The sequence below is a fragment of the Zalophus californianus genome, chromosome 5 (genome assembly GCF_009762305.2).
Source record: "Zalophus californianus isolate mZalCal1 chromosome 5, mZalCal1.pri.v2, whole genome shotgun sequence".
Taxonomy (NCBI): Eukaryota; Metazoa; Chordata; class Mammalia; order Carnivora; family Otariidae; genus Zalophus; species Zalophus californianus.
The window spans coordinates 67,342,386-67,486,564 of NC_045599.1; the positions used below are offsets into that span (position 1 = coordinate 67,342,386).

General features: G+C 37.2%; 2 long non-coding RNA genes and 1 pseudogene across 4 annotated transcripts; all 3 read right to left on the minus strand.

Annotated features, from left to right (window-relative positions):
- Positions 1-26,636: 26,636 nt before the first annotated feature.
- LOC113928411 lies at positions 26,637-28,460 on the minus strand. Its single transcript, XR_003521898.1, has 3 exons — positions 28,330-28,460; positions 27,106-27,261; positions 26,637-27,020 (listed from the first exon to the last, which is right to left on the minus strand). It is a non-coding gene; the product is annotated as an uncharacterized LOC113928411 (long non-coding RNA).
- Positions 28,461-37,460: 9,000 nt separating this feature from the next.
- Positions 37,461-100,338, minus strand: LOC113929418. 3 transcript variants are annotated; one of them, XR_003522186.2, is made up of 8 exons: positions 100,093-100,338; positions 94,806-95,076; positions 85,176-85,323; positions 70,257-70,444; positions 66,887-66,936; positions 64,906-65,035; positions 58,947-59,026; positions 37,461-37,716 (listed from the first exon to the last, which is right to left on the minus strand). It is a non-coding gene; the product is annotated as an uncharacterized LOC113929418 (long non-coding RNA). The 3 variants fall into 3 exon arrangements; XR_003522185.2 differs by having other exon boundaries at positions 66,887-67,044; XR_003522187.2 differs by having other exon boundaries at positions 66,887-67,044; positions 94,806-95,079.
- Positions 100,339-126,888: 26,550 nt separating this feature from the next.
- LOC113928534 lies at positions 126,889-133,327 on the minus strand (annotated as a pseudogene).
- Positions 133,328-144,179: the final 10,852 nt, after the last annotated feature.

Below are 144,179 nucleotides of genomic sequence, written 5' to 3' on the forward strand. Positions count from 1 at the left end.
GCCTTTATTATCTACCTTGAAGCTTTCAGCTGGAGTCCTTGAGGGTAGGTTAGATCTCTAGACTGGAGTGGGGAATGAGGAAGCAGCATTTCTTGTGTAATATAAATCATATCTTAGTGATGTATGTCATAAACTTTCAATAAAATGGCACAGTTAACATTTTATGTGTTTGATAAATTGAAGCTGGTATTCCTTCCATCTCCAGAAGTGTATAAGTCACTATTTTGAGCCAGAAGGGATAAAAAAACCCATTTTCTTCTGGGATATTTTTCTAGAACTGATGGCCTCTACAACAATAATCAAAATTGCTTTCCCACGTAGTTTTATAAGGTACACAGTGGAGGGTGGCAAACCTTGTCTAATCTAAATCACCCCTTCTGGGTGTGAATGTTATTCCTGCGCAGCAGTAGAGAAATATCTCCACTGTGACTTCTCTCCTCTCACTCCAATTCATTCATCCATGGAAATAACTGGTCAGAAATGGGCTCTCAAACCAGCTGTCCATCTTCACAGGGAAAAAAAATAAGGTTGTTAATTTAACTAAATAATTAAGAATTTAAGTCTTAATTACACCTCTAGAACATTCTAGAACTCTACCAGGGACCAGGGCTACAAGATAAACAGGGCACAGTTACTGCCCTCAAGAAGCTCACATTCTAGTGAAGAATGGAGGCAAGAATACAACCCTTTTCCCCACTGTGATTAGTGCTGATTAGGACAAGGGCATAATGTTATGGAATCCCTCTGGGGAGTACCTAACCTAATCTTAGGGATAGGAAAGCTTTTTGGAGTAAAGACTTTATTCAAAAGGGTATTGCAATCAGGGGAAGGTGACTGTTGCAATAGGGAGAATACATAGACTATAAGATCTGATAGGTCATGCAAAACAACAAAAAAAAATTTTTATAAGGAGGGAGAGAAAAGCTAGAGGGAATCAGGTATGGGGAGTGGGATGAGTAGGTATCATCAGATAATTATCAGGGAGGGTCTTTTCTTGCAGTCTGCTGATCATCTGGAGAGGCTGTTAAGGAGGGCTGTTCTGCCCCAAAAGCCCAAGGGTGGGGCATAGTTCAGGAACCTAGAAGGAGAAGCCTGACTAAAGTTTGTCAAGTGAAGCATTTTGTCCAGATTGGCCAGCAGGGACAAACAATTCACCCAATCATTTAAGAGGCAAAGAATGGGAATGGGAGGGTCTGTGTCTGGCCTTGCCATAGTCAAACAAGGAGGGCATCAATAAGTCCTATTTAAGAAGGAGAAGACTGGCTCTTTGCAGTAAGCCTTTTCCTGGAGCACAAAAGAATTGGAATTGGGGGATTTATTAATCATAGCTTTTTCTAGTAGCATAGGGCTCAGGTAAAGTTCAATATTATCAATATCTACACTGATACTATTAAGCAAATCAAGGGGGCATTTGACATGCAGGAACAGCTATGAGGCAGGATAAACATGGTATATTCAAGGAATATGAGGAATTGGAGCAGTTGGCCTTGGAAGTAGGAGACTGAAGTCTACTGCAGCAATTCAGAAAGAAATGTTCACTTGAATTAAGGAGTGGTGGTCAAGTACCCAGATAAATGTTGGCCTGTGAGATGGAGTAAAGCTGCTGTAAAGGGAAATCTAGGCAGCATGAGCTATAAAACTACCAAAGATTTACTAAGGAAGATGTGTACCTCAGTTGAGAAAGCAATTAAAGGAGTAATCAGATCAAGAGGGTGGACACCCCGTTTGATCTAAGATAAGGTATCAGATCCTTATATACAGAAGGCCAAGAGGCAGAACTACATAAAACAGACCTACTTTCTGGGCAATGATTTTTTTGGATATGATTCCTAAAGCACAGGCAACAAAATAAAAAATAGACAAACGGTTAAAAGCCTCTGTACAGCAAAGGAAACAGTCAACAGGTGAAAAGGCAAACTACTGAATGTGGAAAAATACTTGTAAACCATACATCTGATAAGGTGTTAAAATCCAAAATATATAAGGGACTCATACAATTCAAGAGCAAAAAAACAAATAATCCATTTAAAAAGTGGACAAAAATAGTGAATAGACATTTCTGAAAAGACATACAAATGGTCAACAGGTATATGGAAGACTGTTCAACATTACTAATCATCCGGGAAGTGTAAAAACCACAATGAGCTATCACCTCATATCCATTAGAATGGGTACTATCAAAAAGACAAAAAAAAGAATGTTGGCAAGGATGTGAAGAAAAAGGAATCCTGTTCACTGTTGGTAGGAATGAAAATTAGTCCTAACATTATGGAAAACCGTATGGAGATTCCTCAAAAAATTAAAAATAGAACTACCATATGATCAAGCAATCCTACTTCTAGGCATAGATCCAAAGGAAATAAAACTAGTAGCCAGAAGAGATATTATCTGCACTGTCATGTTCATTGTAGCATTATTCACAGTAGCCATGATAGCCAATGTGGATAGCCATTTATCCACAGATGAATGGATAAAGAAAATGTGGTCTACACATACTATGGAATATCATTCAGCCTTAAAAAAAAATGAAATCTGGTCATTTGTGACAACATGAATGAACCTGGAGGATATTGTGTTGGGGGAAATAAGCAAAACACAGAAAGACAAATACTATATGTAGAATCTAAAAAAGTTGAAGTTATGGAAGCAGACAGTAGAATGGTAATTGTGAGGGAGGGGTAGGGGAAATTGGGGAGATGTTAGCCAAAGGGTACTAAGTTTCAGTTATACAGGATGAATAAGTTCTGGAGATCTAACATACACCATAATGACTATAGTTAATAATTACTATATTGTCACTTGAAATTTGCTGAGATCTTAAATGTCCTCACCACACACATAAAAACAACAATCTGAATTGATGGACATGTTAATTAGGTTTGATTGTGCTAATCATTTCACAAAGTATACATACAGTAAAACATCATGTTGTACACTATAAATATACATAATTTTTATGTGTCAGTTATACCTCAGTAAAGCTGGAAAATAAGTTTAAAAAAAATGTTAAAGACCTATTTTAAGCTAATTAGATGACTATGAACCCACTGTAATATGATGTACTTCACCACCATGTTCACATATGCAGTATCAATAGCTTTGAATTAAGCAATATATTCATTGCTAGTCACATTTCAGGACTTAGCTAAGTTAATATATCCAGTACTATTCCAGAGCTTTAAGTATATCACTTGTGCTAGAGGCCCATGACTCAAAGGTATATTCCCATTCCCATCCCCAGACATGGTTGCCAGAGCAATTTCCCTAAATACCATACCCAAGAAATGAAACTCCACCTTCCTAGAAGTTCCACAAAATTAAGACCACTTTTCTTCCAGACAACAAGTAAAATGAATTATTTGCCAAAATCTGCTTAACATAGTCATTGTCAACAAACATTAATATTAAGTCAGTAGAGTTTCTCGGGGTATGGGCTTTTTTGTTTTGTTTAGTTTTTTACTGTTTGTACTGATGAAATTAATTGGGAAATTATCACTTCTCTTATCATTGGAGAGCTTTTGCATATGCTATAGTCTATAATATTAATCTTTTTAAATAGACCTTCTTTCTTTCAGTCATCTATCCAGCAATTACTGAGTGACTGTGATGTGCCAGGAAATGTGCTGTGTTCCAGGAATACCAAAATGAGTAAGACAAGGCTCTAGACTCAAGGATTTTATGGTAATGAAAAGGATAAGCATCCATGTAGTTACAATATATTGTATATGTATCACATACTAATTTACAAACTATGATGTGAGCTCTTTCATTCTCTGAAATCTCATTCAGCCCCTGGCTTATTTTTGTATAGCTGGGGAGTTAAGAATGTTCTTTACATTTTTAAAGGGAAAGAAAGAAAGAAAAAGAAAGAGAGAGAGAGAGAGAGAAGAAAGGAAAGAAAGAAAGAAAGAAAGAAAGAAAGAAAGAAAGAAAGGAAGAAAGAAAGAAAGAAAGGAAGAAAGAAAGAAAGAAAGAAAGAAAGAAAGAAAGAAAGAAAAGAAAGAAAGAAAAAGAAAAGAAAGAAAGAAAAGAAAGAAAGAAAGAAAAAAAGAAAAGAAAGAAAGAAAGAAAGAAAAGAGGAAGGAAGGAAGGAAGGAAGGAAGGAAGGAAGAAAGAAAGAGAAAGAAGGAAGGAAGGAAAGAGGAAGGAAGAGGAAGAAGAAAGAAAGAAAGAAGAAAGAAAGAAAGAAAGAAAGAAAGAAAAGAAAGAAAGAAAGAAAAAGAAAGAAAGGAGGGAGGAAGAAGAAGGAAGGAAGGAAGGAAGGAAGGAAGGAAGGAAGGAAGGAAGGAAGGAAGGAAGGAAGGAAGGAAGGAACAGATTCCTTATATGCCTGCAAAGGCTAAAATATTATCTGACTGTCACAGAAAAGTTTGCTGACCTCTGCTCTAGACCAATGATTCTTAAATGAAGGTTTTCCTCAAAATTATTTGTGAACTTTATTTGTTGTTTTAAATACACATGGTGGATGGGATCCTGGCATTGGTATTTTTACTAGAATCAGGTGATTCTCACGTGTACTGTGGTTGGGAAGCTTTGCTCTATGCACTTGCCTAAGACGGTTTCCAGAACAATGACCTGGGTTTATAGAGACTCTTAGTAAGGACTTTTTTTCATTAACAGTGCTTACCATATATACCACAGAAAACTTTTATTACCTTATTTCACATACCTTAGTGGAATAGCCCCCTACCTTTTATATAATAACATTTTAAATTAACACTGTTCTTCGAAAGGCAGAAAACACATTCACATCTATTATATAATTTGATCTTAATTATGGCCTAGAATTACTACTTTGCAGATAAAAAACTAAGGTTTAGAGAAGTCAAGTGCTCAAGGTCATATAGGGCTTCTGATTCCTACTTTATTGTTCTTTCTCAACATTGTCTCCTACGTGCTTTTCTGATTCTCCATTGAAATAGACTACACAGTCTATTCTTACTACCCAGTAGCAAAATTTCATTACATTCCATAAATCTGTTAGCTAAAGAATGTAATTCCTGTTTAACTTGAGAGCCTGTATGTCTTAAGGCAGACTTGTGTTACAATAATTCCTCTAATTTGCAAGCACTTTTTCACATATATTATGTACTTGAAATAAACTAGAAGCTAACTCCTACTTGGGTATAAATGGAGAAAAAAATATCTCTCTAGAGCATTATTCAACATAAAGCTCATGAAATAATTTGCAGAGGTTCATCCTGAACCTCTGAACAAGGTTCATCCTGCCTAAGCAAATTAAACAATTTTGTTAACCCTGATGTCTCTTGTTAGAAGTGAAATTTATGATAACTGTATTGGCTCTGCACTACATAGCACCCAGAAGTCTTTGTTTGCTCTCAGCCAGAGCTATTTATACCCCAGGACATTGATATTCTTCTACTTAATCAAAAAATATTCCAACTAAAAATAAATAAAAATGCCACATTCTTTTGACTATGCAAGGCAAAAACAAAGGTAATTATTTACAAACATTTTGGACATATTTTTTTTTAAAGATTTTATTTATTTATTTGACAGAGAGACACGAGAAGGGAACACAAGCAGGGGGAGTGGGAGAGGGAGAAGCAGGCTTCCTGCTGAGCAGGGAGCCCAATGTGGGGCTCGATCCCAGGACCCTGGGATCATGACCTGAGCTGAAGGCAGACACTTAACAACTAAGCCACCCAAGCATCCCATTTTGGACATATTCTTACTTTATTCTTCCCACAAGTCTTTATTTTTGACCAATCATTATATTCAGAAAATGTCAGAAGATAATAACTCAAATACATCCCTTATTAGATTGTGTATTTGTCAGTTTCATTGATAATACTGATGTTAGAAATGAAAGAGTAACACATTTTAACCCGATTATTGGCATAACTTGGGAGGATATTTAATGCTGCTATACAGGAAGCATCAGGATATCCATGTTGCTGTCCAAGGTGGGAAAGGGAGGGAGGGAGAGTTCAGTTAAGAACAAACTTAGAAATTCATGCCAAAGTAGAGAATGGAAAATAGAATTCTATAACATCCACTGTGTGCAGAACACGAAGGTCGAAGGATTCTGAGTACACTTAAAAAAAAAAACAGACTTCATTTTTAGAGCAGTTTTCTGTTTATAGAAAATTGTGCAAAATTATACTTCTCCTCTCCCTTTACTGTTTCCCCTAACATTGACACCTTGCAATGGTGTGGTACATCTGTCTCAACTGTTAAACCTATATAGATAGATTACTGAGTATAGTTTTTAGAGACAACAAGTTTAAGTCATGTAAATCAAAAGAAAAGCTATTTGAGGCTAGAAAGTAATTAATAATGGGCTTTTTGAAAAGATTATTGGAGGAAGTAAAGTCTTATAAAGAGTTTGCTAATTCAAAGGAAAGAGAATAAGATTGGTTTTCCTAGGGGCTTCTAAAAAAAGAAGGTTCTTTACTTTTTTCTGTGGTAGCTTCCAAGCTAGCTTTCTCTTTCTTTTGCTGCCACAAGAGAAACTAACTTTAGGACAAAGATGACAATGTAGAAGACAGAGAAGAAAGAGCAACAAAATAAAACAAACAACCCTTGTTTTGATATCCTTGAGTCACTGAATCAAACCAGTCCTGAAGCCCACTCTATCTATATTACTTCACAATCGGGTGAGCCAGTAAATCCTCCTTACTAATGAAGCTAGTTTCAGCTGCATTTTCATTGCTTGCAACATGAAGAATTATAATGATGTGATAATTATACTTAAGATAACTACAGAGTTGTGTTGTTTTTCTTCAGTGTTCCCATCAAACACTGTTATGGATGGATATCCAGATCAAGTGGGTGTTTACCTGACTGCTATAATTAAGATGCTGCAAACTGGTGGTAAACTAGGTAAACTGCAACTCATGCGCCAAAATTTCTTCCCTAATCCTTTTTCATTTCTTCCTGGGAGTAGTTGCCCTTATATATGGTTGTTAACTGCACTGGGAAAGATCACTGTGCCTGAAAAAACATTAGGAGTATGTCCAAAGGTCCAAGATGCAAAGATATTTTGAACACTTTTTACCCCAATTAACCTCACAAAAGGCATGAAAGAAAAGAGCTCACTGCCTAAATAATTTGGTATGAAAAGTAGAGGTGGGCACATACAGTGTGATATTCTTTTTTGTAAAGTTAAAAATAAAATAAAAACACCATTTTAACTAGTATTTATAAATGCATTAAAACATACAAAGGAAAGCAAAGGAACTATGAAATAGGAGGTAGAAGGATAGCTATCTCAATTTAGAGAAGGGTTGGGAGAGAACCACAAGGTTAATTATAGGTTTCTCGTCATGGCCCTAATTTCTGTGTTGAGCAGGTCTTTGCAAATGCTTATTACATTATTGAAAAAACAAAACATGAATTAAATAATAAAGTTTTGAAAAACTACAAGGTAAATTTGTATAAAATATATTAATATTTTTTGTTTGCCTCCTGGAATTAAACAATTTCAGAAAGTAAGCTCAATTGGGACACCTGGGTGACTCAGTTGGTTAAGTGTCTACCTTCAGCTCAGGTCATGATCCCAGGGTCCTGGGATCGAGTCCTGCGCCCAGCTTCTTGCTCAGCGGGGAGTCTGCTTCTCCCTCTGCCTGCCATGCTTGTGTGCATGCTCTCTCTGACAAATAAATAAAATCTTAAAAAAAAAAAAAGAAATTAAGCTCAGTAAAAAGGCCTAAGTAGGAGACCTCTTTCCAAAAACTTTTCAAATGACTTAAGGACCTTTCTTTGGTCTGCCTATTTGCTGAAGTTTGAATGGGACGGTAATGGCAAATAAAGTTAGGTTAGTCAAATCAAATCTCCTGCTTTCTTCCCTGCTATCTTGTCCCCCAGGATGCCTAGGAATAGATTTTCAGTGACTCTATTAGTGTGCTCAGGTTGCCATAACAAAAGACTATAGACTGAGTGGTTTAAACAACAGAAATATATTTTCTCACAGTTCTGGAGTCTGAGAAGTCCAAGAACAAGGTACCAGCATGTTTGGTTTCTGGTGAGGGCTTTATTTCTGCCTTGCAGACAGCCACCTTCTTGATGTGTCCTCATGTAGAGGAGAGTGAGAGCTCTCTGGCAACCTCCTCTTAAAGGACACCAGTCCCATCAGATCAGGGCCTCTACTCTCTGACCTCATTTAACCTTAATTACTTCCATAACGGACCTATCTACAAATACAGTCATATTTGGGGTTAGGGTTTCAACATATAAATGTTGGTGGGACATAAACATTTAGTCTGTAACAGTGACTAATTCCCTGAAATTCTATTTTTCTTCTTGGTAAAACTATTTATCTAGTTATCTTAGTCCTTTAAATGACAATTATAAATAGCTTTTTCATATTTTCATACACAAAGTCAGAGACCATTTTGAGAACAGCAGATTAATCAAAATGAAGAATATGCTTGGGTCTCTCTGCCAATCTGGCCACCCCGGAGCTGGTGCATAGATGTTGGTGTTGGTGGGCAGAACACTCGGCCCTGAGGTGCAGCATCTAAGAGGCAAAAGCCAAAAAAGCAACAGAATTTACAAAAAAGCTGTAGCCACAAACCAAACTCTCCTTATCCATACTTCTAAATATGTTATTGATTATGAAATACCCTTTTCAGCCACATCTGCATGTGAGGATAGTAATCAACGCCAGTAATATTTTTCTTCTAATGTAACAAATAACTATATATGTACATTTTTATATATGCACAAACACATACACTTAATTTGTTTCAGAAATCATCTTTTCTCTTCAACTGATCATTCCTTTTCTGGCACGAAAATACCCAAACCCTTTTATATGGTATGTAGGACCAAACAAGTGTTCCAAATTTGGGGTGGTAAAAACCCAATTTTTAAAGTTGTAATAAAAATCTCATGCATGAATATTCATAAAGTAACTTCATGCATTTTAGGCAAGCAAATGGCAAACTTGGGACTTATCTTTTGACACCAAAGTATGAAAATTACTCTATTTCATTTGTGAAATAGCTACTGTTCCTCTAAAGCTAACTTTTAATTTACTTATCAATGGTGAAGGCATTTGTCTATTCTGAATTATGAATAAAGTTGTTGAACAAAAAGTGGATTCTTGCTGAGAAACGTAGGATGTACAGGAAAAACCTGCAGTGTGTTATGACTTGATTAACAACTAAACACTAACACAGTTTCAACAATAACTCTCATTACAGGACTTTATTTCTTTTGAAATACATACGAGAGGTATGGGTATTTTCCTTGTTATTTATCATTTGAGTTAGTTATTTTATTTAAAAAATATTTACAGTTCAGGTACGTTTGAATGCCTTAAAATTGTTATTTCAGAATGACAATAAAAATTTAATTAAGTTAAATTTAATCTATTTTCTCATTTGGGGCCTGCAGGTTTCAAAGTCTTAGCATGAATACGAGAACTTCAAATTGAGAGAACCATTCTAGATACGTACCAAAGAAAATGGGAGGTCCTTTTCAGTGTATCTAGATAACAGATGTGAACAAGAGACTCAGACCTGCAGCGCATGAATGGGGAAAGCGGCTTGTGCAGGGTGCACGAACAGGATCACCGAAGGTCTTATGGGTCAGAAATGGAATTTTAAAATCACTCCACCGCTTCACAAGGAAACTGTGTAAAGAATAAAGTCAGTCCCATGTGCTCTGAGGCTAGGGAGCGAGTTAACAACCTGGTGGCAACAGCCTTCAAAAGCTGTGCAGAAGTGCTCCCGTTCTCTAATGTATTCCAAGGCTGGGGCACGGCATCCCCACCTACTGATCCTCAATTCTGATGAAAATATAACCAAAGGACTTGGCTGACCATGAAACTGGTTTCCTTGGGTGGCCCCTGAGGTTAGAGTGTAAGGTTAAAGAAGCTCTAAGTCTAGACACCAATAAATAATGACCTGGGCCTCACAAGTCAGCATTTTTGCAAACTGCAGCAGGCTGTCTTTGGTTCCGCAAGCCAGCTACAACTCCAGGCATCCTTAGTTTATGGAAATTGTAATAACCTCACCGCTAACAGACTTTTTAGAAATGTTGAAATGGAAAAGCATGATGATGTTTAAGGAGGTCAACTCTTTGTTTATCTATGGGGAATCTCTTTTGTGCCTGACTGGTAAATTAATAATTAGAAGTGTTATACACAAAAAGTGATTTAGAGAGGTTCTCCTTCACTAATAGGATTTACGTCCTACAGATGTTCAAATGCTTTGCTTAGGTCACACTGTAACAATTGGCGCTTCAGTGGGGGTCCAGTAGAAATATTTGAAATTTTTCAGTGATTAACAAATCAAAGCCATTAAAGATTTGGGTTGTTTTTGTGTATTTCTTGCTTTCCAGGATTAGTATTAAATCGAAGGAATAAGATCCCTTTTAACTTGGAGGAAAGACTGAAATGATCTGATATGGATTGACTAACTAAGGACAAAGTTTTTAGATACATCCAAATATGCTGAAAATAAGATTAAGGAGAAGAATTTAAATTTCTTAAAAGGAGGAAAAAATTTCTATTTGCCTGGTAGTGATTATAAAATTATCCTCACAGCAAAAATTTTGGGAAATGTAACATCTCATAAGAGTAACCATTAGTTAGTGGTAAAATGAATAGCATAATCTAGTTGCTGGCAAAGGAGGCTCAAGCAGTTGATATTTTCATGGGAAACTACTCATTTCTGGATTACAATTGAGTTTGGAGAGACCTCTGAAAAAGCAAAGTGCTTTCAACCATGCGTTGGTGTATTATTTTGATTTAAAAAGTAGCCCCTCAGGTAAAATTTACATACATTTTCCAAAAAAGTCATGTTATATGTTTTCTAGCAAATTCAAACAATTGCTCAGAAGTACACTCATCAGTATTAGCAATTATTAGTAATAATGGCAATTAAATATATTTATATGAACAATGAACACAATTATTTCCCTTTAAAATTTACTTTGTAATCAAGCAAGCACACTCTCCACCTGATAAACTGTGCACTGGTGAGCGAACATTTTTTCATTTAATATCCTTATTCGCATTTTTCTTGATGCTTATTTGTATATTTCTATTGATATAATAGTTTGCAAGAAAAAGAGCTCATGTCTGTGCCTGAAGGTGGAATCTTATGAATATGCAAATAATGTTTTGATGTGATGAAGTTTTTCTTTGGAATGGAACTGTGCCTCTTAAGTTATATTGAATATTAGCCATAGCTTAGGAGGACATAAAACACATGAAGACTTGAGTTTTTAAAGAAAAAATATCTGAGAAATAGTTGCTTTCTAGTTATAAAATGCTACATTGTTAAATTTGGTCTTCTTAATTTAGGTTAATGCTTTATTGTAAAAAAAAATAACTGCCATTTAATTTTTATTGTATAGAAGAGTAGTGAACCAGTAATATGCAAAGATGTATGGATTATCTACCTTGTATGTTATAGTGCACTTCTTAAAATGAAAATTCTGGGGTACTCCTTTTAATAGTTTTAATTTAGTGATATGATGTGTCCAGATGGTTTTAAAATGTTCCTTTGATGAACTCTGCAGAATAAACTAGTTTTTCATAATATCTTGTACTGTAAAAATACTCTACTGATATTTAATTTCAGCCCTAGACAAAAATTGTGCACACAAACCTGCGGAAGTATTAGGTTGGGGACATAGCAAGATAGCAGCATTGGCTTCTGAAACTTTATCAGCATCTCAATAGGCTGACTGTGTGTTTTCTCTTCAGGGTTAGATTGGCCCTCAGTCTGAACAGCAAACCCATGGTTCTCAAACTTTGGTCAGTAGTGTCAAAATTGTAGGGTCAAACAGTAGTGTTAAAACTGTATCAAAAACACCCAGGGATCTTGATAAAAATACAACGGCTTAAGCCCTATCTTAATTTAATGAGCACACATTACTATGTTCTTTTTTGGCTGCCTGAGATTCTGATACAAATCAAATTTTGGGAACCACTACACTAAAATAATCTTTAAAGAAAATATTAGGATAATAAAAGGAAGCCTGTGATGGAGGTCAATCAGTTCTAAAATATTTGAAATTAAAATATCTAAAATATTTGAAAATTTGAAAATATTTCAAATTTTTTATTATATTTATATTATATAAATATAATAAAATTATATATATAAAAATAATATATTAAAGAAAGAGAAAAACATAAGACTTTTATGAAGGAACAATGAAGGTGTCTCTTTCTTTCACACTTTAAGAATTTGGAAATAAGATTGAGATTTAAACTAATACAAATTTACAATTAGTGAAAGAGTTCAGGCCATTGTAAGTAATCCAAGATAGTATGTTTTAAAGTGAGACCGAGATTTGGAGCATTCTGAAAAAACTGATCAGGCTAAATTCGAATATGACTGTAACTAAAAAACATGAAATTCTGTCACTCATATTTCACTCCTTCTAAGGAAAGACTAGGTTAAAAAGAAGAGTGGACTAAAAGAAGATATTCAGATGGCAGACACATAAAAAGATGCTCAACCTCACTTGTCACTCTGGAAATACAAATTAAACAGCAGTGAGTTACCACTACACACCACTACACACATTTTAGGATGGCTAAAATCCAAAAAAAACTGACAATACCAACTGCTGGTGAGGATGTGGAACAGGAATTCCCAATGCAAAATGGCACAGTCACTTCAGAAAACAGCTTGGTAGCTAACCAAAGCTAAACATAGTCTTGCCATATGACTTAGTAACTCATGCTTCTTACTCAACTGACATGAAAATTTACGCACACACCAGTATCTATACATGACTGTTTATTCATAATCACAAGCTGAAGCCACCAAGATGTCCTTCAATAGGTAAAAGGATGAAGAAACGTTGTATACCCATAAAATGGAATACTATTCAACAGTAAAGAGAAATGAGCTGTTAAGCCATGCAAAGACAAAGATGAATCTTAAATGCTAAGTGAAAGAATTCATTCTGAAAACGCTACATGTATGATTCCATTTATATAACATTCTGGAAAAGGCTAAACTAGTCAAACATTGAAAAGTTCAGTGGTTGCCAGCAGTTTGGGAGGAGGGAGTGTTGATTAAGAGAAGCACAAGGGAATTTAAAGGTAGTGAAACTCTTCTGTATACTGCTGTAATCATAACCATAGGACACAATGCATTTGTTGAAACCCACAAAACTTTACAGCACAAAGAGTGAATCTTAACATGTGCAAATTTTAAAATACCATTCAGGAGGTCACGGGATCCCACCATGGAATGCAGATCATGACATAAGAATCTAATTGTACTACAAATGTATAAAATACTCTCACATTAAAGGCAGTTGGGGAATAAGTTGCAGATCTAAGGAACTCTGGCCAGAGTTTATAAAAACAAAGGCAAAACAACTGTGCATAAGCACTGTATTCTAGTTGATCAAGTTGTTTTCTATGGGGGTATGGGTTAAAATTATGAAACCAGTATACACGTATACTGGATTGAAAAATTAAGTAAATGGATGAGGGTTGGTGGGAGCTGGGTTTCTCATCATTGGACTGGGTGGGAAATTACAGATTAGAAGGAGAAAAAGCTAGAATGATCTATATTGTAATGGATTAGAGCTGGCAACTTCAATATGAACTCATGTGTAGTTTAATATAGATATAGATGGATACATATAGAGATATTTATAGATATGTACATATACACAGGGTAGTATACACGCATATATTTCCTTGCTCTGTTAGCTAAGAGAACCCAGAAGCAAGGACACTGCAGCAGAAATGAGCACATGTAGAATCAGATCTTGGTTTCTAGTACCATTCTAATAAAAAGAAGTGAGGCTCCTTGCAGAAATGGTCAATTCCAGAACTGGGGCAGGAAATACAGAACGAATCTGGAGCATCTTATAGTGCCAAAAAGCAAGGAAGTGCAGAAAAAACAAAAATAGAACCAGAAACCATAATAAGCATATGTCAAGTAACACAAAAGCCAAATGAAAGAACTCCCAATGGCCAAACTGGAAAAATGTGAGCAACTAAATAAACATAATAGTATTGGATTGTAACTAAAGTATAAAATAAATAGCCATGAGTCCATATAGATATAGACATAAAATTATATATATAATAAAATATTTTAAAAACAAATAAATAATAAGTAGGAGGAAATAACTAAGTCTCCTGTGCAGAATTCCAAATAATTTATGTAGATGTTCATCCTTTAAGGAGGTAAGGAGGTGGAGCTTAGCACCCCATACTTTAAGTGTGGGCTAGGTATAATGACTTCCTTATGAAGAGTTCAGTATGGAAAGGGGGAAAAAGAGTAACTTTGACAAACATCCCCTTAGCCAGATGATCAGGGGCAGCATCAACAGAGATGAGTTATATTGATAACCTACCCTTGATAGGACAGGATGAGAATGACACTTTACTTCTGTGGTCTTCTTCCCCAAAACCCATAATCCCAGTCTAATCATGAGAAAACTCTCAGAAAAATTCCAATTGACAGACATTCTACAAAATACCTGACCAGTACTCCATCAAATTGTCAGTGTCATTGAAACCAAGGAAAGTCTAAAAAACTCACAGCCAACAAGAACCTAAGGAGACATGACAACTAAATGCAACGTGGTACCCTGGAACAGAAAAAGGACCTTAGATAAAAACTAAGGAAATCTTTTAAAAAGTTTTTTTTTAAGATTTTTATTGTTACTTTTTTTTAAGTAATCTCTACACCCAACATGTAGCTTGAACTTACAACCCCAAGATCAAGAGTTGCATGCTCTATCGACTGAGCCAGCCAAGTACCCAGGAAATCTTAATAAAGTATGGACTTTGGTTAATAATGTGGTATCAATATTTGTTCATTAATTATATGAAATGTATCTCACAAAGGTAAAATGTCAGTAATTGAGAAAATTGGGTGTGGGGTATATGGAGATTCTCCATTCTATCTTCACAACTTTTTGTAAATATAAAACTGTTCCAAAATAAAAAGTTTATATATTTAACAAGAGCATGGATTCTGGAAGAGAAAAAACAAAACAACAGCAATAATCAAATCTTCCTCACATCGCCTTTTACTAAAGGTTTGGGGGAGCCTGAGGAGTGAACAGTGCAGACAACCTCATACTGAACTTTCACATTCCACTCTGTCCTTCTGACTGGCCATCTTCTTTTTCTCCGCTACTTTATTCTCTGCCGTCTCTCCATCCACAAATTCCTGTTCATTTCCAGGGCAAAGCCATTTAGTTATACTCTTGTATCTTTGTTGCCTGCTAATCTCTGACCTCAGGGTTTCATTGCCATCTTAAAAAGACACTACACTGGCCAAGGCAACTCTATTAGCCCATAGGCTTCTTTACCTTTTCTCTGCTGCCTACAAGGCCTACTCCAACCAACCCACTATGTAAATGCACTCTTTCTTCTGATTACCTTCAACACAATAATTTATACATTTATTTTGTATTAATATTTCTGTCATGTCTTGAGATTATAGCCTACTTTTATTTCTTGGATAGCAATGCACTGAATCATTTGTTTTGTTTATTCATTTATAAAAATTTACTTCTAAGTAGTATATCTTTCATTTTGAAATAGTTTTCCAATCAGAAGAGCTGTATTAACTAAAACTAAAACAAACATATTTCCATTTTTTGCTTATTCAAGTAGGAAGCTCTGCCTTAGGAGGGGTTCTTCAATATATATACTCGCAAGGGTCAGAAATTGGATCCCTTATTCAGGTAAAAAGCCAGTTTCTTCACTGGTGTAGGACTGACCTACAGCAACAAAAGGACTCAAATTTTCTTAAAGAATATACTCAAATTTGCTTAAAGATCTATTTCTTTTTTATATAACAGTCTGGGGCAGCTGCTCAGAAGGGCAGGAATAGCTCTACTACATGCATTTATGCAGGACCCTAGGCTACTTCCACCTTCTGGATCCACTATCTCCTCAGGCCGCCTCCTCATCTGCATCCAGACGGCAAAAGGGAAAAGTCCCTGGGGAAGCATGGACCTGACCAGAGAGAGGTATGTACTTCTTCCATTCAAGTTCGATGTACTAACCTACCTGAATGATGGGATTGGAGACGTAGTCTTTCTTTTTGCCCAAGAGGAAAGAAGAACAGTGGACATCTAGCAGTCTCCTCTACACCCAGGTAATACTCTCTCAAGCTTGGAAACGTTTATTCGGTAGAGACCAGAGCTGTATGGTCACAAGGTCCCCATAGTTGAGAATGTGATCAAAATCAACAGGGTTGTAGAGGTCCTCTATTGGTAAGTTCCAGTTAAACATTTCTGAGAAAGACTGGAAGACTTTGATACCACATTTGCCATGTCATTCATCATTGAAGGAAGGAAGGAATGTCTTGGATTCATCAGTTTAGCAATACCAAAACTGATGAAGCAGTACTTGTTTCACTTAACTTATATAACTAGATAGAAGTCCATTCAAAGGCATAGTTTTACTTCTAGTCATATCTCTTCCGTTGAGAAGAAAATAAATTACAGTTACGTAAGGTGCTCTGATAATTTCAGTGGGTGGCTCAATTCTACTTGGATTTCGAAGACAGGAGGGGCACCTACCATATATATAAGCATATATTACATCATTTGGCCTTTTTCTTTTTTCTCCTAAAATCACTTCTGTAGGTTTCTAACATAGATTTTTGTTTGTGTGCTTCATGAAGAATATCCTTAACTTCTTTGAGGGGGCACCTTCCTAAAAATGTAGCCTCATACACATATTTTAACAATTGTGCTTCAAAGACAAAATACTTTTTAGAATCCTTTTCCCTTTTAAAGTCCCCTTTACAGCTAATTTATAAACCATCCAAAAAAATCAGTTGTATTAGTTAATTTTCAGACCTTAATTGTTACTCAAAATGGCTTTAGCTAACTTGGCCAGTCAGGTCTAATGAGATTTCAAATGACTCCTGGTTCTTTCAAAATATTAAATCCATGAATTGACACCTTTGAAGTTATTTAAAGAAGTTTGCCACAGGCTTTGAAATTCTAAAAACAGTTCCAAAAATATTTCAAATAGTTGCAACAACTTTGGACTAAGTGTCTAACTTCTAAAGGAGAAAAATTCTGAAAGGAAACATTCATTTGATGTTTAAGTTCCGGTAAACTTGATTTTAAGACAACAAAACAAACATTATAGTGAACTTAGATAAGGAAGTAAATAGTCAACATATCTAGTAGGAAAAGTAAAGCAGTTATAGAGATAATTGCTTTATCTCATCATTGCTATTTTGTATTTTTCATTAGAGTCATATACGCATAGTTAAAATATAAAATAGATTTATTAGCTTATTATAGAGAAATGGCAGTCTCCTGTCTTCTCTCTCCCTGTTCTATTTCCTCTTTTTCAGAAGTACTTCCAACATTTTTGGCTGATCTTCTGATATTCACCTCCATGTCTCCAAAGAGCCTGCGTAGCCTCTTCCTGTGTTCACAGTCTGGGGTATTAGCTATAGATCTACTGCAACAGAAGGAGAAGATCTAGCTTGCTTCCCTTCTCATGCCCCTATAACACATGCAAAACCTTCTCATTCCTCATTCTCCATATATATTTCTACCTCAATTTTGTGCTGACATTATTACTACTATGGAAACATTATTCATAGCTGTGCCATGTAGTAAATCAGGATTTCTTTCCCTTTCCTGTACTTTTTGAATGAATCATTTTGTGTTGTTTTTTTAGTTTTCTCTGACTTATTTAACACTAATTCAAGCCCAAACCCTATGTCAGTTGTCTAAATTTCTCTCAAGTACATTAAGATGTTGGAAATATTCTATCAATTTTATTCCCCATTTTCAATTTTATCTTCTAGAAGAAATCTTTCTTGAAGCCTTCTGACTTTTCCCATTCTGGATGTGTTGCCTCCTCAAACCTGCATTCTGGTTGTTTGGGATCTTCCTCTACCATGATCTTGGGATTCTCTTTGCCTTATTCTGCTAATTCTTCTGCGTTCTCTTTCTTAAATTTCTCCCCTTTTCGATGTAGCAAATCCTGAGACATTCTTCTGAGAAAAGGTACATGGGAAATAATTGAGATCTTACATGTCTGAAAGTATCTTTATTCTGTCCTAAACCTAAATTGACAGTTTTCTAAGTATAGAATTAAAGTGTAGAAATCATTCTGCTTCATAATCTTGAAGACTTTGCTCCATTGTCTTCAAGATTTAAGTAGTGTTATTTAGAAATTCAATGCCATCTTCCTCTCTGATCCTTGGTTTGTGACATGCCCCCTCTTGAAGCTTATCAGATCTCTCTGTGGTCCAGTTTTCTGACAGTCTGGTGTGGATCTATCTTCAATTTGCTAGCATTCATTGAGTTTTTTCAATCTGGAAAATTATGTGTTTTAAGTCTGAATAATTCTCTTCTATTATATCTCTAGTGATAGATACCCTCTCCTCCTGTGGTAGGCAGAATTCTAAAGTGGCCCGCATGATTCCCACTCCATAGTATACATGCCTTTATATCCCCTTGAGTATAGATAGAACTTTTAACTTACTTCTAACTGATAGAATATGGCAAAGGGGATGAAACTGCACACCCTCCATGATTATACAATGTTATATGGCAAAACGAAGGGATTTTGCAAATGTAATATAGATCCCTAATCAGCTGACTTTAAGTTAATCAAAAGAGAGATTATCCTGGGTGGACCTGATGTGGCAGGTGATCTTTTTATTTTATTTATTTATTTTTTTCAGGTGATCCTTTTAAAGGAGAGTCTAGAGGTAAAAGTATCTTTCTTGCCGGCCTTGAAAGCAAGCTGCCAGAAGTTCTAATGCTATAAAGAAATGACTGCTGCCCCAAAACACATGAGCTTAGAAAAAGACACTGAGCCTCTGAAGAGACCCCATCATTTATCACAGCTTTATGAGACCTTGAGCAGAGGACCCAGTTAGGGGTATTTGGACACCTGACCCAATGGACCCAATTCTTCCAATCTGTTTTTTTTTTCATTTCTGCTGCTTTCATTATATATATTATATATTATATATTATATATATGCATAATATATATAATATATATATAATTCCAATAGCTTGTTTTGTTCCTTAAATGTTTTCATTTGTTATAGTATCATATTATGTCTTCATGGTTGCAATATCCTTTTTTTTTTTAACACTTCTGAGGATATTAATGATGTGATTTATATTATTTTGTTTTTGGAGTTTTATTCTCCCTGTAGGGCATATGTTTCCTCCAAGTTGTTTTTATCTGCTGCTTTATTTTGGTCTCTTTACCTTTCAAATTAAAGATTTCTCTCAGGTGATAAAGATAATAGGTATCTGTGTGTGTAGGCGGGTGTTAGAGTGGAAGTGGGAAAGTGACTTATCCAATAGTTTTACTTTAGGGTGATCTGGCTTGGCTATTTAGTTGAGGAGCCTAGAATGTCAGTATCTTTAAACCTTTTCTTTTGAGCTTGTCGGACTGTGTGGGGAAGGATCTTCCAATCTCCTGGCTGAGGGTCAAAGTCTGTCAACTACTCTTCTGGAAGGTGGGTAGGTAAAGAAAGTTAGGGTTTTCAGCATTTAGCATGCACATTTCTACTTATTTTCCCCATTTTCAGTATCCTATCCTCACCTTCAACCCCCACCCAGTCAAGAATCTGTGTCTCACCTTCCCCAGGGACTAGATCTCCAGTCCTCTGCCAGGGTTGGGGGTGCTTTTTTGGGGGGAGGAGGAGAGAGCAATGGTTGCTTGGATCCTGGGAGTTGGGGATATCACTGATGGATCCAACTGCTTTTTAGACTTTCAGCATATTCTCCTATTTTACCCACCTTTCTTCAAGCCCCAGTTCCAGAAACCTCTAGTGCTGCCAATCTCTGCTGTAAAATTGAGTTAGTCTACGGCTTTCCTCTTTGCCAGCTTTGGGATCTGTATCCTCAGGTCCATTGAGTTCTCTTTACCACTCATTCACTTGCTTTCTAGCCTCCAGGTTGTTTGCTTGCTTGCTTGTTTGTTCTTTGTTGTTGTTCTGCTAGTCTGTTCTCTCTGTCTTCGCTGGTTTGTGCTTCCTAAATATGTTTCTTACTGTCATTTCTAGGGCTTGGGAAGAAAGTAAGAGTTGATGTATATATTCAATTTGCCATATTTACCAGTAAGTGTGTTTATGTTTTACAGGAAAAACTTTATGGTTTTGTGGGGAGAAGATATTCCAGATAATTGCTCTATGGAAAAACAAATACAGCAAAGAGCCACCTGCTTTGCCTTTTCTGGGATCTGTCTGAGAAAGTACATTCTTTTTCCCTCCCAAAGCTTTGACTCAGGTCAGTAAATTGATTAAACAGTTTTGGAGAATGGTTCTTTCCTCTGGGGAGATAAAGAACATTTATTTGTCAATAAATATATGGGCTCTGAAAAAAAGTAAATGCCTTTTCATTGATAATTAATTTTTCATGCTCACATAAAACCAGCAACTTCCACTCACTGAGAGATTATTTTGGAATACTGCTGCTTGAAGCTGAGGTTTCTTTCTGTTAAGCACTGGCTTTATTCCATTGTTGACAGCCCAGTCCATCAAACCAGAAGAGCTTCTGACAAAGTGATGAAGAACTAGCATTGCCTTTGTCTTCTTTATTTTGTTTTTAGTACTTGTTCACATAGCAACTACCCAAAACAACATTTAAGCCAATTCGTACTTGTAAAAGAATATTCATAAGTTAAAGAACTATCTCCCTAAAAATGTGGTCACATGTATTTGGCAAGTTTAAGTTTGAGAACATCATCAAAAAGATGATCAAGTTTGGCATTTAAAAATCTTTCATCTCTAGGGGCATTTTAACATCTGTTGGTCTCCCAACATTCCGAACCTTGGCAGAAATGGCCCTGCAATATTTGTTTTTATTTTAAGAACTCTTAGAAATTCACTTCCCTGAGTAAGGTGTCCCAACAGTGTACTTGAGGGATTTTTCTCTAAGTCATAAATCTTCTATGTCTCTGAGGAATGTGACCTCCTCAGAGAAGCCTTTCCTGACCAGCCCTGTCCAAAATAGTCCCCTGTCTATAGTCCCCAGCCTATAATTCTCTCTTTCATTTCCTTTATGACACTGATCACATTCTGAAATTATGCTACTTATAATCTGCTTACCCTTAACCGTCTAAATACCCCCACCAGAGGTAATGTCCACCAAGGCAGGGACCTTGTTTGTTTTGCTCTCGGCTGGACTCCCAGCTCTGTAGAGAAGCGTCTGTACTTTGTTCTTCAGCTCCAGCTTTCCCCCCAGCTGTTCACATTACTTACTCCTTCACAGTCCTTCTGCCCCAGTTCAAATATCGCCTTCTCGGAGAGGCCTCCCTGACCACTCTGTCTAAAGTTGATCTCTCCTAATTACTGTCTATTTTCATCAGGGCCTTCAGTTGCAAGCAATCAAAGGTGACTTCAGTTGGTTAAGCAGAAAAGGAGTTTAATGAAAGGATATTTTGCGACTTACTGAATTGCTGAAAGTGTTGGAGAGCTAGGCTTGAGTTAAGCTTCTGGACTAGCATCCAAAATTATGTTGCAGAACTGATTTGATAAAGGAATAAGTGCAGCTGCTAAGGACAAGTTTGTTCTTTTATGTCATGTATTATGTTGAAGCCCCAGCTACTATTACAGGAGGGAGGGAGAGAAATTATCTGAATTATCCTTTTTTGCATCACCAGCATCTGATTCAAATTCTGGTGTAAGTGTATCTAATTAGTGGAACCCAAATCAAATGCCTGTGCTCTAGTCCAGATGCAAAGGGGGACATTAAGAACTATAAACTATAGGGGTGCCTGGGTGGCTCAGTCAGTTAAGCATCTGCTTTCGGCTCAGGTCCCGATCTCAAGGTCCTGGGATCGAGTCCACATCAGGCTCCCTGCTCACCGGGGAGCCTGCTTCTCCCTCTCCCTCTGCTCCTCTCCCCTACTCATGCGCGCTCTCTCTCTCTCCCTCCCTCTCTCTCAAATAAATAAATACAAAAATCTTTTAAAAAACAAAACTATAAACTATAAGGGGAGCTAATCTTTACCTAACACCAAACCTAAAACTATGGAGCATTCACAAAGTATTGAAAAGTTTTCAGATGCGTCCATGATAGTTTCACACCCAGACTGCTTTGTCTGGCAGCAGAGGAAGAAGTTTTGGATGGCAAAACTTTTATCAATAGCTCATAAGAGAACCGGCCCAGATTCATTTCTACACCTGCCCAGAGCATCGTGCTGTTTTGTTTTTGTTTTTGTTTTTTTGACCTGGAAGGCTGGGCCCCATATTTTCCACCTGTCCTGACCATCTGAGCCTATATCACACTGGCATTTAGATGTAGATCATGGAAAAATCCTTACAAATTTGGGATCTCAGAAACTGATGGGAATCCTGAGACGGGTAGTCACCCATAGAAACAAATTTGAAGTGCGCCCAATTCAACCAAAGCATGACAATGTGACTGCTCAGACAACTGAAATCTTGCATTTAGTATCCTCCTCAGCGAAACCCTCTAGACATACCCATGTGTGTGCAGGCATGTGCAGGCAGATGGAGAGCCACATAATAATCAGGACATTTCTTCCCAGAAAGTCCGTTTTACTACTAGCAAGTCAACTCAAGCACTGTTTTCTTGTAAAACAAACATGGACCTGTTATGGAAGAGTGTATAACAATTTCTTACATTTTCAAGGAAAGCAACCACAATATTTTATTTTTTTAAGATTTTATTTATTTGAGAGAGAGTGCAGAGCGTGCACACGAGGATTCATCCTCACCATAAACAATAAAACTGAGCTATTATAATTAATATCTACCTAGAGCAAAGAATCAAGAAAAACTAATTATTCATCTGAAGTAATTCATACCAAAATATGAATGGCTGATAAGTTGCTTATGTTTTGAAAGTAGAAGTAGTAGAAGTAGTATAGTCATCCAAATTAGTTCGTTTAATAGGGTGGGTACTCTGTCTGTTTTGTTCACTCTCAGGACTCTAAGAAACACAGTGCCTGACAGGAAATGAGTACTAAATATTTGTTGACTGGGAGAATATTTGGGGATGGCAGCTTTGAGTTAGGAAAACATCTTGGTACCCATGTTTTTCTTCGACTGCCTACATCCCCATTTATTTGGCAGGCAGAAAAAGAAGACCAGTGATTTTGATTTTGTTTCTTTCTTCACTACTTGTAGCTAAAAATTGCTTGCACCTCATCTATATTATTATATAATAACAAATACATGGTAGGGTTGTTTGTGAGGTTTGGGTTGGGGTGGGTGTTTAACTTAGAATTTTTCTTCCTCCAAAAGATGTTTTAAAAATTTCCTTCCAGAACTTTTGGGGACATATCCTAATAAAAGAATAAGCCCATGAGCAGGGAATTACAACGCAATCCTCTATAGCACTTAGCACTGACAGAATTGAATTTGGGAGACAATGTATAAGATGCAGAGTCTGGAATAAAAGTCCAAGTTTCTAATTCAGACTCAGCCAGTTGTGTGGTCCCATGCAAGTCATTTAACTGCTTTCATGGGTTATTTTCTCCCGGTATTTCCATATCTTACCTGAAACCTGCTAACTTGTGAGGCTTAAAATCTTTAATTAAAGTTGCAAAGTAGTCCTCCTTGTTAGCAGGGGTTTGATCCAAGACCCCCAGCAGATGCCCGAAACTGTAAATAGTACTGAACCCTATATATACTGTTTTTTCCTATACATACCTATGACAAAATTTAATTTATAAATTAGACATAGTAAAAGAATAACAGCAGTAACTCATAATAAAATTTAACAATTCTAACAACATACTGTGATGTGAATGTGGTCTCTTTCTCTCTCTCTCTCAAAATAACTTATTGTACTATACTCACCCTTCTTCATGTAACGATGTGAGATGATAAAATACCGAATGATGAGATGACCTGAGGTGAATGACGTAGCCATTGCGACCGTAGAGTTAGGCTATTGGTGACGTTACGTGATTCGTCAGGAGGAGGACCACCTGCTTCCAGACTTACGGTTCACCACAGGTAACTGAAACCACAGAAAGTCAAACTGCGGATGAGGGGAGACAACTTTACAAAACTGTTTCTAGAGAAAATAAAAGTGTCAAGAACGACACCAATTATACAGGTTATAAGGGTGTTACATTTCCAGAAGGAGATTTAGATGCAATATATAAAATATCAGTTATGTAGCTACAATGAACAATACTAAAATTTAATCCTACTCTATTTTTAAGTGAGTTCATCCATGCAACTAGTAAAAGCTAAACACAGAATATAACATGGCCTCATGCTTAAGGGGAAATGCATAATAATGCCCACTGGGGAAATGGAACAATGGAGATGTAGCTCTAACAGTGACCCTGCTTACCAGGCTTTTCCCGTCCACCTTCTCCTGCCTTTTGTCAGCCTCTTCTTCTGGGGGTACACTTTCACGGGCAAGGAGGACAAAAAGCCATTCCAAAACAAACTGGTAAAGTGATAAAGTATTGACCCAGTGGGCAAGGAAATGAATTATATAACTGTAGAATGGTGTGTGGGAAAATATGTACAGACAGGAGATGAATAAAAAGAGGCACTGTGCATGTTATTAACTTGGACAGGAATAAAAGAAAAGGATCTTATCATCTCACTTTTTCTCTGCCTTATTTTTCTGGTTAAATTTGACCGCTCGGAATTCCTCAGTAACTTTCCCTTCTTTGTTTTACGTCTTTTGGTTCATCTTTCTTCCCTTCCTTTCACAGTTTTCAAGCCCCACTCTTAAACTCAAAAAAAAAAAAAAAAAAAGAAGAAGAAGAAGAAGAAAGAAAGAGAAAAAGGAAGAATGCTGGGTGTGGGGGCTTGCACAGAACTCTGCTTGACTCGGAAGAGTCTCAGTTTCTTTTCACTGTTTCTCCATCTGTAAAGTGGGGATAATAATACTTGTCCTACCCCTGAAACAGGGATGTGTGAATAAGGGGGGGGGGGAACAGGAGCAAAAATTAACCTCTCCGGAATCATTGTCACTATTTCTCCTCTCAAATCTCTACTTATTCGGGAGAAGCCTTGGTGGTTGGGCACTTCTGAGGGCCATGCTTTTTCCACTCCCAAGCCACAACTCTTGACTTACCTAGCCCATAGATATTGGGGTTTTTTTTGCCTATGTTGGGATCCCATTTTATTCTTTCTGCTTCTCCCATATTTTCAGTTGAAATGAACTAATATCTAATCAACATCTATAATCCATTTATCTATGATGTTTAAAACGCGTAAAATTCTACTCCTATGTGAGATTAAAAAGCCAATCCTAATTCTTCCTTAAATTGGAAGCATGTGACATTTTCTTTAAAACCTATTAATCATATTTATCAATAAGAAAGCTAACTTTTAATATTCTTTTATATTCACTATAGTTAACAATTTCTTTTTCTTTCTTTTTCTTTCTTTCTTTCTTTCTTTCTTTTCTTTCTTTCTTTCCTTTCTTTCTTTCTTTCTTTTTCTTTCTTTTTCTTTTTCTTTCTTTCTTTTTTCTTTCTCTCTCTCTCTCTCTCCCCCTTCCTTCCTTCCTTCTTTCCTTCTTTCCTTCTTCCTTTCTTTCTTTCTTTTTCTTTCTTTCTTTCTCTCTCTGACCTCTTTTGAAACTGCCCCTTCAAAACTCCCATAGTGTTCTAAGAAATAGAGTAGGACAAATACCAGAACTCCTAAAAATTTCTGTGGGAAACACATTTTCTTGACACTGTCCACACCAACTGAATACCATGACGCCTTGTTTCCTTTCCTCTCTACACCCCGAAGAAAAAAAATAAAAAGTTCGATTCCCACATTACTTCAAGAACTTAAATTTTCCTGTGGGATATGGAATTCTGTAACACCTCCAGCAACATAGTCCGTACTTTTCCTTGTTTAAACCTTTGCAATTAGTGTTTTCAAGAAAGCAAATTAAACAAAGCAAATGGTGACATTGGACTGGAGTTCTCTAACGCAAAATTCTAGATCTCAGAGGGTCTTTTAAAAATGTACCTTACCTATAATACTATCAAACATACCTAAATGTTTGTGATGTGTGAATATCTTAAAGCAAACCTATCAGGGTGTCTGAGTACAGAGTTGAGTCAATAGTTTGCAAACATCTCTTTGTTTCTTCATATGCATTTAGGTGCTGATATATCTTTTTCAGTGAATGAAGCAGACCCTGCACACACACAATAAAGGAAAGCAAAAATCACCAGGTTTGGACTTCGCTTCATAGCCAGAAAGACTCTGTTGAATCTGCCAGCAGGAGATCTTGCGTATTAATACTCCACCTGAAGAGCTGACACGTTGAAAATGAGATTAACACCTTCCTGTTTTACATTAACTAAGGCTCAAGTGTCGTTGGCCTTATCAGGAGAGAAAATTCAATACTGAAATGATAGGGTTGCCGGCAAGGTATGGTTTTGAGCAAACGTTAAAATACTAAGTACGATTTTTTTGTTGTTGCGGTGGTGGTGAGTCTTTGAAGATAAATACCTTGTGCAAATAAAAGCCAAAATAATCAGGATGGCTCCAAGACTACGTACAAACACATGGAGCACAGCAACTCCTTTTCAGGCCAATACTAACTAACTGACATTTGGCTCCTACTAAACAACTTGTCAGAGCACTTAAAAAAATAACAAATAAATGAATGTACCATGTCAAAGAGTACTGATGCCTTAGTATTTGTTGCCAATTCCAAACCAGCCTAGAAACAGAAGAGCTAATATAAATGATTTATTTGTTCAGATATAAGATAGCACTTTTTAATTCCCTCACTTCACAATCCATCTAGTTATGGATTTACTAAAGATGAGCATTTAGATGAAAAAATATTAAAAATTCTAATGTAGGGAAGTCTCGAAATCATTGTCAGCTATGGGGTGGGACAAGCGGGCGAGGAGGGGGTTGATGTCCCCCTCCTCCAAAAGGACCCTCAACAGGAACTGGTGGGCTTTTCTCAGGCTTCGAAGCCCAGGCAGTCATCCACATTTCGTCCTCAGGTGATAGCCCCCTTCTGCCGTGCGAGGCCCACTGCTGGGAGCGGCAGAGAGTCCAGAAAGAAGGACATATGTTCTTTGTCCTCCAGGCCTCATAGTCGCATTGTACAGACAGACAGACTTCAACAACAGCTGGAACACAAAGTGGACTCCAATCAGAGCAGAGGCATAAACACCTGAAGCGGGACTGGCGAGGGAGGGAGAATTCTCCAGGGGAGGATCTGGGACAATTACCTGGAAGAGATACGGTGTGAGCTGGATCCCGCAGGTTGAAGAGGATTTTAACAGGTGGGAAGGGGAAAAGGGTGGTGAGGGCTTTCTAGGTAGAACGGACCGACTCATTATATTTTGACACCATGATCACATAGAGCATCATGGTTAAATAGACACCTAAAATACATCAATGGAAAATATATTATTACAGAAAATGCTGTCAGCAATCCACTTTAAAAAAAAAACCTATCTATGCATGTGTACTGAATATACAAACGGTAAGAAAAAGGGAAAAATTGAGACTTTATTCTCCTTGCTAAATGTCTACTATTCAAACCTTAAGAATAAAACATACCAGTAGCTATTGTTTCTATTCATTTCAGAGCTTCTAATTGCTATCTTATGGGGTCTCCAGGAGGAAGGAAGGAGGTGGGGGAAATGAAAACGGGAGGAGAGTTTCAGGAATGCCAACAATGTGAAGCTGGAATCCCACTCTCACTACCTTCATTCATTGTTCCAAAGGTGACACTGGGCCTTGTGTTCAAAGGGAGCTGGAGGAGGACCAGCACTTTTAAGGTAGCACGAAGGAAGGCAACTGAATGCCTCCTTAAGGAGAAGCTGCAGAGGGCTGTGCTGGCAGGGACGTGGGCAATAGCAAAAACAGCAGGAAGAGAAAAAAAAAGAGTGCGGGTGGGGTGGAGGGGGCAAGGAGTCCTGCTAACTTGCGATGACGTAGGAGAAAGAGGTGGAGGTCACCCGCACAGGTGTTTGAAGAGGATTTGTGAGTGATACAAACCTAGGGGCAACAGAAGCAGTGAGGCAGGATGCAGGAACACATCCAGGGAGCTCCCAGGAATAATGGAGAGCACACGTTGCATCATCAGGATCACTGAGACCCGAATCCTCTGGGGAAGTCATGTCTTTTTTGTACTAAATGTTTTGAAGCAGAGCTTGGGGGTGGAGTGAAAGAGGAGGGGAAAATCACTGGGAAAAATTAAGCAGTCTGAAAGGAGTCTAAGATTATGAAGATAAATGTTTACCTCTCTGCTGCATTGTATCTCTTGAAATGAAACTGTTTTTGAATAGTGCTGCATCCGTACTGCAAGAATGTGGGCATTGTGAGCAAATTGACTGTCTCAGATGATTTGACACATTTTGATTTCTGCTTAGGAAAATATCTGTTAATCCTATTAGAAAGAGAAGGAGAGGGTCCTGAGTAGGAATGTAAGAGATCAAATCACTTACCATCTTGCTCACACTTTCCCACCGCCAAGGTCTTAAAGTCTGCATTTCCACAAGATCTGGCGCCTCATCCCTGCCCGGCTTGGCACCACATCAAGACCTCTTTCACCCTCCCCCCGCCACTCCCATCTTTGCCATGGCACTGGCTAAAATCTAGACCAGACTGGATGGCTGCCTTGTCGCTGGCAAACTAAAGCAGGAAAGACCTGATGTTATGCTTTCTTTTCATGTTTTTTTCCTTCTTTTCCTCCATCCTCCCTTCTATTCTCCTTTCCTTTCGTCTGTCTCCCTCCCTCCTTCCCTCCCTCCCTTTCTTCTTTATATGGTTTGCTGTTTGCTAATATCCAACTCCAGACCATTCTTTGTGTTTGGCAAAGGAAGCAGTTTTATTGTTGGGTAACTCCAGGGGGGATATGGTGTCTATGATGTCGTCTAGGCCAAGCCTCCCCCGGGAAGGTTAACTACCTCTAGCTTACTCTCCAAGGGGGAAGGATGGCAACCACACGCTTGAGCACCAGCCATCCTCTTTTGCCAGAAAGTGGAGCTGCCCCTGCCCTGGAGTATCTTTGCTTCCCACACGGGTGTATCACAGTGTTGTAGTGCAACTTACTGGGACCAGTTATCTGGAATCTGAATCGATAGAGTACAAATGAGAAATAAGGGAAACAGAAGACATTTTCCCCAGCTACTTCCTGAAAAAGGTTCTTCTGGGAGCAACACCCAAGTCTGATCAAAGGATATGTTCCTCTGGCTCAAGAGCCAATGCTGGAGCCCAGCATGTAGCTAAAAATAAGAAACTCACAGTCCTAGAAAATTGTATTCATTAGGCTCTACCTACAGGTCCTCACCCAGAATCTGCTCTATGCCAAAGCAGCGTGCTGCTGTTAATCCTCCTTTATAGATTAGGCAGTAAAATAAAGAGGGTGGGGCTGAAATGCAGGGGAAGTCTGCACACGTGTTTGGAAAGGAAGAAAAGGAAAAGCACATGGATTTCTTGTTCTCTCCTTCATGTTCTGAGTAGCCAGGGTTGTCCACACACCATTGAGAGATGCAGGGCTTTTTCACATTTACAGTATTTTCATTTCCACAGGGTTAGGGCTTGCTACACATAAAATAGGAAGTTAGAGACAGATCAAATAAATGCTTTTCAAACTGTGGCACATTATTATTTCTGGATCCCTCCTCCCCTCTTCTTTATATGTTAGGGAGGAAATAATAAGAATTGGAGCTGACATCACTGAGCACTTACTATGTGCCAAGCACTGTGGCAAGTGTGTTATATATGGAATCTCAGTTCCTTCTTCTAAGATACCTGGGAGGTAGATACTTCCGTCGCCACCACTTTGCAGAGAAGGTCATTAAGATTGTGGAAAGGTGAAAGAACTTGAGCAAGTAAGTGACAAAGCTGGGATTTGAACCCAAAGCTTCCAAAAGTCTTGCTCTTGACATCTGCGCCGTAATGCCATCTCTAAATAGTTCTGTAAAAATATGTTTTATGGCTTTCATTTAAGATCTTGGTGACTGTACCTTAATAACAATTATGTTACTATGTTCCTTTTTATGATTTTCTGCCATCAAATGGTAGGGTTCCTTGAAGGCAGGGACTGTGTCTCCCTCACCTCTGCACCTCCGCAACCCTTAAAACAAAGTATCTTGCACAGAATAGGAGCTAAAGAATTATTTGTTGAAATGCACTTTAGATTACCTCTGTATCTAAATAAAGCCCATCTAAACAAGTCCATTTCCCAAACACTGGGGTTTTCCTCTTCTTTGTAGCCATCCTCTTCTTGTTTTGTTTTCAAAAGGTTGATTGTGAACTGGAGGGACATTGCAGTTGTCTTGTCACTTAGCGTGATTTGAAAGTGAGAGTCTGTGTAGTGCTTTAGCCTGCCCTCAGCAATCAGGCCTCACACTCACGACGCTCTGATTGTAGGAGTTGCCTTATTTGCATTGATGAGGATGAGCCAGCTGCTAGAGCATACAGAACTGCACCTGACACAATCACCGAGTTCAGGATTAGCGCAGGGAATCAGGAATCCACTGCGCTGCATGGCAATCTCAGCCCTACATTAGAGTCACTCATGCAAAATGACCCAAATTTGCAATGAGCACAATTAGCAATCCAAAGATGCATGTTAATTTGGGGGCCGATATTTTCCTACATGTCCCTAAATTAAAAATAATAAATATGCTCTTTCCTAGTGGGGTCTGGGCATGAAAATAATTCAGGGGATTGTGAGTTTGTAAAAAATGTGTAAACCCCAGAAAATGTGGATTTCTTTGGGTAACTAGACACCCCCCCCCACTCACACACATCCATCGGAGGTATTAAGTTTGGCATCAAATATGGTAAGATCTTTGTAGTGTCACGCTCCTTTCTGAATCAGGAGAAAACAGCTATTTACAAGGATAAAAACACTAAAAATAACAATAGCTATAATACATAGAAAAGGAAAATCGAAGCTTTAAAGAAGGGATTTGGTATTTTCTATTATGTATTAATATTTCTGAGGCTACGTTTGGGTCACACATAACCACAGATACACTCAGTGATTTCAGGATTTTCTAAAAGTGCAAGAGATTACGTTGAATTTTTATTAAACAGAGTCTATAAATCAAATGGAACATTCTCAAACCCTTTACTGTGTTTCCATATGTCTGCAGTCTATAGGTATTGAAATGCTCACCTATACTTTAGGAAGAAAAAAAAAAACAACATTTTGCAAAAATTGAATAAATGATCATTCGAAGCAAAAGCATGCAGTTCAAAAGCTAAACCTCCCATTGGAGAACAGAAAATTTAATGAGCTTTTAATGGAATGCAATGCTCAGAGTAGTAAATTATTTGTTAGTTGACGATGCAATCAGCATGCTGATTAAGGTTGCTTGGTTTTTTACTAAACATTAACTGAATGAAAACGGGTAGTCCTTGTTCTGCTTGGGGGGCTTTAAGGAAGCAAATGGACTTTCAGAACAGAGATTGTCAATAAAGGTGAGTGCACTCCAGGTGTCATTTGAATATGATGATAAAATACTTCTGATAAATATTTAAAAGCATTTTAAATCCACAATGTTCGCCTAGTGTATTGTGGACTCTGTTTAAAGAAACAGTGGGCCTTAGCAGGCCTAACAACAGTCCCTCTATCTCTCTCTAGAATGAAATATCTAGATCTGCTTTCTTTTATTGCAAAAGAGAAAAAAAGGGGGTGGTATGCTTTGAAAATATAAGCCAGCATGGACTCTGAGACCAGGAACTGTTTGGAATGTGAACCTAAAAAAAAGACAAAAAGGACAAAAATCAAAACAAAGGAAAATACTCTGACAGCAAATAAAGGAAGAGACATCTGTCTCTCTGGATAGATTAAGATAACATTTAAATTAAGCAGTTTCGATATTCTGATGTTTTTAAATAATTGCCATTTGAATATATATATATATTTTTAAATTTATAAATGACGACATTCTGAGGGCAAGAAGCATTGTGATATCGGAGTTATATCCTGTCTAATTTAGGAGGTCTGAAGGGGGGAGTAAAAGAACAAAAATTGAAAATAAATTACGTAATGCTTATTTTTGTTGTTAGACGGTTAATACAGAATTTATAAGGTCTGTCATTTACCATATATGAATTGGTATCTACATTTACTATAAATTATTGTTTCTGAGAGAGATTTTCTTACTAAATCTGTTTAAATTGCTAGATTTCTTTTCCCCCTCAAAAGAAGGGTTTTTTTTGTTTGTTTGTTTGTTTTGCTCTCTACCAACTGCAGAATTATGGGTTTGTAGGTTAATTTTCTTTGAACAGCTATAAAGTTCCTTTTCTATAAATCCTAATTAGTTTCATCATTGGTGATTCTCTGGCAATGATCAGGTACCCTTAAAATCCGATAAATAACTACCTCTCACTTTTAACTATTCCTGTTTATGACCCAAGAGGTTAAAAGCCTTTGACTGGCATTTGACTTCTGACCTCATATAAATGTTATCTTATCAGTTCCTGCTTGTTAACTTGTATTGAGTGCTTGTCCCTGATGGCTTTTAGATAAAGGGTTGTGGGCTTTTTTCTTTTTTTTCCTTTTTAATATATTTCCTATAGGAACTAAACCATTTGCTTTGTTCTACGCCTAGTGCACTCCAGTCTAGAGTAACCTGCTATAAATCTGTTATAAAGCCCCAAATATACTTTTATTTATTCTCGACATTATTTTAGTTTAGCTTTATGGGTAGGATTTTATCATTGAGAATATATATTTATTATAATTAATAGCAGTAATTACTAGTGATCTTAATCCTTGAACATGTTAGTCAGGAAGCTGGTTAGCTTGGTATTCTCTCTTTTTTAAAAAAACGCAAAAAACCCCCACAAAAACCAAAACAATTTTAGCTTTGCGTTTTACACCAGCACGAGATGGGTTAGAGAGGTAATTTATGGAAATCTTGTCTCCCCAGACTTTAGAAGTCTGCCTAATGAGAGAGTCATCAGTAAGATATATCTTTTTTTAAAAATTGAATCCAGACCATGAACAGGGCATTTTCAAACCTTTGGGGAGGAAGGAGGTGGCCTGGAGCCCTCCTTTGCCCTTCTGTCCTAAGAATTAAGAAGGATTTCGGCCCTTTATTCCGTTTGCAGCTGTGTGTGTTGTTCACACATTCAAGTGTGTATGTATGTGAGTCCAGGCACTGTGTACAAATCTAAATACATTTGAATGTTTGCATTTTAATCTCTCCATACCTCAATGGCATCATGAGAGTATTCTAGGCAGATATTGGTGCCTCCGAGGCTGCCTCATCTGCAGAGGACGTACAATGTGATTTCTAAACAAAATATTACATTAATTTCTATGTGGAAAACAGGCAGTAAGGAGGGGAAGAAGGAAGAGGCAGCCATCTTGGAGTCCTTTTGCCTTTTAGCCTCTTTTCTCCTCCCAAGGCTCGAGAGAGTTAGAATATTATCTTTATTTTTAATTGGCCTTGAACATAATGCAGGAAGCACATACAAGAGACCTTTGTGTTCGTGTTTGGGGTAGAAAAAAGTTGTAACCTCTTTGGACTTTAAATAATAACTGCGACTATGGACAAACTACACCTATTCTTCTCAATCCTTCTAAATAAATATACATATAAATGAAGCATATGCCACAGCTTGTAAGAGACCGGTACAAAACCTATTAAGGGAAACAAATGTCTATTTGGACCATTCATTTACTGCTATCTAAAGAATTAATATGTCAGTAAAGTTATCTGCCCTTCCTCCTCCCCCATTCTTTCTTTTCTCCCCAAACACACTCTCACATGCACACACACGAACACACGCATTCAGACACCCCCCAATCTGGAGAAATGGCAACCCTGGAAACTTGCTTTTTTTAAAAAAAATAGGAATTCCCCTTTCTCTTAGGTCTTAAGTATTTAAGAAAGTAAAAAAGACCAGCTTTTATTTATTTATTTTTTTTATTTTTATTTTCTGTGTGTGGAGAGCTGCTCTGGCTCTGTAACGCCCTAACACTGCTTTCATCATGCTCATATTCTGGCAACACACAGGTTTAATACAATTTGTCCTAACTTTTCATTTCAACCATTGCTTCTCTCAAAGTGGCCAGAGTTTAAAGACTGAGAAAGCAAAGGGAAAAGAAATACCACGGCAGGGGGAAAAACAAACCAACCCCCAAACTGGTGCTGGTATTCACAGCATTGACACATTCTCAAATGTTTTCTCTGTAGTTATAACACAAAAGCGCTTTCTTCCCTGTTTTGATGTGTTAAAGACGGGAAAGAGAGAGGACACTTGGAAGTGGTAAAGTAAGTATTTGGAAGGACAGAGAAGGTGTTTCTCCTTTGAATATCCAGCATGTGTCAATAACATGTAGAGGCTTACAGTTTCATATTAATTAACATTTTTTAAGTGGAGAGGGGATGAAAAGTTAAATTTAAGCAAATTGTGGCACATCCGCTGAACCTGGAGCTTCCAGCGTTGCCGTTTTGTGTGTAATGAGGAGTGCATCCGAAGCCCCTGATTCTGCCCTCTCTGAAGTAAGGATAACCAGAATCCTGAGTCCCTCTGAAAAGGGGGTGAGGGAACAAGAACAAATTATGAGCTAATTCTGGCATTTGGCAGAAGAAACCACAAACTTTTTTTTTTTTTTACTCCTTTAACGTCAGTCAGCTGAAGTAATGTCAGTAATTTTTCTAGCCAATATTATTTGCAGACTGTTTTTCCTGAGTGAAACAAGTAAGGATTTGAAAGACAAATAATGACCTGATTCTTAAACACTCTCTCCTATTCTGGCCAAATTCTCTGAGTTGAATCCCAAGGTCCTTTACCATTGTATTTTGTATCCTGGCTTTTTTAAAAGTAAGATTTAAACATGTAAGCTAGATGAGTTCAAAATTGGTGTAACCTACACTACCACTTTTTTATATTTAATTAATATAGTAATATATAGTGGTAAGTCTTAGTATACCCAAAGCAGAAAAAAGGGTTCATTTAAACCAGTTTCTATAACAATCAAAATGAACTCCCCCAGACATTTTTGGTATAACATTTTGAAACATAGTTAGAGGAAGAAGATGAAGGGTAATCAAGACCCTTGGTTTTTCTGTAGAGCTGTATCGTCAAGATTTATAAAGTTACCTAAGGGTGTATTAAAATATATTGCCTTTATATGTTTTTATCTTTATAAACTTACCTTAGGAATATATTAAGAAACACAGCTCAATGATTTCCCCCCCCCCCCCCATTCCTTGCCAAAAATCAAACCTGCTCTGTCTGGAAAAAACAGAGACTTCTGTGATATCATAGACCCTTTTTGTATTTCAGCAAAGACGTAGAGGACATAGAGCCAGAAATATCAATATTTTTAGGACCCAAGTTACGACTATTAAGGTTTTACCCCTTTTCTTTGTAAAGACCGATGGAGATGGATTTCTAATTTCTTTGGTGTCTGTCTTCTCCTTTGTGTGTTTTATTTGTATAAATTAGCTTTGTCCTTTCTTAGTAGAATGTTTAATTTGGGCACATGCTTTCCCAGATAGATTCTCATTCTCACTACCCCCCCAACTTGTCTTGGTTTTGGAATGGGGAGTGGTTTTCCTTATTTTAAAAGCTTTGTAATTCGGACTCAGAGAGCCAGAACCTCTTTCTGTCCATCTGGACATGCTCAAGGGTCATACCCAAGATCATAAGCCATGTTCACATCCTCCTTAGGGAGAAATGATAAAATAACATCCACAAGCATCTGATACTAGGGGCATGGCCTGGACACACACCTTGCCCTCTTCCCCTTGGCCTCGCCTGCCCTGAGGAATGAATACATCCATCTCCAAAGTTGATGCTTCGAAGTGACCAGTCAGATGTTAGCAGGTCAGCTGGCTGTCCTCTTGGACAGAGGGTCCATAAATCAGAGACATGTTGGTGTGGTTGAAAGAGGAAGGTAGTCTAGCCTGAGGGAAGCCACGTAAATCTCTCCCAGAGCATTGTTCCTGGTAGGGAGTGGGGGTGAGAGTTGGGGTAGCTCCTGGGGCCTTGAGCTGTTATTAATGTCCTGTCCCTCCCGCAGTGGGTGCTAACTTGTTGTGCATGAGAGCTGCCACCACCCTTCCCAAACATCGGGCCGCTTGGAAAAGTCAAGCACTGCTGAGCCCTGATTTTCATTTAATAGTCAAAACCAAGATGCATTTGGGCTATGATGATAGGACAGCTCCCTTGAAAAGATTATTTGAACTACAAAGGCATTCATTTAGGGCTAGCGATGTTGCAAAAGGGCCTGCTAGAAATTAGCAGCCTGTCCCGGTATTTGGAGAGCAAGAGTGACAACTTATTGGAAGTTCTCAAGGAATCATTTATATTTCACACTCCACTAGGCAGCTGATTTGAGATTGTCTGTTAGCATAACAAAGGCTCTGAGCCTGTGAACTTCAGAAACCTTTCGACCTCTTAGCTGCTGGCATGAATAGCCCCCAGTCCTGCCTATAGAGATCTCCCAAAGCTCCCCTGTTCGTGGCTAAATTGTTAATCAGGGTAATTTAATATAGTTTTCAATATGCCTCATCTCTTATTGGGAAAGGTATTCACAGCTTCCCTACCCCTGAAAAAAAGTTCTTTTATTCAAGCGTGAGAGGGGCAGCTGCAGACAGACCCCCATCCCTTGCTGCCACCCGCCCCCCCCCCCACTCCTCTGCAGTAGCAGCAATGTTCGGAACAGCAACCACAGTGAAGGGCCAGAAAAACAAACTCGAACGACGATGCCTTTTCCCGCACTCCAACCTGAACCTGAAATTCCAGCCTATTTACGCCAGGAACCGACAAAACAAAAACCCGAGGCTCAGCCATAACTGACATCTCAGAGCCAACACACACGCGTGCGCGTGCGCGCACACACGCACACGCCACACCCCCTTCTCCCCCTCCCTTCACCACCACGCTTCCCCTCCCTCTTCATCTCCCAACTCAGCTTCTCTTCTGGCTCCCGACAAAATGCACCAGACCCCAAGGCCTGCTGAGTTTCGTTTCTCTCACTCTTTGGAGGCAGCCCACACCGTCCTGCACGCTCCTTCACAGTCACCCTCAGCCCGGAGCCCGCATCCTCTCCCAGTGTCACATACACTTGCTCTCACCCGCTACCTCGCACACTATCAATTCACATGCACATTAGTTAGCTGAAAAGAGCCAGAGCACAAATATATTCATTTTAATCCAGTTAAGACCTAAGAGGTCTCATAGGATATTATTCAATAGTTTGCAAATCAAGTATAAAACTCAGATTTTGCTACACTGTTTCATCTCAGAGAGGCCTACAGACATGCCTTTCTTTCACTTTCCGCCAGTACATAAGGTAAAAAAAAAAAAGTGAATAAAAAATCACAAGCAACCCACCCATCTTCAGGCAGCCACTCTTCAAATATTATTATTTTAAATGATGTGTTTCTCATACCCATGTGCAAAGTTGGAAGAAAAATTTCATACAAAGAAGGAAAAAATATGAAATCACTATTTTTAAAAACGGAAGGATACAATCTCTTTAATCTTATTTTTCCACGTGAGAATTTTAAGACATCTATAATCTTTAATCTTTAATTTTTATGACAGAATTTTAAGACATCTGTAAATGTATCTGAATATTTCCTGATTGCTTTGGTGGTGATTTTCTGTGCAATTGTGCTCTGTCTTTGTGCGAGTTGAGACCCTGTGTCTTGCTTCTTCCTGGAACAGCCATTTCTTGTTATCCCTGTCTTGGTTGGTGTACTTGTCTCTTCAGCCTTCTAAAGTTGGATAAAGCCAGGATCTAGTGCCTGAAGTATTTTCTTTGAATTTGCTCTAGTTTGAGTGGTCCTCGATGAGGGTGTGGACTTTCTTCACACACTTGGGATCCTAGTCTACCAAGCATCTCAAAACTGCTAAGAGACAAATTCTGTTTATAGCATCTGAGAAAGAATTACTAATCTCCAAAATAGGAAGTACAAATATAGACCCATAATCAATAAAACAAAACAAAACAGCTCAGCCTCTTTCTCAAAATAATTTTTCTTGGAGTTAAAAATAAAAGATTAAAAAATACATTTCCTGGTCAATTTTAATATCTAAACAATGTCCAAAGGGGACACTTGGGAACAGAAAATAAAGTAAGTGTATCTGCTTATTATTTTATATGGCAATCAAAAAATCTGCATTTTTCTTTAAAAAAAAATCTGACCACTTAAATTTCAATGGTGTGGAAGTTTTTAGATCATAAGCATTATTGTCAATAATATATGCATTATTCATTTTAGTGATAGGCCCTTTAGTTTATTTTATTCTGTAATGATTTTCATTTTCATGATGTCTCAAACCAGAATATTTAGAAAATATCGATAGTTGCCACAAGTCAATGAATCAATATTTCTGGTTTCTCCTTTAAAAAGCCAAAAAAACAGAATAAAAGAAAGAAATCATTCATAAAGAAATTAAGAGAAATTCAACTTTCAAAAGATCGTTAGAGAGAAAAAAATATTATGACTTTCAAACCTAAGAAAGGAAAAATACACAATTTGCATTTTTTCAGCGCTTTTGCTTAACATTTTTTTCATTAGCCTTTTCTTCATTAGAATTTATGATCCATGTCCATCATTACACTTTCACATCTCTGATTTCTGTTAAATTTTCTAACAAAGGTTAATAAATATAGAGGGGTAAAAAGGCCTATTTACTTTCACCTAAAGTGCTCAGTATTTCAAGGTAATTTGTATTTGCATGTAAATTTTTCCATGTTCTAATTTAAATTATCAAAATTTGACTGGAATTAATTCTCTTTGGAGTAGGAAGTAACAGGAATTTTTTTTTAAAGGAATTGAACAATGTGATTTTGCTAAATTATAACATTTTCTTGGTGTTGGGCCATCTAACACCCTCTCTAGCATGGCACAGTTTGGGCTTCACATTTATGGAAGGAAAAGGGTTGGGGGGAGAAGGATATATATTTGGAATGGTGTTTGACAGGGGGAATGAACGCAGACACCAGAACAATTATATTACAATCCCACTGGGAATGCCAGCACCAAATTTAGCCAGACTGATGGGGTACTGTCTAGACGGTCCCTTTTGTGTATCAGCTGTTTTTTCCCTGCTTTATTGCACTGGCTGAATGTGTGAGTTGAACATGCATATGGATCCCAAACATAACCATTCCTGCAACCATACATTGCTATTAAACTTCCTCTCATTTGGCTGAGAATCAAGAGTTGTGTATTCCTACTGTATTCCCTTTACAATATTTTGTAATTAAAATGCAGCTTCCAGAACTAGTGGTTTAACAAAGCTTCAAAGACAAAGTATAAAGTGTCTAGGCTGTTTTTTTATATGAAAAAAAAAAAAACATGTACTAGGTAAACATTTCTATCTTCTCAAACACGTCCACCTCTTTTCTACAGAAGTTAAAGAAAGCCAGGAAGAAAAGAAATAAAACAATGAGAAGAAAAAGGCATAGCACATGTAAATTACCACCTTTCCTTTTGAAAAGGGCAAGGATAGAAAGAAGATATTTATTAAATGTTTACAGTATAATTAATGGCAGTGTCTGTAGTTTTCCCTCACCCCCCTCCCCTTTCCTTTCTCTCTATTTGGTAAACCAAATAGAGTTCAGGAATCAGGGTTCTTGTGAGGGCTCAGAAATAGATTCCCAAACTCTTTTAAATACATGCTTACAAGATTACTTTAGTGTTACTGGGCACATAGGAAATCCCAGAGACATTTCACATCTGGGCAACTGTCAGGATTTTGTTTTGTTTGTCAAGATAGTGCAGCAAGACTAGTTCTTACTTATATGTGATTACAGTATCCACACAAAACATTCATTGTTCAAAGGAGCAAGAATGAACCCCTTAAACAGGATATACATTCCATGGGTGATAGGTACTAAGGTTAGATGCCTTTGCTAACAACCAAGAATTTGAAATGAGCTCAAATTAATTATTCCAATTAGAAAGTGAGAAATAGAAAAATACATTAATGCTAATGAAAGTAGGTATCAGATCTACCTCTGTCAATGAAAGGTTTATCAGCAACTTTTGTCTACAGTCACCAAGAACTGAAAGGTGTAAGAAATTGGAATTCCACAAAATACATCATTATAAATACAAGTCTTGCTTTCTAGTAGTTAGTGCAAATGAACCCACTGTTTAGGGAAGAGAACCCCACAGCACAGATAACTTTTACTAATATGTACACACTAGCAGGAATTGTATATTCCATTTGCTTTAATTTTTTTTCCCTTAACAAAAAGAAAAATGGTAGAAGTTTTTGCCCTTAAGGAAAACAAAATCAAAGATAAAGTTGTTGATAGAAAAAAATTTTTAATAGATATATTCTGATTTCATGAGCTAAATTTTGTCAGTGACTAAATGATGGACATTGATTTTTAAAATAATAATTTTCCACGCCTTACCCCTAGAACTCAATAACTACCACCTACTAAGGACAACGAAGATTTTATCCATCTTTTGAGGACTGGGTATTGAAGAGGGCTGGAAGAAAGAGAAAGTAAATTCTATTCCCAATTTTACCGAAAAGGATAAGGCTAGAAGTCATTGATTTTTCACTTTGAAGCATCAGATCACAAATCAACAATCATACAGTATGTTTAGTAACACAGGATTGGGGAAAATTTCCTGGTTGGAAAAGGTTATGAGTCTTGAACAGCTGACACTGAGCATGGAGACCTTGAGTTGCACTTGTAGGCATCGATGTTAACAACCTCTGAGGCCTTAAGTTTGATATGGTTGAGAAAAAATACAACCAAAGGCAGTGACAGAGTGCAAAAGAAACCAAGCCTGGGAAATAAGAAAGCAAGAGAAAAATGGGGTGGGATGGGGAAGAGCGGTGGTGGTTTGGGGGTGGCATGCAGGAGTAGTGAGTGAGAAAGAAAGAGGAGAGAATGAATATTCTAAGCATTGTTTTAATCTAAAACAGAGATGCTTCCAGGAGAATGCATTTCAATGGAGCTGAGCCAAAAATAATTATAGAGATTTTCTTGTTTTGTTTTGTGAATGAAGAGCATCTCTTTTCTCCGGAGATGAGAGAGAGGGAGAGGGAGGGAGAGTGCCAGGGAGGGAGGGAGGGAGGGCGGGGGGGGGAGAGAGAGAGAGAGAGATTGAGAAAGGACCAGAGCCAAGAGATTGAAGTGATGCCCCTCTGCCCCTTTGCTTCCACACAGCACAGTAGCAGACCTTTCTTTCTTCCCTTTTCCAAAAGCTATTGGCACAGGATTATGCTAGGAAGAGAGGGAAGTGGAAACAGCCCTCAAACCTAGCGGGGTTTTCTATTCTAACAATAGCTTGTTTACTTTGATAAGGCTGAAGTATTGAAATTGGAAGCGAGATTGGGTGGGGGGGGCAGGGACACATATTTTAGGTTCTAGAAATAAAATTGAGCTATTTACAACTAAAAATATTCTCCTATTTGAGATACTTGAAACTTCCTTTGGGGTTTGTTTTATCAATTACATTTGTTTCCTTGTTTTTCATCATCAATAGCAAGCTACTAAAGGAAATAGAGTATTCTCTCAATTTTCCTCCATTTTTTTCTGCAATGCAAAATCTTTATCTTGGAACCTTTTTTACAGGGAAAAAAATTGTCATTTGTTAAAATAGCTTGGGCTATGACTGAATTTTTGTGAAAGAAACATACTATACTCTTCATGAAATCTGGCATTAAAATTATTTTACTAATATGAAATACACAGGATTAGGGGCGAAACCCACCAAGACTAACAGACTTTTGGGAGGAAAGGAAGTAATCACAATTGAGAATTACTACCTAAAGACTATTATTAGTTTTCTTAAGTTAAATTTATTTACGTACAAATCACACCATTAAGTACTGTCTGAACCTGAATATTCTCTCCAAATTTCTTATGTTAGGTGTTGTGCCATGTTAATGACCCTGTTGTCAATTTTAGCATTCATAGATGTTAATTCTACAAGTAGGTTTAAGGTACCACTTTTATCTTTATATTACCTGAATTTTTAAAAAACAATTTCCGAAACCCCAAAACCAGTTCCTTTCCTCCACATTGTATTTCACATTTTGTAAAAATTAACTTTCATTTTTAGGAATATCTGACCTGTTAAGTTTAACAATTTAGTCATCCAGTGGAAAAATAGCATAGTGAGCTTAGTAGGTTAACACCAAATAGGTAAACATAATGGGTTAACATCAAAATGAACTGGATGTGAATTTAAAACAAGAAAAACTACTTGTGTTGCATTAGTAGTCAAGATTATCTATTGGGTTAAGCATAAACAACTCAGAAAGTAGCAAAAATGAATATAATTTCCTTTAAAACTTCTACATGTTAAAACTGTCCCAGTTTTTCTGTTAAAAAACTATTGAAATGTATAGTAGATGGCAGTAAAGTTATATGATTCTATTATGTTTTTTTTTCTTAAAGATGGAAAATATCTTCAGGTACATGGGACTTTATTTAGGGATTTTCAAAACATGTTTTAAATGTCACTGTGAATATATTGTGTAAATCTATGAATATGAGTTTTATAAATCCACATTTAATTTAATTAACCATATTGATTCACTTGACATTTTTCTCCTCCTAAATCTCCCTTTCCCTTGCCCCCCAATCTCTCTATTAAAAGCAATTCATTCACAGTGGTAGACTAATTTTTGAAGCAGATTTTACAAAATAAAACCTACGATGGCTTTAGAAGAACTTTTAAAAGCATTCAACTTAAATTTGTTAGAAGTGGTTAAAATGATTATTTAAGAATTCAGAGTACTTAATCACACTAATCTTCACATTCTGTGTAAAGCCCACTACCCCAAATGAGCAGATCTACTTTTTTAAAAGAGCACTTACTAATATTAAAATAACCAGAATAATCATTAATATGCTTTAAGGCAAAACAAGTGATGAGATTAGCAACAAATACTTACTTTGCCAAGTTTTAAAAGAAAACTTTACCTCTTTTAAGATAAAATAACTTGTAAAACAGAAAAATATTTAGTGATGTTTAGTATCTATTAAAAACCCCAATATATACAATTTGAGAATTTATATTTGATTTTGCTACATCATTAAAATTGTTGATGGAAAATACTAGTCTACTAAAACATTTAGAATATGGCATATAATAATTTATTATTAAAGGCAATGTCATCTATCACACCAACATATGTATTTCCTATCCAAGCTCTGGAACGAATCTGGAAATGAGGAGACAAAGACAGATTTACTAGTAAGTGTCCCAAAGATATCAGTAATAATAACTAAGTTGAAACGAATATAGAGCCCGAGGTACCTGCATCAAGGCTTCTATATTTTATAAGAATATACAGATAGATGTATACAGATAAGCTAAATGCAGATATATTAGTCATTTGTTTGTAGCGGTCATCATATCATGACATGGATTTTTTAAAGGTTCTATCTTGACCACTTCTTTTCCAGCCCCAAATTATCAAACCATTTCAAGGCTTTGCTCAGAAAAGTTACATTTCACTTAAAACCAACAACAGAAATTGCCCCCAAAGAAGTCTTGTTTGCTTGTTCTTTTCATTCTGTAGTGGTATGGAGTCCAACGTGCAACGGGGGGTGGGGTGGGGGGGGGTGGGGGTGGGGGTGGAGCGGGGGGGGAGGGGCGGGGGGGGCGGGGGGAGGGGGGCGGCGGGAGGGGAGCAGCAAGAAGCAATCAAAAGGATTAGGATGGAAAGTTCCTCAAGCTTCACGGGCTTGTTTGCTGGCCACAGATGCCATTATGGTGTATAGATAAGATATGTTTAATATTAAGACTTTAAAAAGAGCCTTCACACTCCTGAAAATGCAGAGGCAAAGCCGAGCCTCTTTCTTTAGCCCATATACTTTGCTACATTGGCCCAGGAAGCCTGGCTAAAGATAGTTTCATCCAGCTCACACGCTTGGGTTTTGTCACTTCATGTCATAACCTCCACATTACTTAAATGTAGTTTTAAAATGTGTTAAATGGAAATGCTGATATAAGCCCAAATGTAGCTGTACTTGCTGTTTCTGCTCTAAGTTCATTCATGGTAGTGGATTTAGTTAAAGGGCCCAGAACAGCCATGCTTAACAGTAAGGAAACAAAATCCTCCTGGCTTCAATGGGGCTAGGTATATGTCATAGCAGAGGGAACTCACTTAGATCTTTGAGATAAATACCTTCTGTAGAAATAGACACATTTCATTGGTGTCCTGTATAATGTAAAGAAAAATATGCTGCATTACAAATAAAGCCCCATTAGCTTTTTTTTTTTTCTGATACCAAATGCTATTTTATATATCTTGGACACAGAGAACATGCAGTAAAATTTATGATAGTAAATACCTGACTCCAAATAAGAACTGCTAGTGATCCTAGGTGTCTATTGAATCATAATCAAGGACTACCTGGTAAGCATTAAGTGACAATAAAGGGTATTCTTCCTAAAATATTAGATGAATTGATAATAGAGAAAATGGTTACTTTGACAGAAAAGCCAACAGAAAATAGCAGTAATTATGTGTGTATACGAGCATCCTGCATTACATCCAGTGTGCAGTGTGCTATTGAAAAAAAAAAGTATGGTACCTCGTCTGGATGATATAGCTGCATTAGGAAGTTTTACAGAATGGCTTATTTTCCAGAACACAACATTTAGCTTTTCCACGTGCTTTTTTGGTAGAATTTCTCCTCCCAGTTAAAAACTGGTTTTCATCACACAACTGCATAATTATTTTTCTGCAACTAGAGATAATTACTTGTTTTGTGTATCTCTACTAGAGTGATTCAGTGTTTGCTGTTCTACCTCATAAAATGCATCTGTATTAGAGGCATGTGAAAAGGAGTATTGACCTTATATAATATATTGCTATATTGGTAGGAGCACACAGCTCTAATTCTTTGTAAAAGGCACGACAGTCTATATTGCTTTGAGTTTTCCTTTTTGAATGGTATGTGAGTTTTCAGACTAAAGCATAAAACTGGAGGTAACTGAAGACAAGAAACCTCACAACATGGAAATTACTCGTACACAAAGAAACTCCCTCTCAGATAAATGTACAATGGGTGACTGAATAAAAAAGGCTGTTGGAGGGATTTGTTGACAGTGGCATCATAGAAAACTCTGGAATCAGTGTTTGTGAGATTTGTCACACCAAAAAATCAAGAACAGATTTCAAATCATTCAAGAATATCGAATCATTTTATGTCACTCACAAAGCTCTCCACAAACACAAATGAAAATTAAGCAGAGCCCCTCGTGCCAGTCTTCTTTTATCTTACAACAGCACTTCTCCTTCCCTCTTTTCCTTCCAACTCTTATTTGTCTGAGGTTCTCCTTTCTTTCAGGTTCTCTTTAATCCTTGCTTTCCCATGTCCCTGTTTAGTCTTATTCACCAGTGATGCCAATAAAAATAAACAGTCTATGTAAAACAAGTGAGTCAATGCCAAAAAATGCATGATTGATGTATAGCTTATTTTGTTATTCTTATTTTTTTCGTGAAACTACACCTGTGGCATTGTCTTATTTAATTTTTTTTTATCATTTAAAAAACACAACACAAAGAAAACAGCGGAGAATTGAAGGGCTATTTAAGGTCTTTGGATTTATTTATAAATATATGTAATGTTAAATGCAGTGAAATCCTTGTGAGACTACTTTCGTGCTTACTGATCCCAGGGTGCAAAAAGAATTAGCTTATCCAGGAAAACTCAAAGTCATAATTAGTCTTGTGAATTATAATAATCGGGCCTCATCCTACATTTCTTTCTCATGTGGTACTCCCAGTGGGAGTTCTGCATGAAAAAGGACTACAGGATTGGGCATTAATAATGGTATACCTGCAAAATTATGAGCATTTTCCTATAGTGCCAATCAATGAAATTAGAAATCTGCCCCATCTTGGTCCTCTGCCCTTCAACCAATTAAAAGATTAACATCAACAGATTTTTCAAATTTCAAAAGGAAATTTTATTCTTAGTTTTAAAAATACCTCTTAAAATTATAAAAAGATTGAGGTTTTCCCCCTAATTAAATATACCTTTTATTCTTGACTTAGTTATAGATAGAAGGTGTAATTTTCACTTTTAAAAGAGTTAGCAATGCTTAAGCTTTAGATAATTTCCTCAAACAAACAGAGACAAAAGAGCAAGTAAGGAAAGAGTCAGCGAAACTCAATAGAAAGCTATATGTAACCTCAAGGCTCTCAGATCAGCTATTTTTCCTAAATTGATTACTCAAGGTTGACTGACTGAGATGACCAACTGCTTTGGTATACAGACCTACCCTAAATTAAAGGAAAAAAAACTGTAATAGTTTACCAATCCTGAGATGTTGATGTTTTGTCACAGAAATGTTTTTTATATGAGTTACATTATGATGGACTGCTAACTAGGCTTAGAAAAGCAAGCAGAATGCAATTATAATTGCACATCCATCTAAAGCCCAATCCAACATGGCCCTAATAACCCTAAACATTTAGACAATAGTCCTTCAAGAGGTGACTGGATAAACTGTAGTATATGAAATCAATGGAATACTACTCAACAATATAAAAAATGAACTTTTGAAACATTTTACAATATGGAAGAATTGCATCATAAATATGCTGCAAGAAGCTAGACCAAAAAAAAAGAGTACAAATTATATAATAGTTTAGGAAATTCAAATTAATGTATAGGGACAGAAAGCACACCAGTAGTTATCTGAGGGAATGATCAGGAGGCAGGAATTACAAAGAGGTATGAGGAAACTTTTGGGGGTGATGGATATATGCCCACTGTCTTGACTGTGGTGATGGTTTCACAGACATATACAAATGGAAAAACTTTAAAAATTATACAATTAAATACGAGCAGTTTGTTATATGTCAATTTTACCTCAATAGAGTTGTTAAAAATAAATGGACTGATTAGAATGAATATAGCAACCAATCAGAATGGATGCTTGCCATTAACAACAACAACAAAATTCAGACAACAGGTTTCAGAATTATCCAGGTGATTGGGACCCCGTATAGTTGACCATGAAGAATCTGAAGATTGAGATGGCCCTGTTCATCCCCTCCCTGATGTTTATGATCCCTGGTTTAGTCCAAAACCATTTTCCACAGTCTCCTGTTAAAAATCAATGCAATTCTGACTGAGGAAAGCATCACAAGTTTTAGTTTCTACCTCCAGCAGTGTTAGAAACCGTGTGACCTAGGAGCTATCAAACTAATGTCGGAATACTACCAGACAAGTGTTTGAGGTAGAGGTAAACTGAAATATACTTTCTTCTAGAGCAAATAGGATCCATCTAGAAAGCATTTCGATTTTACAATTGTGCGTTTTGCCACAGCATCTCCAAAGATTTCCTCTTCCTTTTCTTTACTACAGTGTGTGTGGTAAAAATGGAGTAGGGAGTTAAATTGGGGGATATTGTTAGTAAAACAACAGAAATTACCAGAAGATATTTGTCTCAGCTAGATAGCCTATGTGAGCTGATCAATTTCAATTCAATTCAGCAAAAATTTATTAAAATCCACAATAAGGTGCAAAATCACCATATTTCAACTCTATTGTGGAATGGAGGATGACTGAGTTACCTACCAAAGTGCCTCCTATAGAAAAAAGGACTGAGATAACTGCAGGTTACTATTTTTATTGTTCTATTTTTATTATAGTGAATGTTATGCTTATTTACTTACAACTAAATTTTTAGATGCATAACGAGTTTGATCAGTGCCCATCTCAGGGACAGAGGAAAAATAGCCTACGTAATTTTTAAGAACCTCAGGGACCAAACTGAAAGTCAAAAAACATATGGAAAAACTGGAAGCAAATTGAATATATGTGCAAATTGACATTTTACTAAAAGAACATGTTTTAAACTTTGGGTTTCTCAAACATATGTCAATGAAATTGAAACCGAAATCTCTCCAGCAAGTAGAATGGATTTCTGAGTGCAGAAATACATGTGTTTTACATTACCTGAAATGGAAACATTTTCCCATCTTGTACCACTACAATGCATTATTCTGATTTTAGAGATATAATACTAAAAATATGTTAAAGAAAACATTTCTGTTTAGGGACTTAGGTACATTTTAGTTTTTAAAAATGTCCATCTTCTTGCCAGGGTCAATCCTCATGTCTCATAATTGGATTTCCAAATTAAGATTTGCAAAATGAAAAACATGTCATTGATCTTGGATTTAAACTTATAACTTACGTTACTATAGCTAATTCCTGAATTTTAAATCTGTGTACAATAGCTACGGTTAAATATTTTTCTGGATATTTTTTCAAAATGGAAAAAAATAAGAGAAGTTCAACTTTGTACTTTGTTCATATCTCCTGGTTTTCTTTTTCATGTCTTCTTTCCTCTGCTCTTCCTTCTTTTTCTGTCACTTCATTACTTAGCCACTGATTTTTTTTTCTGCTATTGTTAATGTGGGTCAGTGACCAAGACTTTGTCTTAACCCTGAAAATGCAATTGCTTTAGGCAAGTCCCCACACTATTTCTTGACTGTGCTTAGGCATTAAAAGAGCTCTTCAGAAAAAAAAAAAAAAAAAAAGAGCTCTTCAGATACAGTGTCTGTGAGATTGTTTTCTTTTGTTACCTTTTAGTACTGGATTTCAGTTTTAACCAGGACCAATTCAGTAAGAAAGGAATTCAAAAGGTTCTTAAGAAAAAATAATTTAAAAAATAACAACAAAAAAATAACAAAAATAAAAAGAACCAAAGGTTTTTAAGAGGTCCTACCACTGCCTGCTCCCTACCTGATATCTGATGTTCCATATAATCTAGTGAAATGAATACACCTTCTTTCCCTTAAGACTTTTTGGGAAGGGTCCAAAACAAGCTGTCTGGAAGCTGATACACAGAGGGGAAATCCTGTACTTAGGCTCCTAGACCTGGGGACTCTTGCTAGAAAAATCCAAAGAGTCTTTTGGTATAGAGATAATCGAAAAAGCTGCTTTCTTTGCTCTAGAAGGCTTAGTCAACTTCTACTCTTCCTGCATTCCTTACCTGAAGGGAGATTTAAAGTGGCCATGATACTTTACGGCCACATTCTAAATATCTATTTTTTTTTTAATCTTTATACATTGGCAAAAACCCATTTTACTCATTTCATTGGATTTTCTTTAGGGCTCAATGTGATAATGTATGTGAAATCACTTTGCAAACTATAAAAGTATGACAAATATTTGAGTATTGTTTACTGGGAACAACAGAACACTAGAAATTGATAGCATTATCAGTCAGGTACATATTGATCAGTTTGGGACCTTCATGTTTTAGGTCCTGACACAAACACCTTATTTATGCATACACACTTTTTTTAGTTCACAGAAAACCAGATCATTAGGTAGGGCTAATAAGTTGCCCCTTGTGAGGTTTTCCCATGTAATCTGAAGGAAATATTGAAAGAGTTTGTCAGCACTGAAGTGTTTGCACATAGGAAACCTCACCAGAAAAAAATCTTGTCTTAGAGATATGTGAAAAAATGTCTATGGACAAACAATTTAGATGATATCATTAACAAATTCTCTCCGCTTTCACCACATATCCACTCTCCTGCAAACTTAAAGACCCTTCTTTTTCTCTCATTGATCCATTAACATAAAATCATTTTCTAATTCACTATTATAAGTAATTATAATTAGAATGGATTTATTAATTAATGTCTACTATAATCATTAATTAATCTTAACTATACAGCATTTCATATAATCTGTTCCATAACTCTTCATCTTTTGAAAGACAGAATTCAGAGTTACCTCTGAGGACAGTGGAACCCACAAAATCAATTAGGGGCTACAGAGAGAACAAAGAAATAAAACTATTTAGCAATTCAAAATAAAGAGCTAAACAGATATTGTAAATCTTCATGTTTATCTTTCCTGATGCATTAAGTTACTTAAGATTGGAAAAATCAATGCAATCTTCAAATTCTACTTTGTACATTGCTTTTATTCATCAACTATCCAAGGAATATGATAATCTCAAATTTTTACTTATATAGACCTATAATACATGGACAATAAAAATTTCATCTACTTTCACTAAAATTTCTGCAAAATACAAAAGAGAAAGTGGTTTTTTAACCCAGAGTATGAGAATTATTTGCAAGAGATTGATGTTGATTAGAAAACAAAAAACTATTTTAATGTATGTCTGAGGAAAGTTGAGAGCATTTTAGAATATCCATGTTCAATGTATTTACTTTACCTAAAATGACATCCTTTGCTAAGCACATTATTTATCTGTAACTAATTATTTTTACAGGTGTTTACTGTCCTATCCAAAGACCAAGATATCATGTCAACACTTTTTCTAACATAATGGCAAGTGGCAAGAATAAACTATACAGAATCCTGTTTCAAAATAAGCAAAATTATCCTGTGGGGATGCCTCAAGTAACCTAAGCAGATATAGTTAATGCAGACAGAGAGAGTTAGATATGGGATAAGGCAAAGTTCTTTGCTTTAAGAGATCCTAAAACGAAGCTGAATTAGCGGAGATACAAGACATACAATTACTCCTAAATTTTACCTTTTCCCCAAATAAGTGGCTCAGTTATTCCCATCTACTGGCAATTGATTTATGGCTCAATCCAATAATCTCCTACTATTACATACAGTGGAAGGTGCTGGCTGCATAACTCCTGTGTATATGGAAAGGGCTAGAGACCATGTACCTCAAGAAAGGTGCTACATGACATCTTTTCATATGTCATTGTACAAGAACCAGCAAGTATGCACCTGGTCCATTAAAAATGACCTGGATAAGAAATGGGATATTCTGCAGAATCCTACAAATCTCTCCACTGCTGCTTCCTAGTTTCCGTCTGTCAGTTACTGGTTTAAAAAGTCACTGATCCCTGGTTCTTGTCGTTACCTCAGTCTTTGGCATTCCTGTATGACTCCTGATAATCAAACTGAGGAACTCACCATGACCCACCTGAAACTCTTTACTGGTACTCTCACTGCCTTCTCAAGAAGAAGAAGACTTCTTCCTGGGGAAGAAGACTGTACCAGTCCCATATTATGCATGGTCTGACAACTATGTCAGGTGTTTCCTTTTATCTATGTTATCATATGTATTTGGTCAATTGAGAAAAATAATCAGTTTATTTTTAAATTTTTTTAAAGATTTCATTTATTTATTTGAGAGAGAAAATGAGAGAGAGAGAGAGAGAGAGAGCAAGCAGGAGGAAGGGCAGATGGAGAGGGAGAAGCAGCTCCCCGCTGAGCAGGGAGCCCGCCAGCAGGGCTTAATCCCAGGACCCTGAGATCATGCCCTGAGCCGAAGGCAGACGCTTAATGGACTGAGCCACCCAGTCGCGCCCAGCAGTTTATGTTAATACTTAGTTGACCACCTGGGTGGCCAATTAGGAAATAACTGCATAAAATAGTCAGAAGACTGTAAGATTCAGAACTAAGATGATAGCAATAGGGAGGAAATATGATGGGCTTAAGAGCTACTGAAGGGATAAAATCGACAGGATTTGATGACTGACTGGTTCATAGAGATAAAGGAAAGGGAAAAGCCATGGATCATGCCTTAATTCTGGCTCAAGAAATGGAGGTAATCATGATGCCATTTATTAAAAATTGGAGACACAGGAGGAAAAGCAGATTTTGGTTGAAGGAGATGTGATGAATTCAGTTTTGCATAATTGAATTATAGGTGTGTCTGTAAGACTTCTAAGTTGTGATGCCCAGTGTACCGTTAAACATAGGGTCTGCAGATCAAGCAAGAAATCTAGCTTTGCAATGTACATTAGAAAATACAGTATGTTACAAAACTAAATGGTCAACAGTGTTTAAAAAAAAGTCAAGAAGTCACATAGGATAAGGACTGAAACCCACTGGGTTTACCACAAAAGGCTGTTGATGAATATGGCTAGTAGAGTTTTAATGAAACGATGGAGCAGAAGCCTGGAGGAGTAAATAGAAAGTGAGGGAATGGAATGCCCTATCCTTACAATGAGAACAGCTACCTTTTTTTTTTTTTTAAATCTCAAGATTAAGAACCAGAATTGCTTATGTAGTTTCTAAAAAAATTAAAATGAAGTCTTCTACCTTTCTTTCCCATCTAGTAATGCTTAGTTTGAAGCTCAGATTGAAATGGATTTCCATGTAGCTTTCAGCAAGTTATACAGAATTCAGAATATGTTGCATTCATATCTCTGATACCCCCTGAATAAGACAGTGCTGTACATTTGCCTTGTACATGGTAAATGCTCAAATAATAGGCCAGCACATAGTAAATGCTTAAGTAATATGACTGCAGGCATTCCTAAATATCTGAATCTAATCTACTTCTGAAAACATGTGGGAAAGAGCAAATATTTTATTATTTTAAATGGGAAAAATAATAATGCATTCTTCATACAAGCAAAAGCCCCAACTAATTCCCCTAAACATCATCAAAACACTCTTAAACATCTATATAATAATCTATTAAGGATTTATACATTATAAAAATACATAATACTTGATTATTTAACATTTAATGAACACACTAGTGAGTATGTTGGTGTGAATTACAAACAGTATCAGATACAGATTACATTTTCTTCTACACTGCAATGAATGTGTTCTAATGTAAATAAGCAAGGAGATATGTAAAAAAAAACCTATTGAATGCAAGTAACAACAAAATAATATAAACAAATGAAGGCATTTTTTTTTTAAATGGTTACTTTCAGAGTGAGAGTCAGTGATAAGGGAGACCATTTCACTTGATAATGCATAACACCTCCAAACAAGGCAAATGCAAAGCACTGTTTTATTCAGAGAATATCAGAGATAGGAATGCAACGTATTCTGCATTCTCCTATGTAACTCTTTGAAAGTTACATGGAAATTCATTTCAATCTCAGCTGCCAATGCTAAATTTGGGGTAAATCTTTGTAAAAGTTGCTATTACCATTATTAGTGTTACACGGACCTGTGCTCTGACTCAAGATTGCTCTTGTTATGGGACATGTGCAAAGCAAAGCAGTGGTTCTCAGCTCGGCAAGATTTTGCCTCCCATGGGATATTTGGTAATGTCTGGGGGCATTTTTGGTTGTCATAAAATAGAGGTCAGGGATGGTGCTAAACATCCCACAGTGCACAAAACAGACCCTTCTAACAGAACAACCCAGCCCAAAATGTCAATAGTGCTGAGGTGGGGAAGCCCTGAAGGAGAGAAACAATAGAATCAAACCAGTATTTCAGAGGAAACCTCAATTGGAATAAGGAAGAGATTGAATATTGCAAAATCAGAAGTTGGAATGAATTGATGTTATTAGCTTGGAGAACTATAAAGCAAGTCTTCTCATCAACGGTACTAATAAATCTAAGAAAAGGAGCTACTTTGGGAAGGGACTATGAGGAAAAATATTAAGTTTAGTTTTTACTATGTATACTTCAGGTATGGGTGAAACATACAAATGCATGGAATAATTTTAAATAATTTTAATTCATGCAAGAGTTTTTGTCTAAGTTTTGTAGTTAATTTTTTTTAAAGCATTTAGATACTCTTCAGGTTATAAGTCAACTAACAGATCTAAGCTCTGTACCATATATCATACTTTTTTCACATGCAAACTCAACATTCAAGAAATTGCTGGAGAATGGTATTACCACCCCATTTAATGGATGAGAGAGATGAGGCTTAGAAAGGCTAAGTAACCAAAGTGATACAGCTACGAGATCATTATACTAAGATTTAAACCAATGTCTTCTAACTCTAAGTCCCAAGCATTTTACTAAAATAATTTTCTTTTAGTACTCATGCATCCTCCAATTATTTCAGACAATCCCATATAACCACATCTTCACTGAGCTTAATAAGTGACTTCCCCAGCTACACACACACACACACACACACACACACACACACACACACACACATTCATGCACATACACACTTTTAAATACATTTTTTGTTGTCCTTATAAAAGTAATCTGTGTCAATGAAGAAGTTTGGAAAATATAAAGCACAAGTCAAGAGGATAAAATTCATCATTACTTCTACCACTTGGAAATATCTACTAATAAATAACTTTTAGGTAATGATTTGAATTTTTACTGTTTTTCTTTTTGTCTGCTGATGGTTTTGCTGATATGCAGTGATATTTCTAAAACTAATCATGAGGAATTAGAAAGAGGAGATAAAGGGGAAAGATGGTACACAAGCCAGAGAATTAGCTCTCAAATTTATAAAGAACCGTGGGTGAGGTGGGGGTGGGGAGAAACGTGGGGAGGGTAATTTCTAGAGCCTCTCTTTGCCCAAGGAGTTCTCGGGACTTAATAAGTCTTAGTTCATCTGTCATCTCTATGCTCTGCTAATGACAAGATTAAATGGAAGCTACACATTCCAGGGTGCTTATCATTTGCAGACTTGGTACTAAGAGCTTTACTCACATTATCTCATTTTATCCCTGCAGCAACTTCAAGTAGGATATCGTTATTTCCAATTTAGAGAAGAAACTTAGGCTTAAAGAGGTTTTAAAAACTTGCCGAGTTCCCCATCTAGTAGGTGGGGAAGCGAGGATTCCAAAGCAAATTTGGCCACAGAGGCAGTGTTCTCCCTCTTTGCTATGCTGCCGCCTCTCACTGCAGAGAATCAGGTGTGGAAAAGCACCTAATTCAGGCAAGTGAGAGCAGAGCATAGAGTACTGTCTCAAGGTTTCTAGCTTCAGACTTCCTTTTCTTTTCTCTTTGTAGGAATGGGTTGACACATGGCCCCTGGGATATGGTTCCAAGATTCAGTCACTAGATGTTTTACATTTGATTCCATTGGAAAAATACAGTGTGATAAGTAGTGTGCATGAGAAGATTAGTATGTGCCCAAAACAAGAGTTTGCTGAATGAAGGATCAGAAGGAGGGAACTCCACCAAAATGGAGATCCCTTCTCTGAAGTACCTTTAATAACAAGTTGAGCCAGACTCCTACCAAAGCTTACCACTTATTTATTTAGAATAGCTGCATTTTAACAAGTAGATGTTGGCTGACTGAAATTACTATTACCTGCTACTTTTCTTGAGATCAGACTACTGCTCGGGGAAAAGAGATGAATATCAGAGTTAAAAACGGTGGGATTATCACTTTTGGGCTCAAATTTAAAATAAATAACCACAATTCCCTTTTGTTTGTTTGTTTTTTGTTTTTGTTTTTTTTTAATTCCCTTGGTTTTGACAAATATTTGGAAAATGTAGTCTTTGGTTTTTAGCTTTAGGCTGTAGGATGGAGCTGTTGTAGGAAAGGAAAGACTTTAAGTGAGTAATATTTTGGGTGCATTTTCTCAGCTAGCTCTCTAGCTTGGGAATATTCTGTGGTCTGTGAAAACATGCTCTTCCTGTGAAGCTCATTGTAGATCACTGGTTTTACGTGAAGGCCTATATTAATCTAGTCACTCACAGACATTTTTATGCATAATTGTTAGATAATAGTCTGTGTTTATTTTATGACAAATGTTTCAAAGCTACTGTTCTCTGGGGTTCTCACATAAAGGAAAATATTTATCTCATTGGAATTTTAACCACACTACAATTAAAATGAAATGCAATCGATAAAATATTAATGCAGGTATGTTTGAAGATCAACTACTTAATGGTTAGGCCCCTATCTATCATTCTCTGGCTTTCGGAAGGTCAATACATAGCAGAGCCAATGAGTTAACCCACAAACCAGAAACACGGTATCTGTCTAATTGTGGGTCTATTATTAATTGCTTAATAAAGTGCATGACTTGTTGATGAGAGTTTATGCTGCCTATTCTTTTTAAAATCTTATGTCAGGCTGGGTTGTTTAACTTTAAAGTCTCAGATAATTGAACATTATTTCTGATGCTAGAAATCACCGTAACACTAAAAGAAGCAGATACAATCATAGGATGTGAAGGCAAGAAATGGCTATACAGATCTCTTCTCACCCTTTCTTTTAGAGAACGAGACACTGAAAATCAGTGAAGACAACAGAGTTGCTCAATGTCACATAGTTAGTGGCAGGGCTGACCCAGAACTCAGGTCTCCTAGTTCCCAGGCCACTGCTCTCCAAGACACCAAGCCACTGAATTTCAAGATTCCAACCCAGGGTTTGGTTTTGCAGATACTGTGGGTAATTTATCTTGCAACTTGTGAGCCTGGCCTTTTGTTTTCTGTGTTGTTTCCTAAGCAAAGTGAAGCAGAAATTAAGTAGGTAAGACATAAAGGAGCAGTAGAAGCTTGCACTAACTGGAAATTGTAGCTCACAGTGGCAGGTGCCATGGAGATTTTTTGAGGCTACTTTTGGTGAGGATGAGCCACCTACCTCCCACTCAGCAGTGAATGTCTGAAATGACTAGCACCAACTTTAATCTTATAACAAGTACTACCTGTAGGTTCCAGGCAGAAGGATGGAACGCCGTGGAGTCCCCGCCAAGTAAAATGGATTATTGAAAAATAACGATATCTCAATTGCCATTATGGTATTTTATGTTGGCAGTAGAAGTCAAAAAATAACAATGAATTTTCCCACTAATATTCCATTACCACTTTCTATGTGAGTCAGCTTTAATTATTCATTTTACATAGTGCTGGACAACAAAATGATTCTAAGCTTTGGTCATTTGTGTAACTCTAGCAGCACTCTACAAAGGAGAAAAGAAAGTCCTCGAACTAAGGTTTCACTCTGTCTAATTGTACAAGACTGTTGCAAAAAACAAACACAAAATTATAAACAGAAATGGCTATTCATTTCAGTTTTTAAAACATTTATTTTCATCATACAAATGGTCACTGGGCAGTTAGAAGTTAAAAACAATTAAGTTTGGCAATATTACCCAAACTGCATCAATTCTTTTACCAAAATACAGCTACTTTGTCAAACTGATCCCAGAATTTGACTTTCAGCTCTGCCAAAAAAAGTTTCAACCACCATAAGGACATTTTTCCATTTGATTGTTAGATAAAGGTCTTTTGCAACAATCAAATTGGATTGGCCAGCTGAATCCTAATTCCTGCTCTTATTCACACTTTCTCATTACCTTTTCATGTTTGAACAAGTTGGCCAGAGTTACAGAGTAGAAAGAAGAGTCAACTCTTTCTACAAGATGTTTGTGTATCAGCTTTCTGAAGCACCGGAAGAGAAATGTACCTCTGTGTCTTTTGCGTGTCTGTAAACTGAAATGACTGGTTTGCTGTAAAATAAAGTTATAGCTAGCAGAGGTCTTGGACAACATTCAACCCCGTGTTTCCCAGGTTGAGGGACATGTCCACACCATTGGTGTGTACAAGATAATTTTAGGAGGCATATCGCTATGCGATAACACAGTAAGAAAGTCTGGATCATTTCAGGGTTTTTGAGACTTCTAATTATATCAGGAAGAAAGTCTCAAGCTGGTGCTGACAAAGAACTCTCTAACACTTTTCTCTTGCTTTTTAAAAAATAGAAAGCAAGCCTCAGGCTCAGTCTTCAGCAGACAACTCTGTGGAGCTAGAATTTAATAACACTGTATGGTTTTCATTAAATTAATTTTGTCCATCTATTTACAGCAGGGACAGAAAACTTCCTTTTAAGATACATTCAGTTAAGTTAAAAAAATTTTTTAAGTAAATTAAGGACAAAAATTAAGTGAACATTAGTGCAGTGAATATAGCAATGTAAATGTTACAGAAAGGCTGTAGTCAATGATACAGTAAAAATCACAAAGCTGCTGGGGAGCTGGAGACTGACTCCCTGAACAGATGGGAAACTCAAAGCCTCAAGAGGGCAGGAAGTTCCAGTTGGGATTGCTAGCCACAGGCCATTCGCCAAGTGGATGCCACCTCTTTATTTGAATCATTTCCAAAAAATTACTAATTTGCATCGTTTTCTTTAAAATAGCCTTTTCCCCCAACACTTTGTGAGTAATACACATTAACTTTGAGTTTGAAAAACAATAAAGGACAGGAGTGACTTGATAAGATTATTTCAGAGGAAATGTAAATATTCAGAAAATTAAAGTAGATTGTGAGACATGAGTTAGGAAAGTGGAAAAAAATTCCCCAGTATAAAACTTTTCAAGTTTAAATTAGAAGTTAAACTAGTGTTTTTTTCTCTTTTGAGGCTAGTTTGCCTAAGTAAATCAAAATATGTTTTGTTTTGTTTTAAATTTACAAGTCCTGAATACTTGGAAACATAACAAGACTAATTTTCTAAGCAATGTATATATATATATATATATATATATATATATATATATATATTTAACATGTACAGGCTTTCATTGAAATACAAACCTAAATGCTACTAGAAAAAGATTTAAATTAAGGGAAATTGTGTCTTGCAGCTCTTAAAAATATTATAATTAAACTTGAAGTTTGAGAAAGGAAATCTAGAGGTTTTTATGAAATCCAGATTCTTGACAAAGTATTTCTGCGAAGTCTGAGTGGGATGGGGAAGCAACTCCCTTTTACTGACAGAGACTCATGGTCTCTTAAGATACTGGCCCCTCTAGCTGAGTAGATATTCTGGAGGACAAGGAAAAAATTTTGAGAATGCCAGAATGGTCACTGAATTACTGACTTCTAAAAATAAATAAATAACATCTTATCTCTGAACTGAAGTCTATCTCCCATTGGGGAAGTGGAAGAAGAGAGTTAGTGGGTAGCAGGATCAAACTAGTTAATCAATGGGGTATTAAAATCTATGCTGTATATGGAAAGAGGTGAAACAGAGTAAGGCATTTAATATAGTTAAGAATTCTAGCCAGATGAGAACTAATTCCTTAACCTTGCTCTGCCTCAGTTTCCTTTATTCAAACGTTGGGACTAATAGGCATCTGTGCTATTGGGTTGTCTAAAGAAATAACTAACATCTATTAATGAAATAGAAAGGCCAAGGGCTAAAATGGGAAATAATTAGACTGATTCTCTTAATGCCTGAATAACATTCAGGTTGTAATGAGGGAAAAAGAAATTCACCACCTTTTCCAAGTTAACTAATACTCTCCCATATTGAGGATTCCCATTTTCAGACCCACTCTCTGTGTCTAACATTTTCATTCTTGATTCTGAGAGCCCAGCTGAAGAGCCTTCAGAAAACTTTCAGTCTCTGGGAATTCCAAGGTGCGTCCCCCCGCCCCCCATTCCATGTACAGTGCAGTATATGTGTAAGGGAGGTTGCTGGCCATAACTCACCAGGGAAGGAAGACGCTGCTGCATCCTCTTTGATTTTCTTCTAAGAATTCACGAGCAGACTCATTTCTGATGCAGAGTATCTGAACAGAGGAAAAATGATCCCATTTGAAACTGGGCATCACTTGTGAACATTGTCACAAAGGTCTGGAACTCATCATTACTGCCCCTTGACTCACTCATCAGATTGCCATGCATGACATGGTGCCAGGAGCATTATGTCCTGATGCCAGGAGCACCCCACACCATTCAGGACTCATCTCAGGCACCCAGTCTTTATAAACGTCTCTCTTGCAATCTCCCCTGAAAACGGGAAGGAGGGTAGACTAGAAGCAACACTATGTGTGAAGATTCCACGACGTCTCTTTAGCAATCCATGTCAGTGTGAGTCAGTTTAGCTTATGTGACCCGCAAACAATTTTTATGACTGTGCTCTTACTTATCAGTTTCAGTTGTTTTATACACCCTGGAAATCTCATTTCATCAGTGAGGAATCAGACACGAAGAGCTATTTACTTATCAAAACCAAGTCATCCCATAGCTGGGTCATAATTGGAATATACTCCAACACTCAGCCTCCCATTCAAATGTTTCTTCTTCAGTGCAGTTCCCAGCAGTCCTCTCTCTCTTAGCTTTCCCCTCTCCAGGTGAGTTCAGAAAGGACTGTTAACCCAGGTCTGCCCGTCCTCATCATTTACAAAAGATGTTACAATGGTCTCATTTGAAACGAGGGCACTGAATCTCAGGGAGACTAAAGGACATGCCCTAGCTGACAGAGAAGCCAACTTAGTCAGCTGTATATAAGGTATCGATTCTTTTCAGAAAAACAAAAAACAAAAACCAAAAACACTTATTCTTGCTTGTAGGGTTTCTGACCCAGGGGTCTCCAACTTTCATGCTAAATCTCCTTAGCTGGGCTACTTTTTGGTTCTTCTACTCAGCAAATATGAGTCATATAATTCAGCTGAATTGAAGTCACCTGGCAGATATTTTTTTTTCCCCACCCTCATCAATAGCATACATACCAATTGCCCTTTAACCAGTCACAGAAGAATTTTCTTATTCTTTATTATCTTTTAAGTACTTAAACAGAGCTTTAAATAATTCTTCAAAGGAAGCCACTATCATTTGCAGCTTTAATAATTCATTTATTAAAAAATCAAAAATTTGTAGTGAGACATTATAAATTGAAAACATTATTTGATCCTTTGGTTTCATCCTATTTGCTTGAGAAAATGACCAGGAGCTTAAAATCTATTCTAATGTTGACAACCTCAGATATATAATCATCAAGGAAACAGTGAAGACCTTGGAATTGTTGGAATTTGGTTTTGCCAAGACAGATGCCTTCACCTTGTATATGTTTTTCTCTTCTTTATTACTAGTCCAAGCAGATAATTATAATAAAATAGCCCAGGATCATGAGAATTAAAATAGCCTGAATAATAATGTATTTGATTTTCACCCAATTTGCAAGGACAAAGATGTGCCTCTCCACATAAGGCCCAAGGAGTAATTTTTCTTTCTTTCATCCTTCCTTAAAGAGTAGTTTCTTTAATAATAATAATAATAAAATTTCAGGTGACTTCCTTTTTCATGGCTTAATTCTACATTCCCTTCCAGGGAGAAGGAATTGAAATCTCTGAGAGGTGGTTTCACTCATTATTTACATTCAACATAATGTTTGCTGAATATCTACTATGTACTACTCAGACACTCTCTTCAATGTTATATAGACATGTAGATGACTAAGACACAGGCCTTAAAGTTTGACCAAGAAGGTATGTAAGAAAAATTAATCACAAGCACATGTTTTAATGACAAACTTGGGAAACACTTCACAGAGGAGATCACATTGGATATAGTCCCAGAAGACTGAGTTGCTGTCCTAGAGGGGGCAGGAAGAACATTCCACAAAGAAGGAGCAATTATTCAGAGGTGCAAAAATATGAAAATTGGAGATTTTAAGCTCAGGAGGTAAATAACTCAAAAACTCAAAATTTGAAGTCAAAGTTCATTGAAGTTCATCAAAAGGACTCCTCTAGTCCTTTAAGAAGACTTAAATAGTCTTTTCACAGTATCCCTCCCTCCACAATCTCTGGTGGGCCAGAAAGGTGTCAACAGAGAAGTGAGCTGACATTAGGAGGCCTGCATGGTGACAGACTGGTCACTTTCTCCAAAACACAGGTGTTCATGAAAAAGCATGGCATAAGATGTTGAGCGCTATAGTATCGATGTTATTACAAAACCATATGGAATCGGTTTGTGCAATCTAAGGCTAGTAGGTCTAAATCTTGGGATTGAGAAGTTTTTAAATTCATATAGAATCATATATGTGAGGTGGGGAGATGATATGAAAGTAGAGGCCAGTGTTTTTTCACAAATGATTATGCAGGGTAGTAAGGTTGTCACGGAAGAACTCTATATCAGGAGACATTTTGCCATGGAATGAAGTGGTTGTACATTTTTTTAAAAGCAGGAGGATTATGTTTTTTACTTTATGATAGTAATTTTACAGTTAGGAAATCAAATATAACTGTACAGCAAAGCATCTAATTTAGGTATCTCCATGAATTCATTCAAACTGATTCTGTGGAGCACATTCTTGGGTGCTGGGGATACAAAAAAGAAAGAAAGAAAAGAGCCAGAATTCCTGCCCTTCAGGTTCTACCATTGTGAGATTCAGAAGAATATATTAATGTGCTAAAAGGCAGTGTGAAGACTATAAACCATGCTTACTTTTGGGAGGTACTACAGCAATGGGAATGGTTAAAGCTCAAAAATAAGAGAAATCATTCCAATGGAAACTGCACCTCACATAGTCATTTGAAACCTATTTCCTTTAGAATGTGTAAACTTTTTTTTTCATTGGATTCAGGATCAGTAAACCATCACATCTTGAGTAGTCTGGAAATCTCAGGATGCTATAAAAATGGGTGTCTAAAAACATGACTAGAAAAATACTTTAATCCTTACACCACCCGGATAAAGCTAAAGAATCCATGCCCTACTGCTCCTACTACAGCCATATCCATCAAAGTAATTCATCAGAATTAGTGTGTGTGTTTTTTTAAAGATTTTATTTATTTGAGAAAGAAAGAGCATGAGCCCAAGTAGGGAGAGGGGCAGAGGGAAAGGGAGAAGCAGACTCCCCTCTGAGCAGGGAGCTCTACCCAGGGCTCCATCCAGGACCCTGAGTTCATGACCTGAGCCGAAGTGAGACGCTTAACCAACTGAGCCACCCGAGTGCTCCGAATTAGTGCTCTTTTCGATGAGGCAATAATGAGCTGACATCTAATTTTACTATATAAGGAAATTATTAGTTTATGCCAGCACAGAGAGGGTGATATTCATTCTATTAACCTTACATAATACAAAGACCATCCAAAGGCTACATGTAGGATTTTCATAGGACTCAAGGAGCCACTACTCCATTGTGCTTTATGCTGGTGTCTTCTTGGACAGTGTATGTCTAAGATTTATAGATGGAGAATTCATGCCTCTAGTAAGGCATAAGATGGAAACTTTTGGTGTGCAACTTTCAGGAAAACTTCAGAAAAGCTTCAGGTTAATATATTCACACTTTATTCACTAGATTGCCTGGAAATAATTTTTGGTCAGAATAGGTTTTTTTGTTTTTGAGGTTTTTTTTTTGAAAGTGTAGGAAGTTGCTTTTTTTTTTTTTTATCTGTGATATTCAGCATTCCAGCCATATATGCACACTTTTATCAGAGATGCTTAATCATTTTTTGGTTTACTTTTCAAGAAGCCTGAAATGAGTTTGGGTTTTCTATGACTTTGGTAAATAAATATGTAGTAGAGGGAAAGTCCACCTCATTTTAAATTTGCATTTCTTCTCCAGAGAGAGCATATTTACCAGTCTCTAGTCCCCAGTTTTTGTCATCACTGCAATGATAAACCAGACACACATGCATGCGTGCATGCGCATGCACACACACATGCATACACATTCTCATGCACATCCTCTCCTACCATGACATAACGTTTAGGAGTTTGTCATTTTGATTGCCCCTGGTTGAAATTCTGATTTCAAAAAATTATGAAACAGGGCGCCTGGGTGGCTCAGTTGGTTAAGCAACTGCCTTCGGCTCAGGTCATGATCCCCGGCTTCTGGGATCGAGTCCCGCATCGGGCTCCCTGCTCACCAGGGAGTCTGCTTCTCCCTCTGACCCTACCCCCTCTCATGCTCTATCTCATTCTCTCTCTCAAATAAATAAATAAAATCTTAAAAAGAAATTATGAAACAAATTGAAAAATCCTTAGATTTTATATCATCCATGCACCCAACAAGAGAGATAAACTTAATTTGAAAAATGGCGGTGATGGGGACTAGATTTCCTATCCAGCAGGGAGATTTACAGCATGAATAAGATGCCAAGAAATGAACCAAAAGGGTATAGTGTATGATTGTTTTAAAGGGGGGAAAATTCTACAGGACTCATGAGCCATTATTTCCAATGCTTTTGTAAATATGGTTTAGTTCATCACCACCTTTTCCAATTATGTACACGTTCAGCTCCAAAGTACAGCCTCTGCTTCCTTGTTTGAAATGTCACCAATTGAACTAGCATTTGCATTAATACAAGCAATGTTTACAGTGCCCAGAAATGATGGTAGACATAGAGGAGTCTTTTGTTATTTGAAAACTAAAATACCTCAAAGAGGTGCCCTATTAGTTTTAGCTTAGCTTTTTGAACAGGGCCATTTAAAACATTACAATTTTTAGGTTCTTCATGAAATTTTCATATTTGTAGAATAACTTTTATCATCATGTAAGTAAAACAATATATTTTATTTCTAAAAGTATAATTGCACACTCAAAGAGATTAGGAATTAAATCAGTTTCTTAATAAAAACAATTTTATTTTTCAGGTCAGTTATGGACCACTAAATACTTGGAAACTACCTATACCTTTGTTTGTACTGCAATTTTATTCTTAGAAGATTGTAAAATATTTTAACTGCATTAAATATTTAAGCAAGGTATTATTGTGCATCAATTAAGAGCAAGGACTTGAAGAAGATGGCCTGGTTTCACTAACTACCTGCATGACTTTGGGAACTTGCCAGACCTCTCCGTGCAGTTTCCTCATCTGTAAAATGGGGATAATAGATCCCATCTCAGAGGTTTGTTGTGAAGATTAAATTAATATATATTTGTTAGAGAGAAGAGTGAAACAAAGTGTTTACTTCTGCTAATATGGCATATCACAATAGGAAATAAGGGTTCAAGAAGGAATAAAATGAGAACTATGTGGGGCACCTGAGTGGCTCAGTCGTTAAGTGTTTGCCCTCGGCTCAGGTCATGATTCCAGGGTCCTGGGATCGAGCCCCGCATCAGGCTCCCTGCTCAGCAGGAGGCCTGCTTCTCTCTCTCCCACTCCCCCTGCTTGTGTTCCCTCTCTCACTGTCTCTCTCTCTGTCAAATAAATAAACAAAATCTTTTTTTTAAAAAAAAGAGAGAACTATGTAATGTATGGCACAAACAGAAAGAAGACTTTGGAAGTGCCAGTTTGTGAAGGACACCTTTACATCTTTGGTCCATCCCAGGAACCAGAATATTATCTATAATTGAATCTTCCTGATTCGGGCATCTTTCCTTAATAATACCTGAAGACAATGTTTTTAACACTTAAAGATCATCAAAAAGTTAATGAAGACTACCTGGGCATGCAGAGCTCTCCAAGGGTCACTACTGCCCAGAGTCCTCTGGTCTTCAAGGTTGATATGTTTGGCATTTGAATCTTTTTCCTTCCAGTGTTTAGCTTTGACTCATTTGGGCTTTCTTTCTGATCATTCTAATTTAGTCCAAACTTGGATCATAGTCTTTCTTCTTTGTCAGCTACTTCTAGCTGTCAGCTAATTTTTGCTGTTCACCCTAAATCCATCTTTCCCAAATTCAAAAAGATTTTTTAAAGGAATATATGCTCTCCCATCTCACCTGGTTGCTTATATCCAGCTGTCCCACTTCTACAAGCACAAGAGACACACCAGGGGTCACTGGAGTGAATGGTGGTTACTGCTGTGCTAGTTCTCAGTGGTAACAATCTTAGCTGATTCCTCACCAGCACCTTTAAATCAAAATAGGAAAGAATGGTTTTATGGTACAATATACTACTTTACTAGTTTAAAGATAGTGGTCTGCTCCTACTGCTTTAAGTCATAGGTTAGAAGAGGAGAAAACCATATTATTTCTTTGGATCTGAACTGGTATCCTAGACATGAGCTCCAGCATCTGTTAAATATTCCAGAGCTATTCTAGCTCTTAAAGTGATTCTTCACTGCTCATTTGAAAACAGATGTTAAGGAGAAGGAAAAGGACATCTGAAAATCAAACACGAACTAAAGATCTTCAGAAAATCACTCTAATATTTGCCCAACCATGCTCAGTGGGAAGACTTGCTGTATTGAATCCATAGTGTATCAGAATGCCTTCTATGAACACACCCTGTTTAAAAAAAAAAAAAAAAAAGCCTTGTTCAGCAAAAACCATTTTAGATAATAGAAGGAAGAAGGGCCAAATATGATGTTTATTCCACGTCACCGTACCTTCTGTGGTCCTTTTTTCATTGAAATTCAGGCAAAGTAGCATGGCAGGCAGAATGTGGTGGTATAGTGGAAAGAACTCTGGACTATGATGGGGTGAGGGTGTGGGCCCAAGATCTGCTTCCTGGAAAAGCCATTGCTCTCTCTGAATTTCAACATCTATTCAGATGAGGAGGTAATAACATCTACCTCACAGAACTGTTGTGAAGATTAAAAGAGATCTTTGTATAACAGTAATACTAGACATTATTGGTTTTAATTAGCAATAAATAATTTTGATGTTATAGATCTGAATAACTAAGGTCCCCAAACCTTGTTTTCTACCAAACTAGATGTATGATTTCCTTGACTTTTTTTCATTTTTCCAGAAATTCATAACCTGCATGTCTTCTGGGATGCAGTAGATAAAGTGCAAAGAGCTCAAACATTGGAATATGAGAGATCTGAAGTCAAACTGTGGTTAAGTCACTCTGAGTTCACTTACTAGTTAGTGCCAGTCAAGTCTTTAACCCTTGGTTTTCCTTTCCTAATATGGGGTTAATGACACTCATTCTGCATAGTTGTGGAGAGGATTATGATAATGTATCAAGGATCCTAGCATAGGGAACAGTTCACAGTAAACAACCATTATACTATAGATATTTTTTTGGTTTTTCATTCCTTCCTATTATTATTGACAAAATGGGTTTACCTTTGTTCACAATTACTTTATAGGTCCTCAAGCAATGTGCTTAATGGGTAGTAAATGCTGACAAGATTACACCTTGACAAAGATGAGTCATTTGGATTAATAAATCATTAAATGGTAATATGGGGGGCTCAAAAATTATCTTCTCTTTAGCTATCCTAACTGGAAAGTACTTAGAAATTCAAATTTTTGAAGAATGTAAACATTGCTAACATTGGTTAGCAATTGCAAAACATTGGTTACTGTCTTCAGGAAGCTTACATCCTAGTTGGAGCCATTTCTTTCACTAATATCTATGTTCAACCAAATGTTGTCTTTGTATGGTGACTGAGCTATGAAGAAAGAAAAAAAATGCTTTCAGAAATTAGACAAAAGCCTGTGAAGTCATCTTTCTGTCAAAGGGGATGGGTGATGGGGAACTGGGTAGCAGGGAGAATTAAAATCTGTTAACTGTATTCTATGTGTCAGGCACAGTACCAATTTATGTTCATGGTTTTAGTTAATCCTAAAAACAATCCTATGAGGAGGGCTGCAAAATTTAGACTTTATATTTGAAAACAACCTTATCTAAGATCACACACCCAGTAAGTGCTGGAAATGGAATTCCAATCATTAACAGGGGAACTGGGGTTAGAAAGTGGGTTTTGTTCAATTTAACAGATTAAAAAAAAAAATCTGAGTATTTTACCTTCTCCAGAAATGTCTTCTTTTCGCTCCTTGATTTTCTTCTTTCCTTTTCTGTTGGGCACAACAACGAGCTCAATTCTAGACTTTGGAACCTTCTGATCAGGGGTATAGCTATTTTTTCTGTGCACATTGCCCAGAGGGCTTATCTTATTTTTTAATCTACAAAAGAATTGATAGCCATTTCAGATGTGCTAGTGTTTAATATTCAAATAAAAGGCAATTCACCCAACATTAATTTAATTGTAGAAATACGGTACAGAACATACCTCAATTAAGATATATAGTTCAATCATTTATCTTTTTATTTAACAAATATTGGTGATTATTGTTCCCAGCCCCCAATAAGTCACAAAACTTTATAAAGCAGTTTTAGGTAATCAGTATAATCAGCCACAAGTATCAAATTAACATGGCTCACCAGAAGGATTTTTTTTCTTTTATGTATCAACCAATCTGAGGATATATATAATCTAGGATAGGTAAAGAAGAAGGGTGGAGGGGTGAAGGAATCAGAAATCTGTTTTTCTCACTGTGTGTGTGCATGTGTGTGTGTGTCTGTGTGCTTGTTTGTGTGTGAGCATAGAACACTTGCCATGAAGTCTATCCTCTTAGCTAGAGATCTGCTGTACAACTGAATTTGTCTCTTTTTAAGAAAACATTCTGAGAAACCCCGCTAGCAACTTCACCTTACATCTCAGTCAGAATCTATCACATGGTCACTCCTAGGAGAAAGAACTCTGTTGTGGTTTGGAATGTAAAAATTAGAAGAAAAAATATTATCAGAGAGACAAAAAGAGGTTTTTTTAGAATGTTAGGAATTTTAGTTTTCCAGCCTCCATAAGAGAGAAAAGCAAGGTGGAAAAGGGCTACAAATGGCTTTGAGGAAGTTTATCAGCTCATCTACAATGTCGAACACTGGAAGCTACTGCTCTTCTCTGAGCCATCTTTGGGTGTCGCAAAGGGCATTCTGGTTCTACTATTTACTGTGAAACTGCATTCAAGTTTCTCTTTTTTATTTTTTTTAAGATTTTATTTATTTATTTGAGAGAGAGACAGAGACAGAGAGCATGAGCAGAGAGAAGGGCAGAAGGAGAGGGAGAAGCAGGCTCCCCACTGAGCAGGGAGCCTGACATGGGGCTCAATCCCAGGACCCTGGGATCATGACTTGAGCCAAAGGCAGATGCTTAACCGACTGAGCCACCTAGGTGCCCCCAGAGTTTCTTGACATCTGTCTAGCTTAGCTTTAAAGTGTTCTTGTGACCATTTTCTACAATAGTGAATGTTAAGTGCTTAACATAACACCTGGCACATAGTGAACTTCAATAAATATGAGCAACTATAAAGATAATAATCACTGATATTATGAAATGTAATACTGATACTGCTCCTTGACCAGAGTGAGCCTTTTTACATTATCTGCATATTGCCACTGGTTTTCTGCTTTGTTTTTTTGTGGTCCTAGGAATACCCATCCTGAGCTTTGGATATGTCCTCTGAGAAGGTACCAATGACACAGACCACACTGGACACCAGCTCAGATATTGGGGAAAGAGTCCATGACACTTGGGTGTGGACCTGCCCGTCACTGAGCTCCCTGACACAGAGCCACTCATGTCTCCTCTTGAGGTGATGGAGGCCGGTGCCGCTTTGAAGCATTGAGAGATGCCATGTCAATTCACAGCAAGGTCTTTATTGTTGAAACTCTTGCATAATGACATCTTTACTCATGTGAAAATACAGGATGAATTTCAACTATATGATATTGTTTATGTTCATCAGAAATGTTATTTGTCTTTACAAAGTCTGGTTTCAATGAACCGGCTATGTAATGGATATTAAATAAACATGGAATTTTACACATTCATAATATTTGGTTTCTTGTTGTGATTTTGATGAACTACACTTTCAAGCACTGTCAGTTCATCCTTATTTACAAACGAAACATTTGCTTATAGCAGAGTGATATAGTGTCTTGCTTTATTTTAAGATAAGTCAACTTTTCTATTCAATGTTTAATGTGAAACCGACTCAAAAATGTTCTTTTAGGCCACAGTTACATTTCTCTTTGTATAACATGTATTATACTCTTTTAACTTAATACTGTGAGCTATATAAACCAAAGACATTCTAATTCTGTTTTTAATGTATTTTTTTCAAGATAAATAATTTATAATGTACTAATAAAACTAAGGCGCTCATATTAAAAGACTTATATGACCTACTGAAACTGATCTATGGAAATTGACTCTCTTAAAAGTAATTTTGTGAAATTATCTTGTATAAAATTGACTTTCTTATATGAATTCTTGACAACAAATATAAAACAAAAAGAACTTGAAATTTCTCTCTCCATCCTTCTACACACTAAAGAGAAGTAATCAAATACTTTCTTACTTTATGATTTGGGGATTTCCTAGAAAAAGAAAGCAGATGAATAGTAAACATTTTAGTTATGCATATCAGCTTCTGGCTACCTCTCTAACATAAAACTCCTTTTCAAAGTACACCTAGTCTTTTCAGATCTTTAAAGTGATAAAGTTTTATTTATGGGTTTATTTGTAAAATGTTCTCATTTTGCCATCCAGGGAAAGAAATGCCTTTTCTTTCTTTGTTTTTTTTTTTTTTTCCTGAAACCTGAAAATAAGTAACCCTAAGCCCATGTTCCTTCATCCTGATAGCCTTGGCTCAAACATGCCCCTATAAGCACTCATAGGCATCTCATGAGGTAAGGAAAACTCTGAAAGGACAAATAATTATTCCAAACATTAAGGTTCCTTTTACCTGGAAAGGGCTTATTTAAAACGGGTACTCACAGCATACCATGAGCAACTAAGGCATCATGTAGGCATGTATTTGACACTGCCTTCACAGGGAGCCACCAGGAAGATGTTGGGGAAGGGAAAGCTGACTAGCTTCAGAGAGGGTTTCAAATAACAGGGTGATGGTGTCTTCACACCCAGTGCCTAGCCTTCAGTTTCAAAGCTTGGGGTGGTGGCGCTAGAAAGGGAAAAAGAAAGGAGGAGGGAAGTGAAGAAATGGAAAAAGCAGAAATGAAGAAATGGAGGAAGTCTATAGGATTTTTAGGGACAGAATGCTGATTCCTGTCAGCATACGTCCTAGCATTCTAGCACCAGCTTGCAAGGGCCAGAAGAATTACTTAAAAGAGTTAGAAGTTTAGAGTCCATAAAAAATGCTTTTCTATGCCATTTCGTGGATTGGGCTACTTTTGTGGGTGACTAACCTCACCCATTCCTAGGATTCTTTCCTTTTGACTAGTTCCATTTTTCAGGCAGCGACCTTTCCCTGACCTCAGCCCGAAACTCTGGGTCACCTTGCTATAGCCTTGGTGTAGCACTGAATAGAGGGCTTACCAGATTGTTGGCACCGGATAAGTGGTACTGAGCACAATCGTCCTCTTTCATGAGCTGGAGGGAAGTTGCCTTTTCTAGGGTTCAGAGAGCTGGGCTGACTTATGCCTCCTTTTCATTCTGTTGCCCAGTAATTTTCCCTCTGGCCAGATCTGCAAACTGGTTGCCTTGCAGGAAGGTGACATGCATCACTGATGCAAAAAGGAAAAAAAAAAAGAGAGAGAGAAAGAGAGAGACTATTGGCATCAGCACAACATTCAACGGTACTTCAAAAGTTTCATTTTACAGTGAAATAGGTCAATTATTTGCTCCAAATAATTAAAAAGTTTAATTGCTTAAACTTAATCTCAGATATCTTTATATTCCTGTGTTGTTATTTAATTATACTCCTCTTCTGAGTGGAATCATTATCTGAACACCTGTTTGCCAGTTTTCCAATCCATCCCCCAAATTATCCTAGATAACAACTTCCTCTTCTTGAAAATAAAAACAACCTGTTTTCCCAAGTTTTCCAACAGTAAAAAAAAAAAAAGTTTGATTATACCTCAGAGACTCTACATAACCTCTGTCATTGGCCTCCGTGTTGCCATATAGCCATGGCTCCATGAGCAGGCTGGCAATTTCTGATGTTCTAGACTGTTCTGTGTCTTTTCTAGGGAAAAAACCTAATGGGTCCCAATGTCAGGACTCAAAGGCTACAATAAATAGCGAATTCCAACGTCACATTGAAAGGCAAGTGTGACATACCAGCCTGTCTCTTTCAAATAAATCAATATGGTAATATTGACAATTTCCCAGGGTCTCTCTCTATATTCTGTATTTGGTCCCATTCTAAGGATGTCAGCACTAAAAAATGACAAAAAGAAGAAAAAGAGAAAAAAAAGAAGGATCTCAATGGCTAAGGGGAAACATCAAGCTGATCCCTTATCTTGCAATCCAACTTTGTCAGTTCTTGGGAAAATAGTGCTTCAAATTATTTTTCAAATGAACAGACTCATGTCTTATGTTTGAACATTTAATTAGGCCTAAAGGTGGAAGGTTTTAATACCATTTTGCTATGTAAAATACTCATGACTATTTCCACTATATTAGGTAATTCTTTATCAAATATACTTGTGATTCCAAGTGGCTTGGCCGCAGGACCACAGAACGCAACCATCACTGTTAGCTCTGTGCAGGACACATTGTGCCCTGCGCGCTCTAAAGCAATCAAACGAGTCTGCAAATGTTCTTCAAAGAATACATGTAGAATGTTACTTCGTTAAACATCTCCTTGGCATTCATTCTATTTTCCACTTTGAATTGCTGCATTTAGTTTTGTAATGACCTTCTATAGCAAGGAGGTTTTATTAACTCTTTGATCTTCTAGCTTTGGGATGAAAACAAAGAAAATATAAATGAGCACTTTGTACACTGTCTTATAGAGGAGAGCAGAAGAAAAAAAGGAAATATGTTTCATCAAACAGATTGGTTTGTGTGGAGACTTTCAGCCCTTCCTGTTCTTTTCTCCCTTTAAGCAAAATGCTTATCAATGTTGTACATGTGTTTGTTTTAATGTCGTCTGTATAACTAGGTCTTTGTTTCTCTTCTCTCCAGCTCCTGTAGCTGAGGTTAGGGTCAGATATCTCTTTGTGGATTTTTTTTTAAGGCATTCTCCATCCTTGGTTTCCTCTAACCCTAAGTGCAATTCTTGGGAAATCTGCCATCCTATTTGTGGGACGCTGGCAGCCCTGCTCTGTTTCCAACTGTTCCTTTGTGTGTGCCCATGTGAGTGGGGAAGGGGAGGGGATCCCCAGTCAGGTAGTTGCCTAATACTGCAGTGTGGAAAACACTGGGAACTCTGCATCCGAATCCCAGTTCTGTACTTCATTGTGATTGTGCTTATATATTCAGGAGCAGAATCTCAAATTCTAGTTATCTTGCTCCTGAAGTCCTAAACTCATAGCATTATTAATAAATAGATGAGACACTGCCTTTCACACAGACTATTCTTACTTTTTATCACCCCTTAGTGTGCTTCCTTTTACATACTCATTTGATTCTATCTTTTCAGTCTTTAACACAACTTTGGAAGCAAAACTTTAGGTACAATATTACAAAATATCAGCATTTTATGATAAATATTAGAGCCAAAGCATGAAAATAGTTATCAATCAGAACAAATCTTTTCTTTGCCCAATATTATAACCAATTTATTATATCATACACACTTTCTCTTGAAATTTGAAACTCTGATTTGTTATTAAATCAAAAGCATCCTGAACTAAGAGCCTGGGGACTGTCTGGATTTCCTCAATCTAGACTCTAGAATAATAGGTGATCTAGCTGTATGCTGATAATGTTACCTGATCCTATTGTAGTGACTTAGGTTTATTGGAAATGGAAATCCATGTTTTATTGTGAAATGGATTCATTTCATTTGGGCTAAGTTTTTCTTTACCTTTTGGCTAAGTCATTTAACACTAAGTATTCATGATGGTAGTGATGTGCTGAAAGTGTTAACCAATATAATTCACCAGCCTTACTTCAGAGATGAAAAAAAAAAATGAGTGAGAGTTTACCTAGGTTCCCTGGCCAAGGAAAGCAGTCCCACCACTAGAACGATCACCTTTTCATTTCCTGTCTGCTTTAATTTGCTTTGCTTTTCTGGGTCAAAGAGTGGGAGGAAATGATCAACTATTGCAATGGGAGACATTCAGTTTTCCATTGTTAGCGTTTTCTCAGCTGACAGTCCCATCGCTAAGGGAAGTGGCAACCAGCTTGGTGAACCCCTTTTTACATCCTCACTTGTTGCCTTTCAATTGTTTTCTACTTCTGAGAACATTCCTTCCTCATCTCAGCAATTCCTTATATTGTTGTATGTTTATTTGTCTAGTCATACTTTATTTTTTTTTAAAGATTTTATTTATTTATTTGAGAGAGAGAGAGTGAGAAAGAGAGCCCAAGAGGGGGTAGGGTTAGAGGGAGAAGCAGACTCCCTGCTGAGCAGGGAGCCTGATGCAGGACTCTATCCCGGGACTCCAGGATCATGACCTGAGCCGAAAGCAGTCGCTTAACCAACTAAGCCACCCAGGCGCTCATGTCTAGTCATACTTTAAATTATAACTTCCCTAAGATGAAACCTTGCTTATGTTCTAGAATGTATTCTAAAAATATTTTCCAATGATGTTAGTAACTATAAGTTGCTAAAAACTCAGACGTCTTTTAGGAAATTTGAAAGTATACATAAATAACTTACTCTGAAAGGGTGTCAGTCTGGCAGTTGTGATCAGATAATAGTCTAATTTACATACACATGAAAAATATTTCTAAATATTTTATGGAAATACCTTTTTATAACAAAATAAATAAAAGAGCAATCAGTATTTAGATACACACAATGCTTTGACCTTAGATACAAAGCGAGATGACAGGCAAAAAGAATAAATTAGAACAATTATTAAATGAGAATTTGATAAACAGATACATGAAGAAATGCTAAAATTTGATATCTTGAAATACTAATTGTTTTAAACAGTCCCAGAAAAATTGGAAAAGATTGGGAGGAAAAAAAAATCAAGTTACTTACAAAATTCTTTTCTATTTTTACCTTTTGGTGGTCCATTTAAAAAAATAGTTTAAACACCATATAGCATTTATTCAGTGACCAATAGCATTTTAAACCTATTTGATAATATTTTACACTTCTTTCAAAAATCTCAAAATATGCAATCATAGAATAATATTGTGGAGGGTGCACATAGGGTGTACTATTAAACAACTGAAGAGGAAAATGCTTTGTAGTAGACAATTATTTATTTAGATTTTTTCAGTCATGTTACTAGATCAAAGAGTAAGTTTGTTTTTCTACTTTGCAAAATGATGGGAGAAAAAGAATGTAAGGATCAAGGGCTCTTGTGGAAAGTTCTGATTGCCCTGATGCTTTAGAGAAAAAATCCTAAGGAGCTCTTGGTTAAAAATGGTGAATTAATTACATGCACTTATCTCTTCCTTCAACAACTTCTGCCAAAATGATAGCAAAAGAAAAACAAAGGTATTTGCCTACAAGAAAAGAAAATTAGAAAGAAATAAACAGTGGACATGGGATTTCAGCAACTATGTAGAAAACAAGCAGACAGAGAAGTGTAGGCAGATCAGAGGGACACAGCTAGGAGGTAGGCCAAAAAGTCCTGAGAGGCTGAATATAGAAGCAAGGATGAAGTACAGGGCTGAAAATCAGAGGAGTAGTAGAAAGTGTGAATATAGACAAGATGAAACCTCCCCACCCCTCACCTACACAAACACACACACACAAATATATATATATATATATATATATATATATTTGTGTGTGTGTGTGTATATATATATACATATATATATATATATATATATATATATATATATATATATCTCCAACACACACATTATGTTTCACCCTCTCCCCAGCAGGAAAGAGGAGGTTATTCTCCAAAGAAAATTAACTATACTGGCCCTAGTTTTAAGATTTCAGACATAGCAGCAGCTGAGGCTAAGACACAGGACTAAGTTAAATGAAAGTTTAATACTAAATTGTAAAACCTCCATCCCCTTTTCTGACTCTGCTCTCAAAATGCTGATAGTCAGGAACAGGCCTTTCTAGGTAAGAGACTTCAAGATACCTCTCGAAAAAAATTGAATGGTCCCCAAGAAAAGACCCATATAAAGGGAAATTTGGGGTTCTCCTAGAAAAATACTGGCTTACTAGTCAATCCCCCTATAGGGAACTTTACCATCAGTAAGCTCTGACAATACATGCAGATCTTTTACTCAGCTTTCTAAAGTCTCATTCTTAAAATATAATTGGTAACTAAGGATTACCAGACACAGAAGAAAGTCTTTAACATGAAAGATAAAGACAAAAAAAATCTAAACTCAGGGGCACCTGGGTGGCTCAGTCCTTAAGCGTCTGCCTTCAGCTCAGGTCATGATTCCAGGGTCCTGAGATCGAGCCCCGCATCAGGCTCCCTGCTCCACTGGAAGCCTGCTTCTCCCTCTCCCACTCCCCCTGCTTGTGTTCCCTCTCTCACTGTGTCTCTCTCTGTCAAATAAATAAAATCTTAAAAAAAAATAAAAAATAAAAAAAATCTAAACTCAGAAAGAATGATAGTTACCCAAAGAATAGAGAAAAAATTCAAAATTATAGTTATATATCTCCAGATATTTGAGAAAATACTGTATCCAAAAAACAAAACCAGAATGTTGTTTAAAAAGGAAAAATAAAATAAACTTTGAATTTGAAAAATGTATTTATAGTCTTAATTAAAAATTCAACAGAAAGGTGAAAAGATAAAGTTAAGAAAACAAGCTAGAAAGTATAGCTAAAGAATTGGAAACCAAGAAAGAAATGAACTAAGAATTGCCATATGAATATACAAAGAAAATACACTGCTCCTGTAATCGTGTTCATGAGTTAATGATAAATATCCCCTGTGGCTGGGGTTATGACTGTCTTGTGAATTCTGCAATGGAAGAAAATGCCCCAACTTACAGGGAAGGGCCTTCAAAGAGTTGAGAAACATCCAAGCTCACTATATGCCAAACTCAATATGGTCCAGACTTGAATAAACACAATTTCCCATGACTTCAAGGACTCCAGATTGACCCAGGTCACTCCTTGTACGGAGCATTCTAGGGATGGTAGCCAATTAACCAGAGACTATTATAGGGACTGAGTCAACTTTGGGATCTTGGAGTCACCCAGGATCATTAATGAGATACTCAAAAAGCTAGGGCTTCATTGATTTATCCATTCACTCTTTGATCCTTCAAACATTTAGTTACCATTATCCCTTCCTCTTCCCTGCGCTCTTAGACATTTAGTCTTTAATACACAAAATAACAAAAAAATGTAGTTAATTGTCCTTGTAACTGTTTTTGGTCCTTCTATACTCTCACCACGGTGTTTTATTGCCAGCTCACACCCTCCTACCTCTGTCAGAAAAAGTCACATTATAAGTCTTTCTCATACAGCACTGCCTATATAGTGCTGGTTGATTATAGTATATTCATCTCAGAAATATTTGATATTAATTTGAATATACATGGTGGCATATGTGCTGTTGGCCAAATAGTCTTCTTGTGCACACAACAGAATTATATTTCCTTTTCCTCTTTGAAATTAGCCATGCCCAATGAATTTGAGCAAAAGTGAATATAGATTGCTATAGCTTTTTCCCTCTGCCGTGGTGACTGGAAATGTCCCAATAGCTTTTATCTTGGACTGAAGTGAGGATGATACGGAGCAAAATTCCAAGTAAACCCATGGATAAGTAGAATGAGCAAGAAATAATCTTTATCTTATAAAATCTCTGAGATTGGGGGCTTATCTATATTACAGCAAAATCCAACCTATTGTGATTGATACAAATATAATGTAAATATAAATATAAGCACATACGGTTTTTTTCTCATAGCAAACAAGCCAATATATATGATGGGTATCATTCTAAGCTTTCAGTCAGTGAGCATTCATATGCCTTTCTGTGTTTTTCCTCTATGGTACTTCTGTTTGTTTAGTTCCACCATTAATTTAGTTCGGGAGACTAATTTTGACCAATACTGATGACCAAAGATTGCAAATGGTTGTTCTGGAGATTTCACCTAACCTTTCTGTCAGGCTAGATGTTAAACTGTAAACCTTCAAAGAAATTGAGGAAATAGAGGCTGATGGCCAATAGGTAATTAGAAATTGGTGGAAGACATCAGACATTATGAAGTGCTAGCATCATTGCAAGCTAGCAGATGTTACTAATAGTATGAAAAGTAGCTGGAAGAAACCATGGCCAAACACATGACGTAATTCAGGTGTTTTGAAGACAGAGTATGTTAGTTATCTCTTACTGTGTAACAAACCTCCCCACACTTAGCAGGATTTTAGAAGTGGTTTAAATGGTGGTTTCGCTCAGGGTTTTTCAAGTCTGAAGAGTTCCTTGGCATGAGGGTCTCATCATCAGGCTTCTTGAGTGACCTCATAACATAACAGCTAACTTCTCCCAGAGCAAGTGATACAAGAAAAGAGGACAGAATCTTGAATGTTGTTTATGACTTACACCGAGAAGTTATACTCTGTCATTTCCACAATATCCAGTTTGCTATACAAGTCAACCCCACTCAGTATGGGAGGGATCAACAGAAGGGTGTAAATACCAGAACACAAGTATCATTGAAGGCCATCTTGGGGGCTGTCTACTACAGTAGAAGAACCCTTGTTAAAGAGTAACACAGGGATTGCATCTTTGCAAAGGGATTCTCCTATGATGGCCTTGCTGTTTGTTGATTCATTGTTCCTATTCTGGAAACACTCTATCCCATGCCATCTGCATCTACCCAATGGGATATAATGAATAAACATATTTCAATAATATAAAAAATGATTGATTGAGACTCCTCATGAGCTACTGGCTTAAAAAGATATTCTACCCCAATATTCCATAGCATTTTATTATTTATATAAAATTATAAATAAAAAGATTGACTTTTGGTGTCTCAAGTCTTTGTTAAGTATACTAATTTTCTATCATGTACATTTAAAGATATGTTAACAAAGGAAAAGTAAATTATAATTTTTCTAAAAATAAAATCTGAAAAAATAAAGAACAACAATTTACATCATACAGCACTTTTTATCAGCTACAACTGTACTTTTGGAATAATTATTTCCTCAGATTATTCTGCAATGATTGATAGTCATCATCTGGATTTCCCTCCTTTTCTCACGTCTTTAAAATTGGAAATATTTCCTGAATTTCATTATAATGCCAAATTCATTATATACTTTAAAAATTCTCTTTTGAAGTTCTTATTTTTCCATAAAAAAGACAAATGAAAGATTTCATTTATAAATGTTTAGTGAAGACATTACTTCTACTCTTGTTTGAAATTAAATCAACATTTTAAAATTCATGTTGATTTCTTTTTTATATAAAAAAGCAGAACACAGGTAGCATGATGGTGACAAGACCATAACCATCCAAATGGCACCTACATTGCTTTCTCCTCCTCAAACAAAAATGTACTCTATTGGGCGCCTGGGTGGCTCAGATGGTTGAGTGTCTACCTTCGGCTCAGGTCATGATCCCAGGGTCCTGGGATCGAGTCCTGCATTGGGCTCCCTGCTCCTTGGGATCCTGCTTCTCCCTCTGCTTCTCTCTCTCTCTCTTTCCCTCTCTCTCTCCCTCTGTCTCTCATGAATAAATAAATAAAATCTTTAAAAAAAATGTACTCTATTGGCTTTCCTAGTTTACTCATAGGTCTCATTTCAAAAGTTCTTTTATAGTTTGTTTTGTTTGTAACCTGGAATGTATTCCCCATAGAAATAATGTTAAATATAGTAATGAGGTAACCAAATTAGTCCTTGGAAGCCCTCTTAACCAGAGAATTCCTCAATTTAGCATTCTCCAGCTACAGAATCTAATCCTCTTATGTGGGAAAGCCCAAAGATGGGGGCTTATTGTAAGGACATGCTACAGCTTCTTGTAGTTTAGAGGAAAAAATTAGTGGTCTTAAGCTTCTTTCTTTTGTTTTCTTCCTGGTAACCTACATATATCTACCTTTTCCTCTATTATTATTCTCTTTGCTTCTACCTAGAGTTTATCTGCTTCCTTGGTTCACAGTAGACACAGAACTTGCTTCTTAAGTAACAACAACACATAACCCACACCTCTTGAGCACTACTGCAAATCAGATGCTAGTCCAAGCACCCTGTGTGTGTTATCTTACATCAGCCTCACAACAACTCAGGCGGAAGGCATTATTATTATTTTCATTTTACAGCTGACATAACTGAGGAATACAGAACCTGAATAACCTGCTTAGAATCACGCAGTTAGCAGGTGAGGGGATAAGAACTTAAACTTAAGCAGTTTGTGGATTTCATCTCTTATTAACTGAGGAGATAGGTAGATGATAGACAGAAAGATAGATAGGTAGACACACACACAATTTTATCTCTACTGAAATTGAAAACAGATGGAAATAAAACAACACTTACCTTTTTTTTTTTTAATTTAGCAGCAGTGGGAAAAGCGAAGTCTCAGAAATCAGCAATAATTTGTACATGTCATCTCCATGTCAAGAAAAAAACCTGGTTTTTTTGGAAGTGAGGCAGTAGCACTGGGTAGACAAAGAAAAAAAAATATACTCTGACAGTGGGTTCTGGCTTGGGTATGGAAGGCACAGCAATTTGTTGGAGAGATCTCAAGGGAGCGACCCTTCCTTCTCCATTCATCGTGGGACGATCTAGACCCCACAAACCTTACCATGAAATAGCCCTCAACAGTCACTGGAAAGCATGATAAGGAGGCTTTGGGATTCAGAGTTTGCCAGGTTGGGAGGGAGTCCTATGTGAGGATACACTCAGGTTGGCAGTATGAGGAGCAAAGAAGACAGGAAGAGAGAAAAACACCAGGTAGCACGTACTTGCTTCTGTCCTTTCAAAAAATAAACAAAATATATAAAGTGAAATTTGTTGGTGTAATAGTTAATACAGAATTTAACTCTGAAAAGTCCTAAGTTTATTTAATGTTAATTTATTATTTCATTTTTTAAATCCATTGATGATATCTGGCAACAGAACCAAACAGCAGACACCTCTTGAGCAAGTCAGGAGTGGCTGCAAGACTAAGCTGTTCTCAGTCTCAGAAATTAGAAATCCTTTTCCACTGTGCATTCTTATATCCTTGCCAAGAAAATGACACATTTCCCAACTAGGAACTGAACAAGGTCACCTTGGCCTAGGTCATCAGGAACCAAAACAGTAACAGACACTTGCCTACAGGAAGATGACAATATTGTTATTAAAGATTTCCAACATTTCTTTCTTTTTAAGATTTATTTACTTTTAGAGAGACAGTGTGTGAGCGGGGTGAGGGGCAGAGGGAGGAGACTCTCAAGCAGACTCCCTGTGGATGCAGGGCTCCATCTCATGACCCTGAGATCATGACCTGAGCAGAAATCAAGAGTTCGCCGCTTAACTGACTGAACCACTCAGGTGCCCCTCTATCATTTCTTTAAAAAGAAAAGACATACTAACATGTGGAGATTTAATTAATGTCTAACAAATATAGATGGCAACTTAGTTTACTAGTGCCAACTAAGTAATTTTGTTTAAAAAAAGAACAAATATGAATGAGTAATCAGTGCAACAGTCAAGTACTCAATTGACTTTCTCTAGCTAGAAAGAAAAGCAGAAGTTGCAATTGGAAATAAAGTCCAGATAGTAGCCTGTTGGGGCACAGAGAGGGACTGTGCAAGTCTTTACCAAAGGAGGTATTGAGGTGGTTGGTCATTGCAGGGGAAGATAGACATCCATGGTGAAGGCGAAAATTTTCATATATACAAACACTGTAGTGAGAGGCTGGAATTTGGAGATTCACTGTTGATTCTGAAATGAACAGGTTTGGGATCTTGAGAAAATTGGTTTTCTTCTTTGGGGTCTTGGTTTCCTCTATAAAATCAGGGAGTTGGGAAAAAAATCAATATTCCCCAAAGAGTATGCTTTGAAATAGCAGCTCTTCAGGATACAAATACACACGATAAGAAAGCCTGAGTTCCAGTCACATTAAGTATTAGTTAGTGCTTTTTAAGTTGCAAGTGACAAAATATCTGACTCAAGCTGCATTGATCAAAAAGTGGGATTTTTCTTGGGATGCCTGGGTGGCTCAGATGGTTAAGCGTCTGCCTTCGGCTCAGGTCATGATCCCAGAGTGCTGGGATCGAGTCCCACATTGGGCTCCTGGCTCAGCAAGGAGCCTGCTTCTCCCTCTGCCTCTCTCCCTGCTCATGCTCTCTCTCTCTCTCTGTATCTGTCTCAGATGAATAAATAAAATCTTAAAAAAATGGGATTTTTCCTCTCAATAGTTGGAAAGTTCAGGAACAGAGCTGGCCTTTGGAATAGTTGATTCTTTGGCTTGAATGATGTCATTAGGAGCCATGTCACAGGCTGAATAATGGTCCCCCAAAGATCTCCATGCTCTAATCACTGGAAATTGTGACTATTTTACCTACACGGCAAAAGAGATTTTGCAGATGTGATTAAGGTTTGAGATGGGGAGATTATCCCGGACCGATCATATCACACAAGTCCCTAAACGTGGCAGCAGAGAAAGGTAACATGGGAAGCACTCAGTGTGCTGTTGCTGGCTTTGGCGATGGAGAAAGGGGACCACAGCCAAGGACTGTGGTGGCCTCTGAAGTTGAAAACAGCGCTTGGCTCAACAGCCAGAAGAAAATGAAGGCTAAACAGGGGAAGAGAAAGAGTACATTCTCGCATCTCAGTTCAGTGCTCTTATTGGGCAACTTGAAACTGCCAAAAAGGATTTTCACTAGTAGGGGAAGAAATGAAATGGGGGACAGGGGCTAGAAGAACAAATGGGAAAAGAAGAAAAGAAGGAACTGTGGTGGAATACAGGTTGTGGCTTTTATTGCTAATAAAACCTAGCTGTTTATTCTGTTGGGTCTTATGTTTGGAGCACTCCACATAGTTTTTGAAGTTGTTTCACATTGCATTTGATTCTTAAAACACCTTGGGAGATAGGTAATGCAGTATTTCTTTTCATCCCCCACACATGAGGAAACTAATATGCAAAAAAAGTTCAATTTCAAGCGTTAGAGCCAGAGTGGTGTAATGGACCAAGGATGGATCTTGCCTGTAAATTCAGTCTCCCATCCTAGCAATGTTATTAGGAATGAGTTGCATGAAACCAATGAGCTTCTGTTTTCACAACTGTCAAATGAAACACATGATATCTGCCTTATAGAGACATGAGGATGAACCAAGAGGAGATATACAAACACCCAGGATACAGCAGAGCATAGACAACCAACATCCATAAACTCCTTTACCCCCTTTCTCCACCTAGAACTCATAGTCAAGTTACCTGACTCCAGGTTGATAGTTATAAACCACATGGTTGCTATGGTCATCTACACATTTATTCATTTTCATATCTACGTAAGCCTTGGTTTAATGAGAATCTAAGAGAATTACTTTGTAGAAATTAAGTTCCTTACTTTTTTTCATACAAAATCCCTCCAATTACATTATTATGGGTTTGGAATACTTCTTGTTAAAAAATTACCAATACTGCTTCCTGTAGATGTACTAAGGGCTAGTAGTTTTGTAGTTTTCAGGAAACAGAGAAAAAAGAATGCATTACTTTTGTGTTAAATGACAGTACAATCAAGGTATAAGAATTGTTTCAGATTTTATAACTAATGCTTTACTGTGCATCACATGCAACTCTACTTATGTGATTAGAGCATAATGATTGGGAACAGGCTGGGGAAAAAATTACCACACATATAATCAAAGAAATTATTATAATTTTAAAATTTTTGCAAAATCAGTGAGTTTAATAACTTTATCTTGATGTATATATATAAGTTCATATATGTATGCTGATCTGGGGTTTTAGTGTCTTAAACAGTGGTTATTTATGGAGATGTATTCTGGTAGCAAAGAATATAGAATTTTTAAATTGATGCTAGCACTTTATCTCCATATTGAGAGTAAATGCAACAGGAATATTTTTTCATATTTTTAATGCTGTAGTGCTGCTGACATCATTATCCAATGGTCATGTTAATCTCAAAATGCACAATTTATTTGTATGATCTGTATAATGTGCATAAAGTGTTCAAAGATGTGACAATTTACAGCTTTGGGTATTTATTATCAGATTATCGTAATGTGCATCTACTTCAAAGAATCTGATCTGAAAACAGTACCTACCTTTTTTACAATATTGTATGACACAGTGTGTTGGAGGTGGCTATAGGGAATTCTCTCTGCATTTCTGAGTCTATGTAAAAACCCACCTGCAGCTAACCAATAGAACAAAAAAAGAGAAAATTTGTAAACAGCTGGTTTATATAGATTTTTCAAAAGGCTTATGTTCTGATCCATAATATATGTTGAATTTGTATCAGGGGAAGGAAAAATGGAAGTTACTACAGCTGTGAATCAAGAAATTAATTCCAGGGAAAAGAAATAATATTTCCTTTCTTAAAAGATAGCAACAAAATGTGTTCTTGGTATGGATGCATTTCTTGATTTTGTGTCATTGGCTATGAAATATACCTGCCCGGAAGAGCAATAGCAACTAATATGAAATTATTAACCTATTTCATTAACTCTAATATGGGAATATCCCCACTCGTAATGTTTAGTTTATAAATTGACCTCAGTGGAACTCATCAAGGTAGTAAAGAAAGGTTTTACAGATTTGCAGAAACTCTTTTTGTGTGTGCATGTGTTTAGTTCATATAGCTTAATGTCCATGAAAATTGGATAGTAAAGTGAGAAGCCTTGTTTTTTGGGGGGGATAAGAAAAGCTCAGGACATAGTTTTACATAAAATAAACTCATTAGAAAGAATCTTGTTTGTTAACAAATTCAGTTATTCCATGGTTAAAATCAGTTCACCAGTGTCACTCTATCTCAGAAAATGTATTTACTTGAGTTTTATCCTTATTCCTTAAATACACATCTGAATGCAGCTCTACCACATCATTATGTTAAGCCACCATTTACAGGTGTTGTAGGTGGGCAGTTTTATTCCTTTTCCTAGTCAAAATTTCCCAGAGGCTTCATTTTTAATAAACAATGCAACATCATATTTAAAAATATATGGTTTGATACAAAAATTGCCTTCAAGATATGGTTCCTATTAGTTTCTTCTGTTTAGATCATATGGATTTGTAACTTTTGCCCATTTAACTTTAATTCAAAGCCCAACCACAGTGTTTCTGTATTTAACAGACTGTTAATGAAGACTACAAATTTTACAGCCATCCCTGACAATAAAAACCTTTGCGAAAATGTACTGATTTTTCTAATATTATGCTTACATGGTATAACCACAACTCAGAGTCTAAAAATATATATACTCATTTTTTAGTAAACCAGATCTAATTTAATGATTAATTCAATATTATATCAAGCTATGCTAACCTGTCAAAAGATACTTTTCATAACTTCTATCACACTTTATTCTAATGACTGTTTTATTCATAAAAATAGGATAGATGATACTCCCTTACTCTTCCTTTACATGGTATCCTTATTTGAAAAAAGTTTGAATACTAATGTGCTCATATTATCAATAATAGCAAAAAATAAAAGTCTAGATCTCTAATTATTGGACACTGGTTAACTAAGTTATAGTATATTCATATAATGGAATAGCATGCAACCATTTAAGGGATGGTGTCAAAGAATACTGAAATGAGAAATTGGCTATAACATAACTGGATAAGAAAAGTAAAAACAAAATATCTGGTATAACTTAATGGTCATGATATACCCAGATCTTAACAGGGTTATATTTGAGTAGTCAGATTGGTGATGATTTTTGTTTTTAAAATTTTCATTTTTCCTTTGTGCCTTTCTACATTTCGTAAGTTATCTGCATTGGCTATTTCTTATGTTTGAAATTAAAAGACAGTTATTAAGATATTCTCATTAAAGAGAAAAATATAAAATGGGTGTAGAGAGAGGCCATAGCTAGTCTGCTTTGCTGAGCAGCATGATGTTGCATTCAAGCTCATCTGCCCTCTTCTGCCACCAGGCCCCTGTGGTGACAAGAGCAAAGAAGACTGGTTAGGAGCCCATATCTAAAACATTCCCAGGTTTGATTATGGTTGCTCAAGCTAGTGGAAGAAGTTATCTGATTCTCATTATTTACTTTTTTCCCAAATGTTGGGCTTAAATATCTCCTTTTACTATTAAACATATTCTGAGCATAACTGCTTTGACTATCAGGTGTATAATAGTGCTTTTACAGAACGTATATAAAAACCACTCTTTTCATTTTAAAGCCATGCTTTGTAAAGTATTTTGCAAAGGCAAAAAGCATTTTTAACTTATTTTGCAAACTAAGAGGAAAAGATTGTTTCTGTTAACCTTTATCTTTATTCGATATTAAATCATCTGGCACATTTGTCATTTCCCCCACATTTGGCATATTCTGCACATTGTTAATGCTGAATCTATCTGGTCATCTGCCAAAGAGAAATCAGGTGTCAACAGTCGCTTGTGTGTTCCAGAGTTCCTAAAACAAATAAAGACATACACTTTTGGTCAAAAAAAATATGAACAAGTGACAAATTCTTACAGCATATTTTAAACATACTTAAGGATGCTGAATTTACAGTATAATTTTGTTAAGTATACAAGTTCTCCATAGTTATGTGGGCCAAAGAATAAAGATAGGTTTGGAATTGAAGGCTACTCCCTTCAAATATTAGGATTTTTATTAAATTTCTGTAAGTAGAACGTTGGGAAAAATGACCCAAACTTCTTGTTTTCTTTCCTAATAGGTGCTTTTAGGAGACTGTGAAAAGGTAATTCAAATAATAAAGATAATCACCTGATAGAGAAATAATCTATTTAAATAGTTCTAACTAAATTGGTTTGAGTTACCCAATGACGGATATGGCAATGTACTCTTCTTAGGAGACTATTACCCTAGGAGTCAAGAGCCATGCCAGTTCCACCCTAAACCAATAGTGTGGCCTTGAGTGAAACCAACATCCTCTCTGGTTTAAAAGTCCTTAGTCATACTTTACACAATAATTTTGATCACATGTTTGAGTACACGTTTAATGGTAAAACTGACTATTTCTGCCTATAATGATGAAGGATAGGACTAGATAATCTGTCAGGTACATTCTAGCCTGAAATCCATTTGATTTTATATATAAGTATATGTTATATAGATAACATTTATAAATTTTAAAACATAAAGGTATGCTAGAAATGAGAGCTTACATATTGAACTGCCCTACTTTTCTATTTGCAGCCAACTACCACCCCAATCTAATGTTTCACTGTATATAAATTCATTTATTCTTTCATTCATTTCAAATATGTGATGATACAGCTATAAAATCAATGTTTGGTTATTTTGAATAACCCAAAATAGCAAATAATTTAAAAATCACTTCCACTTGACTTTAGAATCTATTACGTGCATTGTTTTTCCAGAAAATTTACCTCATAATTATGTTGTGTGAGAGCGAAATGAGTTTTTATTCCAAATTCACACATTGAATTCTGACTGCCGGGTGATGAGGAGAAGCACCCCAGGGTTAACACTTGCCACGTTGCCACGGATAATTAGGATTGCCTGAGTGTGTCTTTAATTCTAAATTTGGTATCAACTCTTATGAGTCCAGGTCACCATCTGTTTTTATATCTTTTTGGGCCTTGTCAGGATCTCACCTTTTCTTTTGCAAATTTATACACTTTGTGTACTGCTTTTGGAGACTTTGTTTCTCATACTCTCCCCACCCCCCAACTGTTCTCTTTCTTGCTTCTGTGAGTTACTCATCATGATAAAAAGTGAGATCCTTTAAAAAAGAAAACTCTTCCTAATGCTTGCTGTATTTACAAGACATTATCATACAAGTTAATTCTTGATCTTACTCCTAAACCTTTACTGTGATCTCAACTCAATTCAGGTCAACCAAGGTAAAGTCTCTTAAGGGCTGCTCTTCTCACTTGAATTTCCACTTCCCAAGGTATCCTTCACCATCAGAACTTCGAAGAGCTCTCACTCCATTCACTCTATATATTTGCTCCTTTGTCAGCCTCTTTTAGCCCATCTCCAGGTTTGATGTTTGTTTGTTTTTTTTTTAAGAGTTTATCTCAACCTACAACCTCAAAAAATTTGATTTTGTGTACTGTGATTCTTCAGGGATCTAGTTCTCAGAGCTAGTACAATGTATTTTGACCACTGAAATACTACCATCTGGATTATTAGGCCCTTTGCATTTGACACATTAATAATTATTGCACAAAAGCTCAGCCTGCTGTTACTATTAGTGTTATTGATTGCTAAATTTATACTTATTAAAACTTCTGGGGCTTCATCTATTTATTCATTCAACAAATATTAACAAGTGTTAACTATGGACCAAAACTGTTGCAGCTGCTATGGATAATGTGGTTGAGATAGCAGATCAAATGCCTGTTTTCACAGAGGATATTTTTTACTTGGGAAAGTTGGACAATAAACTAAAAAAGAAAATATCAGATTGTGATGAGCTATGAAAAAAACCCAACAGGGTAATAAATAGAAAGTTTTCAGGTTAAGATTTAGATCAGGTGGTCATGGAAGACATCTGAGGAACGCACATTTGAGCTGACCCCCAAATGAGCACCCCCTCAAAAAAAACCCAGACAAATGTGAAGATCTGGAACACTAGAGGGGATTCAACTGCCTTAAAGAGGAGTGAGCTTGGTGTGTTCACAGGCGGGCCCTCATCATGAGAGAGAAGAGTGGAATGAACCAAGGTTGGGGAGGTGGGCAAGGTCCAAATCACAAAGAGCTTTGCAGACTGTGGAAGGAGGCGGTAGTGGGAAGCCATGAGAGGGCTTAGTGAATGTACATTCCAATTTAGATTTTCAAAAGATTATTTACTGAGTGTAGACTATAAAGCAGCAAATAGGGAAGGAGAGAGGTCAATTATAAGAGGTCTTTGCCTCCTAAAGAGATGATGGTGGTCTGGACTGAGGTGGCAGCTGTGGAAGGTGCTGACGAGTGGACCTACTCAGAATAGGTTTTGAAGCAACACCAATAAGACTTCTGAACTGACAGCATGTAAAGGGATTATGAAGTGAGGGGTGATTCCTAGGTTTTTGGCCTGGGTTGCTGGGTGGATGGATAGTGGTACATTTTGCTATAAGAGAAATGGCTATGGGAAAGGAAATTGTTGGAAGGGGCAGGAACCAAGCACCAAGTTTTGGACATGTTAAGTTTGAGACGCCTATTAACTTCTAGTGGAGATATCAAGCAGGCAGGTGGCCTTTGAATCTAGGTGAGGTCAGGGCTAGATATATAAATATGGAAAGATAAATGAAATCAAATAAAACCATACAGTCAAATTTCAGTTTTAAAAATTGCACTCAAGGGCGCCCTGGGTGGCTCAGAAGGTTAAGCGTCTGCCTTTGGCTCAGATCATGATCCCAGGGTCCTGGGATCAAGTCCCGCATTGGGCTCCCTGCTCAGCGGGGAGCCTGCTTCTCCCTCTGCCTCTCTGTCTCTTATGAATAAATAAAATCTTAAAAAAAAATAAAAATTGCACTCAATATGATCTCATTTTCTTTTTGGGTGGGGAGAATTGAGAAGGGAGTCTAATCATTTTGCTCTGAAAGTAAAAGTATATGCAGAAAACCATTCCCTTGAGGTAGATCTTTTCCAAGCACATTTATTTTAAGAATGGAAAATTCATCACAGCAACTTCATTCTGATGTGCTTAAGATGATCAGGAGAAAAAGAACCTTCTCCTCACTCCCAGATTCTGACTTAAGAATCTCTGGGGGAAAAGCTGTTCACATGGTAGCTGCAATTATTGACATCACAGTATATCATTCAAGAACAAGGGTCAGAAATTCCACAAGCAAACTTATTCTTGTAAGATTTCCTGGCAGATGTTACAGATAGAAAAGTTCACCCAGAATTCCAATAAGCAGATAAATATTTGCATGCTTTTCTATTAAAAAAAAAAACGTTTTATGTCTTTAAAATTGCCTCTTTGTTTATTATCACTAGAGGAGTGGTATCAGGGCATGGCACCCAATAGATGTATGATGACATAATAAATAAGTGAATAACCACTGTCATTCCTTGATACTTTTAGTAGTCTCTGAAGTATTACAGAGATATATAACTTGGTATCTTACAAAGTCATGCTAAAGACTATCATCCCATATTTTTTTAATTCTGTAAGAATTTTGGGATACCATATTATCCAAATTTTGTTATAATGTTATATATCAAGTGAAATACATCTTGCCATATTAAAAATTTTTAGAAAGTACAAATGAGGTTTCATTCTTCCACACATCATTGTTAATTATATCAGAATCACTTTGAAAATCATTCACTGCCCCTTTCATTATGACTGAAGACTGAGTTGGACAAATAAATAAATGTCCAATTCAATGAATTTACCCAATGGCATGTATGTGTGTTGTTCTTTGTCGAATTACGTGTTGTTTTAGCATAGTAGTAAGTCCTTCCTGAGAGGGTCCACTGTGATCCCCAAGGAGGCAGGAAGCAATGAAAAGTGTAACCACTGCAACCAAAGAAAACTGTCCTTGTTGTCTCTCCCAGCCATGTGCTTTCCAAGCTTTCTTATAAAGGTGTCAAATAGCAAGCTTTGAAGTTATGGTGTCTTCTGTCAGTAGAACTGATTCTACCAATTCACTGCACTCTCCTTTCTTCAAATGCATAGAATATTAATTTGCATCAGGCTCCTTTTTAGCCTAAAAAAATTCCAATGCCCCAACAATCTCACTCATCAATGTTTCAAATTCTGGGAAAAGCGTTGTTATTACTTGACATATATGCAACACTTAATGTCTGTTATTTAACTGCTGTTTATTTGCTCTTTGCATTTCAAATGAATTGTGACATTTTCTTTTCCACTGTCTTAGTAATAATATTCCAAATGCATTGTGGGGAAAACAGTCATCTCTATAAGACAACAGAAAAATTCCAATTCTTATTGTATAAATGGAAATTCAAAATGAGGCTAATAGATATATTTGAGTAGATAATAAAAAATCATTCATTCAGTCAATGCATTTATTAAGTCCCAATTATTTGCTAGTGACTGGGGATATAAAGATGAATATGATACAGTCCCTGCTCCCAAGAGGCTTACAACAGAGTAGAAGGACATGGACATATAAAAGAGTAAGGACACCAAAGTATTTCATGAACTATGATGGTAATATGTGTGGGGAGAGAGGAAAGACTTTACAATTCTGCCATAACAGGATTCATAGGAAAAGCATCTTCTCAAAGCTTTGTGTTATCAAGGAAAACAAACCAGATTTTCAGCGTAGTCCTCATCCTTTTATTGAATAGTTTTATTTTTTAAAAAGCTATCTCTAGCAACATTTTGCCTTTATGATGCCAAACCAATTTAAACAACAAATTCTTTGGTTTATCAGGATGATCTACTCAAACCATCTAGTCAGTAATTATAATAACTAGTTTCAGAATGACTTAGTCTAGACTCTTGAGAAAGGAGGTTCCGTTTCTCACTTCTCATTTACCCCTCAACACAAAGATTTCTGCTCCCACCAGTTCATTACAAATCACTCTGGACAAGGTACCTTGAAGATAAGCCCAGTGGATCCTTTCCAACCTCTTTTTATTTGAGCTTTTTGCACTATTTGACATCAATGGCAGCACCCATATTCTTGAAACCCTGTTGCCCCTCGACTTACAGGATTCTAGCTTTTCTTTCACCTATTTGGCCACTCCTTTAAAATATCCTGTGAAGACTATTTCTTCAAAATGTGTGTTGCAGTGTTTGGTCCCAGGTCCTCTTTGCAACTTTGTTTGCTTGTCACTGATGCCTTTATGAATGTGAAAAAAAGCCATGCACTCACTCTTTAGAAGAATGAACATATAAACATACAAAAACATTTAGTGCATTATTAAAACTGGTTTGCAAGATAGCATCCTCCCATTTCACACAATTTAATAATATGATCTCCATTTACTATCAATATGCTAATACCCAAATTTATACTTCTAGCTAAGACTTGTTTGCCCTGTATACCAGACTCATACATCCATGTCCACTGTTCACTGGCCTCCTCTTCTATGTCCCTCTGACACCTAAAATCCAACATGTCCAAAACTTATCTTCTTTCCCTAAACCCGTGCTTCCTCTGTTCTGCATCTTAAGACATGACATCATGATCCTCGCCAGACTTCTTTTAGTCTCCCCCCCCGCCCTCCCCTCACATTCATCACAAGAAGTATGAATTCTAGCTTCAAAAAATCTCTCCAACATTGCCATTTCTCCAAAACCCAATGAAGACCAGCCTAACCCAGGCCCACTAATTTCTCTCTTGCTCTACTGCAACTACCTATGACCTACCACCAGCTTTCTTTTTCTACAACGTATTCTCTGTGTCCATGCAAATACAAATTGGATCGTGTCACTTCCCTCATCCTTCTCTTCATAATTAGACCTATTATCAAACCTGGTTTATGGTTAGAAGACAGTTGATACAAAGAATGTTTAATTGGCTCTCTGTAATCCCCAAATCATTCACTCAAAGGACATGGATCTACCATCTTCGGATCTCATCCCAATTTCCTCCTCCTATGATAGGGGTTGTATTAACACCTGCCTTTCCCAGGATTTTATGAAAAAATGAGGCAGTAACAATTCTAACAACTTCCATTTGCATAGTGCTTTACAATTTACAAGATGCTTTCATATGTTTTGTTACAATAAATGTGAGAATACTTTGAAACACTGAAACTACAAGATAAATAGAATGCTTTTTTTTATTTTCCATAGAATATTTCATATATGAAAGCCACTGAGAATCAAGGTGATAGGACAGGAGATGAAGCTAACGTTTCTGCAGTTTGACCCTCAGAGTAAGCTCTTTCCAGCTGTCAGCAGGCTGCCCTGTGTGCAGTTGGAGGTCTTCCCAGAGAGCCACAGCCCCTCCCATCCATAGATGGGCTGGGTAATTTTAGCGTCTAGACTGCCTACACTGGCCCTTGAAAGTCACATTTAGTAGAATCTTTAAAAAGCATCCTCTTTGTTCAGAAACTATTCCATCTGGAATATGATCTCTCTGTGACTTCGCACTACTTGTGGAAGTAATTTTATCTTTTAGTAGAAAGCCTGCAATAATATTATGTCCTTGGAGGAAAGTGGGAAGGGAAAAAATTCCATATCACAGAGAGTGACTCAAAAAAATACAAAAAATTAATATAACAAAACCTTTAGAAAAGGCATAGAAATGTATATCTAAAACTGCTCTTTTTTTTTTTAAGGTTTTACTGTCTTTTATGGGAGATTTTGAAAAGACTGAGGGAAAAGTCTTTCAGCTTCTCTCTAAGCTACTTCAAGCTGGCTGTTTAGAGAAGACAGACTTTGTAATGGGAAAATATGGGTCTGGGGTAGTTTAATCCTCCCCTTCCTCCACAAAGTGTGACCACAGCTTCCTATTTGATCTGAAAGCCTGGGCAGAGGAAAAAGCAATGGCTCAGGAAGGCATGAAAAGTTCCTGAAGGCAATTTGTACCCATGTCTATGAAAAGAGATTCATGTCACCACCAAGAAAGATTGACAGGGCCTTTGCACTGGAAACAGAAGTGCTGCGAGTAGACTCACTGAGTGTTGTAATGCAGTGAGTCCAGGCTCCACTGACATCCACAAAACTGTCCTGGTATGTAGACAGAGGTATGACCACTTCCGTGAGGCTAATACTGGCAGTTCCAGGGTCATCAAGGGGGTAAGTAGAAGGTCTTTTTGACTCTGGACTCACAGTCACAAAGATGTCAAATTTAGACTTTTGACATTATTTCCAAATGAGGTCACACATGCAGCTGCAAAGCCGTACTGACAGGATTGAAAGAGGTTCATTGTGTCCTTTTAAACTTATGCACTGCCACTGAGACATCACTGTTGACAGCACAAATCAAAGCCCCTGCATTTTTCACCTGACTTACTGTGGGAGCCACTGAAACGGTCTTCCTGCTTCCACTCTTGCACCCCTACCCCTAATTCTCCAAAAAGCAGCCAGAGTGATGTCTTTTCAGAGTGATTCTTTTTAATGCTAATGTCATAATAACCCTGATTGCAATCTTCCAATGCCTTCCCATCAAACCCAGAATAAATTCTAAGTCCTGAGTATAGCCTGTATGACCTTATGTGATATGAACTGCAGCTGCCTCCCCTACTTCATTTTAATTGACTTTATTGCACTCCAAGCCGACTGACCTCCCTGCTATTGCTGGCACATGACAGCATGTCGTCCATCTCAGGGCCTTTGCACTTGCTGATCCCTTGCTTGGAAAACTCTTTCCCCAGATATTTTATTGTTTCTTCCTTTCATTTATATCTTTTTTCAAAAGTAATTTCTTCAGAAAGATGTTCTTTGGACGCCCTATTTAAAAGAATACCTCTGTCACTCTCTATCCTTTGAGGATGCCTTAATTTTCTTACACCCACACACACACATTTATTTTGCTTATTTGCTTTTTGTCTTCTTCAAAGGCTAAGATCAAGTGAAGAATATAAGCCCATGAAGGTTAACATTGAAAACAAAACTGCCAGTAATTTTGCCAGCAAAAGATGGGTTTATTCAAGAATAGCAGAGAATTGCAATTCAGGACAAGCAAACTACAGCAAAACCATAGGAAAGTCCAGAGAGGAAAACTCTTTTACAGGGGAAAGGAGAAGGGGGGCAGGGCTGTTATAGCAAAAAGTCTATTGAAGTGAACTGGGAGTTCTAAGTATAGTGGCTTCTCATTGGTTGATCTGTAACTGTCTCTCATTGGCTGGGCTGTTGCCAGGGGAGGCAGGGATCTTCTTTCCTCCAGCTGAGATAGTAAAAAGTAGTATCCACATATAAGGTCCCTCTCTTCCTGTTGGGTCTCCCAACTGTTGAAGCACGGAAGGGCATGAGAACTCCCCCTGCCTGCCTCCTGACTCCATTCTAAGTAAGGTTTCCTTTTATTAATTTTCACATATCCCCCTTTTGATCAAGATCTTTCTTTGAAAGCATCACTAATCAACAGCCAGGTTTCTTTTTATTTAGTGGTTTGTCCCTCAGTAACAAGAAGGACCTTTTGTAGTTATCATGTCCTACATCAGAGGGAGAGTGCATAGCAGCTGGAAACCAATGAAGGCTACATGTGAGTAACAAGGAAGATTAGGAGGGAGAAATTTTCACGTACTCCCCACCTAAAGCCCGTATCTTCCCAAGATCGTAAATGTTGGAGATCATCTCAAAGCACGGAGCCAGCATTACTTTACTGGGTACATCATTAAAAAAAAAAAAAAAAGTTCGACAGTCAACAAAATACAAAACTTAAAATAATTATACAAAACAGAAGGAACATAACAATTCCAAGTTGTATGATGGTTCTAAATCAGGGCTCTACGGCTGAAAGTAGCCAACTGAAATATTTATTGGCATTTATTCCAACTTAGAGAAGAAAGGTTCTCCTTATAAAGGCAAACCTAGAGTCATTATGTCTCCTGAAGTCTCCACTTAAAGCAACCATGAAAGCAGACTAGTGAATGCTGACAAGAGCTCACTGAAAGAATTAACCGAGTTCTTTTGGGAAGATACAGTTTAAATATAAAGATGAAGCAATAGCTGATGAACTTTTTGCAAAACAGCAAAACCTCAAAGATGTTTTAAAACAGTATTATCTCAAAGAACTGTTTGGAACCAAATGTGTTACTGATCATACACCCTGTAAGGCTGCAAATTCAGAGACCATGAATGTGGAGAAGAATACAAAGTCACTTAATAGTTCAGATGAAAGAAGATTTTTGTGAATTCTGAACCCTCTAAATCTTCAGGAAAAAAACAAGTGAAAATTACCTTCTCCCAGGATCACAATGAGGCTGTTTCTGAAAAGCCATAATCAAAAGGTTTCCCCTTTTCACAAGGGCCTGGGGAATGCAGACAAAGACATGGTTTTTCCACAGAAAAGAGAAAAGAAACAACAGCAAGAAAAAGATATACAGACCTGGTCTGAACATCTCAGGAAAGCCATCTTAGCAGATGTCACCTGCTTCAATTCCAGGAAGTCTTTACTTTCAGGTCACCAGATGGCATGCGGGTCGGGTTCAATACTATCTTTAGATGCCTCGTGTGAATCCAAGAGTCTGTTCCCTGGAGTTTGGTGGCACAAAGACTGGTTAGCAGTTCCTCATGAGGCCTTCCCAGAGAGGCTGAAGAGTCTTTCTGGAGAGGTCTTTTCCAATAGATGAAATCTCCTTATGGCTTAAGGTCATCATCTCCTCAGGGGACAATGGGAAAAGATTGCTTTATCAAATTTTTAATAGAAGCAATTAGGCTTTTACAATATTGAGGTATATCTCCTTTTATTAACTGTGGATCAGAAGAGGCAGGGGCTCAGTACATTGGACATCCTGTGACTATCTCAAAGGGTAACAGTCTCAGTTCCCAAGGGGGTAGATCTGAGATTTAGAAGGACCAAAGGTTATGCTTTCAGCCCAAGCTATTTGGAAGGTCTCTACAAATTTTGCCAATTGAGTCTTAATAGTGCTGTTAATGAGTGCAACAAACCCGGACGATTGAGGATGGGATGCACAATTAAAGTGTTGTAAAAACTGGGCAAACAGCACACACTTGAAGCATCTGACCGGTATATGGGGTTCCCTGATCACTATGAAGTTCAAGAGGGTTCCCTAGGTAGGGGTAATCTTTTCTAATAGAAATATTGGCCTGTCTATAGGAGAAAGCTTTGCTGCAGTGAGAAAACATAGAAATCATGACTATGTTTTATTTATAGCCATGAGATGGGGAAGCTGCATGAAATCCATTTGTACAAACAGGTTTCCCTGGATTATACTTTTGACAGGTGGGACAAGTGATATCACCATTTTTGAGGCCCAATTAACTTTTTCTCACCAATATTGGTTCATGAATGCTATCATTTTGTCAGTAGACCAACAGTTTAATGTATGTATAGTTTTAAGTAGTAGGAATTTTAGGATTTCTGGTAGGGTCAGATTGCTATTTGGTCCAAATTGGTGTTTTCTTTCAATCAAGTCAATAATTATCAGATTTCCATGTTGTCTTTCCTTCTCTGGGGCCAATTATTGGGTGTCCTTGTCAATTTTTCCAAAATTTGTAACTTGGGAGAATCTCCCTTTGGAGCATGACAGAGGTTTGGCTATAGGTCTTCTTGTGAGAAGCATTTTTGGTGGAAGTATCAGCAAGGTGGATTACTTTGATCCCTAGGGAGTCAAGTCTGGAATGCCCAGAAAGCTTAATAATAGCCAAAGTGGCTGGCAAAAGTACAGCATCATAAATTTTGACTATCAGAGCCATTTTTAAAATTATTCTCATTGGAGGTAAGAATACCTTGTTGTTTCCATAATATTCCAAAGTCATGAGCTACCCAAAAGGCATAGCAACTATCAGTGTATGTGTTTGTGGTTTTTCCCTTGGCTAAAGTTTTACTCAAGCCTGAGTAAGAGCGTATAACTCAGCCTGTGGGGCTGAAGGAGCTGGTTCTGGCAACTGGTGCTGCCTCAATGACTTTAAAGGGAGTTGCAACAGCATACCCAGAACCAAATTTGCAATTTTCATCCTTTAAATAAGAACCATCAGCAAACCATGAAAAATGTGCATTGGTGAGAGGAGTTTCCTTTAAATTGTCATAGGGACTCAAAAGGCAATCTGTCAGTTTTAAAGAGTCATGAGGGGTTTCATGTGGGTCCAAATGTAGCCCTTATTTCAAGATCAGATGCCCTAAGTATTTAACGTGAGCTTGAGCAAACTGCAAATTTTCTTTGGAGACTTTATGTTCCTTTAAAGCCAGAAGTTTTAACAGGTGGATGCTGTCTTCTTGTGAAGAGGTTTGAGAAGAGCAGAGAAGCTGCTCTTCTAAATCATCCATGTAACAAGGTAGAACCTGCAGAAAACTACCACCCAAATCAGGTTTTAAAGTTTGTAAAAAGTAAGGACTCTCTGTGAAACCCGTGGGCATTACTTACCGTGCAGTATTTCTACTCTTCCCGAGTGAAAGCAAAAAGATATTGGTTATCCTTATCAACTGGAACACTAAAAATAATACTATGTAGGGGCACCTGGGTGGCTCAGTCGTTAGGCACCAACCTTCGGCTCAGGTCATGATCCTGGGGTCCTGGGATCGAGCCCCACATCGGGCTCCCTGCTCTGTGGAAAGCCTGTTTCTCCCTCTCCCTCTCCCCCTGCCTGTGTTCCCTCTCAAGCCGTGTATCTCTCTGTCAAATAAATAAATAAAATCTTTTAAGAAAATATACTATGTAGATCAATTAGTCAAAAATTTGCTTTCAGTGGGAATGGATGTTAGTAGCACACGTGGGTTAGGAATAACAGGGTGCCAAAGTATAACAGAGTTATTCATTGCCAGAGGTCCTGGACAAACCATCCTCAGCCGTTGTTTTCTCACAGGTAAAATGGGGTGTTACGGAGACTAGTGCAGGGGATGAGACCCTGAGCCTTTTAATCTTCTATTATGAACTGAAGGGCTTCTTTACTTATAGGGCATTGATTAATTATGGGAAGAGTGTTGAGAGATCTATTTGAATCTTGATGGGAGGTGCACTGAGGATTCTGCCATTATCAATTGAGGATTTTGCCTATGAAGAGGATGGTAGCTGGTCAACAGGAACAAATAATCAGTGTCCCCAGACTCCACTATAGTGCCATCAGAGACAGAATGAATAGAAGATGTCAAATGGTCATTTAATTCCCCTGGCTGGCTATTTTGATTACTGTTGTCAAATTCTAGAATTACTTCCCCCTTTTGGAAGAAATTCTGGCGTGATACTTTTCTAAGAAATCCTGGCCCAATAAATGAATAGTGGTGGAGTAATTAAGGAGAAAAGCCATGAGTAGCTCTCAAAGGGCCTAGACAAGAAGGAAATAGGTTCAGAGACAGGAACCTGTTGAGGTTTATATTAGAGACCCCAACTATCCGAAGTGTTTTTGCACTGAGGCAGGGGCTGCTTTATAGCAGTGGGGCTAAGCACCCAGACTAGAACTCCAGTGTCAATACAGAGAGAGATTAATTCCTAGTCTAGAGAGTGGGTTCGCCAAGCTGTTTACGAGGGAGAATTGAGGAGTCCCTGTTGTTCCTCAGAGCCCTGTCACTGGGAATTAGGACATTGGAAAAATTGGCTAGCGGGTTGATGGTGCCTGAGGTACTTAAATTTTTAAGATTTTTTTTCTTTTTTTTAATGCCTTCTTTGCTATAATACCCCAAACCAGAAGGGTTTTGGTTTTGTTTAGGGGCGTTCACTTGCTGGAGTTGAGAACAGAACTTTAGCAGTCTTTCTTTTGGATGACTTATCTAGGATGCCAGCAAACTGGTTTTCCCTATTAACCAAGTCTGCAATGGGCAGTTGCACATTCCATCCAGGTCTTTTTATTTTATTATTTTATTTTATTTTATTCCATCCTGGTCCTTTTAATTAAAAGAGAAAACTCCTGGTTCAGTCCATTAATAAACACAGAATTTAAAGCTACCCAGGTGGATTCAACATTAAAGAAAGACCAGAATTTTTTTTTTTTTTTTAAAGATTTTATTTATTTATTTGAGAGAGAGAGAATGAGAGATAGAGAGCATGAGAGGGAAGAGAGTCAGAGGGAGAAGCAGACTCCCTGCTGAGCAGGGAGCCCGATGTGGGACTTGATCCCGGGACTCCAGGATCATGACCTGAGCCGAAGGCAGTCGCTTAACCAACTGAGCCACCCAGGCGCCCAAGACCAGAATTTTTTAAAAGACAATTTGGAGTTGATTGTAATAATTGTAATAATTATGAGCAGACTCATCAGGCTTTTGTGTGCAAGCCTGAATTTTGTTCCAATCAACAGACTTAAGAAAAGCTACTCTGATGCTTGGTGGAGATTTCCAACGAGGTTTCTAGCCTCTGCCAAAATTACGGGGCTAGGGCTGCCTGGGTGGCTCAGTTGGTTAAGCATCCGATTCTTGGTTTCAGCTCAGATCATGATCTCATCGGCCCTGAGGTCGAGCCCTGCCTAGGGCTCTGCATCTGTCAGAGTCTGCTTAAAGATTCTGTCCTTCTGCCCTTCTCCCCACTCATGCACCCATGCTCACTCTCTCGCTCTCAGATAAATAATCTTTAAAAAAAGTTAGGGTTCTGTTTCTCTAAATCCTTTTCAGAATGTTCCCATTGGGCTAACTTCATCCAGTGTTTAGCCTGGTACTCACCATAAGCACATAGACTAATTGATATACATTTGAGAAACCAGGTTAAGTTTGAACAACTATGTTAAATTCTTCAGCAAAGTAATGGGGGCCCTCAGCCACGTTAGGAAACTCTTTAATGATGGCTTGCAATTTGGCCTTAGTCCAAGGAACATAAGAAACTTGGGTTTTATCAAGATCCTCAGAACACTTAACTTTAAAGGCGCAGGTTGTAATGGGTTTAGGAGAGAAGGCCACAAAGGGAGTTTCAGAGGAAAGGGGGAACTTGACAAAAGGATTGAAATGAGGGCCTGGAAGGGCGGGGGGTGGTGCTGGGGTGGGTGGCATACAGAGGAGATGGGGAAATGCAGAGAGAATAGAAAAAGATGACACCAAAGGTGGGGCCTGAGCACAAGGTGGCTGCCGCAGGTTCGCAGGCAAATGAGACGGGGGAGAGGGATAGGAGGCCTCAGAAGCCATTGTGACTTCTTTCAGTTGTTTACCTCAGTTAATTTAGAAATAGTATTTTGCAAAAAGTCAAACTTAGAATCCTAAAAACATCTGGAAGCTTCAAAGTACCATTTAAAATAGGCATCCCCTTCAGGTTTTTTGTTTTGAAGCTGCAGCCTTTTAATTTTGTATAAAACAAGTTTGGAGATATGGAAAATTTCCCCATAATGACCACTGAAGTTCTCAATTACTTTTGGTTAAATCAGTCCACTTAGTTATCAGTGTGCATATGGAAGGGCCATACTTTTTAAACATAAAATAGGCCAGAGTCCCAGTAGGAAGGGGTGCTCTCCAATCATTTTGACTTTTTGGAGGTTTTTCTCTAGAACAAAGAGAAAAATTCCAAAACAGTACAGTTCCTACAGGAATTGCCTGGTTCCAGAAGGAATCAGATGAAGGGCCAGCATAGCTCCAGTAGAAACAGTCCAGCTCTGAAAGGTAATCAGACTGAAGGCCAAAGGAGTACTCTCAGACATTAAAAAAAAAAAAAAAAAAAAAAAAAGTCTTAAAACAGATATCGAATAAAGCCCGGAGAGCTCAGACATAAAATGTGGAGCTCAAATTCCAGGATAAAACTTACCCTCAAACCCCAGGGCCAGCAAGAAAGTAGTGAGCGTGAGTACCAGCACCTGGTTACTCACCAGGCCCAGAATCCGTCGGGGGTCTTCTCTGTATCCCACCTCTGATCACCAACTACCGTTAACCTTAAAAATAAAACTAACAATTATTTTACCAGCAAAACATGGATTTATACAAGACTAGCAGAGAACTACAAAGTACAGGAAAACCATAACCGCAAGGTAAGAGAACAAAGGACGGGAACAGAACTCTCTTTTATAGGGGAAAGGGGACGTTAGCAGGGCTGTTATAAGCAAAAAGTCTATTGGAGTAAAGTGGGAAGTCTAAGTATAGTGGCTTCTTATTGGCTGAGCTGTAACTGTCTCTCATTGGCTGGGCGGTTGCCAGGGGAGGCAGAAATCCTCCTTCCTCCTCTCTCCTCCGGGAGAGTGAAATAGTATCCACGAGTAAGGTCCCCTCTCTTCCTGTTGGGTCTGCAATTGTGGAAGAGTGGTAGGTGGTGAGAGTTCCCCCTGCCTGTCTGCCAAGTCCATTCTAAATGAGATTTCCTTTTATTAATTTTCACAAAGCCAGAAACTTCGGCTTTTTCACTGTTGTATCTCTGGTGTTGAGAACAAGAGTCCCTGGGAACAGAAGGTGCTCAATAAATATTTGGTGTCTTAATGAATGAATGGTCGTTGGATCATGCTGTCTATGATGAACAGAGAATTGATTTATTTATTGCTTATGTTTTGAAATAAAATCATTAAGCTGCTAAATATGCATGCTGGAATATGGCAGCTTAGGGAGAGCTGCACCTTTTCAGCCCCATCCCCAGCTTCCTGTCCTGTCCTCCCACACTGCAAGGGGCCTCATGCATATGTCTGGCACAGTTCATCTGCAAGTCTAAGCCCCAGTCACACTGCTTCCACCCAGCCGCCCCTCATAGCAAACTGCTACCTTCTGGAAACTTCTTTAGTGTAGGGTGTGTACACCAGCAGCAAGGTTTCCTCAAGGGGAGGAGACCCCGGAATTAGGCTACATAACACTGGAAGTGAGCACCGGCTATTTGGATGGGGACTTCTGGAGTTCTGAGTATCTCAAGCACGGTCTCTAAGGAAGAACGTGGGCTGTATGTGGACATGTCCTCTGGCACAGGAAAGGTGTGGCTGAAGGACAATAACAGGAGGACTCTTTAAAGTTATCTAGCCACTAGCCACTTGTGGCTGTTTAAATTAAAATTTGAATTAATAAAAATTTAGTGAAATTAATTATTTAATTCCTCAATTATGCTAGTTACATTTCAAACATTTAATAGCCACATGTAGTTACCGTATTACACACCACGCAGATATAGAGCCTTTTCATCATCCCGGAAATTTCAAGTGGACAGCACGGCACTAAAGCACAGGGCCTTGAAGCCTCTCATCCAGGTTTAATTGAAGTACTCCATAAACTTTGTTAAATATCTTTGATTTATTCAGAAAATATTTACTGAGCATCTGTTATGTTCCATGTGCCATATGAATTATTAGAAAATCAGAAATGAGCAGGGCGCAATTTCTGTCTTCAAAGAGCCTGCCTCCGCGAGAAGTCCTATGGCTAAAGCACCGTTGAGGTGAAGTAAAAGGAGACCGGCAGATCGCATGGCGGGATCTTTGCTGCAGTTCTAGGGAAGTATCCTCAAGCAGAATCTAAGTGTTCTCCTCAGGGAAATGACATATGGGAAAAACAGGATAAAGAAGTGGAAAACGAATCCAGCAATAATGTAAGCAAAGAAACACAAGACCCAGCACCTCTTTTTTTTTTTTTAAGATTTTATTTATTTATTTGACAGAGAGAGACACAGCGAGAGAGGGAACACAAGCAGGGGGAGTGGAAGAGGGAGAAGCAGGCTTCTCGCCGAGCGGGGAGCCCAACGCGGGGCTCGATCCCAGGACTCTGGGATCAGGACCTGAGCCGAAGGAAGACGCTTAACGACTGAGCCACCCAGGTGCCCCTAGACCCAGCACCTCTATGTAACAGAAATTTCTGCCTTCTAAGTTAGACTAGAGTTTAGAAGAAGACAGGAATGAGAAGAGCTGGCTCATTTTACTTTATGAAGTTCATTTTGTTTTGTTTTTTTTTAGAATAACTGAAGGAGGGGTGGGAGGCAGCTGGGTGGCCCAGTTGGTTAAGCGGCCGACTCTTGGTTTCAGCTCAGATTTTGATCTCAGGGTCATGAGATCCAGCCCTACATCGGGCTCTGCACCATACCTGGAGACTGTTTAAGACTCTCTCTCCCTCTCATTTGCCTCTCTCCCACCTCAAATAAAGAAATCTTAAAAAAGGATAACGGAAGAGGGAAAAAAACATAATGGCTTTTAAAAAAAACACATCTTCAAAGTTATGTCTCTGTGGCTTAATGTTTTTATAGAAAAAAGATTACCTATTTGTATTTGCAGTCAAAATTTCCCAAGTATATATTTTTCAAGGTTTCTTCCTTTAACTTTTTCTCATCTAGTACACAACACACAGAAAATTCAAATTCAATTAGTCACTCATTTTCCCACTTAAACTGAAGAAACCTGTTTGGGAAAACATTACCTTGCAAAGTTAAGTAAGCCTGGATTTATTTTTCTGAATTGGACCCATTTCATTCTGGCAATTTTGTTCCATTCTCACAAATGTATTAAACAGTCCTGCGTGGATGTCGTGTGAGATTAAACCCAAGGTTTGTATAGACGTCCTTACCTGACTTCGGAAATGGTTTCAGGTGTTCCTTCTTACTGTTTGCCTGGCCATCAAATCTGAAACCTAAAAGGATCCTCCCAGAAGCTTTTGAGAAGCCAGAACTAAGGCAAGGATCGATTTCTCAGCAACTCCAGGACTTTGGAACTTGATTAGGTTTACTTAATCATTAGTTTTGTTTATATTCCTAATTAGTGTTAAATTATTAACTTGATTCTTCATTTCCCAGAAGCTTCTAATAATTGGCAGCTGTCAGGCAAATGTGATACATGTGATGCTGACAGTGTGAGGACCCGAGTTCAAATACCCGTCCTCTCTTGGGGATGAGTGTACAGGCCAACAGAACACCATGCCTATTGTTGTAAATTTTCTCTCATTATCATAAATGTGATATTTTATACAAAGATATTATCTAAATAAACTAAATTGCCAAAAAAACCCCACTAAATTGCCATTTATAATCTATGAGTAATCCCACATGCCTTACCCAGAATGGATTTTTGCCTTTGTTTGGTCTAGATTCTATACTCTAGAATTTCCATATGCTTCCTTGAGGTACATACTGTATATTATAGTGCTGTGTATCTACACCACCTTACGGATTTGTATTAAATCCACATTCACATTTATATGATTGCAGAATCTTTATTCAGTTTCAAAATGTTTATTTTCATAAATTTTAAGCATATTTAATATGCACAGGCAATTAAATCCTTTAATATCATTTTCTAATAGACTAACTGTAATGCGTTTATTCTGCAGGAAAACAAATGGAAACATTATAAACTAGTTTAATTCTATTTATATTGCCTATAAGGAAGATTTATTTGAAGTGAAAAGAAATTGCCTTTGGAAAATTGGAGAATGTGTCTCACTTTCAGTAGAATATCAGAAAGATAATAGTAATAGTTCCAAGATGAGAGACTTTTTTTTTTTCTGGAGATTCATAAACTTCTCTATTTGGATCCCTCTTTCTTCATAAATGGCATAGATCTGTAGAATATCATTGTTACCGTCACATTCTATTAAATACATATTTTAATTTCCTTTCAGCATAGCATCATAAATTGAATTGACAGCCCAAACTGTCACTTATCCTGAGCACTCATTTGTGGCGTCCAGAAAAAGTAGCTATCCACAAAGAAGACATATTGCATTGTAACATTAGCTATTATAGAGTAAAAACGAAACTTTCAAATTTAAAAAAAATAAAAGACAGGAAGTATACTATTATCTTAGCCTGTATCTAGCCATATTGACTAGACCTATTTAGGATTGTTTGTCTTCATTACCCAAACCTCAAGTTGTAAAATTTTAACACATCTCTTCATTCTTAAGAGGGATTTAATATGTTGTTGAAAGAATGTATCTCAGCACAGAACATCATAATAATTTTTTCAAGAGATAATTCCACCTTCACCTACCTGGTTGAATCAGTTGATGAATTATTTATATGTAAAAATCAGTTTAGTCATTGACACAGTTCTCTCCTGCAATGTGCGTAGTAGTTCTAGGATTCTAGGCTTCTAACTTGGCAATCCAGAACTTTGACTCTTTAAGGAATCCATGTTCTGGAAGCATGATACCCTTGCTTTCCCATTAACATTAGTCTGGTTAACAAGTCTACTGCAATTACCATTAGAAATGAATGCAACAACAATAGTCCTAATGCCGCTCTTTTGTCTATATCACACTGACGATTGCCAAAATTCCTCTTTCAGTACTCTAGGACTCCAGGTATTATGACTTTGCTCATTTTGTTTTGGAAAGAGGGCTCGCATGGAACAAAGGTTCCAATAATTATAGGAAAATATGAATAAAATATAGGATTTCTCAGAGCCAATAGAGTGGAATAGGCCTTTCTGGTACATAAAGATGCCTATTTCAGCTCAAAGAAGGAAAATATAGTAGGCAGTATTCCTAAACCTATTTAACGACAGAACTCATCTTTTGAGATATGCCTATTAACATCTCTCAGAATCAGTGCTTAACACACAGTGGATTCTCAAAAAATTTGGATGAATATATAAATGAATGAAGTAATGAACAAATTGAATTTGCAAAGTGTTAAACATACTTTTTATGGAATTTATCTAAGGTCAGAGAGCATTTCTAATTTTTAGTTTTCAGGTGCCTGCAGCATCCAATAGTTTCATGTAACCTATGAACACAAAATAAATCTTTGCAATTGTTACTGAAAAAAGAAATGAAGAAATTTGATTTTTGCCCACATATTTTTAAATGGCATGTGAGGAGAACCCAACTGCCTTTTACACTTGTTCACTCACAAACTAGTTTTCAAAAGAATCTAGATAGGTACCTTCATAGTTACCATACTTGAAAGTGAGTTGGGTTAATGGTATAAAAATGAAAGTGACAACTGCACCTAGATAGTACATTATTTATGGCTAATATTTTAACTATAAAAAATATTAGAGAAAAGTATTCTCACAAATGGGCTGCAGGAAGGAGATGAGATTCTGAAGCATTCTCATCGAGGCTCTCTTTGGTGGGAATAGGTAGAGACATCCTTGACTTCATGTCCATGTTCTCTCTTTGGTAATAAACGTCTAAAGTGCCAGTTTTAACACTCAAAGCCACTGCTCTGGTAAGACCACAGAAGGGACCCAAATGGGTATTGCCTGGACACCTCTGTCTCTCCAGGAAAATGCCCCGGAGTGCACAGGATTCATTACGGCCTTGGCAAAACACCAGCACACGCCAGCTGTGTGTGGGACTGCTCAGCCTCCTGCCCAGTGGAGAGGAATAGAAGTCGTCAGTCTTCCTCTGCAGGTTTTCATTAACTCTCTGCTAATCTAGAGCATTAATTCTTGGACTTCTGGGAAAACAGAGTTGTTTAATCCTAAAATCTTAAAGGCAAACATCTTTCTTTTCAAATCTACTTCTGGAATTTGTGAGCATTTGAAAGTAACATTCACAGCGGATTTGCAATATCCACTTTTTGTAAAGGGCAAGTTAATGGTGTGAGTTCCATCTATTACCTGTTATCTGAATGCACTAAATTAGAAGGAAAAATAGGGGGGCTAGCATGGGGGGCAGGGTGGGAATCTATTACTTCAGTTAGATTTAAAGGAAGTACTTGTAAACAGGGTGCTAAAAAGTGTGTTGGATTTTTTTTAACCTTTTGTGACACACAACAGAGCTGTGAAATCAGTGAATTAAATAGTTCCAGTCCCCTAGGCACACATGAGCAATAGCATAAAAATGGACAGCACCCATTATAACATTACTGTTATGGAGCAGATGGACAGCTTCGGTTTCAGTCTTTTGTCCTTACTTCAGAATGGGGCAGAACTGGGAAACGACTGTAAATTTTCTCAAAAGAGATGAATAGGAAAGCTGTTAACTTTTTTCTTATTAAAAAAAGAAACCTGGAAAAATTCCAAATTACACATTTTGCAGCTCTTTGACTGCAATTCTTTAGCTTTTGCTGCAAAACATCTGTAGGTGGTTAAACATTTCCCACTCTCATTCCCCAAAATGGAATATCTCATTCCTGGCAAAACACCCAATGCCCATGAAGACATATGTTTACCAAACCAGTTCACTGCCATATGTGTGCCACAGTTTCTCCAGAGCATGATGCATGTGAGTTGATTGGCTTAGCTTAAGAGACAGAAAGGAGAAACAAACAGGAAACAGATTGAGAAAGAAGTAAAAGATGGGGAGAAATCAAGTGAGAGAACGAAGAGAAAGGGGCAGGGAAAGAGAATTATTTTTCATTGTGCTTTTAAAACTTAATTTCTTTTGTACTGAAAGTTGATGAGAAAATTTCCAGTCATATCACAGTAGTTCTTCCACTACTGGGTAATTTTCAAAGATACTGAGTGTCAAAATAACAGGGGTACCAAACAGACGAGCCTTTAGACTTGAGATATTTTGATACCTAGTCATCTCCAAGTTTGTTTCTTTGATACATGTTAAAAGTATCAAATGAAACAACATTAATAACCACTTGAATTTAAATTTTAATTTCAGGCTTAGAAAGACAGCATATTTTGAAAAATTCCAAAATAGAACTTCAAATACAATATAATCTTATTAGACCCAATGACTAATTCTAGCCATCAAAAGAGAGCGGTTATTCACATAGTACTTCAGATTCACTGACATAATTTTAAGGTAATTATGCAAAATAATAAAAACTTACCCTTTCAACAACAAAAACAAAAACAACGCTAACAAAAGAAAAGTTATACTTTATTTTTCCAAAGTTTCTGTTCTGCATATAAATTAAAATAGTCTAACAAAAACTTAATATATCAATGGTACAAACTATTGGTAGTAAATAGCTTCTAAATGTTAATAAACAAATATATTGATAGTGTCCTGGAGAAAGAACAGTTTCATTTAAAAGAATTTTACACAAGAAAAATAATTTGAAGCATTCAAAAAAGGACAAAAGACTAATATGAGTTCAGATATAAAATTGACATTGCTAATTATTCAATCTTGACACAGACAAATCACATTACCTTCATTATGAAAAAAATCTAAGAGAATTTGCCAAGTTTTATCTATTCTGATTTTTCTACCGTTTGGTACTATTATAGTCAATGGGTAGACTGAGATAAAGCCTTGAAATAATAGAAATGTGTCAACACAAGCAACTCTCATGTGTTCCCATAAAGTTTATGTTTTAACTTTTGAAAAGCTTTTGTTATTTAATAAGACTTAGCTTCTTTCTTACTTTTAATCTCATTTTGCAGTTGCAAAAAATAAAAAAGGTAAGAAAGAAAAAAAGAGAAAAAATCTAGTACTGTTCTACTATGTTGCTGTGTTGTCATGGATACCCAAGTATGGAACATCACTACCATCAGTAAGTAAACAAGATTCTCAAGAGCACTTGGTAGGACATACTAACCTTGTAGCATTGCTGGCTGTAGAGAACTTTAAATAAGCAAATTGTTTGTGGTTTTAAAATAACACATATTAAGAAGAAGATAGCAGGAGGGGAAGAATGAAGGGGGGGAAATCAGAGCGGGAGACGAACCATGAGAAACGATGGACTCTGAGAAACAAACAGGGTTCTAGAGGGGAGGCGGGTGGGAGGATGGGTTAGCCTGGTGATGGGTATTAAAGAGGGCACGTTCTGCATGGAGCACTGGGTGTTATGCACAAACAATGAATCATGGAACACTACATCAAAAACTAATGATGTAATGTATGGTGATTAACATAACAATAAAATTTTAAAAAATTAAAAAATAAAATAACACATATTAGTGGAAGGAAAGAAGTTAGACCAATATCCACTTTTTGTATGTTTATTCCATAATTTTCAGAGTAATTTAGAATTGCATAATGCCCTTTCTTCTTGACTTTCATGTTGCATATCAATTATTCTTATTAACAGAAATTGTCATTAGAATAATCAGTTTCTCTTTTCTATGGTTATAATAGTACTTCATGAGCACTAATTATTTATGAGGAGAATAATAAATGTTCTTTACATTTATGGGGGTCTTTCAGCAGGTGTTTGGAAGATTACATTTACATCACAGCCTTTAATGACATTTCATTTTTGTGGTTTTTTGCTTTATTTTTTTGTTCGTTTGCTATTTCCTTGAAAGCAAAGTTTACTATGCATTCAGACTAAAAAGTTAAAATCTCATTACAACAATGAAAACAGGGTGCTTGATTATAGCAAATCAGTGTCTTATAAGGATGAAGGAATGGCAGTTAAAACCTTTACGTTTGTATTTCCAAAGAGAGGGAAAATACATGGATTATTTGGAATGGACTGCTTAGTTTTGTGTATTAAACTTAACAGGAATAAAAGTCTGTCCCATGATTAATTTTTCCAGCTGACGTGATGGAAACAAATTCTGATAATTGAGATAGCTTAAACTTTAAACACTTATACCAGATACAAAATGTGTTCTTATGTCTGCGTGCATCTTGTGAAAAACCATGCACACATTATTTTTTTGGGAAAGTTTCTCCTCTATGTAGTTGTAGAAAGATCCCCAAACAGGACATTTTACACATTCCACTAGGCTTCTTTAGTTTTTTGTTTGAATGAATGTATCCATAATTTGAAAAGTTACCCAAAAACTTAACTAGTGAGTTTTGTAAACTTTATTGAAAATATGCATAAAGCCATGCAGATTAGGAAAAAATAACTGTAGTCCACTACCGCGAAGAATGGAAGCTGACATCTTAGATTAAAAGTAGTCTGAATATTGTACAATTTTATAAATTATCTTACTCTAAGTCTCACAGCGAAGAATAATTAATCTGGGGGGCAGGAGGAGGGAACGGAGTCAGTACCCTAAAGAAGGTAAAAACCTAGCTGCAATACAGATGTGCAAACGAAAAGATTTTGCAATAAATCTGGATCTACAAAAATTACATGGGAAAATACAGGTTTGTTTCTAATCATGCCAAATAGATCTTTCTCAACTTAATCTGCAAAAGACTGTTACACCGCAGGCCTCCATGAGAACCACTGCGGTTCCTTGTGGGGACTATCTTATTTCTATTTCCCAGATACATGTTTTCTCCTTTCTCAACTATTTTAAGAATTTTAAGTAAGCAGGGCTCTAAAATTCAAGTTCAGTGTGCACAGAGTTAATTTAAATTTGATAACAAATGGCTCTGCTTTTGAAATGAATGTAGCCTGGCAACTTCAACTGGGAACCCTTCAGAGGGCCTCAATTATGTATGCAGCTTCTTTGAGAAATAGTTTCACACATCTGACCCAAGGACCACTATGTTGTTGCCATGAAATAAAACTGTACGTAGGCATTGTTTCATTTCTGTACCCGCCTCACACTGTCAGACTCCACTCCCTTCCCCCACCCTGCGCGTGCATGTACACACACACACACACACACAATCTCTCTCTCTCTCTCTCTCAAACTCTTTATTGTCATTCTGCTGCTAGTTTTTCTAGTAGAGCAAATGCATCAATATAATTATTGTAAGCATAATGGACCCTGATTACTTTTTTTGTTATAAAAATATTCTGATTCTAAATCCCTAACTGTTCCGGTCAAAATCAGGAGTGGGAAACCTAAGATAAGGAAAGGGTTAAACCACCCACACCATTTCATTTTTTTTCAAAATGGCTGCTTTGTCTGTGTGCATACACCAATAGCAAATGTCCTTCTGTTATTGTACAGCCAATTTGATGTGTCAAGTATTCATATGCTAATAACGGTACAGTTTCTCACTTTTTCACAGATAAATGGTAAAGATTGTTACAGACAGTGAAACACAAGAATAAACAGCTTTTATTTCAGACGCGATAAATTACTTTCCATTCAAATAACATGCGACACACGCTGCTGACCATTTTGTTTCTATTCACTGTTAGTTTGCCTTCTGGGTGTGTTTTTTAGAATAGTTTGAAAATATTTAACAGATATGGACAGAGTTGTTACTAAAGACTTGATTGCATTAATTTGCTTTGTAGTCATTTCATCACTCGAAGTTCATTTTTATGCTCTGTTATTACAGGGGGAGAAAGTTTGATGGAAAATCTGACACTGTTTCCCTAACATGGTACAATCAAGTCTTTTTAAAGCTTGGTAATGACAGTATTTGAAGAATGGATATCTTCCTTTCCAGGTTAGCTGAAATGTCATTTAGTAAATAAAATCCCTTGCTCAGAATATCACCTAAAAAGAGGCACTTGAAGGAAATGGAAGTTGTTCTGTCAGAACAAAGTGGAATTATTTTGTTTTCTGAGACATAAATATGTCCTTCACAAAAGGCTGAGTAGGTTAAATATATATGATTAAAACATACTGGTATTGTTAGGATGGACAAATTAATGCAAAAATGGGGGGGAGCAGTGGGAAGTTAGAATAAGATAATTAGCTGGTCTTTAGAGAAATATTTTTAGAAGAATGTACTCATGAACGTGCATGCATTGATGACAGTTGTAGATCAAAAGCAACATTTCCGATTTACTTTTCATCAATTTAACAAAAATGTGCTTTTATACTCGAGTTGTAATAATTTCCTTTAGGGACAAAGATTGGAAAACTTAGAAATAAAATGGATGATTCCTACAGCTACTTCTTCAGTTCACTTTATTGTGCCTAGATCATTTGTCTAAGCTTTACATAGGACCACTATTTAACTTCTATCTGGTCCTCTGTGACTGTTACCTATGCTTGGTTTAGTGGTGACTTTTGATGGAAAAGCATACAAAATAACAAATAAACACAAAAAAGCAGCTGGATTCACTGGGCTGAAAGGTCATGGCTTTTAAAAGTGGGTCATACAAAAGTTTTTTTTTTTTTTTCTGAGTTGTTCAAAATTAAATGCACACACGCACATACACAGGCGCACACACAGAGATATCCAGACAAAATCAAATTAGAGAATTTTTAGAAGCACAACCCTTGATCGTGTAATAGTCTGCCTTGAGACATTAAGGATTCCAAAGGTAACTATGACATCAGGTCAATGAGGCTGCAGCTCCCTAATAGCGTAATCAGCAGATTGCAAATTTTTATATAATTCTAGCATAAAAGCTAGGCATTTAAAGGCAGTCCTATAATCTCAGACCTTTTCGCTGAACTCCAAAATATCAGAGATGACGATTATATCATATCAATGAAGAATAATGAACGCCAAGTGACCACTTTTATATCAAACATGGACAATCAAGGGGTTTTTCTACTCTAGGTCTATGCAAGGAAGCTAATAAAACTTATTCCCTCTTTCTTCCTCTTGGATGCCATTGTTAAATCTATAAATTAATAGGATCAACTTTCAATATCTATTTTAATTCTTCTCTGTTACATATTTTAACATTATTTTGCTACAAGAAGAGTAGTTAATGGCAGATGAGATACTAATTTTTACTTTATGGGACACCCATCAAAAAGTGACTGTAAGCTAATTTATCAAAATTGAAATAAAGTAGGACATGAGTAACTATTTCAAGAATTAATTTAAAATGTGATACATGCCACATAAGCGGCTTTACTCGGATTGTGTTATTAATTTAAATGTTTCTTAACTAATTATGAAGACTAAATGGAGAATTTTCCCCCATTGTTTCCTTTCTTCTCCCCTCTAGTCTCTCTTTATCTGTGTAAATACAATTAGGTGTCACTCAGAGCTCTGAATCTTCTATTTTTCTCCCTGTTAATTCTTGTCTTTAGTGTAATTAGCACCTTGGTCACAAGCACAGGAATACACAACAGGAGTTGACTTTCCTGGCCTGTTCTGGTATTGCTTCTGTCATGCACACTGTTTTCCTTTGCTCTGGGAGCTGCCTTTTTAAGTATAGTGATGTAAATCACCAACTCAAATTTTATGCAGGGGACACATGGTTACTAAGGACTACTACAGAAGGTTCAGCTGCCTGTAATATTTGATCTTTCAAAATATCCTCCTGCATATGAACTCCAGGCAAACTGCTCTGCGTTCAGGTAGTGGCATTCTACCCTCAATCACGATGGGTTCATTGTAACTGAGGTTTCAATTAAAAACAAACAGAATGGAGCACCAAAATTCGAGGGGCTGCTAATGGGTTGGAGGAAACATGCTTTTGTCTTCTGGCCTCAGAAAGTACAGGTGGTAGGTGTATATTCTAAAACATCCTGCAATTGACACTGACTGACTAATTTTGAGGTAAGAATTGTAGTTTTCTTTTTCAAGAAGTATGAGAATTGTATTCTGAGTTTTGGGGTTTACCTGTACACAACTTTTCTAACTCATTTATACTTTCTGCCACAAGTTTCCAGCCTGTCACTTAAAAGGAAAAAGTATCATATAGGCAGGGTGAGCAAAGAAATGAAGGGATGGTCGAGTGTCATACAAAGTCACTGAGCTTCTCAGTTCCAAGAATAAAATTATGTTCAAGGACTGAGGATACTCTGCCTGGAATTGCCTACATCCGCAGCTACCAGCTGAATGAAACAGTATGACACGCTTCCTTCTTTTTCTTGTAATCAGCTCGACCAAGAGGTGTTCCATGAGACCTGGGGACAAATGACACTCTACAAAAATACATTATCTGTACTCATGTGGCCTAAGATACATACTTCTTGGATCTCTGTAGATGTAGCACTGTTTCAGAGTATGGTGTCAGTGTCTAGTTTAGGTTATTATTACACACAAAAAGGCAAATGGAGACTCAAGGCAATAATCAACATAAATCATGTGGGGGAAAAAAATCTCACACCTGACCTTCAATAGCTGCATACAGTAAGCAAGAAACTTATTTCAATTTCAATACCTTGATCTAGAAATTGATTTAGTTGTGGGGTTTTTTTTCCTCCACAGGCTCTATGTTACTAAAACACTGAAAATTTATAGATGTGTGATTATAAATGATGTCTCAAATAAACAAACTGCAGTGTGAATTTAAGGCCATGACCATTAGGATAAGAAAACATTCCCATGAACGCCGGATCTACAAATCTTGCATGAAATGAAGAACTGAGGCATTATCTGAACAATGCAAGCTCCGAACAGTTACTCTGGAACTAAGCACTGGGGCCCGAGTTCTCCAGATAACTGTCTTAAGAATTCACGTTATTTGTATAGATCCATTCTGGCCAGCTGTATCTAAATAGTTTGGCCAGCAGTGTGAGGATCATTCAACACGACGAACTTAACAAACAAGCATGTCCCTCAAGCTTTTCAGATTGATATTTTCTATATCTCCTTTTGAAGTAACAAAATCCCTACCAGGAGAGATTCTCTCATAGGCACAGAGGCAAGAGGTCAGGTTCCTAGGTCCCATGTTTGCCATCTATAAAAGCTGATGGTTTTGGTGTTTTGGGCCATAAAACGGAAGTCACTTGTTTCCTTCTATTCAGTCCTGGGAATGATGAGTACTGTGAGTCAAAAACAAAGGAGAGCAGGGCTAATGAACAGAGACTAGGGGCCTTCTCTGATTGCTCCCACACTGATGCACCACCCTGGATAGCTCATTAGGGTACTCAGCAGAATACAAAGAGTCTTTTAAATAAAGCTTCCTTTTTCCAAAAGAGTGTATTCATCACCTCATGCATATCCAGGAGAGGAGTGGACTCCGAATGAAACAACCTGTAATCATTTGTATGGAGATGTTGCCAAACATATTTGTAACCTCAAAGAAGTCTTCATTCATTGGAACAGGGACAACCTCAGAAGAAATGGATTTTCCCAAGGGTACCACTTATTTCTTTTTTGGGTTTTTTTTTTTTTTTTTTTTTTTTAGTGTTAGTACCTTTGTAACCTATTGGACCCAGGGCACTGTGGGAACAGTTTAGAGAGACTCTGCCCTTTACACAGGGAAAAGGAGTCTAAAGGACAGGAGCCTTGTGACAAAAAGGAAAGAAAGAATGAAAGGAAGAAAAGCACAAAAGTGACTCGTGTCCATCTAATGGAGCAGGCGCCTAACGAAGCAATAATTACAACTTTTCCACGGTTCTGTCAGAGGGTCCCGTCACAGGCTGGATTTTGGCACAGGGTTAGTGTGTGAATAAGGAGAAGGGAAGCCCAGGAACACGCGGTAACGTTCGTGACTTGGATTATACTAAAGGCAACATAGGTTGCCTTTGAGTTAGATGAACTATATTCACTGTCTTGACTATGGCGGGCTGTGCTGCTTTCCTCTTTTCGGCTTCAAGTTGGAAAGCTACAGGGTTAGTCTTACCTGCCAGAGAGAACAATGGGCTAAGGTGACACAAGCCAGGAGAGATTTCTCGAATAAATGATGCTGTGCTCAATTTACAATGGCTTGAAAATAACAGTAATTGTTATAGGCGGAGAAGGAGACATTCTATAGCCCTGTGCTGAAAAGTCACAAACCTTTTGGGGCTAGCAAAAATTCCTGCAGAGGTTCTCAAGTTAAAGTGAAAGTAAAGGACTTAAATCATGAGAGTGATCTCACATGGGTGCGATCTCAAGGGATCAAGCATGTACTTTGGAAAAAATCGTTCCATAAATTTAATTTGGGACCGAATTTAGCAACTTCTTTGGGGGGCCTGGCTGCCCCAGGATACAGTGATGTACTGATCGATCCCTGTTTCTTCATTGTTGAGGCCAGCCGCAAATGAGAATGTTTTTGGAGAATAAGAATGCAGATACATCCTCTATATGTCATTTCTCGATTGAAAACTTCTCACAGTCTTCTTGTTAAAAATAGTTGTTTAGGGCAATATTGATCACTTGTATTCATTTTCGGATGAGCTCCAAAGCAATTGTAATGGAAGAGTGAAGCCCTCTCTGCAGAGGGTCCTCCTGCCACCTGGATCTGGCGGTGGCTGCTGCAGAAACTTCTCCTGACGGGGCTACCGGTGCATCTTCACCTCCAGGAAGGACAGTTTTGCAACTGAGCAGATGCTTTACATTAGCAGCTGGACAAGTTATTGGCTGCTTCTTGGCACTTATTTATCAACATTCTTATACCAACTCGGGACACCGACTCTTGAGGCAATGTGAAACATGACGGAATGCCATACTCAGTCGTTATCCTGCAATTTACATTTTACCATAATTAGAAAAGAGGCATCGATGAAGATGCTAGATATAACTCTAATTCTAAATTTCAGTTGAATTTTCAGTTTTCATATTAAGAAAACCATAATTAATCCTTAAAATATGTTTCTGCCTGAACATTGGGAAGACTGGAAAGATAAAATCAGTGTAATAAATTAAATACGTGTGGATATGACACACATATATCTACATATATTATTATATATAGATATAGCTGCAAATAAATGTACATACAGGTATGAAGAAATAGATATGTAGATAGTAGATGTGTAGGATTTTTTGTCATATATAAACTTTAAATAACTAGAGATTCTATTTCAATTATGTATATTAAGGTCTGTCCAAGTATGTAAAAAGAAAAAAAAAATCAGCAACCACTGATTAGTTTTATTTGGGAAATCAATCTTTACTGTAGAGTTCCTTTTCCTTTTTTAAAAGATTTTATTTATTTAATTGACAGAGACAGCAAGAGAGGGAGCACAAGCAGGGGGAGTGGGAGAGGGAGAAGCAGGCCTCCCGCCGAGCAGGGAGCCCGACACGGGGCTCGATCCCAGGACCCTGGGATCATGACCTGAGCCGAAGGCAGTTGCTTAACCAACTGAGCCACCCAGGCACCCCTTTACTGTAGAGTTCCTAAAACTTGGATTAGTTGCTACTTGGTGTACATGTTTGTATGAGTGTTGGTGAAAAATCCTATTCTGACTTAATGCCTGAGCAATTGAAATATATGAGGTTTTAAGTGTGCAAATTTTTATTATAACATTACTATTGGGATAACAATAATACCAGAAACTATAAATGTGAACTGCCTCCTATCGGAGAAGGCACATAACTTTAAACAATCATAATTTTAAAGAGTCACGTGACTCTGAGAGCATATATAAATTTCCCTTGGACCTTTCTTCTAACTTGATGACAAAGAAAGGTAGAGGGTTTTTTGTTGTGTTTCGTTTTTTAAGAAATTCAATAATTAGGCTCAGAAGAACTGCCTATCGTCAGGTAGGTCCTGGACATCCAAAAGGGGAACACTCCAACCCATAGGAAGTACTCTCCACAGTAATCTGAGAATCTACCTGGAAGAAGCACTGAGAGGAAATGAGGAAGACTAATGGAGATGACTGTGGGAGCTCAACATGTGAGTGACTTGTGTAAAGCCGAAGGGAGAAAGGAACCCATATTCTCAATTATCTTCCATCATACAGATGCATGGCCCCCAAATCTTCACATATAACTTTCTAAAGTAGATACCATAAGAAAGAGATAGAACAGGATCATAGGTGCAAAAAGCCACAAACTCCAGAGCTCCATTTTTGCGGGGGAAGGAAAAATCCTGATCCCTTTCTACACTGACAAAACAGCTGGAAATAGCTGAATGTTTTTAATATAGACAATTATCTCAAGTTGTGTTATTAAAATCAATTCCAAGATCATGGTGCCTGGATGACAGAGTCAATTAAGGCTCCAACTCTTGGTTTCAGCTCAGGTCATGATCTTGGGGTCATGAGATGGAGCCCCACATGGAGCCCCACATGGGGAGCTCCCACAGAGTGTGGAGCCTGCTTGAGGTTCTCTCTTCCTGTCCCTCGGCCCCTCCCAGTCGTGCTCTCTCTCTCTCTCTCTCTCTCTCCTTCTAAAATAAATAAATAAATCTTTAAAATCAATTCTGAGATTGGCAAAAGACATTTTATTTTTTTTAATTTAAATTCAATTAACATATAGTGCATTATTAGTTTCAGAGGTAGAGTTCAGATTCATCAGTCTTATATAATACCCAATGCCCATTACATCAGGTGGCTTCCTTAATGTCCATCACCCAGTCATCCCATCCCCCCACCCCTCTCCCTTCCAGCAACCCAGTGAGTTTCCTATGATTAAGAGTCTCTTGGGCTCCTGGGTGGCTCAGTCGTTAGGCCCCCTGCTTGTGTTCCTGCTCTCACTCACTCTCTCTGTCAAATAAATAAATAAAATCTTAAAAAAAAAAAGAGTCTCTTATAGTTTGTGTCCCTCTCTGATTTCATCTTGTTTTATTTTTCCCTCTCTTCCCCTATGATCCTCCATTCTGTTTCTTAAATTCACATATGAGTGAAATCATATGATAATTGTCTTTCTCTGATTGACTTATTTCACTTAGCATAATACCCTCTAGTTCCATCCAGGTCATTGCAAATGGCAAGATTTCTTTTTTTCTTGATGACTGAGTAATATTCCATTGTGTGTGTACACACACACACACACACACACACACACACACATCTTCTTCTTCTTCATTTATCTGTTGATGGACATCTGGGCTCTTTCCATAGTTTGGCTATTGTGGACATTGCTGCTATAAACATTGGGGTGCAGGTGCCCCTTTGGATCACTGCATTTATATCTTTGGGGTAAATACCTAGTGGTGCAATTGCTGGGTCATAGGGTAGCTCTATTTTCAACTCTTTGAGGAACCTCCATACTGTTTTCCAGAGTGGCTACACCAGCTTGCATTCCCACCAACAGTGTAAGAGGGTGGGGAAAGACATTTTAAATGCTAAAATCCTAAAATTCTTTTTGGATCTGTTCACTAATTTTCCTAATTAATCATAAGGTTTTTTTAAATAGGAAGCTGAATTTAAACTTAGATGATGAAAATAATGGAAATAACTTTCTGAGGCCAGAAGCACATACACTTTGGAAGCTAGCTACCTCTTATTAATAATACATTCAAATATAGGAAGCATTATAACATGCAAAGTCTTCCAACTAAAAGAGCTTTCCTGTAGATATCTAATTTAGAGACAGTATTGTTAACAATGTTGACATTTAAGTGGCCATAGCTAAAGCGTCGCAAAGAACATTCCATTACAGTAAATGTGAAAACCGACAACTTTTCTTGGTGTTCAGCTTAACAGAATATAAGTGTGCTGGTTGACGTGTGAAGGTTGAAATAACTAGAAATGACTTTCATAACTAGAAAGTTTACCTGATAATTTGAACAAAAGGGGCTCGTAGAGAAAAGCTTTCAATGCAATGGGACTACAATACGAAGAAGAAATTTATGGTATACCGAGTCTACTTCCCTGAGCTCTGTATCTGAAACCAGCTTTAGCTGTACCAGTCCATATTTTCTCCTTCACAGAACTAGTCTACTTTTAAGACTCCAGCCCTAGTCTGTTACAAGACTAGTCTAATTGGATGCCCCATCAGATTAAACACAACATTTCTATACCTGAGTGGACCATACCATCTACAATGCCCCCTACCCCATTCAGCACCCCCAAAAAGAAAATCCAAACTTCTTTCCCTTTCTGACTTACCTATACTGCATTTGGACCAACCAACAAATATAGTTTTTAATTTTTTGTAGCAACTCACTTCTTACCCTTTTATCCATGACTGTCATTATACTCAAGTCGTACGCAAATTATTGATACTCCTCTCTGAAGTTTTTGTCTCTCTCTCCACTCTAGTCAGCTCTGGAAGCCACTGACAAGTTAAACCCCCAGAACTTCACTTTTAGTTTTGCTAAAAACGCTAAATGTCTATTCACTGCCTCCTAAGCCTGGGAAACAGTGACTCCCACAAGCGACTTATTTCCTCTTTCTCCTCATCACCATTGCCTGACCTCAACTCATAAGGCCCTAGTCTCTGAACATGCCAGGCCATTCCCAGCTCTCCTTTACACAGCCCCACTACCTGACCCTTTCCCATCCTCTTTACCGTTAATGTCTCACTCGAATGCTAATTCCTCTATGGATGTTTTACTGACAATGTTAGTTTCATCTGTCTTTTGTCTTGCTTCATACATAAGCTTCATCAGGGCAAGGACCTTGCAATTCAGAAATTACCTTTGGGGCTTCATCCACAGGAATTAATATTTCTAATTTGTCCATTTAATTACAGGAAAACATTTTATACTATTATGATTTCAAAAAGTGGTGAGACCCTAAAAAGTAATGTAAAATGGAATTTTACCAATTAAATCACATATTTAACATAGAGTAGAGATGATTAAAGGAAACTTGTAACAAAACATTTTTAAAATAAAAATAAAATTGTAATATTAATCATTAGCAGATAGATATGTTTGGTTTGTTAGAAATTTAAATATTCACAAATAAGTTTTAAATATTGAGTCATGATTTATAATATTCAACAACTTCATGATTTAAGTTTGAGAGTTAAGCAAGTACTTTATAGCAGAAATTATTATTCATCAGAAATAAATTATGTTTAGGGACACCTGGGTGGCTCAGATGGTTAAGTGTCTGCCTTCGGCTCGGTCATGATCTCAGGGTCCTGGGATCGAGCCCCACATCGGGCTCCCAGCTTGGCGGGGAGTCTGCTTCTCCCTCTCCCTCTGCCTCCCCCCACTGCTTATGCGCTCTCTCTCTCAAATGAATAAATAAAATCTTTAAAAATACATAAATAAATAAATTATATTTAAATTGTGTTTTAAGGATCTTAATGATATATTTAATAATTTTAATACAATTTTAATGATAAAATTTAAAAATTTTAAATACTTAAGCAGATTTTTTTTATTTTGATTTTTTTAAAAAAAGTTTGTTCAAGAATTACTGGGATAAAAAGTCCTGGGTCATTCCAGTGGCTTAAAAGTCAGGTATAAGATTTTTTTTCGCTTTTCTTTTCTTTTTTTTTTGAGAGGCAGTAGGTGGTGGGTGGGAGAGGGAAAAGGAGAGAGAGAGAGAATCCTCAAGCAGGCTCCATACCCAGTGTGGAGCCCATTGCAGGGCTCAATCTCACAACCCTGAGATCATGACCTGAGCCGAAATTGAGTCTGTCACTCAATTGACTGAGCCACCCAGGCGCCCAATACTTAGCAGACTTAAAAAACCTACTTTCAAATGCATTATGTAAGTGGGCCTTTATAACATTTTAAGATGTTTATGAATGGCATTCCCATTTTAGAGATGAAAGAACTAAGATCAAAGAATCACATATATCCATAAACTAATTTGATTCTCAACATTGAAGGGAGGTTTCTCTTATTTTTTTAGTTTTGTGATTTAATTGGTAAAATTCCACTGAACCTGTGGGAAGTTATATTGTGTCCACAGTCACTAAGTTGCCAAGTAGCATATTTGTCATTTATAAATCCCAGGCTGTCCAATTCCAAAGTCTCTGTCTTTCCATAGTTCTTCCAACATGTACCATGATATAGCACAAAGAATACATACCATGACTGGGAATAAAAATATTTTTTACTGGGGCGCCTGGGTGGTGCAGTCAGTTGAACCTAGTATTCTTTGTTTGGGCTCAGGTTGTGCTTCCAGGGTCTTGAGATCAAGCCCTGCCTGGGGCTCCCAGCTCAGCGTGAAGTCTGCTTAAGACTTTCTCTCCCTCTCCCTCTACTTCTCCACCCCGTGCCTCCATTCTCTTTCCCTCCTAAAATACATAAATTAAAAAAATAAAAATTTTTTTGAGAATCTACTAAATATATCAAACTTCATCATTTATCTTAATGATAATCCTTACAAGTAGTTTTATTTTATTTTTTAAAGATTTTATTTATGTATTTGAGAGAGACAGACAGTGACAGAGATAGCTAGAGAGAGCACAAGCAGGGAGGAGAGAGGGAAACAGGCTCTCGCGGAGCAGGGAGCCGGACGCGGCGCTTGATCCCAGGACCCTGGGATCACGATCTGAGCTGAAGGCAGACGCTTAACAGACTGAGCCACCCAGGCTCCCCACAAGTAGTTTTATTTAGAATATGACTCTCTAATGGTGCTTAATGTATGGCAGGCATTACATTAGCAGAGCGGGATAAAAGTTTGAGAACACAGACGACAAAACAGAGACAATAGTGTAATCACACTATTAATAAGTGGGAGAAAGGATTTGAAACTACATTTAAGAATCCAAAGAAATATTCACACAAAATCTTCCTTCTAACTTTAATTGTTGCCAAAAGAAAATATAAAATCCACATCTATTTCATAACTTTGCTGGATTTTCTCACAAGTATAATTTTCATGATTTTTTTTCATGAGCCAATTATAAATTATGAGCCTATAAAGCTTTGATTCTCCATTAAATACTATGTTGGGAATGTAATAATTGGATTCTCTTTCCTCTCTTGACTATTCCAGGACCAGCTAGCTGTTCTGGTATTGAAAATTATTCTTTGTTGTCTAAACTTTTTTTGCATATAACTTCAATTATGTTATCATTCAAAGTTATTATGGTTTAACCACACTGGATTTTATATTACTATATTAGTTATAGAAAGGAACATCATTCTGTACGTAAAGTATTTGAGTTAGAGAGCACAATACATAAAGAAGAAAAAGCATTTCTTTTGCCCTTTTGCTAACTTTCTTGGCACCCAGTTTAAATACGAGAAAGTTGAATTATGTTGGAGTGCCTCTTTCCCCAGTAAGATATATTTTATGAAAGCAATCTCTATGGTTAGATCACATTATATACTTTATACACACACGCGTATGTATATATCTCCTAAATAACCAGAAAATAGTTGTATATGTGTGAAAAGAAATAACAGTTAAGAGAAAAATATCTTGAATTATAATCCTGATTCTATTAAAAACTTACTGCATGACCTTAAGCAAGAAAACTCTGAGCCTCAGTTTCCCTTTTTTATAAGATGGCATTAACTTCTTCCTATGTGAAAATGTGAGGTGTCCACCTTAAAAATAAACCTTAATACTAAGAAATCCACCATGCCACTTTAGAAAGAGCACTATATAACAGGTCAAGTTTATATCGGTCTTCTAGTTAAGTTAGACACAGCTGAGGAGCTAAAGAAGCAATGAAGAGGCCAAGGCAGGAAATGCTCTTTCCAGATCTTTCTACACCTCATTAAATGATCTTGGGAAGGTTATTTAGATTTTCTCTGTCCAGGCATGTCCTTCTGTACTATCAGGGAGCTACCAGAATTTTTCTTTCTTTCTTTCGTTCTTTCTTTTCTCTTTTTTCTCTTTCCTTTCTTTTCTCTTCCTTCCTTCCTTTTTCTTTCTCTTTCTTTCTTTCTTTTTCTTTTTTACTTCTCCCAAGCCTGAAAAAATGAACCACCTCGAAAAGCTCCAAACAGTCTCATCAGTAATTTTACAATAATTAAAATCAAGTGATAAATTCTTTCTTTCTTTTTCTTTCTTTCTTACTTTCTTTCACATTTCATTGGCTATAAAGCCTAGAGTAAACAAAATCAACTCAACTCAGTGAGAAATTTTAAAAAATCAAATTGGCCAGTTTATATTAATGACACATTTAATTTGCTGACTTATATTTGCATTTTTTATTCCCTTCTTCCAACCTACTTTTCCAAAGCCAGACCTTCCACTAACAGCAGATGCCTCTGTTACTCATGCTTCCGTCTTGACCATTTCCGTGTACATTGGCCTGACAACTGCCAGCATCTCTTCCCCCGAGGGCTTTCCTGGCCAGTAAGGCCTGTTCTTCCTTCGGTTGCAGCAGATTGGAAATGCCTAAGAATTAATGGCCCTCCTGCGTAGGCCTCATCCACGGCTGTACAAACGCCTGAGCCCTCTCTGAGGCAGGAGTTCTATATATCTCCCAGAGTCCTCTAGCGGATTAACGCCCAGTTGCCCCCACACGCTTTTTGAATGCCTTTCTTTCCTTGCCCCACTTTCCCACTTCCCTAGACTATTTTCTGGGACCTGCCAAAGAAACTATTTCTGGGTTATTCTCATCCAAAAAGATGAAGATCCTAAGGTTTTGTGGTACCAGAGGTCACCAGGAGCTCCCCAATATGACCCACCGCCTTGATATACATCTCAAACATTGCTGCCAGACTCCTGTTTCTACAGCACAAATATGATTGGATAACTTCTCTGCTTATTTTTTTTTAGGCTGAAGTTCAAACTCCTCAGCATGATATAAAAGACCTATAGAAATCTAATACTTGCCTAATCCTCCAGACTATCCTCCTTTTTTGTCCTATGGTGGAAGTAGAGTAGACACCAGGGAGACAATATTTATTGGGCACATACTATACTAGTGAATTATATGTGTTATATGATCATTGCACAAACCTACAAGGACAAAATTATTAATTTCCATTTTGCAGATGAGGAAATTGTCAGCAAAATAACCGACTGAACTCAGTCACTCTGCCTCTGACCATCCAAGCCTTTATTCAAATTCAAGTCTAAATGATTCCTAAACCCTTCCCATTCTGTGGCCTCCTCACTCGGGCTGACCACACATCCTGATTTACCTGGGACAGTGCCTGTTTATTCCTGTTGACCCAGAGCAATTATGAAAAGCATTCATTTTCACTTTCAAAAGCTATCATCCTGGTTTTATGGGTGACTTATATGGTCCCTCTGGCCATAGTCTAAATCCACCATGCTATCAGCTGTTTCTGGAATGCACTATATGCATGATTCCATTTCCTGCTGTGTGTTGTTCCTTCTGCCTAAAATGTCCATTCTTTCCCTTCTCCTGGAAAAAATATGTCCAGTGCTCAGGACTCTGCTCGTCTTTGTTGTCTCTGGGATCTTTCCATTTTCCTAGCTACAGGCAAGGGGTTTGATACACTCCTCTGTGGTCCTCATACCCCATATTTACTATTATTCTATTACAGTTCTTTGAATATTTGTCAGTCTTCTCTACCAGCCTGTGAATTTCTTAACGTTTGGGTTGTACCTTCATTATCTCTGTATATCCACAGTGCCTATATTTTCCCATGGCTCAGCAGATGCTTATTAAATATTTGTTGAATTATTGGATAAATGACATAATAAAATTAGAAAAATCTAGCCATCAGCAGAAATTATTGTAAGAAGTAGAAATGGGATCTTTCAAAAGGAGCAGGTTTATACTAGCTAGCCCTGACTTTACCTGGAGACTGCTTAATTCTGAGCAAGTGTTTAGAGAGCCTCTCATCTGGCATCAGCATTCCTACCCAGGGTATTCTATTTCTATCCTGTGCCTCAGGCTCCATTTAAGTATTTTCCTGTCCTCTCTTATCCTGGTTAGGAGTCAACCTGTCTGGGTTAGACTCCTTGCTCCACCATTTCCTACCTAGACTACGTGAAACCTTCAAGTTTCTTTCCCAAAAGGAAAAGTGCCTCGGTGTTAATGGGTGCTGCCTAAGAGAGAGAAGGAGGAAGGTCATTTAGAAAACCTGAGAAGATGCACCAGATTTGTGTCCAATATACTAACTCTCTAGGCTCCAAAGTAAAAGGCTGCACTGATGCTCTTTGCATCAAAACTCATGACCAGTAGGTTATTCTCTAGGATTCTTTAGTCTCCTAATCTAGCCGAATGAATTATATGCTTAAGAAAGTTGTTGATTCTTAAAATTTTCTACCACCCATACATGTTATTAGAATTACACAATTTAATTAAATACCACATAAACTGATAAATATGAGTGTGAAAATGACAGGTGTTTGTATGAAAACTAAGGAGAGTTAAAGACAATAAAGGTAAATCTCTGTAAAAAGTGTTGTCAAAATATGTTGCATTATTTGTTTCAGAAGACAGCAGGAGAGGAAGAATGAAGGGGAGTAAGTCAGAGGGGGAGAAGAACCAGGAGAGATGATGGACTCTGAAAAACAAACTGAGGTTTCTAGAGGGGAGGAGGGTAGGGGGATGGGTTAGCCTGGTGATGGGTATTAAAGAGGGCACATTCTGCATGGAGCACTGGATGTTATGAACAAACAATGAATCATGGAACACTACACCAAAACAAATGATGTAATATATGGTGATTAACATAACAATAAAAAATTTAAAAAAAAGTGTTGTCAAAGTAGGCTTATATTTTTAAGTGTCTGTTTTTTTTTAATTGAAGTGTAGTTGACATACAATGTTATATTAATTTCAGGTGTAAAACACAGTGATTTGACTGTTAATTCTATACATTACATAATGCTCACGATCATATGTGTAGTTACCATCTGTCACCATACAAGTTATCACAGTATTATTGCCTGTATTTCCTATGCTGTGTTTTCATCCTCATGACTTATTTTATAACTGGAAGTTTGTACTTCTTAATCCCCTTCACCTAAACCCTAAAATAGGCTTATTAAGAGAGACAGCTATAAAGTATTTGCAAGGGGGCAATGTAAAAAGCCTGAAGATTCTGCACTCAGATTGCTTCTCCTGTGTCTGTACATTCTTGCTCAAAGGAAAATCACATATAAAGTATGATCTATGTGGTAATGAGTGAAAGACAGTATGGAATTCCAGTTGGCAAATTCATAATCAAAGAAAAGCCCTTGGCTAACAACAACAAAAATATTGTTTTATATATATCTACTTATTATAAACTAAAAAGAATTTTTAGACTTATATATTCAGTCTAAGCTTCTTTGTTTTAACCACCTCTTTTGATTTACCAACTATAACCAGATGGTCTTGATTATGCTGCAGTAACAAACAACCCTCAAGTCTCAGTGATTAACACAACAAACTTTATTTCTTGCTCATCCTTAGTCTGCGGGTCCTGGAAACCCATCCTCTGTGGATGACCGCCTGAAGCACTTACCATATGAAACATGTACTCTCCTAGGTCAACAGAAAAAGGAAGAGAAAATGCAGAGTACTGCACAGGCTCTTTAATGCCACCTACGAGTGGTGCCCTTCTCTTCTGCACATTAGCCAAGCAAGCCACATAACTGCATCTAAATTCAAGGACGTGGAAAAGCATAATGCTCCCATGTGCCAGAAGGGGAGGAGAACTGGAAATACTGGTGAGCAGCAGGGATGTCCACCACACCAACCTACTATTGTACCTAGCATGTAAAATAGGAGCACCTCTGCTTGATTAAATGAAGGATTTTGAGGCAGAGAAAGAAATCAGTTTTTCTTTAAATAATTAAAATAAATACTTAAAATTGATAGCTTAGTGATTATATTTTCAAGGCTATTCTTTATTTCTGAGAACTCATAACCAATTAAAGTAATTCTAGAGAAGACTTTTAAATAATACTTAAGTCATGAGCCCCCAAAGTTTAATTCAGTCCACATAATTTATTCTGTCATCAAAATGTAAAATATATTCCCCTAATCATGCATTCTGCTTTTATATCTAAAAAGTAAAGAATATTAATACGTTAAAAACCTCATACCAAAAAAAAATCCATATAGTATCAGTTCACTACCAATACAGTGGAATCATTAAAAGACCTAAGATGCAGAAAGTTCAATTTAAAAATATTTTGAATTTCAAAAATGATTTAAAAAATCATCCAATAATCCTTAACATTTTTCTTTTCTTCTTCTTCCCCTTCTTCTTCCTCTCTCTCTCTTTTTTTGCATTATTATCTCATTTTATTTCATTTTATAGCTACATTTTCAATGTCAATTTTAAAAGGGCAGCTGCATTTAGTGTAGATATTGTATTTTTTTCATTTTAAAATACAGTATATCATAGAAATATATCTAACTTTTTGAACTTTTTAATTTTAATTACAGCAAACATACAGTGTTATATTAGTTTCAGGTGTACATTAGAGTGAATCAACAATTCTATACCTTACTTAGTGCTCATCATGATAAGTGTACTCTTTTTTTACCCCCAAATCAATATAGCTTTTATTGCATCTTTAAAATATCACAAGTAACTCTGAAAAATCATCTGGCATCTTGCTGTTTCTGTAACTGGAAAACTTAGATCTTATTCATCAGCCTGCAGAACTGTTCCTTTTTCAGAAACATAGATACTATCCAAAAACTTTCTGATATCCTTGTTTTTCACTGTTGTGGCTTCCTGAATCAAAGCAGCTGAGTTTGATACAAGTTAAATGTCATTTCCTTCAAGAATTAACTCATTTTTCTGGGCTTGAGATACTGAACAAGCAATACCTGGCCTCATCTGAACCCTGCGGATATATTTTTCACCCAAGAAATTTGGATTTCACAAGAGAATTATTCTCCTGAATAACAACACTGATGGGGAAGTGAGCATGCACAGACCTCATCTTGTAATGGAAGCCCATTGTAACACCCTTGACTGTGTTCTGTACATGACTACAGATAGTGCGAGCAGTAGCCAATTCTTTTCTAGTTCCCCACCATTTGTCAACTCGGAGGCTCTTCTTTTTCTTTCCAAGGAGACGGAGTTCTATGTTGATGTGATTGAAGTCCCATCAGGGTACCTCTGGGGCCCTTCACAATAACAGTAGGTCCCTTAAGAGTGATGTTGGCACTTTCTGGAATGTCGACAGTCTGCGGAGAATGGTGTGCATTCTTGAAATAGATGCGGCAAAAACAATGTATAATCTTAATCTCCTTCACCTGTTTCACCCATCCCTCCACCCACCTCCCCTCTTGTAACCATCAGCTTGTTCTCTGTAATTGAGTCTGCTTCTTAATTTCTCTCTTTGTCCCTTTCTCCATTTGTTTTGTCTCTTAAATTCCATGTATTGAGTGAAATCATAGGATATTTGTCTTTCTCTGACTGACTTGTGTCACTTAGCATTATACTCTCTAGCTCTATCCATGTTGCAAATAGCAAGATTTCATTCTTTTTTGAGGTTGAATAATATTCCATTGTTTCTCTATATATCTTTATTCATTTATCTATTGATGGACACTTGAGTTGCTTCCATAATTTGGTTATTAGAAATAATGCTGCAATGAACAAAGGGTTCATGTATTTTTTTTAATTAAAAAAATTTTATTGTTATGTTAATCACCATACATCATTAGTTTTTGATGTAGTGTTCCATGATTCATTGTTTGTGTATATGCCTGTATGCTTTTAAATTAGTGGTTTTGTATTCCTTGGGTAAATACCCAGTAGTAGGATTACCGGATTGTAGGGTAGTTCTATTTTTAATTTTTTTAGGAACCTCCATACTGTTTTCCATCTGGCTGTACCAGTTTGCATTCCTACCGACAGTGCCTGAGGGTTCCTTTTTCTCCCATCCTTGTCAATGCTTGTTCCTTGTGTTATTGGTTTTAGCCAATAGGCATAAGGTGATATCTAATTGTGGTTTTGACTTGCATTTTCCTGATGGTGAGTGATGCTGAGCATCTCTTCATGTTTCTGTTGGCCATCTAGATGTCTTCTTTGGAGAAATGTCTGTTAATGTCTTCTGTTCATATTTTAATTTGATTATTTGTTTTTTGGGTGTTGAGTTTTATAAGTTCTCTATAGATTTTGGATACTAACCTTCTATTGGGTATGTCATTTGCAAATATCTTCTCCAATTCAGTATGTTTTCTTTTAGTTTTGTGGATTGTTTCCTTTGCTGCACAGAAGTTTTTTATTTTGATATAGGCCCAATAGTTTATTCTTGCTTTTAGTTCCCTTGCTTCAAGAGATATATCTAGAAAAATGTTGCTATGGCTGATGTCAGAGAAATTACTGCCTATGCTCTGTTCTAGGACTTTTATGATTTCAGGTCTCACATTTAGGTCTTTAATCCATTTTGAGTTTATTTGTGTGTATGGTGAATGAAAGTGGTCCAGTATTCCCAATACCGTTTGTCTGGGAGACTGTTTTTTTCTCTTTGCTTATTCTTGCTTCTTTTGTTGAAGATTAATTGGCCATATAATTGTGGGTTTCTGGGCTTTCTATCCTGTTCCATTGATCTATGTGTCTATTTTTGTGCCAGTACCATACTGTTTTGAGTACTACACTTTGTAGTATAACTTGACATTAGGAATTGTGATGTCTCTAGCTTTGTTTTTCTTTTTCAAGATTGTTTTGGCTGTTCAGGGTGTTTTGTGGTTCCATACAAAAATTTTAGGATTGTTTTTTCTAGTTCTATGAAAAATGCTACTGGTATTTTGATAGGAATTGCATTAAATCTGTAGATTGCATTGGGTAGTATAACATCTTTTAACAATATTTGATCTTTCAATCCATGAGCATGGAATATCTTTCTATGTGTGTCATCTTTGATGTCTTTCAACAATGTCTTATAGTTTTCAGAGTACAGGTGTTTCATCTCCTTGGATAAGTGTATTGTCAGGCATTTTATTATTTTTGGTGCAATTACAAATGGGATTGCTTTCTTAATTTCTCTGTTGCTTCATTATTTATGAATAGAGATGCAATGGATTTCTATACATTGATTTTGTATCCTGTGATTTATTAAATTCACTTATTAGTTCTAGTAGTTTTTTGTTGGAGTCTTCAGGGTTTTCTATATACCTTATCATGTCATCTACAGACAGTGAAAGTTTTACTTTTTCCTTACCAATTTGAATGCCTTTTATTCCTTTTTCTTGTCTGATTGCTATGGCTAGGACTTGCAGGACTATGTTGAATAAAAGTGGTGAATGGACATCCTTGTCCTGTTCCTGATCTTAGGGGGAAAGCTCTGTTTTTCACCAATGAGTATGATGTTAGCTGTCGGTTTTCCATACATGGCCTTTATTATGTTGAGGTATGTTCCCTTTAAACCCACTTTGTTGGGGGTTTTTATCATGAATGGATGTTGTACTTTGTCAAATACTTTTTCTGCATCTATTGAAATGATCATATGGTTTTCATCCTTTCTCTTACTGATGTGATGTATTGCATTGATTGATTTGCAAATACTGAATCACACTTTCATCCCAGGAATAAAGCCCACTTGATCATAGTGAATGATTTTTAAATGTTTTTGTTTTGTTTTGTTTTTTAAATGTTTTGTTGGATTCAGTTTGCTAGTATTTTGTTGTGGATTTTTGCATCTATGTTCATCAGAGATACTGGCCTGTAGTTCTTTTTTCATAGTGTTTATCTGGTTTTGGTATCAGAGTAATGCAGGCCTCATAGAATGAATTTGGAGATTTTCCTTCCTCTTCTATTATTTTTTGGAATAGTTTGAGAAGAGTAGGTATTAACTTTTTAATTTAAATGTTTGGTAGAATTCACTTGTGAAGCCATCTGGTCTTGGACTTTTGTTTGTTGGGAGTTTTTGGATTATTGATTTAATTTCATTGGTGGCAACTGGTCTGTTCAAATTTTCTATTTCTTCCTGATTCAATTTTGGGAGGTTATATGTTTCTAGGAATTTATCCATTTCTTCCAGGTTGTCCAATTTTTTAGCATATGAGTTTTCATAATATTCTCTTGCAATTTTTTGTGTTTCTGTGGTATTGGTTGTTATTTCTCCTCTTTCATTTCTGATTTTATTTGATGCCTCTCTTTTTTTGATGAGTCTGGCTAAAGGTTTATCAATTTTGTTGATTTTTTTCAAAGAACCAGCTCCTGGTTTCATTAACCTGTTCTATTGGTTTTTTTAGGGGTGTTAAAGTCTGCTACTATTATTATATTACTATTAATTACCACTTGTATGTTTGTTATTAACTACTTTAAGTATTTGGGTGCTCCCATCTTGGATACATAAATATTTACAAGTGTTATATTTTCTTGTTGGATTTTCCCCTTAATGATTATATAGTGTCCTTCTTTGTCTCTTGTTACAGTCTGTTTTTTAAAGTCTATTTTGTCCGATCCAAGTATTGCTACTCCGGCTTTCTTTTCACACCCATGTACATGATAACTGCTTCTCTAGCCCTTCACTTTCAATCTGCATGTGACTTTAGATGTGAAATGAGTCCCTTGTAGGCAGCATATGGGTGGGTCTTGTTTTTTATCCATTCTATCACCCTATGTCTTTTGATTAGAGCATTTAGTCCATTTACATTCAAAGTAATTATTGATAGATATGTTTTTATTGTCATTTTGTTAGTTGTTTTTTGTTGTCTTCTCACAGTTAGTTGGCTTTCTGTAGTGATATACTTGAATTCCTTTCTCTTGATTTTTTGTGTATCTGTTACCGGTTTTTGATTTGTGGTTACCGTTTGTTTTGTATAGAATATCTTCTGCATATAGCAGTCTATATTATGTTGATGGTCACTTAAGTTTGAATCCATTCTTTACTCCTCTCCTCTCCTTGCTTTAGGAATATGGTGCCATACTTTACATCCTTTTATTTTGTGAGTCCCCTGACAGCTTCAGTCTAACAACTGGGTCACTAGTGAGCTAGGAAATGAGAAGGGGGTGTCATTTGTTGGCCATTTTCTTCTCAATACAATGCCTCGCTTACCTGATGGACAGCTTATTAGAAATAGTGATACCTTCAAATTTTTATTTTTGTCTTTAGAAAGATTAATAAATTATGCGTTTATCTAACTTCTAAAATTTTCGTGACTAATTGGCATACTTTTCAATCTGTAATATTTTTTGAGTCATTAGTGAAAACTTATACAAACTATTATAGTATTAAAAAAAGATGAGGTCTAAATAGACCTCATATTTAGAATACTAAAGATATACCATCCACCTTTTCTTTTCCTTTAGTCTGAGCAGCACCCAAGTGAGGTATGGGGCAGGAGAGGTAGAAGTTATAGTTGGAAAGAGCTTCTCCAGTAATTCTGATAACTCTCCCACCAGCACACCCCCACCACCAGCTAAGGACCTGTGTGCAGGAGGGAAGTCACAGCCTTTGGGGAGAATTCTGCTGGACTGTTTACTAACTCTACCATTACCTGGAGCTAATTTCCTAAGTCTTAACCTCAGCTCCGTGTGATAAACAATTTCTCTCCTAGTGTTATTTTGAAGGTTAAATAAGATAATAACCATAAAGAGTGTTAATGCTGTGTTTACATACAAACTGGTTTGGAACCTCATATTGAGGTCAGTGTAACAAGTTACCATCAAGATCATTAAAAATAATAATCAGCAATTAAATTCAATACTTAAAAATAACAAGAACAAAACACCTACTGTGTGTTTAGAATTTATAGCCACATGTCTACTATTTAATTTCCATTAAGTTAAACTTCTTTCTTATCCTTTTTGCTTATTTTCCTCAAACTTCTAGAAAAGTTGTTTATAAATAGTCACTACTCATTGGTGGGTAATGAAATAAATGTAATGGGTTCTAACTAGTATTTTTAAATGAAATAAGTACAACAGGCCAGATGTGAAACAGTCAAAACACATCACATGATTTCTTAGCAAGAACTGTGTACATTGCAATAAATGGGTCATGACATAAAATATATTTCTCACTATATATTTTTTTAAAAGTTTGTAAAATACTACTCTAGAGCAAGCCTAAATGAAATCTGGTACATTCCCTACTATCAGATAGATCTCCTTTTATTCATCACTTCTTTAATTAAGAATAAAATATAAAATGCTTGAGCCATCTATCAAGCCAAGTTTTTTGTTAGTAACTCATATCATTAAATATTGTTTAGAATGATTCTTACATAGCCGGTATCTCAAGTAAAGCCAAGTGTCCATGATGTAGGACAAGAAGTCGCCTGCAGTTCACCCCAAGTGACAGCTGCTGAGAGGCAGGTCAGTGATGTCACCCATACAGTGCCACCTGTGCAGCGCCACAGCACTGGAGCGGATGGGGGAATCCAGTTAGATTTATGCTCCTCAAAGGAGGGACTTGTCTCACCGACATGGCTTTAAAATATCTATATCCCATCAAGGACAGAATATAGCACAAGAGGAGAGAAACAACTTGTCACAAAGACCAGAGGCACAGAGACTCTATGCAGGGCAAAGTGAGTCCTGAGGCAATAAAACCTTCCTGGTTGTGCCTTCCCATCTGGGACAGGGCACCAACCCAGGGTCCACACTTTGGGCCAGCAGAGAAACACTGCCCTGAAAGACATGTAAGTAGAGACAGATCACAGAAGCATCACACAATCTTTCTAGATCATTTACGTTATCATTCAGTCATCCATAGTTCTCATTCAGGTGTTTCGTCATGGAATCAAAAAATGACATTTTTATAACAAGGATTTGAAAAATGCCATTTTTGTAACAAATCTCTCTACACGCAATAAATGGCTCATCCTGCACTGATTAAATCAAAATTCTGACACCCAATATGGACTAACTGAGACTAGCAGCCCCCTTTCAAATCCTGCCTCAGTGAGCCTAATGTCTGCATGGCTGTGCTACCCACTGAGCACACATATAAAGGCGCTACCCGACAAGAAGCCTTTCTGGTTCATCACTGCACCACAGGATGCCAGGAAGGCAGTCATAGGCTGTGACAAATTTAATACCCAATTACTTGCATTTTCTGTACTAGGATTTCATTTGGTGACATCACTGGATACAACTGGACTTGAAATTTGTGTGACATTTTTGCGGGTGTTGCTTTTCACCAAAAATATTATTTTACATAGTTTAGCCACAGTGCAGGGTTTTAGGTCTAGAACTAAACCTTGGGAAATCTAATGAGGTTGAAAAGAAAAGTGAAAGTTAATGGCCGCGGCTTTAAGAAAGCCTCGTCTTCCCTCAGGCTGTAAAGAGTCAGTAACTGAGTTCAGTAACTGAAAATTAAATTACAAGAAAATGCCACCTCTGCAGCTACTGCTACCTTTAGCATTAACGGTAATATGGAACGGGGTGGGAGTGGGGGTTCTGCTGAATAGAGCCATTGGGAAACTTTCAGCGCCTCAAAATGGGATGGAAATCTGCTCTTACACTGTGTTACAAGATTCCATTGGGTTGTATTTTGCTGTCGATCTTCCTTTGCCCTCATACCCATATCCTTGTAGTGTTTCCTCTTCTCTTCCTTCTATCATTTTTTTCTGTTACTCAGTGTTAATGTCCACTTTCTCCTCTCTCCTACTTCCTTATTTCTCTTCTCAACAATTTGGTTGTTTTTCCTCCCTTCCCATATTTACATCATACATGAATAATTTAACCACTGTCAAGGTTCTTGTGATTTGCCCTGTTCAGAATCTGAGAGAAAACAGCTCAGGATTCTTCAGTGCTGGAAAAGCATAAGGCTTTTGATTTTATCTGGTCATATCAAATGAACCGGAACCACATTCTGGGGATGGTATTATCAGGTCCGATGATAAGGGTGAGCAGGAAGAACTTATGGGCAGTGGCCCATATTTTTTTTAAAAGGTAGGGGCAGGGGCAAAGAAAGGAAAACAAATTAGACCTTATCAGGATCCCTCCCATTCTTCTAATAAGCATCTCTAAAAAACAAACAAGCAAGGGTGTCAATGTGGCCAAAAATCAGCGATACTTTAGTATAATAAGATAGTACTGCCACTCCTTTACTTCTAAACAAATTACTAAAAAACCTAACTATATTATACAGCAATAAAGAAATAAAGGCTATTTTATCATAATTTGATTATGCTACAAAGCACTGTGCATAGCAATTCGTGGATCTAATTTTAGTTGTAATAATCTCTTGCCCTGTTATGTAAATGGGAAAAGACTTTCTACAGGCTTCAGATAGAGATAAGCTTCGAGTCGAAAGCATGCAAAAGCCATGGTTCAATTACTCTAAAGTGATCTGCATCATACCCTACAGTACATCTCTCTGACTTTGCACAAAAGCTAGTATCTGCTGCAAATTAACCATCCTTTTCTAAATGCCTACAGACGCCCTCTAGTTTACAGATTCAAATTAAGCTCAAGTCTCACAACTACAAAATAATGGGGGCATTTAAAAATTTCTCAAAATACTTTCTCCTTTCATGACTTCCCCCCAGTTTTTGCCCTTACTTTTCACGAAAGGACACATTCAACTTGACGGCAAATACACATCAGATCTCACTTCTTGTTCTGTGGGCCCCACCATTCTGCAAAAGGATTAACCATCAGAACTGTTCCATTCCACCTATGTCTCTGCAGGCCACAGAGATTCAAGTTCTGGCCCCTGAGTGGACCTAACTCTGACCCAACTTTGCACTTCAGAATGCAAGAATCTCGAGAGGAAGAAGGAGAACACTGCACCCGTCCTTATTTGCCAGGGCTCCTCATTTGCTCTTTGAAATGCAACTTATAAGAATCCAAAATTTAGCTACCCTCAGGAGGGGCAGGGCCTGGGGGACAGCAGGAACCACCCACTGGAACTATCAGGCTTCCCCCTTCACTGGCCCTTTTCCTTAATCTCCCTATGGTGTAGCTTTATTGGCTCTTACTGTAGACTTGTTTGCACACTATGGAAGACATGGTGTGGACCACCATCAACACTTCTCCCATGGCTTTGCTACGTGGGAAGACATGGTGATGCAGGCATAAGATATCGGGGGGAAGGACCCTTCTTGGCCCTGCTTGAGTCAGATGCTCTTTTCCCATGGGCCCACCCCCAACCATGATGGGGAAAATTGTTTTGAAACTAGTGGTCCTCACTAAGACTGATCCAAGCGGAATTACAGCATATGTCCATTCTGCGTGGGCTGTGGCTTTCTTGGTTTGCATGAAGGCTGGAAGAGAAGAAAAACAATGAAAGGTTAGATACTGATGATTGATGCCAAGCACATCTTTTTCAACTTTTTCCTATTCAATTTAAAAATTACTGCTATTTCCAAAATTATCACTTTATTCCAGGATTCTATATCTATATTGTCGTCACAGGGGGAAAAATATATGCATGTGTGTGTGTGTGTGTGTGTGTGTGTGTGTATACACATACATATTTATATGTACATAAAAATTATTACACATATATGTATATCCTTTTCAACACTGACTTTCATTGTTCAAGAGATTAAATATTTCTAGAGAATGGCCAGGCTGGGTCATGATGCCTACTGTTGATTAAATTAGAACTGTTATATCTAAACAACACATGAGAGAATGTAGAATGCCTACGGCATAGGTTTTCTATTGTTCTATTTTTTTGAATTTATAGATGTTACTTCTTTAAGATCTCTCCTCACCCAAACTACCTCACCCACTTTACTCTCACTTCAAGTAATAATTTACAATAGCAAACCTTTGCTAAATTCTCTGTACTATTTTTTCTCTTTATATATTAGAATTAATCACAAAATTGAAATCCAAAACAAGGGATTCTACATAATTTTTTGGAATATAAAAAAGTTATTCAACCCAAACTGCATACAGTTTTCTTCTATTCCCCCCAAAAGTTCTATTGTACTTTTCCAAATTTTTTTCCGCATAGCTCTTCAAATACATCGTTATTACAAGGAGTGTTGTGATAAGGGAGAATGAGCTTTAATTCAAGTCTTTATTAGGTTACCTACTGGCATTGGCTAAGTCATTTAATGTTTCTTGGACCGTTTCTTTCCCTATGCCATAATATAACATGTGGAGATCCTTGGTAAACTGTAAAGTAACATATAAAAATAACATAAAAAGGTACTGTATCAATCAAGATTCAACCAGAGAAACAGAACCAGTATATAAGTTTTTATATGTATTTCATATTTTGTATATATATTTATATAATTATACTACATAAACACACATACATACATGTTGATACATATATATATGGACAGACATATACCTGTGTGTGTGTGCGGACTTATTACAGGGAAATCCTGGCTAAGCAGGCTCTGCAAGACTGTCTCTATATCGAATGCCAAAGCCCAGGGTACACAGGCAGGCAGGAGTGATGATTACAAAGAGGCTGAAATCCAACAAATATAGACTAAAACATCCATTCTTGTTGCCTCTGACCTTGGTGACAGGGTATTCTGCAGAATCAGGGGCTCTAACCATGGAGCTAAACACATGCTGGCTCGGGAGTCAGAGAAACTGAAGGAAGATCAGGGAAAAGGGAAGGCATTGGTAAGCCCAGCTGCTGCTGCAGTCCCACAGGTAAATGTAGAACTATCTTAGAGTTTTCCTTCCTCTCTGCCACCTGGAGTCTCTGCACCTCAAGGATGGCCCAGCCCCTCTTTAAAGGACTTCCACCAGATGATGTCAGTACCACCCAGGGTTCTGACTTATGATTCTAATCATAAGCGTTCTCCTTTATGATTAACTCAAAAAGAACTGATGTGGGGCTTTAATTACATCTGGAAACTCCTTCAACATAACACCTAAACTAGTATTTGACAGAATACCTGGAAGAAGGTGTGCACATGCTACAAAATGGCTGCTGCCTTCCTTGAGCTTTCCAACTCTTGTGAGAAAATCTTCCTTGAAGCCCACGTGAACCAGAAGCAAACTAAAAAGGGAATTCTGGAGAAGGAAGTTAAATCAAGATGACACATTACAAAGCCATTTCACAATCAATAAAAATAATCTCTATCCTAGAAGATAAATATAAGTAGCCTACTATACAAATGCCAAAGATGATGCAAGAGGTCATTCTCTGTTCTTGTTTTTCCCTCCTCTTTCTGCTCACACCTAGACCTAACCTCATGCACCCATTCTTCCTGATAAGCAGCACATCTCTGTGGTTAACTGGTCTCAGGTGGAAGGAGTACACATCGAGGGGGCCTTGCCTTGCTCTTCTTCTCCCTGCTCCCAGCCTATCCTGAGCTCTTCATCATTAGAAATGTAGTCACCCAGTTATGACCTAGTTGTGAACATAAAATATAAAATATCACCACATCACTACGTTTTGCTTTCATTTTAGACAAGGTATGCTTTTCCTCCTCCTTTAGAAGTCAGCCTGGGCCCTCTGCCTATGTTCTTGCAGTGCCTTTCTCACCGTAGGCTTGGCTTTGAGAAACAAGTTAAATATGTATTTGTAAACACATTCTCTTCCACTGTTTCTTTCTTCACTCTTCTGAATTGTAAGGAGTATACAGGTCAAAGCACTGTAAGGATGGGGCTATTTGGGGAATTTGTTTTCAATGCAGTCACAAAATAAATTCCTTAACTAGACCCTTGGGTATATCTTGATAATTCATGGTTACTAGTGGAAGAAACTTTTGACTCTATGGTTTCCCAGGATCCTGACTAAAATGAAGTTTGATTTATTGTCCATTATATCTCTAGTACTGAGGGTCATTCTCACAAATTATAGCTTCAAGCCTTCACCAAATAGCTCCCAAACCTGTATTTGAGGAGACAACAAAGGCTTCATCAGTACCTCCACATTGAGTCAATCCTCTTGCCAGCCCCATCATTATGTTGCTTCTACTTTCCGTAATGAGTTCTTGTTTTGTCCACAGTAGCAAAGCCTCTGCCACATAGCCCCGTCATAATATCGTGGGTCTCCATCCTGCTCCTCCGATTTTCTGCTTGGTTCTCTGCTTCAATCCTGGCACCTACAAAGCTAGTACTTAGATGTGTCCCTCACACCAGGCTTTCCAAGGGTCATCAACAACCTCTGAGTGCCAATAGCTGTGACTGGGTGTCCACTACTTACAGCTGGATCTCCTGGAAGAAGCCTTCATTCCATCAGCCTGAATCACTTCTCTTTGTCACCAGCAGTCATAAAACAGCCCTTGTCCTCTCCCTCCCTCAACACCCTATTCTGGTCACCTGCTGACATATACATTCCTTGTGTACTCGTGGGTCAGCCTCATGCTGACTGCCCAACTGTCCCAAATGCCTCTGAATAACTACTGCTGGAACTCTTGCGAGCTCACCTTGAGGATGTTTGGGTTCTCAGTCCTATGCCCTACCAGGCAGGTCCATTTTACCACTGATCAAATTGTTGTGGTTGATAATTATGAACGTGTGATTTTTTTTCACAGAGATGCAAAAGTCATGCAAAAGCCAAAGCATACCAAGAATAAATTTCACAAATCATAATGTTTCTGTGTTGACAAAATAATTAGACTCAGAACTCATGAAAGCCTCAATGAAGCAATTATTGGTGTTGATTAGAATAAGATTTAGAGTTAGTATAGAAAGGGACTTCTTTCTCCTTCCTTCATTTCTTTTTCTTTTCTTTTATCTTCTCTTCCCTTCCCTTCCCTTTTCTTTCTTTCTTTTCTTTCTTTCTTCTTTCTCTCTTTCTTTTCTCTCTTTCTTTTCTTTCTTCTTTCTTTTTCTTTCTTTCTTTCTCTCTTTCTTCTTTCTTTCTCTTTCTCTTTCTTTTCTTTCTCTTTCTTTTTCTTTTTTCTCTTTTCCTTCCTTCCTTCCTTCCTTCCTTCCTTCCTTCCTTCCTTCCTTCCTTTTCTTTCTTTCTCATTCTGAAACATATGGTTTTGAGCCAGGAATTGTGCTAACCACAGGGGATACAAGATGAATTTATGTATTTATAATATACATGGAATTAATGTATCTATAATATATTGGCCCTTTGAGTTCTTACATCATAGAGATTGAGACAAATGAAAAACAAATAATTACAGCTCATGATGAGAGTCTACAGAAATTAAAGTGCTTGATTTTGTCTAGAAAAGCTTTTAAGGAATTAACTTGAGTTGACTCTGAAGAATGATTAGGGTGAATTCAGCAGACAGATAAGGTAAGAAAAGGGCTTTCTTTTGGAATAGAATGGCAAAGACACAAGGTAAATAGGGTACATTTAGGGAACTGCAAGGAGTTCCATGTTGCTGGCACCTAGGATTGGTCCAGGAGCAGTTGTAAAGCAATGAGTCTGAAAAGGTAAAAAGGTCTAAACTCATAAGGTCTTTGTAAGTCATGCTACCTAATCAAGACTTTATCCTGCAGCAGATGAGGAGTTACTGGTGGATTTTAATCAGTGGAGTGACATGAATTTGCCTTATACTGAAGGGGAAGCTATAAGAAGAGGGGAAGGGGAACAGTTAAAAAATTTATAGAAAATAAGGTGGTTGCAAAGGAAACAGAAAGGCAAGTGGAACAGACATGAGAAACTTCTTCAAGGATGAAGGCTCTGTCATTTCTGTACAAGGTGGGACAACTCAGAAGTCATTTTAGTCCCCAAGATTCTTATGGCTGAAGCTATAGTGCCTGCCTTCCAGCTCAACCTTACCCTCTATGCAATCTTACTTCCTTCCCCTTCCTTCCAGATGTTGATTTGAAGCAGAGTCTGCATCCCAGAACCCAACCTGTAGCACAGAATGAGTCAAGAGGGCGTAGAAGCAACTAAACTTAGAGGCCAATTAGATCTGGAGTTGAGGGAAATGAAAGAATCTCAGAGAACGCCAAGAGTTCAAGTTGGTGCTGGGTGGAATATGGTAAAGCCAACTCAAGTGGATTACATCCAAAGAAAATAAGACAATAGGTTCTGCTCAAAGATCATATTGACATTTTTGTAAAAATTATTCATTATACATTTGGCTAGCAGAGCATGGGTGAGAATAAGGCTAGAGAGAAAACCTTTAGTGTCCATGAAACACAAGCAGGAGCTATAGGTACAGATGAATATGAGAAGAATATGTAGAATAAGGTAAGAAAATGAAGAGAAACAGATTTCTAAAAAGGTCTGAATTTTTTCAGTCATTCCAGCTGCAGCTCAACCTCCAAGTAACTATGTAATGATGGCTATTCACTTTCTCTTGGTGATATTCTTTTCTTATTTGATGTGACCATCTTTACTGGAATGTAAAGTTGTTAAAGGAAGGAACTGATTTTATTCATCTTTTTAGCCCAAAATATCTTAAATGAAATAGGGGCAAATATTGAATGGTTATGGTACAAATATTAAAATGGAGTAAGACCCAACTGAAAGTTGGAGGCTTCAATGCCCTCTGGGCTGAAGATGGTTGCTTTGAAGACTTTCAGGCCTGTGCAACACCCATTTCACTGCTTAATCTGTTTTAGCATTTCTTATATCAAAATATCAGGTAAAGGTAGAATTTTGTGCCAAATTTCTGTTTAATGTCCAATGACTGCCTTTATTTTATGCTGGCTCTTTAGAAGGTCTTTTTATTTTGTATGTGTCGTCCATTTCAAAGTCATCAGCATACAGTAGTCCCAAATGACTCTCTCAACAAGTTTTAAGGATTCTCACAGCCAGAAGAACCTCTCAGAGGATCAGAAGCACAGCTAATACCAGCTTACAGGTTCCTTATTACATTCTTACACATGAATAAAACAAGCTAGACCTATTATACAGCTGTTTTCTCTCCATTAGTGACTGGGAACTGATCTAAAAAAAATTATGTAAACCCAACACTCTACCTTATATAACCTTCTCTTGGCAGCTGAATTAGTCAAGTTACGGCAACCATACCATACTCTTGCCCAGGACACCCTTGCAATTCCACGAATACACAGTGGTCAAAATTAGAATGTAGTCAGTCCACAGTATCCCTGACAAGTACTGGGCGAGAGCAATTCAATGTCTAGACTAGTTGTTTCAGTCAGGAGATTAACTGGCTTATCTCAACCCCAAGGGCAATCTTTGGCTCACATCCAGGAAGTCAGCAGTTTTCAGGTTAGCCCCTGACTGATCAAGCCATCAGCTGCTTGCCTAATCCCAGCATCATAGAATTACAGAACAAGACTTTTTCCACACAATTTGGGGTCTGAGCTGGCTATTTCTTTAAGGTTTAGTATGCCATCTTGAGAATTTTTTTCCCCAACTAAATACTATTCAGAAATTTCATAGAAATGGTATGCTCTTTGATAACACTACAATAATTCTTTACCTAGAGAGAAAACAATACATACAGATAAATTAATGTTAAAATGTCATAATTAATATAAATATCAATAATATTAACAATACTAGTGTTCTATTATTAATTTTACATTAATAATAATTGATATAAATAATAACATTATAATTTACATACAATATGTTCTGGATATGACCTTAGGAGCACTGCTTACAAAATTTAACTGAGTCTAAAAAACCAAAATATTCTCTTATATCTTTATCATTTACAGCATTTTTTTTCAAGGTCATTTTCCTTTCTTAAATGGGCCATAGTGATTATTAAAAACACTGAGCCCTTTCAGTTTTGAGGACCAGTATGATGCAATGGAATGAGTGTGAGAAGTAGAGTTTAACTTCAGACTCAGTTGAACTTGTGCAAACCAATGATTCCCCTCTGGGCTTTAGTCTTCTCCTTACAAAAAGTGGTGGAGTCAGTGGGGATGTCCCAGAGATGAGTCCTCAGCTCCTGCCCTCCAGTTCTAAACATTCTATCGTCTTAGGGGAGCACAGCCTAGGGCAGATGAAAAGAGAGTGTTAGAGAAAGTATGAGTAAATGACTATGATGGACATACTTTAAAATGTCATTGTTGTGGGTGTTGAAAAATCAAAATTTCCAGAAAAAAAATTAAAATTCTTATTTTACTTCTTTACTCTTATTTTCATTGTGCCAAACCTCTGCATGTTTGTAAAACATCAAGAGACAATTTTTAAACATGCATTTAACCTGAGTGTGTTCTATAAACAAAGCTATTAAATCAAAAGATCAGTGCTGAATAAAACTGCTACTATGATGATTAATTATAATTAATATGTTTGACCCCTTACTTTTTGCATATTAAGAGTTTACTTAAATTATTTTGTTTAATGTGTCTGATACACATTAGTTCATTAATGCTACCTGTGTGATAGATATTATTTATATCCCTATTTCATAGGAAGAAAAAAGAGTTTGGAACTTAGAAAGGTTAGATAACTTGCCCAATGTCACGAAGTAGCAAATGCGAAATTGTATCCCAAGTCTGTCCAGCTCCAGAATATAGGCTCTTAACCATAGTATTTAATATTACTGATATTCAGTATTACTAAATTCAAAAATTTATAAAATTATATACAATGGTTCTTTTTTTTAAAACAGAATGAAACCTATAAAACATTCATCAAATTGTAATGCTACTTTATGGGACTTTTATTGAGACTAGCTAAGGGGCTTTATGGACTCAAAAACTGAAAACTGACTACTGCAATTAGTTGTTCAGAATAAAAGCCAGGCTTGGAAGTCCTCCTTTGAATTGAATTTCAAATGTTCCACTTTGAATGAAACAGATGTTGAACTTTAGATTAGTTCAATCTGCATTAGATTTATCCTGTGCACACAGTAAGATAGTACTAACATGGGCACTTACGCTACTTTCTCTTTAGGGACACCTTTCCCCAGACCAGCTTCATCTGCAATTTAAAAGAGGTCTTTTCAAAGAAACAGAGGATTTTACTTAAAAGCACAAGAATTAGTCTAGTGGGTCTGAACCATGGTCCATCCAATATTCTGTCTCTTCTAGGAGCATACAGGGGCATGTCATGTGATAGTGGTCTTCTATCATGTGAAACTCAAAAGGTTAGGGATACACCCGGAGACTTCTTGATATTTTTCTGACATGTGTGAATTTAGATTAACCTTTCTAGAAGCCTGTATTTTAGGTTTTCATGATATAAAATTTCCATGTAACCACTACCTTTTGAGTAAACTAACACAGAAACATCTTGGATTTGTGGATTCCAGATTCTCTAACATGAGTTCAACTGACTCCTGTTCTCCCTTTAAAGCTTGTCAAACCCACCCCAGGTTCATCATAGATTCAGTTGTTTACTGAACTCCTATTCTCTGTTAAAAGGGAAGTTAGCAAGTGTTAGGTATTAAAGACAGACGAACACCAAACTGAGACCTTCTTCTTGACATAATCAGAAGGACAGAGTAGGAATTTAAAAAGGATTAGCTCTGGAAGTCAGCTGCTATTGGAAGTATATCTTATGTAGGGTGCAGTGCCTCTCCAAATGACTGAGCATATTGTGGAAGAGTACATCAACAGGCTGGTGTGCCCCTAAATTCCCAAAGAAATCAATCTAATTGTCCAAGTATATTAAATCATCTATGCTAACTGGAAAATACAAATCACAATTCTGTTTGTTCTCTGAGCATAAAACAGAGACATTCATATACAAATAGAAAATGGGAATATACCACTATGTCCAAAAACTTGGGCACCTTCTCAAAATAAGTTGGTCAAACTACAATGAGGAAAGAAGGTATATAGGTTTTACCTTTATCAGATAAGTCTTAAATTTATCTGGTTCAAGCTTTAAGAGTTTCTACCTGTTTCTCACATGTTTGGATTCAGTGTACAGTCTATATTCACTCTATATCCTTTATATGAGCTTCAACCATATAACCTGTTAGGCCTTTGCCTCTTGTCTGTAAAAACACTATTTTAGTCTCTCCTCATTTCTTAGTTCTTTCCATTACAAAAAGTAACCTGAACAGGATATTTGGTCATTTAAAAATTTTCATGTTGAATAAATTTTCTTAGTAGGTTCTAACCAGTGCTGGGAATATGAAGAAGTCCAGACCGAACTGAGTTCCTTCCCTCAACCTACAAATCAATAAGAGCTGTTGCACTGGTTCCTCCCAAAGAACCCAACTCTGAATTTTTTTAAACTCCCCTCCAAA